This window comes from Ricinus communis, chromosome 8, assembly GCF_019578655.1.
Source record: "Ricinus communis isolate WT05 ecotype wild-type chromosome 8, ASM1957865v1, whole genome shotgun sequence".
NCBI lineage: Eukaryota > Viridiplantae > Streptophyta > Magnoliopsida > Malpighiales > Euphorbiaceae > Ricinus > Ricinus communis.
In genome coordinates this window covers 9,863,463-10,004,454 of record NC_063263.1, presented here as the reverse complement: position 1 = coordinate 10,004,454, position 140,992 = coordinate 9,863,463, and the positions used below count along the sequence as shown (strand labels likewise).

The window sequence follows — 140,992 nt, the reverse complement described above, 5'->3', positions numbered from 1 at the left end:
GATGCTCTTCAAACCAATTACTTTGGGAGGAGACTCGAGCATAGCTTTCAATCAATCAGAATGTAGCAAATAGAATTTCCATGTTATTGCAATAAAGATTTTTCAAACCCACATGTTTTATAAATTCAAACTCACAACTACTCATTATTAGGGTTTTAGGTCGCCAAGGGCCCAAGAGACCTTTGCATTGAAATTCTTGTTGCATGAATTAATTTAAAGATGCATATCTTCACTTCTCTTCTCTACAGATTTTATCAAAACACTGTCTAGGGTTTAAGGAAACTTGACTAAGTTATGGAATATAAGCAAAATTGAATAATTAACTTTCACAATAGGATTAAATAGATGTTATTTCCCTATAATTATTTTGGGTCTAGACCCTTTTCTCTCTTTCTCATCTTTTGGTCATCTTTTAGATCAACAGTTACTTATTGTTTCATATATATTTTTTAATTCAATAAACATAAATCTTTTAGCTTTATTTTTTTATTTTTTATTAATGTTTTCTTAATTTTTCATAGAGTATTTAATTTTTTTTGTGAAGTTTATGGAATATTTTAAACTTTTTAGAGTGGATGATATTTGGATTTTCCTTTGTAAAATTAATAAATTTAAAATGCTAATAATAAGAATTTTTTTTCTTGTATTCTTACAATTGAGTTCATTTAAACATTAAATAGTCAATTTGTGGTTTCATATAACCACTAAGTTGAGCGTGCAAATTGTTTAGCAGCATATTAAAAGAAACTCTACCATATAAATATTAATTTGTATTATTCAATTGAAAATTTATTTTATATTTATTTTAATTTTTAAAATTGATTAAATTAATTAAATTCTAAACTTTATACTTTTTAATAATTTTATTTAATTATTTTAAAATAAATACCTATGCTTTCAATTTATGTTTAAAAAAGCTTTTTGATAATAATTTTTAAAATTTTACAATGAGAAATATTATATGACAAGTCAATTCTATTTACTAAAAATTAGTGAGTCAAAAAATTATTGTATTTAGACATGAAATATGTGAAACGATGAATATATATAAAATTTATAATGACTATATTATTAAGTTTAAGAGAAATTATTTTTGATGATTCATAATTATTAGTTTTTGAGTGAGCATAGTCGATTTTTCACATTATCTTTCTTATTATGAAATTTCAAAAGTTATCATTGAAAAATATTTTTAAATATAAATTAAAAGAATAGATATTTGTTTTAAAATTTTAAAATAATTGGATAAAATTATTAAAAATTCTAAAATTCAAGATTTTATTAGTAATTAGCCATATATATATATATATATATATATATATATATATATATATATATATACACATTTTGAGACCTAAATTTTTCTTGACATGTGTGCTTGATTTTTGACTCATAGAGTTTTTATTTTGACATGTGTGCTATTTTAACACATGGAATTTAAGCTTATGTATAATTTTTCTATTAATTTATTGATTAATAAGTTACATTCCTAATTAAGCACAGATTCTAATCCTAAGAAATAGGATATTAGTTGTATTTTATTAACTAATAAATAATTTTCTAATCAAATAATGATATTAATTCTATCATAAGAAATAGCATATTAGTTATTTTTTAATATTATATTAATTAATATATTAATTTTCTAATTAGATAATAATTCTATTTCTAAGAAAATAATTTAAAAAGTATTTTTAATATTATATTGAATAATAAATTAATTTTAATTATATAATAAATTTTAATTTTAAAAATAGTAATATCAATTATATGGTTAATATTAATTTATATAATATTAAAATTAATTAATAAATATTTTTAAGATAATTTTTATATTTTATAGTAATAAAATTTTAAAAAGTTAAAGATATTTAAATATAGTTAGTTTGCTATTATTTTTTAAAATATTATAAATTAATATCAAATATTAAAAAAATATTAAATTGTATTTATCAATTTAATTTTGTAATCTAAATAATAATAATGGTCGTGCAACGCATAGATATACGACTAGTTAATCATTAATTACTAACCTTATCCTATCTTAATTATACATATAATTAATTTATTTTTCTAATCCTAATAGAATAATTAGTGATTAATCTAATCAAATTCTAATCCTATCATAATTTCATATACATTTCTAATCCTATACGAAATAATAAATATATCACACTATATATATATATATATATATATATACATGATGGAAATAACTCACTACATACTTTCGTAAGATTTGAAGACAAGAAAAATATTATGCTTTTAATTTAATTTTATTAATTTATTTATTCACTTGTATATCTTTTTAATCTTATAAAATCTATATATACATTTTTAATTCTATAAAAATTGATAAAATATATTACATCACATTATATATATATATACTTATGATGGAGTTCAAATAATTCATTACAAATTTTTGTAAAAATTGAAGATAAAAAATCATAAAAAAATCTTTGATTTTTATTTTATTGATATATTAATTTATGTGTTCATATTATTATAATAATATTTTATTAATAGGATTATTTACTATTTAATATTATATTATATACTAATTTATTAAATAAAATTATGTTATAGTTTTATGATAATAATTTATTTGTGTAATACGTGTGACGAGCAATATTAGTTAGTATATATATATATAAACTCTTTTGCGTTATATTTAATTAAAATTCTGTACTAATATTTATATCTCAAATCCTGACAATAATTTCTTGTCCAATTCCAACTAGATTTTCAAGTTAAACACTTCTAACTCTTGATTATTAAAAGTAATTTCATATATTTTATTATTTAAAATTAATAAATATGTGTCCATTATTTATTGATTTGGTGTATAGGTGGAGAGATACACCAAGTTTAGACAAAAATTTACCTTAATCAATAGTTTCTCATATCTCACATCACATACAAATCACTGTAACAGTGAAGAAGATTCAAAAAGCATCTCAATCAATAGTGAAGAAGCTGAAGCTGGGACAGACCTACCAAGAAATAGGCATTGAAACACCGAGTGGAAATTTCCAAGTTTATGTGGTCGACGGAGAGAATGTTAAATTTAAACGTTATATAGTCCCAGTGGAATGTTTCGAGCTTTGCTTAATCAATACTTTGAGGAAATTTTCCAAAACAATGGACCCATAAAACTACGTTGCTCTCAGCATATGCTTGAGTGGGTACTCCACCTTGCAGCTCCTGGTCACCAAGAATTAGATGATGGAAAGACTTACTTTTCGTTCATGATCAAGAATTTTCAAACGTCTGTATAGAGTTCTATCATCATTCATGGATTCTCAATTTCTAATGATTATTGTTTTATCTCGTTATAGATTTCGAATCAGATAATATGGGTTCTGATTTTTCCTTCAGAGAAAGTTTTCTTTGTATTTCTGGTGTAACCTTGGTGTTTTTTTTTTTTTTTTTTGAATCTATATAGCGATTGGCTTATAAATTTCTTACAGTTTATTTCAATTTCATAAACCCTTACTTAATTGTCTTAGTATCACTTAACTCTGCAGGTACTGTTCTGATTAATATAGCCTTTGCCATTTTAATTATGTTACTAATAACTAACATAGATGTCAGGATTCAAGCCTCACAAATCACAATCAAGAAACAAATGAATTGCCAAGAAGGAAGTAATATTTCTTCCACAGCCCTTAGCTCCTTACTGGGAATTCTGATTTAAAACAATTAGTAGAGTGAGTCATCATCTCGAGTCAAACTCAATAGAAACTCAGTTCAGTTGTTAGTAATAAAGGTGTACTGGACATTGCAATGGCCAAGAAAAATGGACAAGGAACTTAATTAAGGAAAACAAAAGGAAAAATCAATTACATGAAGATTTAGATCCTATATCCATGCATGGACTAAGGTCATGCAGAAAATTAATAAAGTTTGTCATGTTGCTGCTTCTTGGCACGCTCCATCAATTCATCGAACTTCTTAGTGCTAATCTTATCAAACTTAATCGGCCCATCAATTTTAATGTCGAGCTCACTAGCTAATACGTTCTTGATCAATTCTTGGAACTCCGGGAAGCTCAAATACTCCACTGGAACTTTGTATTTCTTGCTCTTTTCACCCACGTACACGGTAACATAACTTCTTCGTCTTGGAGGGGTTCTCGCATTCTTCGACGGCAGCAGATTGTTGGAGGACTCGTCTTGCTGCAGTCGGAGGAAACCATGAAGGAGTGAACTGATTTTAGCAGAAAAGATCCTTGAAAGATGCATGATTAACGTCCTGTACTTCTATCAGGGAGAGTTTAGTGGTAGACTTGAGAGAACTAATTATACAGAGAGTGTGAATGAAACAATAGGGTTTCTAGCTAACTAGGGACTGATGCATTGTTTTATAGAGATCCTAGTTGCTTTTCCTGATTGTTGTTGGATCGAACAAAAGTTTTATATACTTTTCCTGATGATTGGATGATATTTAATAGCGGGCTAAAATTAAATCGATAAATTAAAATTCCATAAGGATTATATCTTAGTTAATAAGAAATCTGAAGTACAATTAAAAATCCTTTTCCTTTTCCAATTCCAAGTCCAACCTCAGAAAAGACAAGGATGTGGACGTTAAAAACTTCGTAATGTGCTAGTAATTAATTTGCTTGTTTCGCTTTGTGTTCCATACTTCAAATCGCGCATATCTGATATTGAAGAGTTATCCTTGGCTTATCCAAGATTGACTAATCAAATTCTTGCGATTTTCGGGCTCCATTATTAAAGACCCATCAGTATGTATATATACACCATGCATTATTTTCCAAAGCCTTAAATTTAAATTACAATATTAGGTTTTTAGTGTATATATATAAATATTTTATTTTTCGGCGTTAAATAATTAATATATACTTTTAATTTTTTATAAATTATATATCATTAATCTATTCATTTAATGTAGAGGTTGGGACATGGTAAAATTTATGGAATCGAAAAATTCGAACATGACTAATTGATATGAACTAGAACTAACAAAGCAGTCTATTTGAAAGCAAGAAAGCAGGTTATCAAGCAACGAGTTAATTCTTCCAGAGCATTCAGACCCTATTTTTGTATAGTGATTTTAGTCTCAACCTTAAAATTATGGTCCGTGCAGTCTATTTGAACAAGTAGCACGAGTACGAAATGAAAAATGCAATATTGAAAAACAATAGAAAACCATGTTAGGAGAAAGTAGAAGCAAGTTGCTGTTTCGAATTTGAACTAATGTTCTTATCTTTTTTTTTTTATTAAAATTTTAATTTTTGTTGTAGAATAAACTATTAGGAATTTGTTCAATTTTTTATGATATAGAGAGAATTTTGAGTAAATTGTTCCATTAATACTAGAGTTTTGCTATTTATATTCAAATGGTGTAAATTTTTTAATATCACACCTATTTTTTATATTTTAATCGACAATAGTTGATAGAGACTTGCCTAAAGATAAACTCCCATGTGAATTTAGAAATCGCCAACTCGACAGTCCGCTAATCGCCAACTCGACAGTCCGCTTAGACCACTAACATACTCAATAAGCGAACTAATATTATATACAACCACAAAGCACTATTTTTGAAAACCGATAGGTACTGTCAATTGAAACAAAAAATAACTAGCAATTCTTCTATAAATACCCACCTAAAACACTAATGAAAAACTAATGCTAATACAATCTTAAACGCTATTTTTTAAATCCTTATTTGAAACAAATCACATTATTGTTATTTTATACTCTCAGTGACATCAATATCCATTGGAATTCCTGTAATTTTTTACTGATGTATTAGCCGAATATTCATCTAAGCATAATACTAATAAACACATAAATAAAAAAATCACAAAAATTTCAATAGGTACTGTCAATTGAAACAAAAATAATGGTCACAGTACTAAAAAGAAACAAATTGAAAAATTAGTACAATTTGGATATAAATAGTAAAATTTTAATACTAACAAATCAATTTATTCAAAATTAAGTGTGACATAAACAGTGAGTGGAATGCTGATGTGAAGCACCATAAGAAATTAAATAGATTTTTAATGAAGTGTTGCCTAAAATTAAAATTTTAATACAAAAAAATAAAATATTAATACCAAACAAAAGTATAGGCCAAACCACGCTATTTACCCTGCTCTTTCTGAACAGAATTTCTAAACAAAGAAAAAGGGACGTGCATGAAAACAGTTCAATAATATCACAAATAAAAATATAAATAAAAACAAAGTGAAAAAATATAGAAAAACTACATAAAAGGAGTAGCTTAAGAAAAAAGTGCAGGAGAACTTCGTAGTCTATGCTTCACTTCTTACTCTTGGTACTTGCCCCTCATACTAAGGCATCCTCTCGCAATACCGCCAAACGGAAGAAACCCATTGTATTTTGGATCAGATTATCGTCATAACCTTCTAAGCTGCGGGAAAGAACCCAGTGCAGAGAGCAGGATAGCATGTCATACAACATCAAATGGGAACTTTGACATTGATATTGATACTATAGAATGGCAGAAAGGTTAGTGTTAGAGTTAGGGGTTTTTCAAAGAAATGAAAGGTTAAGAATAAATACTTCTTACTCAGGCGACATCGAAACAACTACAAAAATAACAAACAATTAATTTATCTTTATTCCTCTTGAGAATTTTATGGCAGTGTGTTTAATGATGCTTAAATCACCTTAGTTATAAGATTGCTAATAATTTTATGAAATCAGGTATAAATGATGTAGTCTTGACTGAGATTGATTCATGTGGACTCATCTAAAAAAGAAGAGGAAAAGAAATCTTGATTCATTTGGAAAAATGGCTGTCTCTGATCATAGTTTATAGAGTTGAGGAGACAAAGAAAATGTATGACAGTCTGCGTCTGCGTCTGCGTCGAACCCTCTGCCTTAACATCATCGATAATGAGGCTACGATTAGTTGTGTTTTTTGATAAATTTGATCCCATTATTATTTCACGCCGCAGGGAAGGGCAACAGGTCGTTTGATAAATGACAAGTCGTTTATTCCCAGGCGGACGACAGTCTGTTCCTGCTGTCGTTCGAAGGCAAAAGTCAAAAGTAGCTAGTGATTGACAATCATTCTTTTTTAGTCCTTTACCTAACAACTGACATATAATATATGAAGAATTTGTGTGTGGTCTAAATATTGATAATATATTTATTAATTTTAAATAATAGAATATATAATATTAAAATACAAAGTGCTAACGTGTGTTATTCTCCTATTAGACGTATTATAAACTTGCGAGCTCTTTTTTTTTTTCTCTAATGAATCAAGTTCCTACCATAATGTCAAATGCAGTCGACCACGACTGCTCCAATTGCCAGTCTGTCTTTACTATAATACTATGATGTGAAGTTTCTGCGACTTTCCCAGGAAAATTCTTTTTGTTTGTCCTTCCGGGGGAGTAGGAATGGAGAAGAAGAAATGGCTTTTCAAGATGTATTTGATCATTGTTTGGACTGTTATCGCACCAGTTCTGTCACTCAATGTCAACATCCCTTCTCATGGTAAGCCTCTACTCTACACCTTTTGTCCTTTTTTTTTTTCCAATTTTTTGATTTGCAAAGAATATTGTCAGCAAAGAACAGAACAGCTATTTAGTTTTATGTTCTATGATGTTATGGTTGTATGTGAAGAATTAAGCTCAAGTAATACGATTGTATTTGTGCATGATATAGGTAATGGCGGGTTTTTGTTATCTTCAGTGTTCTTAATTAAAGAAAAACGATTTATATAAGTTTATTTTATTTTCTTGCTTTAAGCCTGATATTCATTTGTTGTGAATAGTGACTGACCTGAGATATATCTTTCTCTTGTTGAAATTTTATGCTGTGCTTACCCATCTTTTTGTCATGTTTGCTGATCATCCTATAAATTTGACTGATTTTCCAGATAAACGCTTGTGATAATTATTGCATATTATCGAAGTTCTATAAGATAGTACTGGAAATATCAATAAATGGTAGCAATTATTTGAGATAACATGTATCTTAATTTGGTTTAGTCAAGGCTAATGCCTGGTCTTAGAATTGGGGTTAGAACTTAGAATCTGTTATGTTCTCGTACTTTGACAGGATTAATATTCAATTTAAACATTGGTAGCATGATCTATGCAAATGAGATTTAATCATTATTGATTCTGATATATGTAAGGGAGAAGGGTAAATGAGTAATAGAAGTTCCAACAGTTGCTAGATAATCATGCATGTTCCTTTGAATATTTTGTTTCCAGGACATTATAGAACTGTGGTGAATGTATTCAGCCCTCACATTTTCGTACTTGCAATTTGCCTAACAATGAATAGAATAAAAGGATCCATTCTGTTTTACGCTTATCAAAACACTAAAATCAGAACCTCTGCAGCAAGATAATTTGCACTGAAGTAATGAGGCATGATAAACTTCAATAAGAGAATTGTGAAATGCACAGGGAGGTTTCACACACGAAATTTTCTATCATGTCAAAAGAAAGCTTCTACATAAAACTGCTTAACTATCACACGTATGATTGGATAAAATACCAAAGAAGTTAAAGATAAAGATTGACAAAAGGTATTTGTGCTTTAATAAATGACTGAATTTTCTTTAAGTGTCAGGTATAGCAGAACTACAGCAGAACCATCTTTTTTATTTTTCTTTTCCCAGTCATTTGATTTTACACACAAGTGAAGCAGGCTGTTGCTTTCATGTATATATGCAAATTTAGGTTGCTATTGGAATGTTTCTTGTCAAGACAAATTGGGGGGAGAATGTGGAATGGGCCATGCAATTACTGATCGCTCAAATGACTGTAAAGGGCTATGTCCGGAGCCAAAATATTCTGTTTGCCCACCTCCATACTACACACGCTTTTATTGCTGCATACCAGGTTGGCCACTTGCTTAATTCCATTGCACAATCTATAACGTGATATTGAGAGTCATTCTATATGAGTCTATGACAATATAATGCTTTCAGTTCCATTTCTCTAGCTAATTTATAGTTCTTAATAATTAGATGTTGGAAAAAGAAAAAGTCTTCCTATGTTTCTGCTATTTTAGCACGAGGTGATGGTAATGTTTAAGTCTCGATTTTCATTTTATTTATTTTTTTTATTTTCTGCTGCAATTCTTGAACAGAAACTCCAGAAGTGACAAAAGATCGGTGCTCAAAATGTGATACTAAAGTGGACACTGGTGATGAATATATTTGTTGCACAGACTGCTCCGATCCCCACATGTATTCTGATGAACTGAAATCGGGTTACTGCAGAAGTGGTGCTAAGCTACTCGTGGAGCCACAACCGAAGGGTACATGCATACAATCTCTCGATGGCTTTTCTAAACTTGTATGTTCAGGATTAATGCTTTAGTCATTTGCCATTGACATTCACTATATATCTGGTTTGTCCTTCAGAAGTTTTTAAGTGGGTTGCTGGACCATGGAAGCCTTGCTCATCTCTTTGTGATGGTGGGATTAGGTATCGCAATGTGGAATGTTATGCAGTGTTTGCAGATACATTGGTCCCAGATTATCCAGTATATGATCATAAGTGCTCTTTGGAAGAAATGGTAAAGTAGAAAAAACTGCCAAAACGATAAACATATGTGTGTTCTTAAATCCAAATAATGCCAAACAAAACCAAATATCTTTTTGACTTTCAGACATTAGACATTTATCAAATCCCCAAATCAGCCAAAAGGGGAGCAAAAGAAAGAAGAGAACTATTTTTTTCTGTATTATTTTAAAAGATATGCATAAATGGTTGCTGCACACATCTATTCTAATTGTGGTAGTTATAATATTCTTTTTAACCAATGCTTGGGTTCATTCGAGTCTCCAGAAGAGCTTGAACACCATCAATTTATCTCCTCTCTATGTGTTACCTATATGTTGATGATACTTTAATTTATAAATCTAAACAAATATCTGTTTATCATGCTCTCAATTTGATCTGTTTTTCAGTTGTATATACTTGTTAATCCTCTGCTATATTTTCTCTTAATTATTGGCACTGTTTAATTACATAAACTACAATTTGCAAGCCAAAGTTTTAGACATACGGATTTCCTTGTTTTCTTACCTTCAATCAATGGCAGCCTGCCAGAGAAGAGCCCTGTAATGTAAGAAGCTGCCTTCAGCTCAGGGATGGAGACTCACAAGGAAGAAAGTATGGATTGACCCTTGGACTACTCATTTTTCTGGGGATTGTTGCTATTAGTGGCGTTACTTTTGCAGGTTACATTCAATTCAAAAGGTACAACATTCCAAGTCCAATCATCAGTACATTTGTGTGATAATTGGGTTGCTCGATGAGCAACTGCATAGGTTTAAAGCTCAATGGAGTCATATCTTAAGTAAGAAGCCATATATATAATGGCATGTGTTCTCATTGATCCGTTTATCAAACCTGTCTTATATATTGAATCTGCAGGAGAAACTCAATGCAATATGGTCAGGTATACATCATAGATATATGAAAAGGATTTGATATATACTACTCTCTATGGATGTTGGTGGATTTGGCTGATTATCATGTAAGGGTCTCGTCCCAGTATCAGCAAGGCATTAACACAGTACATAAGCAGCTAGCTTCAGCTGGACACTCAAAAGTTTCTCTGCAATTCTTTGATAAAAAAAATTTTTTCTTTCTTTTTTTTCTTTCCATACTTCTATGTGTATTTTGGACAGAAAGTTTCCATGTAACGTGGAAATGAAAACGTTCTCTTTGTTTTTTATCAGTTATGATAAATCTTCAAGTGGACCTTCTCTTGACAGGTTCTGCATTGTTTTATCTATAGCCTTAATTATCAGAGAAACAGTGAGCAAACTAATTCCTTCATCAGAGAAGGCATGAAGTAATGGTGTGTAGAAATTATAATTAGATCCATAATTTATGTAAACAATCCTTACTAATCTGACTCCACACTTGTTGCCATAATTCTCATCATCATAGCCTCTCAATTAGTGTGTCAGATAAAACAGGCCTGAATGCTTCGAACCTTGACATGTCTAAAATGGGAGGAAAGTGGATAATGTATGACATATGACACATGAGCTGTCTTTATAATAATAAAACTTTTGGATGAGTACTCTGCCTGTTTTTCCTCCCCATAATTGAACTCGAACATCATCAGTTTTTTTTCTTTTTAAGATATTCAATTAATTATAGTACTGGTCTTTTTCTCTTTTAGACATCTGGAGCTTCATCAGCAGCCTCTTTGGACCCTATGTCGCAACAACTTAATTTCTGTCGCACAATTTCAGCATGCAATTTCAGTAATGAAAACAACAATTATATATATATATTATTTCCCATTCTTTAAGATAAGTACATCTTAATTATAAAATAAATGATTTTTTCTTTACATTCATCATAAATATTATAATAAATTTCCATCACAGTGAATGAAAAAATCTAAACTCAAAATCTACTCAATTTTTATAAATCTAAATATTTTAATAAAATCACTAAGTTAAATGACTTTTTCAATTGGTCATTTCCTCTAAAATGCCAATTGCAAAAGAAAATAACTTTACCTTACATATAATGAAAATAATATAAAAAGAAAAAATTCACATTTTATTACTAATTATTGTTGAAAAGATGAAGTTTTATTTTTCATATTCTTGACTCTCAGACTATCAGACGTGCATACAAAAACATTTAAATTTCTCTAATCAATACCACAACCATTATAATTTTGTCAACTAGCTTATATTATCTTATAGACCCACAAATTCTATTTTGAAATATAAATATTAATTCTGTCAGATGTTTCTCAAACAAAATCATTTTTTGGTATATAAAATCCACATCCCAACCTCCAATCTTTGCAATTATTTCAATTTTTCAATTCTATCCAGAACCTTTTCTTTTTCTTCTTTTTTAATGAAGGCTGCACGAGGGTAAAGGTTTGTGATGCAAAAACAAAAACTCTGACTGCGAAAATAACAAGTTCAAAACATTATGGGGTCAACTTTCAAAGTTTAGAAGAAGCAGGCCTATTTTTGAAAAATGGAAAAATAAAATTCAACACTATATAGCTACTGCTCTGTGTATTTGCGTCTCTGCGTTTAGCCTCTTTTTACAGGCTCTGTATCTCTACTTTTCTAATTTTTCATTTTCGTTTTTATTTTTTTTCTCCTTTGATTTTTATTAATTTTAATTCTTCATTTTTCATAGGCAAACATTTGCATTAGCTTTAGCAAAGCTTCAATCATAGCTTCAGAAGGACGAGAAACATTCCCCACAAGATATAGACTTTACATAAATTAAAAAATAAAAAGAAAAAAAGGAAAAGAACTTTTGTAACTTGATTTTGATATTAGAATTTGTTGTGCAGTTCAATTGTGAATTAGATTTTGTATCAGTGTATTATTCAACAAGTGAAGAAGAGAAAAAAGAAAAACAAAGGAAAAAAAAAAGATTTCCTTAAAAGTTTTGATCTTCTAGATTTTTTTTTGGTTCAATTTGTTGTTGTTGTTGTTGATTAAGAGAAAAATGGATAAGAAGAAGGTGGCAGTGCCTCTAGTGTGCCATGGGCATTCACGTCCTGTTGTGGATTTGTTTTATAGTCCTGTTACTCCTGATGGATTTTTTCTCATTAGTGCCAGCAAAGGTATGCTCTTTTTGTTTCTTTTCTTAGGTTTTCTTACCTCTAAATTTTGATGGAGATACATGTTTGTTGAAGTGGGTTTTCTTTAAATAGCCATCTAGTATTAGTTTTTATGTGTTTGTTCTCCTTCTGGTACCTGGTATCAACTAGAAATTGTTATTCAATTGCATGGATTTTGGATTGGGCTGCCTTTGATTAGTCATTTAGTCATTGCCTTTTTTAAAGGTATGCTCCTTTAGTCGTGTGTAGTATCATTTATTTAAGCGTTTGATCCGAGTTTTATTACCTAATGTAACTTTGCTCTTGGTTTCCTACTTTCAATTTGATTCAAAAGGTGTATTTATTTATTGCTCATTTTGTTTTTTGTAAGTGATAATTTGATGTCAATTCTGTTTGACTTATAGTAGATATATTGCTGTTTGTTAATTTGAGTGTTCTATCCATGTTTTGAGTAGGAATTTTATCAACCAAAAAAGTTGAGGTCCAAGTTTAATATCATTTTTTTTCTTTACTTGGCATGAAGGTTTAGTCGCAGCATCATTTATTACTTGCTGCATGTTAAAAGTGCAAGCTCTTACATTTCTCTGATGAGAAACTTTTAGTTCTTCACTTCCAAATATTTAGTTGGTAGTTCTTTGAAATGCAGATTCTAGCCCAATGTTGAGAAATGGAGAGACTGGAGATTGGATTGGGACCTTTGAAGGACATAAAGGTGCAGTATGGAGTTGCTCCCTGGATACAAAGGCATTACGTGCAGCATCTGCTTCTGCAGATTTTACAGCGTAAGTAATTGAGCATGCTACTCTTAAACTATTGTACTCATTTTGGAGCATTGCATCTTGAGATGCAGTGCGCCTCTCTTTCTCTCTCTTGCATGTTTTTGTTCATGATGACAATAGTAGAGAACTAGAGATCGTAGCGATCATTTTGTAGAAGTTAATATACTAGGTGATGCTACTTTATTGTTTTCAGGAAATTGTGGGATGCGTTGACTGGGGATGAGTTACACTCTTTCGAGCATAGGCACATTGTCCGGGCATGTGCATTTTCAGAGGTTGGACGAGATTGTTTTCTATTATTTGTCTATTTGAATACTTTTCTCTTGACTGAACATTTTATCATCAGTGAATAAAGAATGAGAGTTTCTCTCTTTAAAGAGAGAGAGGGGTTGGGGGTGGGATGGGGGCTTGTGTGTGTTAAATGGGTCATGAGTAATGTATACTTCATATGTCCTCAATGGAAACATTTTTGTCTGATGAAAAGGTATAATTGAAGTAATAGGAGTCATCAAGTGATGGCTTTAAAATATATTGTACCATAAACTCAGAATAATTATTGATTAGAAAAGCTATGACCTATGCTCGTGGTTGATTCAAAGTGCCTTCATTGAATCTGAGGGTTTCTCTAGTGTCTACTAATTATTCAGTAGAATAATGCCTAATATTATTTATGTGTTTCCATAGTTTCTAAGTTTTCTTTAAATTACATGAAAGTTGTGAAACTTATGATTCTTTACAAAGTCAAACAACTTTTGGCGATCCCTGCCTCTCATATGCTGAAGCTAGTTCAGGACTTTGCGTACTTTTTGTTCTTTAAATTACTTCACAACTTGTGCATTGCCTAAACTTGGTGTGAATATTCACCTAAGCTGTAACTAGTGGAATTTGGATTTGAAGTCTTTAGAGGTACAAATCTACCTTTGTACTTCCTCCACTTTCAGTTTTACAAAACAAATATTTCTTTTAAAAATTCGTCAGAGACTCCTTCTCCAGTTTTTTTTTAGTCATTACATATGACTTTGGATCTACCAACATTATTAGTTGATTCAGAATTCAGACTTCTTTAATCTTATATATATATATATATATATATATATATATATATATACATATTGGTATGTGCATGCATTGTCTAAGTTGCTCTTTGTTCAGGATACACACCTACTACTCACTGGTGGAATGGAGAAAATTCTTCGTTTATTTGACTTGAATCGTCCAGATGCACCCCCAAGAGAAGTTAACAGTTCACCTGGTTCAATCAGAACTGTTGCATGGCTTCACAGTGACCAGACCATATTAAGTTCTTGTACTGATATGGGTGGTGTGAGGTGAATGATGATGAAATGATCAAGCTTGATCCTCTGCTACATCGAATCTTTTCATACTTACTAGCTGGGTTGGTAGTTGTGTGTTCATTCATTGGTTGAACTAGTTCTTGCCTGCTAGTTATTTCTAGGCCATTAAATAATTAAGAGGTCTAGATTTTGTTATAAAGATATATGTTACTGGTTGAGTTGAAAAGAGAAATAAATTATGCTGAGAATATTTCACATGTCATTCTCATCCTTAATAGAATTATTGGAGTAGAAAAGTAGTTTTCTTTTCCTTTGGACCTAGAACTAGATGACTACTGGGGACCAATATTGGCTAATTCATGCTGTAATTTCTGCATGTCTCAGAAATTGCAATACTCTTACATATGAAGGACTTCAGATGAGCTATCATTAAGCCATACTGCCTCCTTCAAAGCTAAAGTAACAAATGAAGAACTGGATCTTGGTTTGGTCCACACCACTAAAATTAATTTAATTGCAGATCTATCCTACAAAGTTGATTGAAAGGCCACACAATAACTGGTCGTTCTTAACTCCAAATTCTGCACAGTGGCTTCATCAAAATTTCCATTAAGGTCCTCAGTTTGTAGCATTGTGTTGGTAGATTATAGTAATTACCTGCACTTATTTGAAGCAGCATATCATTGATTTCATATTTGTTTGAGCTGTATACGATATTGCAAATTTTTTGTCCCTGATTTTTTTTCTTATGGTTGGCCTCTTCTCATTATAATTTCATCCTTGCTAACACATTAAGGCAATACCTGTACTATTTTGTCATTGTCTTTGAATAATCAATTGCAAAATGACATCTTTTATCTGGTTTGGAAATCCTTATTATCTCAATTTGTCCTCCAAATTTGCGACTGTAGGTTATGGGACATAAGAAGTGGCAAAATTGTTCAAACACTTGAGACAAAGTCTCCTGTAACAAGTGCTGAAGTGAGTCAGGATGGTCGGTACATAACTACTGCTGATGGGTCAACTGTTAAGTTTTGGGATGCAAACCAGTGAGTTCTAATTTGCCTTCATTGCAATCTTGCTTTTAGTTGACATTGGTTGGTAAAATTTGTTTTTTTTTCCTTTCTAGCTTTGGCCTGGTTAAAAGCTACAATATGCCATGCAATGTGGAATCAGCTTCATTGGAACCAAAACTTGGTAATAAATTTGTTGCTGGTGGAGAAGATATGTGGATCCATGTATTTGATTTCCACACAGGAGAACAGATAGGTATGGACTTTTTAACTGGTTGGACTTATTGATAAAATTATCAAGACCTAAGTATATAACGTGGTGATAAACAACTTAGTCTTATGCTGAATGAGCTGTTGCTCCCTGGAAATCACTGTAAACTTGGCAAGACTCTTACTTACTATAAGTGATAATACTCCATTAAGGTTCAAAGACTTGATGCTCTTTTACCATAAAAGCAGCTGTTGGGGCTCTGATATTTGGGGAAACAAATCAGGAGGAAAAATTGATCATTCCAAGTCAAATGTAAATGAGCTCTATTTTATTAGATGGATCATCAGTCCTTAGCTGAAGCCAATCTGTATCTCATGAGGACTCCCTTACCATAAAAATTTATCTGATCCTTGTTATAATTTTCTGTGGTTACATGTTTCTTATCTCTGGGGTTTTCAGGTTTAACTAATGCATTTACATGTAGGATGCAACAAGGGTCACCATGGACCTGTTCACTGTCTGAGATTCTCTCCAGGAGGGGAATCTTATGCTTCAGGATCTGAAGATGGAACCATAAGAATATGGCAGACAGGCCCTCAGAATCATGATGAGAACGGACCGACTGGAAAAGCGATGGCATCAGCGGACGATGTTACCCAGAAGATCAAGGGCAAGGAAGGGAAAACTGCCGGAACAGATCCCTGACTAGGCATTAGACAGTTTGTTTTTATTTTGGTCTGTGCTTTAGTGTGAAGCTGTAGGCATGTGCATGTGTGACATTTTGATGATCAACCTGCTTTGGAAATAAAAATTAGACGAATCTTTTGTGAGCAAGAAAATGTTGTTATTATTATCATTTTGTATCTATCTCTTAATCTGTTGGCTCTTGTTTGTGCCTGGAAGAAAAATTGCATAGTTTATGAAGATTGACATGTTGCTACGAAGGCTAGCTTACATTATATTTGGATAATCTTATTTAATGAATTTTTCTTTGTTAAATATAGCTGAGTGTGATCTTCAGTCTTAGCAAATGAATTCTATATATTTTATAACTTAGATTAATTACAATGAAGTCCTTAAAGTTTATCTAAATATATATTCTTATCTCTATTTTTCTAAAACCAGACACAAATCTTTAACATTTATAAAGTCAGTCTTTCTACTTTTTATTTTGTTAATTAAGGAAACTTCATTAAATAAATAAAGAGAAATAGTTTTGTTATTAATTGAGTAGCAACCTTTTATTTGTAGGTTTATTATAGCTTCTTCGAGTATAAACTAAAATAAGTCTTTCCTTAGCTTGGCTCGCTGAAGCTCAATCTATGAAGAAGGATTGTTGAACATCTATTATCACAAAAGAAAAGAAAAAGTACATATTCTAATTCAATTTTTCTTAATCATATTAATGATCAGACAAAAAGCATAAGCAATAATAATAAGCTTATATAAGCTTTATATTGTGTTTTGTTGAAATTTATAAAATTTATAAAATTTATTTGCAAATTCAAAATTTACGTGCTTTGGATGAAATGAAAGTTAATTTAGAATTCTACGTATTTCCGCATTAATTTGTCAATATATATACCATAACATCAAAATATCTCTTTCGACTTTATCATTTTCATTTTACTTTCTTTCTCATGTATTTTTCTCAAATAAAACAATTTTTTTTATGGATTTCGACCAATTATAGCATTAATATTATTGTATCCTAATTTGATATATTTAAGGTACTTTGGTCTTTCAAGTTATTTCTTAGGTAGTTGCTAGTATTTATTAAATAAAAAAAATTAAAAATTAATAGTTGATAGTTGATTTGATTTTTAGATAAAAATAATTTATTTTATATTAATTTTTTAAAATTATAACAAATAAATATCCTTTTAAAATTAATAATTAAATAATTAAAAATATTCATGATTAAAGCATTTAAAGAAAAGGCTTTATATTAGTAGAATTTAGATTCTAACCCCTACATTTAAGATAGTTTATATAAATATATTTAATAAGAAATACAATTAAGGAGAAAGTATAAAACAACATACTTGTATTTTTGGCTTTTTCAATTTTAAAACAAATAACAATATATCTTAATTTCGTTTGCAATTTTTTTGTGATATTTAAAATCGAATCCAATTGGTGCAAAATCAATTTCATTAAAAAACTAGAAGAGAGACCAAATGTATGTATGATATTATTCTCTCATTCACTACTCATTGTTGTTTTACCAAATCATCTAGCAAGCTGAACTTTAGTGAGACTGATGTGATTAATGTTAATATAAATTGACGGTATTAATAATGTATATTGAAATTATTAATAATTGGAGTGTCTGTTATTTGTTAAGGAAAAAAAGTATGTATTTAAAATTATTTTTTTTGCATTTAATTATAATAATAAATAATTAAAAGATAATGAAAATAAATTATATTTTAAACAATTATTTAACATAAATACATCTAACGTTTATCAAACAATTCAAATATACAACTAAATCAAACATAACTGAAGAGTCTATGAGACACTATAACAAGACAAATGGTAGGGACTTTATTGTAAATACGTTATTTTAATGAAATTATTTATTAGAAAAATAAATTGGTGGAAGAGAAGTGGGGCAAATGAGGGTAGCAGAAGGCCCGAATCATAAAAAGTATTTGCATTATCCATTTTACCATATTCCTACGAATCCTTAATTCGCAACAGAAGACAAGGGTATTTTCGTCAAATAAAATAAATCTAAGGAGTAAAATAAAGACTCCGTCAGTAGCACAGATCGCGTTTCTTTCTCTCTCTCGAAGTCTTTCTCTCAGGGGAGGCTCTGTCTCCGCCATTATCTTTTTCGATTCCGGTTTCAAAAACCCTAATTTCATTTCAATTTTGTTTTCGGCGTAAAAAGAAAATGTCAGGCAAAGGAGCAAAAGGATTGATTACAGCAGGCAAATCAACACTTAACAACAAAGACAAAGACAAGAAAAAACCCGTCTCTCGTTCCTCTCGCGCTGGTCTCCAGGTCCTCTCTCTCTCTCTCTCTCTCTCTCTCTATATATATATATATATATATATATATATAAAGATTTATTTATTTATATATGGGTATTTAATGTATTATTATACCTAGAATACTTGAATTTGAATTGGGTATTGGAAAAGGATGTGGCTATTAGTGCAAAGACTTTGGCTTTGTGGACTAATAATGTGAATCAATTATTTTCTTGTTTCTAACAAATGTTCCGAATGTTAATGACTGTATTGATTGTACTCAATAAATGAAGATTCAATAGAAAGTTTGAAAAAATTATACTGAAATGGGTAAGAGTTTAATCCGGGTGAATTGAATTTTATATTAGTGGTTGATTGATGATGTTTGTCTTATGCGTCTCAAATAGTGAGGATACATATTCTTTTTTTTGTTTTTCTAAGGTATGTGGAATTTATGGTCTTTGGCAAGTAGTTGTCTATGAAAAGGCTGCTTTCACTAAGTTGACATACACACCACTTTTGTTAAGGTGGTTGAACTAGAGATCTTTCGTTTCTCATCTTGATTTGGTTCTTGTAACATCTATCTGGGCTTTAGTTTGTAGGAGCTTTAACGCCATGTTTCTTGACTTTAAGAATATATGAGCCTTCAATTGTTGCTTTATTGCGAAGGTGATTTGCTGAGCTTTCAGATTATTTATGGAGAATAACTTAAGTTTGTCCACTTAACAAAATTTGGAAGGTAATTTTAGAAAGATTTTCACCCCAAGGTAGCTGCCAATGTGGCACTTATCTTTTCCTCCCTCTCATCATGTGGGAATGTGTGCAAGAGGGATACTGTTAACACTTGCACTTAAGCCATTACGGCTATAGCATATTTGCAGCTCATACATTCCCAAGAGTAGGATACTTAAAGAGTTAAGAGAGAAGTGCCAAATTTTAGTGAAATAGATATAATTCGCAGCTGTTAGATGGTTGCTTTGTCCAATGAATTGCTGTGATGCAAGGATATAGAGTATTTTTGAGGGCCGACAGGGAAATCAATAGATTAAAGCAAACACATGCTTCCGGTACACATCGGATGATTTGACATTTGCAGTCACAGGCATTTTCAAATGTGCTCTGTGGAAATCTGTTGCATGTGAAGTTTCCTACTATTAATTCATAGGAATAGCATCTTTACCTAAATGGTGATCTTATTTCAAACAGCATAGGCCAACTCCTTTTTCTCTGAAGTAGTGTTTTTGCATAACCAAGTGGGAACCCCGATTATGTTCTTAGTATACTTTCATTATTGATTTTTTTCATATGATCATTTGTCTTATCTTTCTTGCAGTTTCCCGTGGGAAGGGTTCACCGACTATTGAAGACCAGGGTATCTGCAAATGGACGGGTCGGGGCAACAGCTGCTGTCTATACAGCAGCTATATTGGAGTATTTGACTGCTGAAGTGTTGGAGTTGGCGGGGAATGCAAGCAAGGATCTGAAGGTGAAACGTATAACACCGAGGCATTTGCAGCTTGCTATTCGGGGAGATGAAGAACTTGACACCCTCATAAAGGGAACTATTGCTGGTGGTGGGGTTATTCCGCACATTCATAAATCACTCATTAACAAATCCTCCAAGGAGTAGTGTAATACATTTTCATCTCCCCTGTCTTGTGTTTGTAGTTCAAAAGCTGTTAAAAAATGTATGAGAAACTGTGGTAAGCAAGGAACCCAATTGTGCTTTCATAATCCTTTTTCATCAGTGAAGCAGGGACCTGAATGTTGTTTGGAAAAGCAGTTTACTTTCCATTGATGTTGGTCTCAGTTCATCTTACTTGTTTGCCGTTCTTCCTTTAAAAAATATTTATGTTTTGACAGTGTGGAATGTATCTGCAAAACATAAGTATCACTATTCATCTGACGGAAAAAAACCCCAAAAAGCAACCCTTACACCTTGTTCATCCAAATACTTGATGGACACATTAGGAATGCAACTTATTGTGCATTTGGAATGAAATGCTAGTATCATAGACAAATGATCATGATGCATCGCAGAGCAGTCTATACATTTCCAAGATAAACCATGACATACACGAAATACTGGATAGCAATATGGCCGGTGAACTTGTCGTTAATAAAATTTGAACAAGAATGGACACTGTACGTTGTGGTATAAAATTCTGCATGAACTGTAGAGGTGGCCGCATAGGAAATGATACGAATGAATCAGTTTACAGTAAGATAAATGCCTTAATTAAATTTTCTATTATTTACAACTTCTTCCCCACAAAAATAGACATACTGCTATCTTCAAAAGACACTTCCTGAATGCTCATCCAGTCTCTACCAATTCACAAAAACAAAAGAGCATATTTCCCTGCAAAGACACAATACAATGTCACGACATAGAAGCAATTGAATTAGAATTGGCAAGAGAACTGCTTTTACCAGAAGAAAAGACATTCCTACATGTAGCTTCACTACTTAATTTCATCTTCTGGGACTCTTAAGATCTTCTATTTCCTGTGCATGCTGCTGGAAAAGAGGCAATAGAAATTTTTTAATAAATTAAAAAAAATACCATTAAAAATAACAAAGTATTTCTACATGTTTAATCATCTGTGTTACTGTATTAACATTTCGATTCAATATGCACCTGCTGTGCTGCCGATTACACCATGAATATTATTGTACATCAATGAAATAGAGGCACACGCTTGTGACCTCATAGGTCAATTAGCACTAGCACAAGTTGGACAGCTCTCACACAATTCCAGAACTAGCACTAGCATTATATGTATCACCACTTTTCAGTACTGTGCATGATATTGGGGTGTCAAAGAGTCCCTGTTAGATGTATGCAAATCTTAATATGTTCGATTACCACCGACAAGACATGCTGCACCAATTTGAATAGAAGAAAACAATGAACACTAAAAATGATGATCTGTGTCTAGTTTCTAATAAATGCTAAGTTACATACATGTACATTCCAGGGCTCATAGCATATGTCAGTGATACGAATCAAACTAGCACAATAAATCCTACTCCAATAAAAAGTCTTGATGATGCAAATCCTCCTAGCTCAAGAAATTCTAATCCAATAAAGAGTCCTGACTCAACTAGGAATTGTAATCCTACAAGAAATCGTGATGATATTAGGAATTCAAGCAACAAAAGGAATCTTAATTCAACTAAAAGTCCTAGTCCGATTCATATTACAAATCAATGAGCTTATCCAAGACATTTGGGCTAATGACACATCAAGACTTGAAAATTGAATTTAAGTTTAAGGCTCATTAATCTAATTCAGTTATTGAGCTTAAATGAATCTAATTGAGCTTAAAAAAAAAAAACCAAAAGAGTTGAGTTGGAGCATATGAAGACTTTGGGCCTAACTTAGCTTATGTTACAAGACCCATCTATATGACTTATGTAAATTAGTGTTTTAAGGTTTATTATCGGCGACTACACGTGTATTTTAACCTAATTAGGACTTTGTTTAAATTATCTCTTTTAGTAAGGAAGATTATATTTATCCTAAATGAGGTGTAAATCTTTATTAGTTAAGATTTAGGGTTTAATAAAACCTATATAAGGTTACTACGAATTTTGATGTAATCAATAAAGTTAAAGTTGAATGATAATTGGTATATTTTACCTTAAAGCTTGTTTGCTTTGTCTTTGTGTTCTTGTTTAAATAATCTTATTTGTCAAGGAGTTGATCTATCCTTGTGGCATACTTAGAATTGAGGTTTAAGCGAATTAGTTTTCCTTAGGTTCTAATTCCTAATCATCTTTCTAAGTAATCCGCTTTCTAACCTTTCTTAGGGATTGAACCGAATTGGTTCTTGGAGTGTCCCTAACCTTTCTTAGGGATGAAAAAGGGTTCTGAAGCTTATTCATAGAGGTTCTATATCAGTCAATAAAGCCATCATCTACATCTAGAACTATAAAAATTTCCATATAAAATCAAAGACTAATGATGGCGCAATAACTCTGAATTTTGGAAAATTATTGAGAAAAACTGAAGGCTAAAACAGAAACAAATACTGGAATTTAAAAGTTATGACACGGTTGCTTTTAACTCTCAATTCACTATGTCATGCATGCACATTGCTAAGGGAGACGCTCAAGGATATCCTATCTACATTAAAGTTGAACACAAGAAAGTTAACAAGATAAGTTTTGTGAATCACTAAGATTTCAAAATTTGATGGGGCGTGAAAGGGTGCAAAATATATATAATCTTTGGAACGATGATATATGAATTTATAAACCAGCACATTTATCAATCATGCACAATGCATTTGTTTTATATTTCAAAACCTAAACTTAAGGCAGCCCCATTTCGGTTGCTCTTTCTTTACTGCTTCAAGCAGTCTCAACAGGAGTAGAGCGCAATTAATTGGATCTTGGAAGAATTTCAATGTTTATAATATTGGCATATGGGATACTATGGAGGACAGAAGAAAGAGCAGGCCTCCTCAAACTCACATCTACCAAAATGCTCCAAGGGCTTTCTGTAGGACACCGTCTCTCACACACAGAGAAACATATATATAGCTGTACATATACTGCAACAAAAATAAAGAGAAATGAGACTTAGGATTTTGTAATATACCCTGTGTAATTCATTCCAGCACTCGTCAAACTGTTTCTGCAGCAAGCGCCGCTCGATTGCCATTTCATATTCAATGGTATTAGGCTGGGAAAGGTGTGATGTAGATACTGCTTTTCTCTTAACAAAGAGAAGGGAAAATATAAATGTTAAAGGTAGCTCTTTAAACAGAAGAATTTTCAAAAACTGCACGAAATTAATTGTGGTTTAGGTAAAGAAAAAACAAAATTGCTAGTAATATTTTCTACCATTTCCTGAGTTTGCTTTTTTCTGATTTTGGAAAGACAAATATGGCCAGTAAAATCTGCAGATTTGGCAGGATCCTTTAGAGAGCCCCTGCTACCAACAATAGGTCTGCAGATAAAACAAAAGCCACACGTGAAAGTTGCTATTGAACAAAGTACTCCGACTGTTTGAAAATCACTGGAGAGAAACCAAATAGTTTACAAGCTTAATATTCTTATTTTGTTTTTCATTGAATCTAGTGAATTTTTATTGTTACTGATGAACAATTTTTTGATTTTTGTTCCTACTATTTTCAAGAAATCAAGGCTTTATGTATGAGAACATACAAGGAAGCCTCCAGGATTTTAATCTATAGCAGGGGCCCAAGGTAGCAAATCACATCAAATACGAAGCTAGTCAAACAGTCATCTTTCTGTTAGTAAGGTACAATTTCAATACTATCATTCCACTTCTCAATATCTCTGGCTACTTGCTTAAAAGGGACAGAACAAGGGCACCATCAATAGGCTATTAAATGCTTCCAAGAATTTCAGAAAACAATCATATGCCAGAAAGGATTAAAGTACAACAAACAATATGAAGAACCAATGAAACAATTACCTCCCATCTGTGAGCACTAGGCATCTTGTCTGCAACTTGAATATTGCAGACTCAGCTGCTTCTTTTGATCCGAATACGACAAAAGCTTTACCTGTTAGAATATATAAGTTCCAGTCCTCATGCTCATTCATTTACCGTATAGAAAATAAAATCAAATATTAACCATAAATGATGCATCTTGATATCAGATGAACATAATTACCGTAGAGTAGGCTCGAGAGAGTACTTCGCTGTATCATCTTTGCCTCTACTCTCAGCTTAAGTGCATGCCAAATCAAATCCTGAGGCAGAAGCTGAAAAACAATGACAACTATACGGGAGGAAGGAACATATCAGTTCTCTATTTCTGCCTTTCCACCAAACTCAGGTGTTCAGTTATTTCCAAGTTCCAACCGGCTATAGAGGTTAATATGAATTGAAAGGTGTAACAAATGCGCCACTCAATTTTAGCTTGAAAACTTCTTTAAAGATTTTTTTAGCGCATAACTATTAATTTTTGTGGAGTTCAAAATGTATTTTGCAGTTCTAAACAAATCATTTTTTTTGAACTTATATGGACATTAAAATTCACAAATAGCCAAACAAAGAACTCAGATATTCTGTAGTTATATTTCCATGCCATGGTTTTACACCAGATAAATATTATACTAGAAAACCCTCATTCAAAAAATCATTCTGATTAATCCATTCCAACACAAAAAGTGCATGTAGAACAAGCATATAAATTACAAGATATTCATGAGATGATAATTGTAAATTTTGTAAGCCAGACCGTTTGCTTAAGAGCTGATTCAGCTGAAGCTGCCAAATCTAAAACTAATAGTAGCAAAATAATTGCAGCATACAATTGATTAAGAATGCAAATTCTAAAGAACTCCAAAAACAAGTTACACTGAACAAAAAAGTTGTTGACTTGGAGAGCCATTTTATACCTCTACATCTGATGATGCAAGAGATGGATCCAAATTTTCAAGCAAGACCAGGGTGCCTGCCTCTTCAGATCTCCGCAGTTTTTCTCTCCAAGGCTAACAGATAGAGAACATATTAGCAATCGTACACACAAACACATGACAAGTTATCCAGCCAAATCATTACATGTTAAATTTCAATGATAACCGTAACTTGTCATTTTCATGATATACACATGATTCGCTAAATAGAGACATATTCAAGAACTTCCATTCAGTAAGGAATAAAAAGCGCATTTAGCTTGGATGTTATAATGCATGGAGTTCATAATGTAGAGATTGAGGAACAACATACAAGTATAGTTTTCTGCAAATCATAATACTAGGAAGCATAATAAAATTAGCATCAAACTGAAGCACAATGGAGAGATTGATCTATTTTTGTTATTGCAAGTTCTCATACATCGACAGAAGTTGAGAATGGGGTTATTATGCACATAATTTAAGATGGATAGTAAGTACATATGCTTTTTAACAAGTCTTAACTCTTAAATTCTTCAATAAAACAATTGTCCTTTAAGTGTTAAATTTGAGATAGCAAGGACCATAGAGGAAACTGTAAGAAAACCTAAGATTAGTGTCACCCTATAAAATGCAAATGGTTCTCACCAAACAGGAATCAAACATTAGAATAAATTCAATTTTGTAAGACATTTGAGAATTATTTGAGAAAAACTCATGCATTGTCCACTATCCTGGTCTAGTACAACTTGCATAATATTATGGTTAGTTAAATTCACTTTCCTTATTTCTTCCATTTCTCGATGTTCATTTCAGTCTGAAGTTCCTAAAGATTTGCTTTCAGAAAGGAAAAAAATTCTTTTCTTGGTTCAAAAAAATAATGAAAACATCAACAGGAAGGTGAATGAGGACAGAAAGAAGAGACAACTCACTACTTGCTTGAACCATTTTCCTCCCTCCTGCAGTTGAAATTAAAGACAGAAAATTCAAAAGAAAAAAGGATTAGTAACCAAAATTTGAAGGGCAATTCAAATATTCAACTTGCAAGTCTTGCGTGCTAAACTGTAAACATGTTATTTAGCATCTGAACGAGACCCTACATGCACCTCAGTGACAAGGATGCATGATGAAGTGTTACGAATAATGGAGAGACTATATTCAGGGCACGTGATAGGTTAAAAACCATATTTCTCTTTTTCTATCCAGAAACTACTATCAAATATATAACCTGTTGGTGACTTGGCAGACACTATTACATTTTCATACACTCATAATCAAAGCGGTTCACATATAATTAAATTAGAAGATCAATCTTAATTATTTAAACACCCAAATATATCAGATAAATATTTCATAAGATGATGATTGCAATGAAGGGGAAATCCCAGTGGAAACTTACAGCATGAGGTTTGGCAGTAATCCTGGGGATAGTTTTCAAGCCACCATCTGATGCAATGCAAGGATCTACTGTAACAACTTTGCTTGCCATCTCATCGTGAAGTAGTTTTCTCTTCTTGACAGGCCAGGCTGCATTTGTATTTGGAGCAGAGGAGTCCCTAGAATAACTCACGCTCTCAGCATTTTTGTCAATTTGGTTGCATGGGACTTTATTAGGCCCAATCCTATCATTGTCAATCGGAGTTCTAGGCCTCCGCGTTATATTCTCATTCAAAATGCGCTCTTTAAGTCTCAGACTAGCTGTGACCATAGATTCTATACATGTAGGATAGAGCGAGTTTTACCAAATGACTCAATTTAAAAAGTAGAACATATTAGGATGTTATCAGAAATAACCTTTAACCACTGGGCTACTACTGCTGCCAGACTTGACATCTCTCACTGCATGACCACCCTTTTTAACATTTAGCTCGAGAGCTGGAGGAGCATTGACCTGCTGATCTTTCCTTTTATTGAAAAAGGATTCCACTGCAGAAAAGTTATTTTTAATTTGGCTCACAATCAATGTCCAACATTTCCAACAAAATACCACTATATGCCTCTATAACTTTTAAAATAAAGTTGCAATCCTGACAAAATCATATTTGTATTATTTCGATAAGAATTGTTATATACATAACAAAGACACCTTTACATTTCACTGGAATAAAAATTAGAAAATAGACCAGTCATTCTAGCTGTATTGGCTCTATGTCAGCACTTAAATCATCCTCTTATTAAAATTTTGGCATAAACATTAGAAACAACCAACAAGTGTTAGCTCAATTGGTAAACTACATAACAAACACATACCCATTACCAAGTACCAACACAACCTGAATTTCATTCAAAAACTTATTAAATTTAATAGGATCATTATAGTTTGACAAAAATGTAAAGATATAAAAACAATTTAAAAATTTACCTCTAATTCCATCTATATGATTTGCGAAGTCCTCGACAATTCTACGCTCTCCTACATCAAAACAACGGTAGAAAATAAAGTCTGCCATTTTCAGCTCTACTTCAGTTGCTTGAGGATTTCTATTGTCATTTGATACACAGACCACATTACATTTGCCAACAATTGCTTCCTGAAGCCAAAATCAAGAAAGACCACTCAATTCAATTACGAAGGCAGTTAATACTCTAAAATAACTAAAATTTAGTAGCAGCGACCATTATTGAAACAACGTAATTTTGAAGTTTAATGAGCATGCCAAAATCCAACAACAAAATCAGTGACTATAATCATAGATAGTATATTTAAGAAACAACGACTGCTTTAATTCCAAACTAAAATAGAGACAAATAGTTAGAGATTTCTCTACTCAGTGCTTCCTAAACTAAGTCCAGAGATAACATGCAGAGTTTGAACTGAAAACTGAAGAAGGGCCAGATCCTAGAAATTCCTTTTTTTTTTTTCTTGAGGTACAGTGTACCACCTACACAATACAGTAATCATCCTTACATATCTTTTGCTGTAAAGGTGATTAACTTTCCACCCACATTGACGGATGGTGGAAGGAAAGACTCAAAATCAAGAACTACTCAACTCTCTCAATTAAAATACCAAGCACCCAATTCCTTGATTGGCAAATTATAGATTAAACATACCACACAATAACATCACATGTGAAATGGCAAATTTGAATTACCAAATGGTTAATGTTGGAAAGTCCTTCACCCTGACCAGAAGCCAGAAATACCTCGTTCCACTTGGGCTCATAATCCCCCAAGAATTTACTAATTTCACTAGGATGAAAGAACCATACCACCTTTACTTTCTTTTCTTTCGCTGGAGTCTCGTATATTCTGACAAGCTTACCAATGTATGAATTGACGCTGTCCTTGCCGTGAAAATAAACACAATCGTAAAGATAATACTCCACACCACAGTAAGTGAATGACTGGTAGAATTTAAAATCTTTGTTTGTCCGACTATCTGCCTTTTTAATACCCCACTTAAACATATTGCTCGTGGAATCACTTTGTAATCAATTTTTCGCACCTATCGAACCAACACACGACAACAAATAATCAAAATGTTCCCAGACTTGATTAAAAACATTTCGTAACTACACAAAAAATAAAAGCGTCTTCCAACTCTTTTAAACTTGTTATCATCAGGAAGACAAACCACGGACATCTCCGTCACATATTAACATTAATATTTGAAAAAATTACAAACAAACATTGAAGTTTCTTTTACTATATTTCAGAAGGAAGGGTCACCAGGCATGTTTAATTACTCTTTGGAATTAGGATGGAAATGAAAATAAATGTTTAGATCCCAAAAGTCCTATTTCGTCTTTATTTTGGAAGTATATAAACAAAAATTAGTCAAATCATCATTAAAGTACAAAATAAAAACAAAAGAGACTTGGGTTTGTTTGGTGAAGCAAACAAAAATCAAGAATCATATTCCAAGAATTATATTCCGATTCCATCCGCAGTTCTAATGGCAACCGAACGCGGCCTTAAAATAACTCGGGGCTAAGCATATATCACCACCACCCGAAAGAAGTAGTCGATAAACTGGATTCCATTCTTCAGTCTTAAGACGCAATAAACAACAATGTGAAGCATAAATAGAGTGCGGGTCTTTGCTTCTTTACTTCATGAAAAAACAAACGGCATAGCCTCGAGAGCAAACCCAAAGTTTCAAGAAATAAGAGTTAAAGATTAAGGCTTCCATAAAAACACAAAAAGAAAAACAACAATTGCTGTAAAACAAAAGAACGAAATTGAGAGAAAACCCAAATGCAAATGGGTATAATACACATAGGTACCTTCCAAAATTCACAAAATCTATTTTTACATTTACAAAAGAAATGTGTAATAAGGAGATAAATCATAAACGGACTAAAGAATCTTTAAACAGAAGTGGGTGCAATTAGTTTCTTTTAGAAAAAAAAGAAAAGAAGAAAAATAAACACTTACAGATGACTGACAAGAATTTCCAGAGCGTTTCAAGAAACAGAGAGAGAGAGAGAGAGAGAGAGTAAGAAAGAACAAAAAAAGAAACAAAACCCACCTAAGACCTAGAGGCTAAGAAGACAGATGGTTTGTGGGGGGAGAGAGAGAGCTCCAGGGACTAGAAGCGCAAATTAATATATACATTTATAGAATGCATGAGAGCGTACTAAAATGCGCCGGTTGTGTATTATTACTATCTACTCTTTTTATCTTCTTTTCTTGGTTTTTACACGAAACTGGAAATGGCTTGACCATAATGATGATTCTGTTCAGTGCAGATAACCTCCCTGCTTTTTTCTTTCTGCAAAACCGATTTTATAACGCGCTGGTTTTGCCTGCGTGTATTGGATTTTCCAAATTCCATTTTTTGATTAATATTAAAATAATAAAATTTTATTTAAACATAATCTTAGAATATTAACAATAATAAAAGAATTATAGCAATTTATTATTCTTTTAATATAATAGATTTTGGACTTTTCCTCTTCCTAAATGAAAATTACAAATTTTAAAATATAAAATTTTGAAGAATTAAAAGAAATATTATTAACAATATATCGTTTAAAATATAAATTACTAACCTAACAATTATAGGTGGAATTGGACTTTCTATATAGTTTAAAAAATCAATTTCTGAATGTTACTGGTAACTTATTTAGAATCTTATAAGCACATAAAACTTACAGTCGTTTTTTTAACGAGAATAGATGTTATAATTCTCAATTTTTTTATTTTTATTTTTACTTTTGAAAATTATATTTGTAAACAATGGTTCAATTGATATTTTTAAAAATATATATATTTTAAAAATATTATTTTTAAAAAATTTAAAAATTAATATTATTAAATCTAAAAAAAAATTGAATATGCTTTCTCAATATAATCATATTTTGTGTTAATCATTAAATACTAAGACTTTAATGTTGCAATAGTAGTGATAGCAGAGTGACCGTGGATAGAAATCTTATTAACCATCTCATTTTCTGTAATATAAGAGCATTTTTAATGTATTTTTATATAAAATAAAGTATTCTAAAAAATCATCTTATAAGACAATTCTAATAAATTTTATACTTTTTAAATATAAAATAGAATGTTTATTTAACTATAAATTTATACATTTTATCTATTGATTTTATTTCTACTGAAAAGGTAAAAAAAGTAAAAATAAAAAGTATTAGTATTTATAAAAGTTAAATATTAAATATTAAATTTAAAAAATATATTATTAAAAATACTCTCAAAGCGTATCAATTAAAAAAATTACTATTGAAAATACAAATATATTTTTACGCAGATAAAATATTTCTAAATTTGTAGCTCATAATCAAATAAGTCCAATTTTAATTATTTTAATAAATAAACTATAAATTTTATTTAGAGGTTAAATAAATGTATACTTTAAAAAAATTACAACACATTTATCATACTTCATATTTAAATTAATTAAATAAAATAAGATTCGAATAAATATTAATTTTTTACTTTTTTATTTTATATATTATAAATAATTTTTTATTTTATTAGAAATTAAAATTAAAAATTATTGTATATTTCATTATGGCATATTCAAACCATGTCGTCAACACTATTATTATAAATTTTATTTGTTTAATGAAAATGTTTAAATTTATTTATTTTAAACTTATTTAGGTGGGATCCTGTGCACGGTGAGGTTAGTTAGGAAAAGTGGAAGCTGGGTGAACGTGGTACAAAAAGAGGTGTTCCACGCGCTTAACAATATATATTTTTTTTAATGTTGCAAATCTCTTATTTCTCTCAAATTGAAATATTTAGAAGAAAACAAGAAAAGCGTTAGTATGTGACATTACATCTCCTTATTAAAAATAAATTTCCAATACCAACTTTATTCAAAAATTAATTTATAAGAGAGATGACCAAAAGAAGAAAAAAAATGGATGAGAAAGAATATGTAAAATATATATATAATACACATATATAATATTTTAATTAATTATATCTTATTATAATAAAAATATAAAATTTATTTGAAATTTTTATACAATATCTAATTCTAAGAAATTAATGATAAAGAATTTTTATTTATACAAAACACAGAAAACAAAACTTTACAAATAAATCCTATTATAATTCATTTATGCCAAATATAATATCACTAAATCCCAAATCCTTTTTATTTCAAAAACAAATCCCAAATCCGTTTCTCCTCTTTGTTAAGTTTCAAAGATTTATGTGAATTCCATAAATATCCAATAACGCCGCGAGTACTGTGACTACACCGATAACCAATATTTAGGGTGTGATTCCTTCGGTTAATTCATGCACGCCGGGTGGTGTTTAGTGGTAAATAGCTTATAAATTTAATTATTTTATAAAATTTATTAATAGTTATTGATAATATGTTAAATGATTATAAAAAATATAATTTATTTTAAAAAAATCTTTTTATTATACTATTTTCAATAATTTATAGTTAATTTAATTTAATTTAATTTAATTTATTATTTAAAATATATATAAAAATTATTTTAAAAATATTAGTTAAAATATAAACTAATTAAAAAATTTCATTTTAAATATCATAATTATAAATATTTTATTTACTTAACTATTAAGTATAATTTTAAAATAATAATTATTAAATTAAAAAAATTAATTATATAAAATCAATTTAATATAAATTATTACTAATAAATTTTAATAAAGATAATATTATCTAAATAAATAAATCAAATCACCCGTCAACTATAAAAAAAATTCTTTTTATCTGACGTATTAATATATTAATATACTAATAATTTCTGCTGTTTGAAAAAAAGAAAAAAACTATCACTAACCCTGTAAAAAAAAGTTTATGGAGAAAACTTCAAGTAGCCTGATTTGTGACTGAACACAATATATATTTTACTATCAGCTCATTATTTTAAAGGAGGGTGATAATCTTTTATTTTTCTTCTTGCAATTCTTCTAATCTTAGAAACACTTCGAGACGTAAAAATACATGCAGTAATAGTATTTTTAATGTATTTTTTATATATGTTAAAAAAAATTATTTTAAAAAATTTTATTACAAAATAGCACTCAAAATGCATTCTTTATTCTTTAAATATAAAATAGAGAGTCAATTTGGCTTTTTATGGAAATTCAAACTTTACTCTATACTCTATATTTAATAAATATACTATAAATTTCTATATATTTGACTTAATTGATATATGTAATTTTTATTTTTCTACTGATAAAAGCAAAAAAGAAAAAGAAAGAGAAATTAAAATTATTAATATTTATAAAAAAAATAAAATATAAAATAAAATATAAAGAGTTTATTAGACTTAAATAAAATATTTTATTTTTATATATAAATATTTTTTAAAATGTTCTTTATAACAGATGTTATAATACTCTATAAAAAGCACCATGATAAAGGTATAGTAAGAGTAAGACTCCTTCAACGCCAGATAGCAATTCTTCATAGGCATCGGTAACTCTATATTTGGAAAAAGTAAAATCATAAAACTTGTTTGGAAAATGAAGAAAAATAGAAAGGAAGAAAAAGTAATTTATCAACCTACAAAACTATTTTCACTCCAGCATGAAAAGAAAATGGGAGAAAAAAATAATTTCAGTTATTATTTCACCCCTATAACAATAAAAGTAAAATAAAAATTTCTAAACACCAACATTCATTTTTATGAATCTAATTACTAATTAAATCATAAATTTTTTACTTTTTAATAATTTTATCCAATTATTTTAAAATTTAAAAATAAATATTTATGTTTTTAATTTATTTTCAAAGACACTTTTTCATAACAATTTTTAAAATATTACAATAAGAAAAATGACGTGGCAAATCAATTATGTTTACTAACATAAAATTTAGCGAGTTAATAAAAAATTTATTTACATTTAGATATAAAATATATGAAAGAATACAAATACATAAAAAATTTAATGGTCATATTATTAAATTTATAATAAATTATTTTTATTGATTTATAATTATTATTATTTTAATAAACATAATTAATTTTTATATTATTTCTTTTAGTGTGAAACTTTAAAAATTGTGGTGATAAGTACTTTTAAAAATAAATTAAAAAAATAAATATTTATTTTAAAATTTTGAAAGATTTAGATAAAATTATTAAAAAATATAAAATTAAAAATTTAATTTGTAGTTAATTCTTCTTTTATTCTCTCTCTTTATCCAAATTTAAAGAAGAAAGTTAAAATCATTACTCTTTACTTTTTTTTATTCCCTTTCATATTTTTCTTCCTATACTTCCTCTTTTGTTTTATTTTCTTTCTTATTCTCCTTTCTATACTTCCCCAGACATAACCCAGATTCATAAAGACAACATGACATTTCAGCCGAAATAATAGTGAGGCTAGGAAGTCCCTTACAAGTTAGAGAAGTAGGGGCAATAATTGCTCCCACTGCTGCAGAGGACTCTCTTTTCGTTGGGAGTGCAGAGAGATGGGATGATTGATTAGACCTTTCTTCATCAGGTTGGGTACGTAGAACCACGCTCTTTCTACCCTCAAACGCTATTTATTTACATACCAGAATATGGCATGGGTGGGAATAATCCCTTCCTTCTTTTTTTGAACTGAAATTAATAAACAATAATCATCTATTGTTGTTATCAGTGTGTGTTATCATTAGTACTATCTGAACAGTTCAAAATAGCAGTAGGTAAGAATAATTAAACAGGTTTAAAACACGCCATTCTCCCCAATCAGATCAATGTACAAAGGATGTGTGTGCTGTATTCCCCTCCTTAAGTGGACAACAGCAAGAGCTTTTCAATCAAAGCTTTGAATTACTGGAACGACCTTGACAAGAAAATTTAAAAGAGGAAACCTTGTAATAGAAAAAAGAAAAAAGAAAATTACAAGTGAGAGCGCTATAAACCCCATGGAATCAGGGCTAGATAATGTAACACCAAAAAATACCCCAAAGAAGAGACCGCATTAGTCCCCCTCCTGGGCGCAATGCTTTCAAAACGAGGAAGAAGAAAGTGAGGTAAGAAGGGAAAAGAAAAAAAAAATGAAGGAAGAAAACCCCTACAACAGATACAAGCCTATAGATTATGTTAAGAAAACAAAGGTATCCTATTGATTTTCCAAATCTGGTTTCAACAACAGTCTGCTTATGAACGGCGACATTGCTGCAAGTAATGCCTTGGGGCATTCCTCATGTGGAAGATGGCCACATCCAGAAATGGCAACCAGTCTCTGCTCGGAAATAAACACAAAAAACAATGAATCCAACGATATTTTTCCATTTTGAATTTCTTTTCCATTGCATCAAACCAGTGACTGTAACAGCGATTATGTTGTTACAATCCAGCATTGGTGTGAAGCTACAGAATATGGAAAGAGAGAAACTTACAGAATTTACAAATTTTGAAGCCATGACTTGAGAGGACTTGAGAGGGACAAGAGCATCTTCAGCACCCGTGATGACTAACACCGGAATATCTTCTACTGCCTTCTGCAATGATGCAGAGACTTGTGGTTGAAGGACCGTCTCACATGAAAGCTTACCTACCTCATGGAGTGCTTCATCCCAGCCTTCCACATATAGTGGGGCCTGATTGCACAGAAGTACAGCAAGCCAAAGATCAACTTATTGAATTTCATAAATACTAGTCAAAGGAATCATTAATCATGCCACACATAATTACCCCTAAAAAGCACTAGAATAAAAGGAATCCCAGTATCACGCCTATATGTATATAATAAGGTTTAGTGACGGTGGCAAGAGCAAAGAGCTATTCTTCATTTTGGAGGTATAAAACATACCTTGTATAAACTTAAAGTCTCTGCTGTTAGCTTGGTTGCATCATACCATGCACGCCTATTCACCACTTGAACAATTTCAGTTCGAAGTAGTGGACGAACCAGGTGCTTCTTCCCAAGTGAAGTGCGAAGGAGTATCCTAGCAAAGGCAGGAACTACTTCCCTTGACAAGCTGACATTTAGTAGTACGATTGCTTTTATTGTAACCTGAAATCCACAAACATGTAAGAAACGAGGAAAGCTGGGACACATCAATAAGTTCTTAATAAATTAGCAAGCACTTTCTATCATTTAATTATAACCAACAGCAACATTCATGTGTCTGTATAAAAAGAATAGTCATCCAATAACACTTGTACAAAAGGAACTAAATACATTTTTGGGAGTTCTATAAATACCAACACCAACAGTCCTTTTCATTACACTATAATTCTTCTCAGAAGGCCATACTAATTAAAAAATAACATGTAATTACACACACGACTGATACATAACGAGCATCAAATAGAGAGCACATACACATGCATGCATTAAAAGGAAATAAAAAACCCACACAGAAGGCCTAAGGTCCAGTCCTTTAAGCAATAATACTTCCTGTCCTAGTAGTCCTGGCTACGCGCATCTCAATAGCCATCTGGTATAACCCCAGAGCATAACAGAGTGGCAATAACATCTTATGAACTTTATTTTTTCTGTTGCTTAGCTTTTTACCCACTTTTCTAATTTTGTTTAATAAACCTAAGCCAAACTACATAATTGCATTCCAAAAATGTTTATATTGGAAAAAAACCAAGAACTTTCACTGACATTGTAAGAATTCATTGAAGTTCGAAGTTTTTGTGCTGCCATCAACGCAAGCAATCCTCCATCATCATGACCAACAAGCACCACTGTAGAAAATCCCATCTCAGAACAGAAAGCAAGAAGCAGATCAACCTGTGAATTATAGGACGGGGAGAAAATTTACAATATTGTCAAACAAACAATAACAGCCACTCAAATTTCTGTAAGATCAGTAGAATATAGGATGTTGGTTATATTAAATTCAATGAGAATCTTCATGACATAATGAACTCTACTTCACTCATTTGTGGGTATATCTTTTTATTTCATCAGCATCATAGACTCGTTTCCTATATTGTGCAATACTGCATGACAACAGTTCAACTGGACACCCTAATCCAAAATGCTCATGGAGCTTCAGTTTCATTCTCTGTCATACCTACTACAGCACTATTTGTACAGAAATACAGAATAAAACACAAAATTGAATTACCTGAGTTTCAAGCTTATAAGGATTTGGCAGTTCTTTATCTTCCCAATCTTTCCGGCGAGGTCGAGAAGTTAATCCCCAACCAGGCCGATCAAAAGCAGCAACTGTGCAGCCAACCTGCCGAGCAAGAACCCCCATCACATGCCTCCACGAGAATACTCCTCCCCCGAAGCCATGAATCAAAACAATACCAAACTGCCCAGTTTCCTCTATATCCTGTTCAGGACATCCAGAATTCACTTTACTCATTTCATTATCTTCAACAGCATCATCTAGGTTCAGAACAGGAATATCTTCAGAAATACCAGGAGAAGCTGGGGAAACATCCAGTAGGGGAGCGTACAGGGAAGAGCTGTGAAATTGATTGCTATAACTCCTATGGAGATTATGCTGGGCTGTCAATAACACAGTAAATGGTTGTCTTTCAAGTTTTAACCTTCCTACTGTCATCTTTGGCAAGTTACAGCTAGGAGGTTCAAGAAAAGCAGTGGAAGATAAAGAACGAGGAGGTGAACCAGGCAAGCAGAGCTTGTAGTGGATAGTAAGCCCCTGGCAAGTAATGAATAAGCTATCTATGTCAGCAAGCAATCTAATTGGCAGTTCCCCTTCATCATGAGCTGTTCCGAAGGGCTTTCGTCTCATTTCACTGTCACTTTTTGGGGTTCTTCCTGCAGTAGGCGTGGGAGACCGCGGCACCTTTTGGTAACCAGAGAAAACATTTTTGCAAGATAGCACCTGTAATTTGGGTTCCATAGCTAAGCAAAAATCAACATATTACATATAATCTAACTTTACTGATTATGAAGCTAGTTAATATAGTTGTATACTCCCCTTTCAAATATAAGGATAGATGAAATGCTTACTTCAAAAGCAAAAACTCATTCAAAAAAGACACTCAATGGGGAAAATGCCTATGACATTAATGAAACCACAAAAGTAAACAGTTGCAGAATTTACAGCTTCTGGATCAACTCGGTGAAACATAAGCTTTCTCCGTGCTCTGCAGCTTGTCCTATAAGCGATGACAGTGTGACCAAGAGCGAAGACCACAGAAGAAAGAAACAACACAGGCATTCCCCATGACTTCTTGAGATGAATTCTTTGCCTTGAAAGAGAGGATGAAGCTTCAGCCTCAATTTGAGAATTCATAGTGAAAACACAAGCCTTAACTGAAAGAAGAAGAATTGAAACTATAGAACAGAGTGTCACAGTTCCAAGGTAAGGACCATGTGAGAGAGCAGGTGCATCACACATCAAATAAACACCTGTAAACATAAGACAGCAACAAATAAGCACAAAATTAAGATGCAAAAATATTAATATAAACTTTTGAAAGATAAGAATACAGAGGACCCATCTGTTCAACTATGTTTTCTGCAAGCTCGAAAACGCAATTGCTAAAAGATTATTCTACAAGAATGTGAAAAAAGAAAAAGCAATCATTCTATTTGACGGTTTTCAGTGCTTGTTAATTAATAAGAGTAACTTCACAAAAGCGCCTTCTTCCCTAACGCACAAGTACGACACTGAGAATTTTTCAGCAAAACAATATGAGGTTCAGTAAAATGCAAAGTGATTAAATGAAATCACTACAATTTATGTTGCTTATAGAAAACACAAAGTGATTAAATATAAGTTTAGTCACTGCAACTTAAAATTTTGTAGTTCACTTATAATCAAACCTGTGCTTTTCAACTCCTAAATCTCAACATAAAAAATGTTAAATTCATAAATTCAGTTTGATTCATACAAAACCAAACACAAACAACAAATCTAATTTGTTCTTTAAAAAAAAAAAAGAAGCAAAAGCTTAAGAATTATCAAAGAAATGAAAATCAATTAAAAGAAAATAAATAACAAAACGTACAGATGATGAGAAGCGATCTGACAAGGGATACAAGAGGAATATCGGTCAAGGAGCTCTTGAAAGCATATATACGTAAATGCTCTTTAAATCCATAACATCTCAAACAACTAAAACTCGACACCAACACAGACGGCACTAACACATCTCCAACCGCAACTAATACCGGCATAGACGACACCAGCAACGACGCTACCATCGCCACCATAAATATCACTGTCCTTACACACCTCCTCACCTTATCCATCACCATCACACATCCTTTTGCTGGGGCCATTAAGCACACAAAAAATATTCACAGATTTAGATGAATTTGCTTCTTTTCTTCTTTCTTTATAAATAAATTAAGTTGGAGTTGAAATTAAAATTGAAACCGAAACCCTAGCGAATTGAAGATTGTTATCAGGTGGCGGTTTATTGGTAGCCATTTTTGGATCAACCGTAGTTTTTTTTTCTCCGGAGATAGGAGGGGGGGTAAAACAGTAATTGTGTTCTTTTGAGTTTTACGATTGATCCACGGCCAACAAAAACGCCATTTCTTTGAATCTTTCTTTCGCTAGGGTTTCTTATTAATTCCTTCAATAGCAGCAAACATCAAAAACAAGAGAAAGGAGAGAGAGAGAGAGAGAGAAAGAAGAAGAGCTTTCTTTTTCTTCGGTTTCCTTCTTGATTTTGAAAATAAAAAAAAACGCTTTTATGTGCTGTTTTTGAATTTTTTATTTTTGTGCTCTGTCCTTTTTCTCTCTCTCTCGTATGTGATTATTTTAATTTCTTTGTTCGTATAGTTAATTATAATTTTTTTAAGAAATAAAAATAAAAAGTGCCGGTAAATAATGATTAATTAGAGAAACAAAATGGTAAAATATTATTTTATGTGATGACACCACTTGATTCCGTTCTGGCCTGCTGCATAACTGGCAGCTTTTTCACCGAGTGGACTGAAATACCCTTGTTATCCTTTCTTTGAGTAAAAAAAAGAGGAAGTTTATTGACAGTGGTGAAATAACTACATGTCTCTAGAATTCTTTTCCTTCTCTTATGATGTTTTCAACCCATTTGGAGCCAAAAGTTTTTAATTGTGTGATTATTCAGGAAATTATCTTTCTTCATTAAACTTGGTAAAAAAATATTACTTTCAATTTATGTCATTTCCATTATTAATAACTGTTTTGACCCAAAAAATACTACCATAATTTGAACAGCCAAAATGAGAATTATTATCAACACAACTTGATGGCTCTGTTAATTAATTGCCCTGACTAAATAGTGAAGAAGCCAGCAAGATTGGTATTCATTGTCACAGCTTTTCAAATGAAAACTTGGTAAAATGCATGAATTTTATATAAAAAATAATTGAAATATCTCTCGTATAATTTTTACTGTGATATTTCCGGAGAAAAGAATTATGTTGAAGAAAATATATTAAATTAAATGTCTGTTTATGATTTTGATTTTTTACTGCTGAGGTAATTAATCATTTTAATTTCTGAAACATATTGGATGAAACGAGTGAAAGTGGGAGGAATTAATAAGAAGAGCATGTAAAACTGCCAGTGAAGAATTTTAGAATTAGAAAATGGGCGGCGATGGCAGGAACAAAAATTTAATTGAATTTAAATTGAGGAAAGGGCAACAAGGAGAATCGATACAGAGGTGACCGTTAAAAGAAAGAGAGAGAGAGAGAGAGAGAAAAAGAAGGGGAGAATTTGAAGATAATCTGGTGGGTCGGGGACCAGAAATCAAAAAACCATCCCCCACTGAAACCGGGTCACGTCAACATCCACTGCCCTGCACTGCACTCTTCGGTCCCACTCTGTCTGCACCTCTGTTTTACTGGGTCTTTGCCACGTTGCGTCCTCCTGCGTGGCCCATTCTAGTACCAACGATCGGATTTTATTTTTATTTTTTTCAGGTAAGTACAGTTGTTAGCTGCATTCCGTTGAAGAAAATTTTAAAATTTTTGTGTGAATTTTATTTTCTTTTATTTAAAAAAAAAAAAAAATCATTTTAGTTTGCCCTAAAAGAATATACAGTTGGGCGATTGATTTTCTCAAATTAGTACCGTTGGCTATTGAAGATTTGATATAAATTAAATAATTATTAAGTTCTACTGTATTTTTTATTATTATGAAAAAAAATCAAATTTTCAGTATAGAGTGATTTTAATATATAAATTAGATTAAGTTCTAGCTTTTAAAATTATAGGAAAATAATATTTTGATCCATAAACTAACATAAAGTAAGAAATTTTACTACACTCAAAGTTCTTTAAAATTTTTAGTAATTCAAAAGCATGTTTAAAAAGTAAAATTTAATTGTTTTAAGTAATTCAAAAAAAATTATAGTATCATTTTTTAATTATTTAGACTGCACAAAGAAAATAATCACAAATAAATATTAAACTGATAAACTTTTATTAATATATTAAAAATTTCTTAAGCATTTCTTGAAAGTTGTTAGTTGTAAACAAATAAATAAATAAAAAGCCAAACTGCTCAATGTTAAACTTTAGAGGAAGATATATAATAACGAATAATGGTAATTTTGACAATATGGCTGGTTTGATAAATATTTAATAGTTGACTTTATCCTTTTTTTAGTTTTATGATTTTATGTAAATGATGTAGTTTTTGAGAACAGATATGGACATCTTTTAAATTTGGACAAATGATAAATTAATTAGAGTAATTTAACAGTGGAACTCCTTCAGGGAAAATTGAAGGAAAGTTCCTTATTAAAATCGACAAAAAGCCTTTGTATCTACAAACTGTAGTCTCACTATTTAATTATGAGGCGTTGGCTGAAAGGATGCTAATTTTATTAGTGATGAATATAGAGCATAGCAGCATCCAAAGCAACAGAAGAGATCATTTTATATATATTTTTGAGAAATTTAAGAGAGTGGAGAATGAGATGGGGGCTTAATTAGGCAAGTTTCATGATCCTACGTTAGTAGGTAGACAAATTGTCTGGCTGAGTTATCCCCACTTTGCCAACCATGTTTTTTGCGATGATCATGTTTTTATACCTATCTGGATGGCACAGGTTTTGTATTGTAACATTTACATGCTCAGAAACAAAATGACAGTAGCAGAACCCACATCTACGATGGTGAGCTCAAAGGGATTCTCTCGGCTTCTTCTTTCTTATCAGCGTTGAGAAATTGGATTGGGATTGAGGTTTGGAGTTTTAGAGAGAAGGTCTTGAGAGGAAGGTGATGAATTTGAGGAGTTGGGTACTGTCAGCCGTGCCTCAACAACTGGTGGTGATGGCAAAAGAAGAGAGAGAAGGCGAAGAAAACAAGAAAGAAAGAAGGAGAAAGAGAGAAAATGGGATATATTGAGGGTTGATTTTGTTGGTAAAAAGGAAATTTTTAGTCCGAGTCAGTAGCACGAGCAACTTGACCCCTTTTACACAGCAGCAACCATAATAAAAAAAAAGCTAGTCCGGACATCATAAGAATAGGACAATGCCCAGACCCCTGGATAAACCGGAGGTCTCTAGGATACCCATATTGAATGAAACAGCACTACCAATGGTTGGTTTATTATTTTTATTAATTTTGTTTTCAAAAGAGAAATTGTTTTTTAAAAAAAGAAAGATCTTATGAATGGGTAATTTTGTTTTGTTCGTCAGTGTCGAAATGGGCAGTGCTGTAGAGGTTAATTTGCAAAATCAGGGAAGGGTTAAAAAAAAAAAGGAACACAAAGCAATTGGTCCAAAAATAAAGCCAATAGAATACGTCACTGGTAAGGTGGGTGGGGCGTCTGATTCCGACGGATGGGTGAAAAAAGTGAGAGAATTTTCACACTTACTCATTTGTTTACTCTCAGCATGCGCATTTTCACTGCCAGTCATTGTTTGTCCTTCTTTTATTAAATAAATTACTAATAAAAACCTGTGATTAATGTTTCGTTTGTTTGTTTTTGGTAAGAGGAGAGAGCGGCAGGCCTATGCTACATAACTAAAGTATATCTGTCCGAATAGCTCAAATCATAGGAATTACGGCTGGCTCGGTGTCTCTTCGTTTTCATAACACAGCATTCCTTTTAGATTTCTGTGTTTATTAACTATCACCACTGTTTTCTTATTTTCCTTTTGTCGCTTTTGGCATAGGCCTACAGTAATAAAACTGCAATCCATTTCCATACAAATGTATATATTTAAGACTGATAAACTTCAATCTTTTCCTATGTAATAATAAACAAAATTATTCATTCTTAAAAATTCACCAAGAAAATTATGAATACACTTTTTTTTTTTTAATTTAGTAAAAATTATGATTAAAAAAACTAAATGGGAACTTTATTTCATTTACTACTAAACGAGTAGCTGATTGTTAAAAATTAAAAAGAGCTTATCCATTTAAATTACCAAAAATATAGGGCACAGCTTTACATTCTACTACTTTCTAGTATTAATATCATATCAATTACAGAATAAAGCATGTGTCTTTTCACATGATTTTCTATCGAGCCCCAAAAATAAAAAGATTATAAGTTCAGTTCGTTCGTTATCAATCACATAACTCTATGAAGGTCTAAATTATGATTTTTATTTTTAAATTAATACTGAGAATGATGGATTTTTTATTTTTAATTTCTTTGCCATGTTTAATCTGGTATAAATATTTCTTTCTTTTTTTCTCCTTTTCAGACTGTTGGCACGTGACAACATGCATGCGAAGTCTTTTCTTATATATAGAAAAAAAAAATAGGATTAAACATAAGTCAACAGACAAACTGACCAAGAAATCAAATGTAATATAGTATGATAAATTTATAATATATGACTTTGGAGATTTCTGGACATACTTGTGGTTGCCAGTCAAGGGCAGGATTCCAATTTCTTCTTTGTTAGGTGTGTACATATGCTGATTATCCTAAACTTATATAATTGCCATTGTTTTGTTTTCTTCTATTTCTCCTCAAACACCATTTTTGTCTTAGATAAAATCTAATTAAATATTTAGTTTACTGTTATGGTAGAGACAAATATAATAGTCACAAAGGTCCATGTATGCATGTGGGTTTTGAAATTGATTCTTCTCCATAGCAAGATCTTCAACTTTAATTATAAATTAGTGGGTACGGATATTGAATTCCAAATAATTTAAATGATAAAAACATAAGAGGGTAGTTTGCCAAAGCCTTTGGCAGCAGCTGATAATTAGAAATTATTATTAATAGCTGATAATTGATGACCGATTAATTTAATGTAACACTTTAGGAGATGGATATTTTTGTCTTTTCCATAAAACATAAAACAAATAAGAAATAGAGTGAAATAAATATTAAAAAAAGAAAAGACTTTCCCCTTTTTTCTTTTTTCTTTTTTTCCAACGAGTGTAAGAGACAAAGTGAGACCAAGAACAGGAAAACGTCATATAAAAGGCAAGCTGGAAAATAAAAGAAATATAATATGGAAAAATAAATAAATACTGAGGTGGTGATACTGAAGATTTTGGGTCCATCCAATTCTTTGTCAGATTCCACCTAAGATCATTATGTTTGTTAGACAGGCAGATTACAGATTACAGATTCCTTCAGCTTGGAATTTGGAAGAAGAAAAAAGAGGAAGAATCCATTTCTCATTTACTTCCCATTATAATACAAGTTTTGCTAATAAGAGGAGAAAGGGAAACTTTGCCTGCATAGCTTTAGCTACTTGCCTTTGCCTTCTGTTATTATTGGACCCAACCAAACAAAGGGAACTTATGTTAAAGAATATTTCAAAAATACTGGGCCATACTTTTGTCTTAAAATGTTAATGTGGGACCATTCTCTGCTCTCCCTAGGTTCAAATGTTATTTATCCTTTTCATTTGGGCATCCACCAAATAATCAAAGATGCACATGTATATATGATATTGGCTACTTATTCATGCTTACTAATCATTAATCTGAATTCAAAGCCTAATACAACTAGGATATAGTGAGAATACCTATTAGACTTGAGCTGCAAAAAAAATGAGATAATCCCATTTTAATTATATAATTTTTATAATAACAAAAGTTTTTTTCAAAAATATTTGTATACCATAGAGTAAGAATATTTACTTTTAAAAATAAATATTTTGAATTTAAATTATTACATCTGTATTATTTGAGTTTTTATTTTTACAGTAAGTATAAAAAAATGTCTATTTTTTTCCATGTCTACCTATTATTCTCACAGCAATCATATATTAAATACATAAATAACATAAAATAAAATGGATAAAGTGATTTTGAGTGGCATTTTAGTGCAATATCTGTGGACATGGAAGAAATAATCTTTGAAGATTTACCATTATCCCTTAATGGTCTATTTGAATATTGAAGCTAAGTGACATAGAGAAAGAATGGTGTATGCTTGCTTTCATTTCCTTTTCATACTTTATGTTAATCACTTTTTCCTCTGCTTCCATTGATAATTCCAATAATAATGGATGATTTGTTTCTCAATATTAATTATGTTTCTTGTTGACTATCAAGCCATTTGAAAGTGAGACTCTTAAGCATATCTACCATTTCAGAGTAAATTAATTCAGGGCAGATCAAGTTTTGGACTTTATCCTAACAGATAAATTATCAATTTTATTTTTCACCTTACTTTTTTTTATTGTACAAATATATGATCACATACATTTCAGTGCGATTTTGATAGTTAGGCGTTATAATATAATATTATTTATATATTTTTTATATCAAATTTCACATTATTTATCACATAAAATGAAAAAAATAATACAATTCAATTTCAATCTAATTCAATTTTAAGTTGAGTCGGTTTCTATGGCTATCTTGATGATCTAAAATAAATTTTTTATTTTGTTATAAATCGGTCGCCGAATTTCAATTTATTACTTTTTTGTACCTTAATTTTTATTTCATTGTATATGAAGATTATCTCATGTGTAATTATAATCTAAAAACTTAATCTTTTTCTTTATTTTTGCCCATTCTCTTTTTTTTTTCTCCTTCTCTTTTTCTTTATTATTGATCATTATACATAAAAAGGCTAATGCAACATCAAATGCCACGTCTGTGAAACTACATTAGAATATATAACAAAAATAGAAATTTAGTAGACGATTTATAATAAAAATAAAAATTTATGACCACTAAATTAATTTATTCAATTTACATTACATGGCTAGTTATATGTTATTAAAATCACAACCGATATATTTGATAAAATTAAAAGTGAATGTACTAAAAAGAAATATATCAAAATATATTTCTATTCTAAAATATATAAAACTCACAACCATTTTTGCAGAAAAAAAGAGAAAACAAAAAGGTATGATGACCACTCTGGCAATTTACCTACCAAATTGTGGGACATCGCCGTGGAAAATAATAGATTCTCGACACAGCTGACTCAATTACATGACACGATATGGTATTGTAATTAAATAAAATTAAGTCTATGATAAATAAGTTTGAGTTATAAACTGGTAAGCTAAAACATTGTTAAGAAAAATATGGAAAAAATTAAACTTAAACAAATTGATCTGCTTAATTGATAAATGGTACAATTAAATATATTTATTTAAGTGAATTTGTAGATTAATAAATATATATTATATAAATATATTTGAATTTTTTATATGTATATAAATACTTTTATTATTTATAAAAATATAACTATATTTTAAAATAATTATTTAAATTTGATATATTTTATAATTAAATAAATATATTTTTGAAATTATAATTATTAATTTTTTGTTTAAAATATATTTTTAAGAGATTTAATTTATTAAATAGAATATTACGAATTGATCCGTTAAATTTAGTTAATAAATGCGTTCATATTGGATTTGATGTTTAATATGATTAGTTAAATGAATCATGATTGAATTAGTCATTTTTATATTATACACGGCGTAATATGAATTGTCACTTAATCATTATGCATCATTCTATTACAAAAATTAAATTAGAAAAATAAATTTTACTTTAGTATGTTGTCACTCATTCTATACTTGCATGTAATTTTCTTTAAGTCTCTAACCTTCAACATTACCGCTGACAAAGGACAAAAGACAAAGATTTAGTCGTTTATAATAGAAAAAAAAGAATGTATGACTAATCTAATTTATCATAAGAGTAGAACTATATAATATGAATAAATTGTAATAATTTTACATAAAAATGAACATTTGATCTATCATTTTAAAATAATTAAATTATTTTTATATAACTCAATTTTCGTATAATTTTATTTTAAATATTTCTTAGAGAAAGAAGGGCATTTTCTTTTATCAAATGCATATAAGAATCTTGAACTTCAGCTAGGAAACATATGGTCTCACTTATCTTAAATTAAAATGAAATAATCCTCTCGCAAGAATGAGTTGTACACAATTAAGCTATTGAACAACTTTTTTAAAGAAAAATTCCTTTGAATATTTTTGTTATATTTCGTTCTTTTTTTGAATATTAATAGGCCCTACTAAAGGTTGATTGGAGAGAGGAGCAATTGAAATTATTTTTTATTCACCAATTTTTGTTGGCTTTCGTGTGACATCAAAAAGAAAATTTGTCACTTCAACCCAAAAGAGTCTATGGGACATGAAAGAACCCTCCATTTTAAAGTTGATGTTGAATATGTGATTAAGATTTAATTGGTCACTAATTTAGGCCTATACTCGAACAATATTATAGTTGATGAAAAGGATGTTCATATAATACAGTTAATAATGTTTATATCTTTGTCTATGAAAAGATTGAGTGAAGCATTTACAAAACAAAAGCTAACTTATGAATGATGTAATCAGATTGGATTGAAGTAACCCAAGCAAATAAAACAAAATAAAATAAAATGGGAATAAGAGGACAAGTAGTTGAGTTGGATTTGAACTTTGAAGTGATGCAAATGTGTTTTTGTCTTGAGGTGTAAAGGTTGTTGAAATGTTTGTATTGCTTGTTTGGTTGGAATTTTCTTTTATTCTTTTACAATTGTTGACACTAACATTTTGTTTGTGTTGGGCCAGAAAAAAATCTTCAAAGGAATGTCTGCATTAGAAGAAATGAGGTCATCTGCATTGAACATGTACAATTTGTAAGAGACTCTCCTTTTCTTTTCTTCTAATTAAAAAAGTTAATTTATTAATGGGCTAACGCTATCAGGATATGGCGTGGGTTTGATTAGTACATTATAGTATAATAATATTTAGCTTGTCCTATCACTTCATAATTGAGAAAAAAAAAAAGGAAAGCTTGGTCTTGGTCAAATCATGCCTATTGAATTTAGATCCATCCATTTCAAAATGGACCCAGCCTGAGCTTAAACCTTATATGGCTGGACCAAGTTTTGGGCCCCCATCTTCAATCTTAGGTTATTGTTACCTAAATTTCCATGTTCGGCTAATATGCCCACATGTATATTTCCCAACTTCTTTACACATGATATAACTCTAATTTTGAATCGGAATTCATCGCTATATTTCTCGAAACAAAGAAAAAGGAAGCGAAAGATGAAACATAAATCATGGATCAATTAAGCCCTCTCGGGGACTTGCTTAAGAATAAGAAAGAGGTTTAAGTTTCATTCTTGCGAATGTACTCCCCAGGCGGGATACTTAACACGTTAGCTAGAGCACTGCACGGGTCGATACGTACAGCGCCCAATATCTATCGTTTACGGAAGGGTTTTTCCCTTAATTATTTGTATTTGATAAGCCTATAATTTCTGCCATGCTTAAATACATATATGATCTTGGTATATTTAAATTTTTTTATTTTATTTATAGATTTATTTACTTATTTTAACAACATTAACAAAATACGTTTAAACTCCTTAAAGAGTCATGAATCGGGTGAAAAGCTACTTAAAACTTTAATTAGAAGGAAACAACACCTCAACCTCATCTGTAAAGTAGTGGGCTTTAAAGCACACTTTTACATCGTATAAAAATCATGGTCTTCAAAAGATTTTATTAATACTTGGGCAAGTCGAGCCGAAAGTTTTGGAGAATTCCTATTGAAAATCCATTCCCTCAGTATCAAAATCCCTATCTCAAAGGGGTGAAATCTTGTACAGAAAAAGATAAGCTGAATGTTCTTTTTTTGACAAACTAACAAGTCTCTGCAACAGCAGCATGAAAAAGAAAGAAAAAAAATAAGTTATTGGTAGTATTTAAAATTGCAATGAATTAATGATCTACAATCTTTGTTAATTTTCACAAAAGAATTGAAGATTTCTTAATATAGTAACTTAAGAAACAGTGAACATGGATACTAGGCGATTTTGCTGTTAAGGCGAAAACTGATGCCACAGTTGGCATGAAACCACCTTAATCATTGGAATATTGAAGAGGAAACAAATTATCAAACTTTCTAATCAATGTCTTGGATTATGAATTCAACGACAGTAACTTAAATTGTTTAATTTTGTATGTCTTTCAGTTGCAATGTTGTGGGTTTTTTTGCTTTTGGTTATTTCATATACTGTTTGAGATTTCTTTCTGCGTTCTCCTAGGCAGACCTGTATTCCTTATGTGGCTAATCTGTATAATATGAACTGAGTATGCGTGGGTGATGCGTGTGCAGTGTTCAGATAGTAAGAGCCCGGACAGACCTGTAAATTGATTTGATTTGCATAGCGCTTAAACGGATCAAAGGTCTATTTAAAATCCGGCTCAATAAGAGGTTCGTTCGAGATTATTCATTGAGTTAATTGAATGAAGTTCAAACTCAATTTCAAGTTCAATAACTTGATTAAGCTGAATTCGAACTTAACCGAGTTTGGTTTGTTAAACTCACAAGCTTGCTCGAACTGAGTTCGTTTAGAAAGCTCGCAATCTGACTTATAAATGTATTTATTTTTTAGCTCATTTATAAGCTCAATTAATGACTTGAGCACAAATTTAAATTAATTTTATTTTTAATTTGACTTTATATAATGTAATATAATATAGATATCTATTTAAATACAATAATAATAACTATTTTACAAAAATAAAAATAAAAATAAAAATAATAAATATTAAAAAATAGTAAACGAACTTGAGCTCAAACTTTTGCTATTATATAAAAATAAACGAACTATTTACGAACCGAACTCAAACTACTTCTAAACTCAATATTTTTAAAATGAGTTAAATTTAAATTTGAATATAAAATTTAAAATCAAACTCGATTTTTTTATCATATTAATCAAACCAAACTTTGAGATCTCTGTGTAAAGCTAATTTTAGTTATTAGCCATGACTTGGTATAAAATCTGAAGTCAAATGGCCTCATCACCGGTGAAGGGCTTATTGTGTTGGCAGTTCGACCAAATTTTTGAGTGGGACTGAAATTTATTATGTACCGAAGAAGAACATCGGTTCTGAATGTGCTAGTGTTTTACATTGTAGATTTTTTAACTTCTTTAATTAATATTTCTTTAATCACACAATTAATTTCTTAAGAAAAAGACTAACATTTGATAATTATTATTATCAAGCAAAATGGTTGGTGGCATGGTAATCCATATCAACGAGAAAAAAGTCTGTTATTATGTTCTCAAGTCTATGGAAATACTAAACACCACCACCATCATATCCATTGGCTAATAATTTAGTGATCTCATCAACATACAAAGTCAAAATAAGACTCCCAATACCTACTAACCTACCATAGTGGTGGACCCCTTTTATCTTTCACCAACCCTCACCCACTACTGATAGACCCCACCAAAAGAAAAACTCGGTTGGTGAAACCTCACCTTTAAACCTGTGCTCTCTCCCTCTACCCAATCCTTTTTTTCCTTGCACCAACGAAACGACATCACATCACCTGCCATGCCGTCCGAAACCAAGCAGCAGCCTGAAACGGCAGGAAATTTTTGGGGCGATACGCCGGAGGAGGAGTACTATGCGTCTCAAGGAGTGATAAATAGTAAGTCGTATTTTGAAACGCCGAACGGGAAGCTGTTTACGCAGAGTTTTATACCGTTGGATAAGAAAGTCAAAGCAACGGTATACATGACTCACGGCTATGGATCAGATACTGGTTGGTTGTTTCAGAAGATTTGTATTAATTTTTCGACTTGGGGTTATGCTGTTTTCGCCGCTGATCTCCTCGGCCATGGTCGATCTGACGGTCTGCGTTGCTATATGGGTAATTAACCATTTTTTTTTTAATCTTTATTTTTGTCTAAATTATAATTAACGTTATTAAAGTTTGTTTTTATGTTTTTGAAAATGAACTTGGATTATTTAACTATATATATATGCTAATTGTATATACTTAGATCATGGGTTCATATTAATACGTCTATATTTTAGGTCATATTATTTTACATTTGGACTTGTTTCTCCCTGAATAATGCATGTGAAAATAATAATATTCGGATATACAAAATTATTATAATTTCTTAAATTGAGTATACGTAAGCTTACCACACTGACTTTCGTTTGAACATGAAAAAACTAGATTTAAAAACAGAAAATAAATGTCACAAAAGTTATGCCGTTTGATATAAAAATAATTATAGTTACTCTAATATTTCTTTTTTACCAATAAATGAGGCATTTTTTTATTTTATTGTAAAAACTACATTATTTAATTATACAAAAATATCTACTAATAAAATAATACCACATTTCATGTTATAACAGTAAAAGGAATTGTTTGATTGGATATTATATTTTTGAATTTTAGTTATTTAATCACTTAAATAACTTAATTCTTAATTTAACTAATAAATATTGAAATTTTATTTTTATAATTTATTGAATATTTTTTATTTTTTATTTAATCTAACAAATACTTGAAGTGTGCAAATATGCATAATTTTCTTCAAATAATGCAATAAATTAGTAAAGAAGTGTTATATTAAATAATGTTATTTTTTTTTTAGATTTAAAGTTTATTTGGTTAACGATTTAATTATACTTTAGTGGTAACCACAATAATAGAATTAGAAAATATTATTTATATCAGACCCATATTCTTATCTATGTACTAAATTATTACATTAATAACACATATTTATTGATTTAAAATAATTAATTTAATATCGTAATATAATATATTCAGGCTATCGTATGGCTCACTATATATTTTCAATTGTATATTTGAAGAATACCAACTGAGCTAATAACTTCTTGACATTCCTTCTTGAAATATGAACATACAAATTTTCAATATTTGATAGAAGACAAATGAGAAATTAAATAGTTTTGGAAACCACATAAAAACTCCATAAGAATATCAAAAACTCTTTTTTGGCATAAGAAATCAAAATTGAAGGCTGAATCTTTTTGGTCCGTGCAGGTGAAATGGAGAAAATCGCAGCCACGTCCTTATCATTCTTCAAGCACGTGCGCAACAGCAAACCGTATAATGAATTACCAGCCTTCTTGTTTGGCGAATCAATGGGTGGGCTCGCGACAATGTTAATGTACTTCCAATCAGAACCCAGTACGTGGACGGGCTTGATTTTCTCGGCCCCACTTTTCGTGATACCTGAACCAATGAAACCGAGTAAACTACATCTGTTCGTGTACGGTCTCCTCTTTGGATTAGCTGACACGTGGGCAGCAATGCCAGACAATAAGATGGTAGGGAAAGCAATCAAGGACCCGGAAAAACTCAAGATCATAGCATCGAACCCGAGAAGATACACAGGCAAGCCTAGAGTGGGAACAATGAGGGAAATTGCTAGGATGTGCCAATACATACAGGATAACTTCTCTAAGATTACGGCGCCGTTTTTGACCGTCCACGGCACGGCGGACGGAGTGACGTGCCCTACATCATCGCAATTACTGTATGAGAAAGCTTCCAGTGAAGATAAGAGTTTGAAAATGTACGAGGGGATGTATCATTCGTTGATACAAGGAGAGCCTGACGAGAATGCCAATCTTGTGTTGAAAGACATGAGAGAGTGGATTGATGAGAGGGTCGAGAGGTATGGTTCTAACAAAATTGTTGATTTGAGTGCAAATTAAGGCAAAATTAAAAACTGTGATTAAATTTGGGGGAAACTTTGGGTTTGTCCATTCCTTTTAATGTGGTGATATGGATAAAAGACATTGTTGTAACGGAATAAAAGATTATGAGATACAAATTTGAAGCTTCGTTTGTTTCTTCTTCTTCTTCTTTTTTCTGTCGATGATTTTAAAAATCTCTGAAAGTTATTCGAAATTACCAACTACTTGGTGTTAGCGATTCACTTGAGCCGACAAAATTTGAGAGCTAAATAATTTTCCCTTGAAAGTATTGCCTTTTAGGAAGAAAGGCAAAATTAAGTTATTGGGCTTATTTAGAAGACAATAAAAACGTAAAGCCTCATAATATATAGTCAAGGCCTGGCCCAGAATAGATTTTATTTATTTTTATTGACAGTGATTTTAATATTAATATACATCCATTGTATTTCTTTTTATTGGTTAGCTATATGATATCTTTTCGTCAATGGAATTTGACATTAAGAAAATCTCTTTATTAAAATATCATATACTTATTTTGAGAGAGACATATACCAATACTTATACTACTGAATTTGGAAACTTTAAGTGCTTAGAAATTGAATTGCCAGTGCCAGCTTCATTTCTGTCAAAGGGTTGAATTCTCACTTTATGTTTGTTTTCTTTAGATACCCAAAGCCGTCTTATGGAGAATTTTGGTAGTCAAGATTTTACAATTGGCTTATGGCCCTACACTTATATTACTAATAGTATAATATAATTAATAAATGAATTTTATAATTAAATAATAATCTTTTATTTTCAAGAAATAACATAATAATTATATTTTAATATTAGTTTATAAAAAAATCATTAATATAAATTAAAAATAAAATTTTCCATCTTGTAAGATAGAGTGCTTTAATTATTATTATATATATCGAATTTAATGTTAATAGAATCATATATATAAATACTTTTCAAAACTAGAAAATTTAATATAAATTTTACAAATTAAAAAAATAACCGGGCGTCCCGCATAAAGATGATTAATTTATTCTTTATACTTATAGTTTATTTGTGTCAAAATTGACGGGTTTGGACCATAAAAAAACAAGTCAAATCTCACGAGCCTGTACCCTTGTATAACATAATATAGAATTTTGTGCAGATGCCTCCATGTCTATCTCATTGGTAATGCCCGAAGCCAAAAGCTGTACCGTTTTACCCAGATGCCTCCTAGTTTTCTTCATTCTTTTGTGCTATTGTTATTATTATTATTATTATCATCATCACACGCAAAAGCAACTTTTTATGCACCGGATGCTGCTAATTGTCGGCATTTGTTTAAGAAGGTTTAACTTGTTAGCCAGGTTCAAATCACCCTAAAATTAATTTATTTTTAGTTACATTATAATTTTTAATCTTAATGTCTATCACACGCTTGAGGTTAAGAGTTAATAGCAGGCAAACTAACTATTTTTGCAAATGGTCTATGTGATTTGACCAAGAAAGTTAATTTGGGGTAAGTTGGACTTCACTTTCAAGTTCAATGGGTAAATTGCTACTTAAACCGTTTAAGAAGTTGTATTGTTGTTTTTAATTTAATTCGAAACTAATGAGTAATGAGTTACAAAATGTAATATTATATTTATATCTTTTTAAACAATAATGATATAATTAATCTGGTAAAACTTTTCTATAATGATATTTTACATACTAAAAATTTTATTATATTAATAAAATATTTTCGTTCTAGCAAGTTATAAATAGAAATAAATTTTTTATTATAATAAATTGTATATTTTTAAGTCTCCTCTTAATGAAATATTCTATGATAATTTGATATATAAGTATATAATATACCATGTAAGTATATAATATATCATATTTTGTCTTTCTGTAGTATTGTTTTATCTTATTATTTTTATATGTATAATATACTTTATCTTTAATTTCTATAATTTTACAACCGAAATTAAATATTGAATTTAATAAAAAAAATTAATATTTAAATCTCTATTAAATTATAACTTTTTCATATCATAAATTATATTTGATTTAAAATATATAACTATAAGAATATTTTACAATAAACAACAGAGAATCTTAACTTTGATTGTTGTATATGTGATAATATATTTAGTATAGATGTGAAAACTATCCGAAGAGAAAAGTATCCTGTCCCTTTAACCTCAACCTAAATATAAGAAGTCTTTTTATTCTATTTAAATATTATTAATCAATATGAACTTCTATACATGTACTTTCTCCTAATTTTTTTTTTATTCTTTTGGTCCGTCACAAATTATTATTATTATTTTAATAAATAGTTGTTAAATATATCATTTATTAATTAGTATAAATACCATCACATATAATTAATTATTATATTTTCTTATAGATTTGTAGCTTTTATATAAAGTATCCTATCTCTTTAACCTCAATTTTTTTTATTCTAGTTAAATATTATTAAATTACATTAATTATGGACTTTTATACATATATTTTCTCCTGGAAAAATAATTATTTTATTTTTTTTGTCCACCTCAAATTATACTTTATTCTTAATTATTATTTAATAAATAGTTATTAAATATATCATTACTAATTAGTATAAATATTATTACATATAATTAATTATTATATTTTTATTTTAAATTTGTAGCTTTTATACGGTTTTATATTATTACAAAATTATATTTTTTGTTTAATCCAAATGTAAATTAAAAATAAATGATATTTTGATAAAAAAAATGAAATGTTATTAAACCGTTGCTATTAATTTACAGAAGATAATTTTTAATTTGAGGATTGTATAGTTTATTAGAACAATTTTTAGCAATACATTGAATAAATAACTTAAAAAAAAAAAGTTCAAATCTTTTATAATCTTGATCACATTCTAAGAAAATAACATTCTAATAAAAGTTTTGATAGTTTATATAAAGAAATAACAATAATATAGTGATTCGGTAAGATTATTTTAATATTAAAAATAATACTAATTTTATAATAAATCAGAAAAATTGTTATATGGTAATAGAATAAATATAATTTGCAAATAAAATAATTATATATTAATATATATATATATATATATAAAATTTAATCTAGTATTTTATGGCTAAGCTTCTGTGAATATGGATTTGAGAAAGGATTATTAGTTTACTAATATAGTAATTGGTAGGACACCAAATTTGAAGAGTCAGCTTCTTTAAAAATAAATTTAAAAGGAAAAGAAAGCAGCAGCTGTGGGACCTACTCTAAGTGGGCCATGACGATGATGATGTGTCTCAACCTAACGCATTCAACAAGATCTTTTTGGTGACAGGACCATGTGGAGAAGTCGACGTCACGAAAAAGAAAAAAGGGAGATACAGAGTAACCCTATCTTGTATCAGGTTTTCTCACTTAACGCATTCAACAAGATATTTCCGTTTTAGCTCTAATTTTTTAAAACACCACAATATACAATCTTCTACTTAAAAAAATTATTTTATGAATGCATCATTATGATAATGAAAAACCTAATTCTACCATTTAGAAAAATAAAATTATATTATGTTCTCACATTGTAAGAATAAAATAATTATACTACAAATAATAATAATTAATTTTTTTTAGAGACTGTAAAATATTTTATATTAAATTCTAAAACTAACGTTATAAAGAAAAATTTTAAAGTGATTTTATTCTAACCAATTTAAATAATTATGATTATCAGTCTCAATAATAAAATTATACAGAATATATAGATTAATTAGTAAATTTTCTTTATCTTTTACATTATATTTGATACAAACCAAAGTTAATAGTTTTTTTTTTCTATAGAATTCATTTTTAATCAATATTGGTGTATTTAGTAAAATAAGAAATTATTCAACATTCTATTTTATTAATTCTGCAGAAATTAATTATAAAAAATTAATTTTATCAAATTTGATAAGATTTTAAAATAATTTAAGACTCAAAAGTTCTTTTTTATGTGACTAAAATATTCTTGATTTAATTTTTTTATTTTCTCTATCTATTTATCAGTCTCTTTTCTTTTAAAAAAATATCAGTCTCCATTTTTATTGTAACTATTTGCTAAAAAAAAGGATTTAAACTACCTTTATAAAAAGATTTTAAAAATATAAAGTCCATTTCACTCCGAATGATGCCTAAACTTGTTATATTATAAGTATTAAACGCCAGCATTCATTGAAAATAATAATTTATGATTAGATTAATATTGTTTTGGTTCGATTTGGTAATATTAAATGGTAATTAAAGGCTCTGTTTTCCAACCGGTACATTAATTTTTGGACCGACTCACTATGAAAACCTTTCTAAATTCTTATGTTCCATAAAATTGATGTCCTCAAAATCAATACAAAGAAAAGATTACGTGAAAGGGAAAAGGAAAAGAAAAAGAAAAAACAGAAAAACGAAATATAAGACGTGACGTGTTGTAAAGAAAAAAACCGGTTTGTCCGGTTGGCAGACGTGGCGATTAGGTGTGGTGGGGACTCGTGCATCTTTTTTAATCGGGTTTTCAGTTATCGAGGCCTTTTTGGTAGATATTTATGCCACGTGGATAAACAACCCATCACTTATTGGGCATGACGAATATGTGAATGGAATATTATAGTATATAAATTTTCTGGACGCTGGTTTTGGAGGCATTATTGGCAACTTGTGCTGTTGTTTGTTGGGATGGGCTTTTCTGTATTCTCATCATGTTTACAGTTTCTTCTCTTTCACGCCAACGTTCAATTCCCTTTTATTTTCTTTCCTCTTCTCAGCAACCAAATGCTTGGTTTAATTACGACTTTCAAATGATTTTGATGCAAAATTTAAATCTTCATACTAAAAAAAGTATTTTCAACATCTTATTGCATCTTAAATAAGCTTTCCAAATGCCATAATCTTAGTTAAAGAACGAGTTCTAATATATGTATTATTATTATTTTTATTTATATGCTTTCATTGTGCAACTTTTTTATTTATTTATGTAAAATCATTCTTATGTGAAAAGCTTTCTTTGGTTGACAGCCAATTCAAATTGCAAAATTCTGTTTAAAAATTCAATGCTCAAGAATCGCCAAACTATTCCAAGAGCTGAGCAACAGATGTCCCCCAATTGCAATTCCTTAACTGACCAATCCAGTTCGGTTAGCGATGCATGTTTGTCAAATTGGAGAGGATCGCTCTCTGGAGATCCCTCAGCACGAGCATAACAATATATATATATACAACAACACATTTACCATTTTCTAAATATAGAAAATAATCATTCCATTTTGTGGCATATTTTCCTGCGATTTGTATGGGTTTTATGCTCCCGTTAAATATTTGACCTTCAAATACTTCACTAATTTTAAGTGACCACATTATCTTTTGCAAACAGTTTATCCTTAAACAAATTGGAAGTTATTCGACTCGCATCCGTTAGGTCTTTCGCTTCAGAACTCTTGACACTGACATAGCCGTGCCCTATTCATTGGACCGACTAATTTGCAATTTGTATATTACAAGAGCATACCATCATTGCTATTAAGATTTTTCTTTTCACCAGTGATGGGTCTCAATCGAGCCAGTCCAGAAAACAACTAGCATCCATAATGAGTAAATTTCACATGCACTTCGGGTATATGTAATATGTTTCCGTTTGTGATCCCTAATTTCAATTGTTATCTCTTGCGAACAGGTTTCTGTTATCTCATAGTCTACGTATATCTGCTATTGATAAAGAAATAGAAGCAATAAACAAGTTATATGATATATTTCCACAGAGAAGACTTGTGAACTAATAGAAGTGTTGACATGTATATTTAATTTTTTTTACGGCATATGCATTATTCTTAGCACATAAAATTTAAGTTTTATATATAATATTTTTTATTAATTTATTAATTAATAAATTATATTTCTAATTATAAAAAAATTATATTTTTAATATTATATTCACTAATAAATTTTAAATTTTAATTATATTATAATTTTTAATTCTAAAAATAATAATACTAATTATATTGATAATTTATATAATATTAGAATAAATAAATAAATATGTTAAAAATAATTTTTATATTATTTCACTAATAAAATTTTAAAAATATTTAAAAATAGTTAGTTTGCTATTATTTTTTAAAATATTATAAATTAAATATTAAATACTAAAAAATATATTAAATTATATATATATATATATGTATATACTTTATTCTATAATCAAAATAAGTGCAGCGCACAGATAAACGACTAATTATTATTTTAATTAAAAGTAATAAAACTAAATTTTATTGCAATCCGCTCTTAAACGAGTAAAAATTATTAAAAATATAGTCATTCTGCAACTAAAAAGAATATTATAATTTAAAAATACTGATAATACCCAATCCACAGTTAGTACTTACATTCTGGTTGTTGAATAAATGTAAAGAAAAAAAAGTAGTCATAAACTCAACATAAACAGGTATGTTACCATCGATTAATTGGAAAGATACAAGAAAATAATAATTATTTTTTCCTTCCAATCCATATATATATATATATATATATTTTACTGAAAGAAAAAAGAGCAACATGAAGCAAACCTCTAGAAAAAAAAAGGGATAATTATAAAATGTCCCATGTTTTAATCATGCAATTATAGCAAACAAAGTTTGACTTCAATAATCCAAACGTGAGGGGGTATTAAACTTTAATAAAACACACTGCCTGCCAGACTGCTTTGTCTGCTATATAAAAATTGTTCCGTCTTAAACAACTCCCTGTATTATTTCTTCACTTCTGTAATAAATATACTAATGTAAATCCATTCCAATCACTATCCGCTGTTATTATACCGGAGAATTTCCACAAGGACTAATTTGAAATTTTTACAATTTAATTAATATTTTCATTTATAATAATTTAAAAGATTTCGAATTTAAATCTTATTATCATATAATTTAATAATATTAGCGAGAATTTATCACTTTGTAAGCTACACTTCTTGTTCCCTAACCCAGGGAGCTCTAATAAACAAAAGAAAAGTTAAATTTTTATTTTTGAAATTTCAACTTTGTTGGATTTGAATTAAGGGCAGAACAAATGGAAAATGTTTTGATATTAAAGTGGTTCTGGTAAACAAGAAGTACTTAAGTTGGAATTGGAAGCCACCTGATTTGACTTTGAAAATTATGGTCAGACTACAATCTTTTTGGTCTTTATTTTGCCAATGAAGCTTACGAGAAACATGCACCCATGTTGTTTTATTCCAGTAAAATCAATTATATATGAGCAAGACTGTTTTGAAATTATTTAAAAATGGAAAAGGATATCCCATCACAGGCTTCAATCCAATCTATCTCAATGCTTGGATGCATAAGAATCCATAACAATGTCTTAATTATTTGAAATTGGGGATTAGTGGATGGTCAAGTGGAAGATTTGGCCCCACTTTTATATTTAGCTTTTTACCATTATTCTAAACTGCCCATTACATGACTGATAAGCCATTAAGGGCTTATTAATTAACCCATGGTTTTTAAAAAGCCTAATATACAAATAATTTTAATAATCATTAAATTATAGTTTAAATACAGCAGCAGTTTTTAATTTGAAAAATAAACAATTTCACAACAATTCTAATAATGTAGTCTATGATTTGATTCAATAAACAAGCTATTAAAAGATAATGAATAAGTCTAATTCATTCTAATTTTAGACATTAATTATAAAATATTTTTCTTAATCCAACAACAGAGGCCTAGATAATATAAGTAACAATCCCACTAAATTTAGAAAAATATTAAATATTTTATTATTTTCTTTTTCAACATCTTAACTCACCTGATGAAATTTTTTAAAATAATTTCTTATTACATCAGCAATTAATTTTAAAATTCAAAAGGACAATTGAACCCTTAAAGATTCAATGTTCTTATCCATTATTTTGGAGAGAGGAAGATTAAAACTAAGACCTCCTCATTAATAAGTTTCTAATTGCTTCATATTTTACTATCTATATACAACTCACACACACCAATATATGGAAGCACACAAGCAATGCATGATAAGTTAAGCCCTTTTATACTTGGCCACCTCCACATCTCACATGTAATTTTCAATACCCTATGAAAAGAAAAAGAAAAAGTTCAAATAAATTAAAAAACACAACAGAAACAGTGAAATGATTTCAAGTGCAGTGCAGTCTCAAAAATCTAAGGGCATTTTTGTCATTTCTTATATTATTTTGAACATTGGACTAATTTGATTCCCAATTGCACACTTGTAAAGATCCCCCTCAGTGCATCCTTTTTCTACTGTTTCTCCTCTTCTTTCTGACAGACTCTCTCTGTCTCTCTCTCAACTATTCTAACCTTTACCAACAAGTGGGACTGTATCTTCAAATTTGCCTCTCTTCAGTGATACTGTGAGGATTAAAAATAAAATTAGTTTCTGCCCTTTTTTCCTGTTGAATCTTTTTTTTTTTTTTTCTTCTTGAGAAGGGTTGCGTTTTTTTCTTTTTTTTAATATATAAAAAGAATTGAGGGTTTTTGAGGTTTGGTATAAAAAGATATTTATATTGGGCTGCAAGATTCTTCCTTCTGAGAAAACAATCTCCTTTAGCCACCTTATCTCTCTATCTATCTTCGGTGTCTCCTCTCTCTCTCTCTCTCTCTTTCTCATGCTTTCCTCTTGAAAAACCAGAACTTTTGGGTTTTCCTGAAGGGTTAGAGAGCTATAAAGAGAGGGTAGGGATATTAAGAAACAAAAAGCGAAAGAGAGAGAGAATCATGGAAGCTGTGTTACAAACCAAAGGGCTTCTATCACTACCACCAAACCCCAAAACCAGAGCTTCTTTATACCCATCACAGGGCTTAAAGCAGAGACTTTTTGCTTCAAAAACCAACGCCCTTTCTGGGTTTTCTTTATCTTCAAATGGGTTTCCAAGATTTCCAGCTGTCGTGTCAAAACCAAAAGGATTTCCTTCAAAAGATAGAAACTTTCATATTTGCAAAGCAGAAGCTGCTGCCGCCGCTGATGGGCAACCTTTATTTGGTGAAACTGAAAAGCCTAAACTTTTGGGTATTGGAGTTGAAACTCTTAAAAAAATAATCCCACTTGGGTTAATGTTCTTTTGTATTCTTTTCAATTACACAATCCTTAGAGATACAAAGGATGTGTTGGTTGTGACAGCTAAAGGGAGTAGTGCAGAGATTATACCATTTCTAAAAACTTGGGTTAATTTGCCCATGGCTATTGGGTTTATGTTGTTATATACTCAATTGGCTAATGTTTTGTCTAAGCAGGCGCTATTTTATACTGTAATTGTTCCTTTTATTGCTTTCTTTGGTGCTTTTGGGTTCCTTTTGTATCCTCTCAGCAATCATATCCATCCTCAAGCTTTTGCTGATAAGCTTCTGAATATACTTGGACCAAGGTTTCTTGGTCCTATTGCAATTATGAGGATTTGGACCTTCTGTTTATTCTATGTTATGGCTGAATTGTGGGGAAGTGTAGTGATATCAGTGCTCTTCTGGGGATTTGCCAATCAGGTATATTTTACTTCTATATGAATTCTGTTTAGTATGTAAATTTGTCTGGTTTTAGATCATTCTGGTATGTGACTTTGTACTTTTTAATGCTTTGTATGTCTTTTCTTAAGAAGTAGCAGTAGATACAGGTTATTATTGTAATTACTTTTGTTCATCTTGTAGGCTACTTAGAGACTAACTCCCATTTTTGTCCATATGTTAATAAAAGTTGGTTGGACTTTTATTTAGTCATCTTACTGATTAAGTTGTTGCATCAACTCTACTTGACTGGACCTGTTTTCTGGATTTGATCTATAATTTGCATACTTGTGGTAGTTCTTTTGTTGAATTATGTTTTCGGATTAAAGAAATCCATGAGAGGCTCAGAGCAATGATTTATCCAACTTATTATCAGTACTCCATTCATTTTCGTTGCTTATGTTTTTGCATACAGGCGTGATTAAATGCTATATATTGGATTGTGTGTTATTTTATATGGGTCCTTGTTTACTTTCATACATATTAACAATGAAAGGAGATTTGAAGGTTGTGAAATGCAATACCAAATGCTGCAGGTCAGGTGCTTAATGTTGATGTCTTTTGCTTAGTGGCTCTCCCCCCCTTCTATGCTTCTGTAGAATGGTTCAAACTAAATATTCTTGATGAACTAATTGTTTAACTAAGCTGAACTGGAAGTGACTGCTTTAGATTTATGAAGTGGTTGTTTCCCGACCTTAGCATGCAGTAGGGTCGACTTCGCATTGTGGATGCGTGATTCCCTAGTCTCTTGAAACAGGGACTTTTCGTCGATTCTTGACAATGGACCTTTGAACTATAAGTTATTGCTGTTTTCCTGAATTCTCTATTCCGTAGTGATTTCAGCTAAATGCGAGAAGCAATTTTTTAGTTTTAACACTTCATATTACATTTAGTATGGCTGATTGTTAAGGTGCACTTCTCCTTCTGTAGTGGTAGCAATTATCCATTTTCTTAAAATGCTTTTGTTATTGCACTTGTTAATTATTAGTTTAGTGCTTGCATTAACATGTGAGTTCTGTGAATTAATTTTCTTGAGCTGGACAGGATCATTAATGTGATTCCTTTTTCTATTTTTTTTTGTTTGTATAAATGGCTAGACTCTCATTCTGTTCACAATATGTTCCACATGAAACCTGCAATTGAATGTGATTACTGTATTTGTGCAGATAACCACAGTAGAAGAAGCAAAAAGATTCTACCCTTTGTTTGGACTTGGGGCAAATATTGCTCTAATTTTCTCAGGCCGAACAGTGAAGTATTTCTCTAATTTGAGAAAAAATTTGGGTCCTGGAGTTGATGGTTGGGCCGTCTCTCTCAAGGGAATGATGAGCATTGTCGTAGTGATGGGACTTGCAATCTGTTTCCTTTACTGGTGGGTGAATAGGTCTGTTGCTCTTCCAACCCGTAGCAAGAAGAAGAAGGTAATCTTTTGTGTGGTAGCCTTATCATTTTATTCTATGATTAAACTGATCCAAACATATGGTCAGGCAAGACTGCTTTTGTGATTTGAAGCTAGACTTTTTGTATTAGCCTCCTTTCCCCCTTCCGTTCTTATGCATTCATTGGTTTGTGTGCCAAGAGGCTCACAGATGCATACTTGAGTGTTAATTTTCTTTTGCATGATGCTATACTGATTATGTGATGAGTGACATCGTCATGTAATTATTATAACTGATTATTAAGCTATTTGGATCTGGTCACTGAATGCTGATTGTGTTTGCAACTCTCTTGGCTCACTCTCTTAATGTTGATTGACAAGGTTATTACTCTCTTACTTAATGAGCAGTCAAGATGAAGAACCTGTACTAATTTTTTTTTTCTTCTAAACATTCAAATATCAAGGTGCCTTGTTTAGAAATTAATGGGTGAGAAATGATCTTGTAATTCTTTTATCAAAGCTATTATCATGTCTGTGTTAATAGATATGTTGCATCAATTTATTTGTATTTTGTTGATGAAATGATTTTGTAACTTATGCCAGAACATCAGAGTATGTCGATTTATATTAGCACAGATTTTGATTAATTCCCATTATGAGCATGTACCTAGGACATTCACTGTTAATTATCAGTAAAACAAAATTTTCAATTTTTTTTATTATTAAAAAACTTGTGCAGGAAAAGCCAAAGATGGGTACAATGGAGAGCTTGAAATTCTTGGTGTCTTCAAAATACATTAGAGATCTTGCCACTTTGGTGGTTGCATATGGTATTAGCATCAACCTGGTTGAGGTTACCTGGAAATCAAAGCTCAAAGCACAGGTAACCTGAATTTGGCTTATATCTGTTCCTAATTTGTTTTTATGGCCTCATAATCACTGACTTTTTTTATTCTTTTTGCAGTTCCCTAGCCCGAATGAGTATTCTTCCTTTATGGGCGACTTTTCAACTGCCACTGGAATAGCAACATTCACGATGATGCTCCTTAGCCAATACATTTTTGACAAATATGGATGGGGAGCTGCAGCTAAAATCACACCTACAGTCCTGCTTCTCACCGGAGTGGGTTTCTTCTCTTTAATTTTATTTGGAGGTCCTATTGCACCTGCTCTCGCACAGTTTGGGATGACGCCTCTTCTTGCTGCTGTATATGTGGGTGCCATGCAAAACATTTTCAGCAAGAGTGCCAAGTACAGTTTGTTTGACCCTTGCAAAGAAATGGCCTATATTCCGTTGGATGAGGAGACCAAGGTTTGTATCCCTTGCTAACAATGTTTTTATAACGTAGCCCAGCCAATTGTTCTTATTCTGAAACAAGATGGATCAAAAAATTCAAAATTAGGTGTCTCCTGTCCAACAGAAGACACAAAATATCTTTTATCGTTTTGTATTGCTTATTGGAGTCCACTATTCACTTTTCTTCCCCCAAAAAATTCTGTAGGTTAAAGGGAAGGCAGCCATTGATGTCGTCTGCAATCCATTGGGCAAGTCCGGAGGAGCTTTGATTCAGCAATTTATGATCTTGAGCTTTGGGTCACTTGCTAATTCAACTCCTTACCTTGGAGGAACCCTTCTAGTGATTGTGCTTTTATGGTTAGGTGCAGCCAGGTCTCTGGATACTCAGTTTACTGCCCTGCGCCGCGAAGAAGAGCTCGAGAAGGAAATGGAAAGAGCAGCTGTCAAGATCCCAGTTGTGTCTCAAGAAGGTGGAAATGGTTCACTTCCAAGCGGTTCTGCACTCAACCCAGCAACAGGTGACGCAACGAGCTCATCTGAAACTACTCCCGGCAAGGTTTAGAATAGTAAGATGTTTCTTCCATCATTAAACTGTGGCATACTGGAAGAATAAGTCGACCAAATGAGAAGCATCTTTAGGTGAATTGTCGATTGTAGGATTTTATTTATAGAAAGTAATAATAGCTAAAAGTGGTATGCAATCTGCTGTTCTTTTAAGTCCACTTTTTCTTGAGAATGGGCTTACTCTTTTTAATTTATCTCGAGTTCCTTTGCCTGTAAAACTAATATGGACAGATATATGAGTAGAAATCCGTTCTTTCAATTAATAATTCCATCTCATTGATTGATTACTACGAAAATCCTGCTTCTATGTGTGTGTATGGGGTTGATCATGGTTACCAATAAAGCAGATGAGTAGGAGTGAAGAAAAGCACAGGTGGATTGAGATTTGATGATGTAGGCCGAGACTGAAAGTTTGGCCTTTACATCACTCAAGATGTAGATGGCAAGAACTGGAGGTTGGAACCTTTTTTTTTCTTTTCTTTTTTGCAATTATTCCTCTGCGTTGCTCTGGGAAAAAACCCAGAAGAAAAAGGCAGATAGGTGCATGTAAAATCCACTGGTGGCTGAATCAGAGCCTTCATTGTGTATGTTGTATGATCTGAAACTCGACATATACAAGTCTACAATGGACATACATAGGAGGAAAGCTTAGTTTTTTTTTTTTAATAAATGTCCTGCCCTATTATATTAATTTGAGTGTTGGACTAGTCTTTAACATCTAAATTGCATTAACCATTCTCAAGATGAAGGAAATAAACTTCAAATACATCCCGTCAAGGCCCGCATCATTATAACTGCTGCAGAGCTAGCCCAACAACCCTAAGGTGTGATATTGCATACCTCATTTCCTTTTTCTTTTTCTCTGTTTAGTTAAAGTTAATTGTAAACTTCTGCAATCGTTTTGCCATTCAAAAGAAGAAAGAAAGGGGTTAATTGGTAGACTCCTGAAAGGCTGAGTTTTTAAGAAAGTTGGTTCTGCCTTCCTTCTATATTTAGTTGACAAGACAAAGAGTCCTTCCTTGAAAAGAAAGAAAGAGAAGGGATTTATTACATTTCTAATTAAGGAGTTGGGCTGGCATCTATCAACCCTTGCAAAGCCTAATTGACATTTGCCCCAACTACAGGTTTACTTGTGGACCCACAGCAGAGCAAACTACAGTTGTAACCATGAAAACAAACAAAAATGCCAAAGGTCACGAGGAAACTGTAGTGGTTATGATTTCTTGAGTTGCATAATCCAAACTTTTGGCACTTTTCATCCCCATTATCAACAATATCATTTCGTGCAATTTCTATGTACAAACAGATTTCATTTCATGAACCCTTGCTTTCTTGGTATCTTTATTTTCTTGATCAGTCACTAATTACGTAAAAGATGATTTCTCCTTCCTGGATTCGATAATCGAATGAAATAATAACTTATAAAATTTAAAACATATTCTAGTTTATAAAAGTTAAAACCCCACTTTCACATGGTTAAAATAACAATGACGTACAATTAAACCTTCTGTTAATCAAATGTCATAAACGAACGACTAATGAAGTTTAATTAAATGATTTACTTAATTCATTGGTAGCCCTTCAACAATGAAGTTATTATAAAGTTGACGAGAGCCCAATTAGAAAAAGAAAAAAGAGAAAAGAAGAAACAGACATTATACTATTATATCTTACAGAATCATTTGTTTATTAATAAGGGAACCGATCATGGCACTCTTTTTTGTTATAAATCCCGTGAATGCTAAAGTTTCAGTAGACCCATTTGGCTGCATCTTCTTCGATGCTCCGTGTCCTCGTCGCCTTTACCTATACGTAGAAAGTTTAAGAACCTTTACGATCATTGACACGATACACACAGACTGTCATATCTTTTTCCATTACTAATATGCTGAAAAAGTTACTTCATCAGCAGGTAAAAGGAAAAACTTAGAATCTCTTGCTGAATTTAAAGATTTGTCTGAAGAAATACATACACCTCATAGGAGAGTTGAAAATTTACAGTTTGGTAGTCCCTTTCAATGTATAGTAGCATTATAATTAATTTTTGTTGTCCTTACAATAGAACAAGTCACAACATGTCATTGGAAGAGAATATTTGCATTAACAACATTTGTCTTTTTTTTTTTTTTTTTTTTTTTTCTCATGCTACTATCTCCTATTCTTATCCTTGTGAATCCACATCCCCTTCAATGTCCAACGATATTTATTTATGTTTTCATTTTCTAACCCTACCCATGTCATTTCTTTGCAATTATCCTCTCCAAAAAAAAAAAAAAGAAAATCAAGGGGCATTGTAGTCCATGGAATTGGTCTACCTCAAGAAAAGGTAACAGTATATATGCATACTTCTACTATATCTACTTAACTTATATTCCATCACATACAAGAACATATGCCACAGTAAAAATTAGAACATAAAGTACTATCCTTCCCCATTGCCACCCCTATACCACATAGGTCTCTCCCCAAAATGAAAAAAATTTCCTTGCAAGATTCTGTCACTTTCCCAGGAAAAACATCAGAATTCGCCGGCGAATGCTGGTTCGACGACGCATGCATACTCAATATGGATTATTTTGTCAAGACATTAGCTGGCATAAAGGCTAAAGGTGTACGTCCTGACCTCATTGGCTCAATCATTGCACACTATGCATCAAAATGGCTACCGGAACTATCCGGGGATGGTACTGCTACTGAAAGAGGACTTACCAACTTTGAAGAATCACCGGAAAGTGTAACAGCTTCATGGATGAAAAAGAGATTTTTCGTTGAAACCTTAGTGGGTGTTTTGCCACCGGAGAAGGATTCAATCCCATGTAACTTCTTGTTGCGACTTCTTCGGACGGCGAACATGGTTGGGGTCGAGCCTACTTATAGAGCTGAGCTTGAAAAGAGGATTTCATGGCAACTAGACCAAGCTTCACTTAAAGAGCTAATGATACCATCTTTTAGTCACACTTGTGGGACATTGCTAGACGTTGAGCTAATGATTCGGTTAGTGAGAAGGTTTGTTAATTTAGATGAGGCAGCTAAAAGTGGTGGTGGTGGTGCTGCTTTAGTTAAGGTGGCTAAGCTTGTCGATTGTTACTTGGCAGAAGCTGCGGTTGATGCCAGTCTGAGTTTGTCTGAGTTTGATGATCTTGCTTCTGCTCTCCCTGGCCATGCTCGTGCTAATGATGATGGTTTATACCGTGCCATTGACACCTATCTCAAAGTGAGTAATTCTCTGCCTAATTTTATCTAGTTCTTAACAGCACTTATTATTACTGTAGTATTATTAAATTATTGTTAGTACTTCTATTGACTGTTTATGTCTGAGCGTGAGAAGTCATTGAGCCAAAGACGCAAACATATGATGCAAAATCCTCTTTTAATCCTCAAGAGCCCAGAATAATTAGAATCATATCAGACATAGGTACCTAAGCTTGGTTCTCTAGTTCATGACATATTGGTTCAATGGTTTAAACCAAATTAGGTTAATCGCCTATACTAAGAAACTAAGCGGTAACAATCAATCTGGTTTTTCTAGTTAAAGAGAAAACTACAAATTTTCCGAACGTACTTTTACAAACTCATGAGTAAGAAAAAGAAAGCAAATTTGTGTTATTTAACAAACCAACTATCATATTAGCAATCACTTCCAATGACTTCTGTTGAACTGACCGATAATCCAGAATAATGCTAAATTTTATTTTTGCATTATTTTCTTTTATATACATTTATAAATTAAAAATATAAAATTTTTGTAGTTTTTTTTTTAATTATAAATAAAAAAAGAAGTAGAATTCTGCTAACATTTAAGAAAATGAATTTCTATTTGAACTTTCATATGTAATCAAATAGCAAAAGATAAGTCATTTTTGTGAAAATTTTCTCCTTAGAAAACAAAAGGAAGGGAGCACAAGTATCATGTCAAGCTTAGACTATGATTAAGAGTTAATATTTATGAAATTGGTGTTAAGTTGCTATTAGTCTCCACAGCTTATTCCTTAATTCTATATTAGAGGAGGAAAACGACAATTATGATTCTGAGGGAAAAAGGAAGAAATAGTGGAAAAAGAAAGAAGGAGAAAAAAGAGAAGAAAAGGAGACTATCTGGGACCAAAAGTAGTAAGTGGTTGATGCTGTGTTGTCACCAACTCAAGATTCTTTCATAAGAATAGTTTTGGTAGTGGGTCAAGGGTTGTTGCTGCAATGGAGGTTAGCACACAGGACAAGCAAAATGGCATTTATGCCCTTTATCTGTTGTAGGCAAAAGAGTAGGTTTTTGGCTGATCTCTGGCCTTTCTTTTTCTGTGGTCATGATAACATGTGAAAGGTAAGTGTCACCCTTCTTCAATTTGCACTGACACATCGTTTGGCAGTTTTGTTTTTGTTTTTGTTTTTATTTTTTTGAATCGGTTTTGTTCTGTGAGATAAGATTACTCTCTGCCAAATGTCTTTGTATTTGTCTACAAGTGTCTTATAAACATATACACCAATTAACCATTTCATGGAGGTATATAATTATGATTATATTGAGAGAATCAAAAGAAGGTGACTAGCTTTAATTATATCTTCCTTGCCACCACGAGCAACCACCGTACTAAAAGTATTAGAGATTTGAAAAGCACATAAACTCCTGACTCTCCCATGAAAGAAGATTCTCGAACTACTATTTTAATGACTCACTCTTCCCTTACTGAGGTTGCATATTTAAGAATTCACTTGTGAAATAATAAACTTGTAACGATAACTTTTTTCTCTTACCAGGCCCATCCTGCAGCATCAAAGCAAGAAAGGAAGATGCTCTGTAGACTAATTGACAGTAGAAAGCTATCCCCTGAAGCATCACTTCATGCCGCTCAAAATGAAAGGTTACCTGTTCGTGCTGTAATCCAAGTTCTTATCTCTGAACAGAACAAGCTCAACCGACAAATTGATTGGAGTGGCTCATTCAGTAGAAGCCCGAACCCTGGATTTGACCCTCCAGGTCGGTGCTATTCGAAACGCGAAATGAATGCTCAACAGATGGAGATAAAGAAGTTAAGAGAAGATGTACTCAGGCTACAAGGGCAGTGCCATGCAATGCAAATGCAAATGGAAAGGATGGTGGAGAAGAAGAAAGGGTTTTTCAGGTGGAAGAAGTTCGGTATTATTTCTACATTCAAAAGTACTGTCAGCGTTGTTGATCAGAAGATTGAAGAAGGTGATGGAGAAGGAGAGATTGGGTTCGGAAGGCAGACACCTGTGGACATGAAGACTAAGCTGATGAAACGTAGGACTCCTCCTCGATGGAGAAAATCAATGTCCTGAACATATCATGTGGAGGAAGAAGATGAATAATAACGACTCTAATTTAGCTTAATTATAGTGTTATGTTGTTATATTTATTCTGCTGAATTTTATTAGTTTGTGACTTGAGAAAGAATGTAATTAGTTTCAATTGGTATACTATTTTTGTTTGAGCAAATCTTATATTAATGAGTGTTTATTTCGGAACAGAAATGATTGGGATTGGACCATATTCCCTTATACTGCATTTCTGGAACTATCAAAAATAAAAATAACAGCTCACAATATATGCCAGCCAAAAGAATAACAAGAATAAAATCTCAACTGCTAATCTTCATTTAGAAGTTGATTCCCTTCAAGCTTAGACGGTTATTATTATTATTTTAATTATAAATTTAAATTTATATATAAAATTTAATATTAATTTATAATATTTTAAAAAATAAAAATAAACTAATTATTATTTTTAAATATTCTTAATTTTTAAAATTTTGTAAATATAATAATATAAAATTATTTTTAAAATATTTATTTATTAATTCTAATATTATACAAATTAACACTACTAGTATAATTGATATAACTATTTTCTAAAGTTAAAAATTATTATATAATTAAATATCAATTTATTAATAAATATAATATTTAAAAATATTTTTTTATAATTAAAATTATTATATAATTAAAAATTAATTTATTAATTAATATAATATTAAAATATAATAAATATACTGTTTTTTAAAATAATTATTATCTTATAAAGGGATAGAAACATCGAGAGCAAAAGAGACGATGGCCTAATATTCATTGAACGCGGTTCGTCGGCCTTCCTAGTTAGCGAAAAGAAAAAGTGACAGATAGAGATGATGCTTATTGGTCGAGTTGGATTAGATTTATTTTTATTCAATTTTATTATTTCATCAAGTTTTTCTTAAAAGTAATTATTATTTTATTATTTAATTTAATTAAACTAGGTTACTTTTTCATTTTTACTTTTTAGAAAAAGGCACAAGGACAAAGACAAATGTCAAAAGTTGATATTTAAAGGATCCCACTACTAGCATGAGTATATTTCATTAAAAAATTGACTTATTTGAACTTTTGTAAATAAAAATTAATATTTAAAAATGAGTCATTTTGAAGAATAAGAGTTTAACCATCATCTCCAATTAATTTAAGGATTTTGTTTTGTTTTTTATACTTATAAAATATTACTCGGCAATATATTTAAGGACTAAATATTATTTATATCTGAAATTTAATATAATACATGAATCGATTTTTATACTTTTTTATTCTATCAAAACCCTTTTGAGTTTCAATAAAACTAATTACTATTTTAATTTTATTAGTCAAAAAAATAAAATTGAATATTACAATTTGATTATTAAACTTACTATAAAATATCAAACTCATTCAAAATTAATTTTATTATCAAATTAGAATAAAATCTTATTTTTAGCATAAATTAATTTTAATGATTAATTAAAATAATAAATTTAATATTAGTTTACTTGTTTAATCTTTTATTTTTTTAATAAAATTTAATTATAAAAAAATTGAAAGTGTTAAAATACTTATTTTTTATTTAATATTATTAAATTACTATATAGTTTAATTTTAGATTCTTAAATAAAACAAATAGTTAAAGATTATTATTTTGATTAGACACTACAATTAAATTATATTAAAAATAAAAATTCTACTCATATTAATTTCATTTAAATGATTAATAATTTTTTTTTTTATTTTAACATACAAAATTATTATAATCTTCTTTGATAATTGACTTGTCAACTTGATGTTTATATTATTTCGCTGGAATAAGACATGATTGTTTAATTTAATTTTTAATTTTAATATAGTTTAACTATAATATATAATAAAATAAAATAGAATGATATTTTGTTTAGTTAGAAATACTTATTTATATTAATAACTAAAATTAAATTAGATAGTAATTTAATAATATTATTGTAAATATTAGTAGTTTTAAAATATTTAAATTTATTAAATTAAATTATATTAAAAACAGAAAATTAGAGTAAGAAATTTTTTTATATTTTATATTTTAATTTGACACTAAAATTAATTTGTGCTAAAAATAAAATTTTATTATAGTTTGATAATAAAATTAATTTTGAATAACTTTGATACTTGATAATAATTTTAAGGATCAAATTGTAATATAAATTATCAGTTTAGTTTTCAACTAATACGGAAAAAGGCAGCAGTTAATTTTATTAAATTTTAAAGGAGTTTTTATATAATAAAAAATACAAAAATCCACTCATATACTAGACCAAACTTTAAGGATAAATAATACTTAAGCATAAATTTAAAACATAAAATTATGCGAAGTAAAAACAAATTAAAAGATGACTAAATAAACCTTTTGAACATTATTCTTATCTTTTTTTTCATAATTTATAATTACTTAAATCTCAATTATTTCATAGCCACGATTGTCAATTGCCTTCATTTTTTTTTTTTTTTAAATTTCTTTCTTTCTTTTGAAAAATTTAGCAAATAATAACGTAATGTGTAACATTTTCTTTACGAGATGTGTAAGAAATTCTTGGAAAAGCAGTTTCAATCTAAGGTTGAATTGTTTCAGTATAACCCACACATAAGTACTGGTTAACATATACTCTTTTACTTGCTAATTGTTAGTTAGTTTTTTTTTTTTTTTAATTCCAATAATTAATCTTGTTAATCGCACCTAATTTTGTAACATGGTGTAGAAAGCCTGATTAATTACCCATTTGAAGAAAAAAAAGTGAGAATTTCAAAAAGCTTTCTTCTTTTAGAAAGTTACCTGTTATACCGTTAATCTTCTATAGTTCTAATCGTTAAACCCCATACAAAAACCCTTTCTTGCAGACAATGCTCTTTTGTTCATTTCAAAAGAATGGCATTCTCTGCTAAAACCTCACAAATTCCTCTGCACCTAGATTCCAAAACTCCCAATTCCTCAAATTCTCAACACCCTAACTTCAGAAAGGCCTTAGCTTTCTCTTTCAAACCCCTCAAAACCCATCCTTTCTCTTCACTAAAATCACCCAAAACCTCACTCACCACCACTAATACCTCTTTATCCACCACACAAAACCCAACAAATTCGCATTTGTTACAACTATGCCTTGAGGGTAAGCTGGAACATGCTATAAAACACCTTAATTCTATGCAAGAATTGAAAATTCTAGTTGAAGACGAAACCTTTATTGCTTTAATAAGATTATGTGAGAACAAAAGAGGTTATACAGAGGGTGATTATGTGTTTAAAGCTGTTTTGAATTCACTGGTTAACCCATTAAGTGTTAGGTTGGGTAATGCATTATTGAGTATGTATGTAAGGTTTAGTGATTTGAATAATGCATGGAATGTGTTCGGGAGAATGGGTGAGCGAAATTTGTTTTCTTGGAATGTTTTAGTTGGTGGGTATGCGAAAGCTGGGTTTTTTGATGAGGCATTGTGTTTGTATCATAGGATGTTATGGGTTGGTATCAAGCCTGATATTTATACTTTTCCTTGCGTTTTGAGGAGTTGTGGTGGTGCAAATGATTTTATTAGAGGAAAGGAGATTCATTGTCATGTTATTAGATTCGGGTTTGAGACGGATGTTAGTGCTGTTAATGCTTTAATCACCATGTATGTAAAATGTGGATGTGTTGGCTCAGCACGCACAGTGTTTGATAAAATGCTCCAAAGAGATAGGATTTCTTGGAATGCGATGATTTCAGGATATTTTGAGAATGGTGAATGTGTGGAAGGGTTAAATTTGTTTCTCCAGATGCTTGAGCTTTCGGTTGATCCAGATTTGATGACCATGACTAGCGTGATCTCTGCTTGTGAGCTTCTTGGTGATGATAGATTAGGGAGGGAAATTCATGGATACGTAGTGAGAACAGGGTATGGCAATGATGTATCAGTGCATTCTTTGTTGATACAAATGTATGCAAGTCTTGGCTATTGGAAAGAAGCAGAAAAAGTGTTTTCGGAAACAGAATGTAGAGATGTTGTGTCATGGACAGCAATGATTTCTGGTTATGAGGGCAATTTGATGCATGATAAGGCCTTGGAAACTTACAAAAACATGGAGTTAGCAGGTATTGTCCCTGATGAGATCACAATAGCCTGTGTTCTTTCTGCCTGTGCTTCTTTAGGTCAATTAGATTTAGGTATGAGGCTTCATGAGCTGGCTAACAGGATGGGACTAATGTCATTTGTTATTGTTGCGAACTCACTCATCGATATGTATTCAAAATGCAAATGCATTGATAAGGCTTTGGAAGTCTTTCATTGCATTCAAGACAAAAATGTGATATCCTGGACTTCAATCATTCTTGGGCTTCGGATAAACAACCGGAGCTTTGAGGCGTTGTCCTTCTTTCGAAAAATGAAACGCAACTTAAAACCAAATTCTATTACTTTGATTTCTGTCCTTTCTGCATGTGCTAGAATAGGAGCTTTGATGTGTGGGAAAGAGATTCATGCACATGCATTAAAGACTGCAATGGTATATGAAGGATTTCTACCCAATGCAATTTTGGACATGTATGTAAGGTGTGGAAAATTGGGACTTGCATTGAATCAATTTAACTTGTACAAAGAGGATGTTGCAGCTTGGAATATTTTGATGAGAGGGTACGCTGAGCAGGGGCAAGGAGCAATGGCAGTTGAGTTGTTCCATAAAATGATTGAGTCTAAAGTCAATCCTGATGATGTGACATATATTGCTTTATTATGCGCTTGCAGTAGATCTGGAATGGTAGAAGAAGGTCTTGAGCATTTTAAGAGCATGAAACTGAATTTTATCGACCCAAATTTGAAACATTATGCCTGTATGGTTGACTTACTTGGCCGTGCAGGAAAACTGAAGGAAGCACATGAGTTTATAGAGAAAATGCCAATAAAGCCAGATCCAGCCATATGGGGAGCCTTATTAAATGCATGTAGGATGCACCGGCAGGTTCATCTTGGGGAATTTGCAGCCCAGAAAATTTTCAAGGAGGATACAGAAAGTATTGGGTATTATATTCTCTTGTGTAATCTCTATGCTGACACTGGTAAATGGGATGAACTTGCAAAAGTAAGAAGGATAATGAAGGAGGAAGGGCTAATTGTCGATCCTGGTTGTAGTTGGATTGAGGTAAAGGGAAAAGTTCATGCTCTCCTTAGTGGTGATAATTTCCATCCTCAAATAGAGGACATAAATATGGTTTTGGAGGGATTCTATGAGAAAATGAAGGCAGCTGGTTTCAATGTTGAAGAATACAGTTCTACAGATAAAGTTGAAACTTCAAGAGCTGATATCTTTTGTGGGCATAGTGAGAGACTCGCCATTGCATTTGGACTAATTAATACTGCTCCTGGGACACCTATATTGGTTACAAAGAATCTTTATATGTGTGAAAGCTGCCATAGAAGCATCAGGTTCATCTCAAAGATTGTGCGCAGAGAGATCTCGGTTAGGGACGCAGAACAGTTCCACCATTTCAAAGAAGGTGCATGTTCTTGCTCTGATGAAGGTAGCTGGAAAAAAGTTGACGAGTTAAAACCTTAAAATTGAATGTACAGCCAAATGGACCCCTAAGAAGGTCTGCGGAGAGATTTCAACTAGAAATACAGAGAAGTTCTATCTTTTCAATGATGGATCAAAAACTTGGTAAAGCTTGTGGTGAGAGAAACTGAAGATATATCCACTGGATTCGTGGCACAACAGCTTATAATTGAGCTATGGATCAATCTGTTAGCCCCTTGAAAAAGAAGTATTGGATGCAACGAGAGATGAATAGAAGTTTGGGATACAGATGCATAATAAGCAATGATGATTCAGAAATTGACCTTGCCATGATATGCTGTAGAACTATAGAATTTCAGTGATCTCCATCCTTCCCAGGGCATTGCGCCAATTAAATGGTTGTTGCTCCCGTGTACAAGGTGTAATTACATTTTTCTACTTACAATATAATGTAACTTCTACTGTAAATTGACTTTCAGGATTTATTAGAAGCAGAAGATAATAGTAGTTAAGGAAATAGAAGAAGCAATAGAACAAATGCTGTATAGTTCCGTTATTGTGTACTTTTCAAAGGAAACAATAGTTTTTGTGGTATTCTTGGTCGTCTGAGTTCTACAATCTATGTTATGTTTCAGTGCATTGCTACACAGAACCAACATTACCTCCGGGGAAGGAAAATCTCTGCATGAATACCGGTTAGCTTAAATTTTTTGGAGCACAAGGAAGATAATGAGGAGAACTTGCACTGGAAAATAAAGGAAATCAAGCTAACAACAAGCTGTTATTACATCTCTCACCAGAAGCAATCTCACACACAAATATAAGTAGAATAATAGACAGTATATGTTACAAAATTATGCAGCCATGACACACTATAAAAGAATTGAAAAAAGAATAAAGAAAATGAAATATTGTAGATATTATACACATCATTAACATTGAACATATGAACCTCGAGTCTCAGATTTTCACTGCTTTCTTGATAGTCTTGATGGATGACTTGATGAAGCTGTTTCCTGCAGCATGCTCCTCATAGAGGTCGTCATCACCAGTAACCATCGGCCGCTTTATCATGCACTCCACTCCCTTTCTCATACCCAGGATTAAAGGAGAAGATGGGATACGCCGCAAGGTTCTGGCACTTTCGGACCTCACAAGCATTCTTTCTTTTCTAGTCTCTATCTTTTCTTTCCCTTCAAAGTCCTTACTTTCAATCCCTTCAACACCTGCTTCGCTTGAATTTTCTTTACAAATCAGTGTTTTGTTTGCTTCTACTAGCTCATCGATTTCTTCTATCTTCTTTCCTTTGTCCTTCTCTTGGATTATTGTTGGCTGATTTTTCCGAGGAACATGCATTAAAGCCTTGCTATTGTCAAATCCTGGATACTTTGAACTCCTGGTCTCCTGCTGTGGGAACTTTTGATTCAGCTTTGTGATTATATCATCGTTCCTGCACTTTTCAAGGCTGTTTGAGTTGTCAGGTTCAATCTCAACTTGAGAGTTCTCTAGCAGCATTTGTAGCCACCTTTCTACATTTCCTTTTCCACGTTGTTTCCTGCTCTCTTCATCTTCCTCTATTTCTTGTTCTCTATTAAGTGGGAACTGAAATTTGTCTCTCTTCCGGTCTCCTATCTCTAATGCTTGAAGCTTATGCTCGATCGAGATTTCGTTCTCCAAGGCAATAATCAATTTGTTATGCTTATCAGGATCCTCTCTAATGATTCTTTTTGCATGTTTTTCGAGTTCCTCTTCGATTGCTTCATGCTTCCCAACTTCACTGGCAGATAAGGCAGCTTCTTCAGATGCTTTCTGTTCCTCCTCTAGAAATACTCTGAGCTCCTTGTGCAGAGGTGTTCTTGGCCTGGATCCTGTTCCTGGCAAATAAAGAATAGCTTTATGGTCTCTGTCTTCAACTAAGGTATCATCCATTCTTGATCTCTTTCTTGCATGTCCCCATTCAGGCCTAATCTGTTTCTCAAGTTCATCTCTTTGTTTGAATTTCTTGTGAAGTTCTTTCTCTGAGTTATCACAAATTGCTTTTTGAGCTTCCAGCCTTGCCATGAGTGCATTACTTGCAGCCTGGTTTAGTCTTATTTGTTCCTTATAAACAACACTCCTGCAGCAGAAGATGGTTTGAGCATTTTTAATCTTTTGCATTTGTAAAACAATGAATCAGAGAAATCAATCTTTCTGATGGACTTAAAATCTAAAACATCTTACTGGTGCATAGCATCTCTAATCATTTTCTCTAGCATAGTCCTATATGAAGATTGCGCCTCTGCTAGACGCCTGCACTTTTCTGCCCTTCTTCTACGCTTTACGAGTGCCAACTCCAAGTCCTGAATAGCAAGCTTTTCCTCGTCGTTCTTTTGCCTCATCTCATTAACTTCCTCATCCAATTTCTGTATTTCAGTTTGCATCTTATGAGCCTCCTCCCTTTGCTTCAGAGAGTCCCTGGCCATGACAATGGCTTGATATGGATTTGAAACGAAGTCTGGGTTCTCATTTTCTTTCAAATCACAAGGCTTTACTTTTTTAGCAGCTGAAGTTTCACAGCCCACAAACCGAAGATATTAATGTTGTGAAATTCAAATTTAACATTTATGAACAGGAAAAAGGAAAAGTTAGAAGAAGAAAAAGGCGGTTAACTGTTTGACATTCTTATACTAACCAATTGCAGGAGAATGTGGCCTTATCTGCCTATTGTAATCCAGTGATCTCAAAGCCAATGTAGAATCATAAGACTCTCTTCGAGATAAAACAAGGGCGGCTGGAGCAAGGCCTAGTTGCTCTTTTGATTCAATAAAATGTTGTGGAAATGAATGTGATTCCACAGTCTGTGAAGCATTTAATTCTTCATTTTCTCCCTCTGGAAATAAAAATGAAAATGCCCTATGCCTGCCATAATTATGGAACTTAATGTGTAACTATACAATTCTCAATTATAAAAGTGGTTCTGAAATGTAGAGATTCAATTTACACCAACCTGAAATCTGAATTCGAAGAAGCAAATATGGAGATAAACTGATTAACTGAAATTCCCAACTGAAGATCCCACCATGGAATGAGAAATTCTAACTTGTTATGCTTTTTCTTACACACTTGCCATTGTAGTATCCTCAGATTACTTGGAACAGTTAATCCTCCCCCTACAGTTCAAACAAGCAAATCAGGCATTACAACTATGCTAAACATGGATTGAAAGCAAGCAAAAAAGAGGAGACAGTTGAGTAATTTTGTACTTTGGCAAGGAAACCAATGGTCAATGTCCCATGCAAGAGGAGAGGCCTTATCAGCATGCAAATACAGAACATTTCCATATGGATCAACTCGAATTACTGCAGGATCGAAACCAGCATTCCTGGAAACCGAAACAGTAACTCAAAATCAGAAATCAAATAATTGCATTCTTGCAGATTTTTTTTTATATCTTTGGAAGCAGAGGAGCATTAAAATGGTTACCCCAAGTGATTGAGTTGCTTCCACAAGAGATTGAAAAAGATCTTGGGCTTGGCTGTTGGCTTTGCTTTTGGATCAATAATTGGGAACATTTGTTCTAATTGCTTTGCTCTCATAATCTGCAAATCAAATTATAAGAAAAACCAACTTTATGTCATGCAAATACCAACTTATGTCATAATCTGCCCAGAAATTTCATGCAACGCCGATAATTTAACTTTAATTTTAAGGCAATAATTAGCATATTTCTGACTTCGAAATCTATCAACTTGAATTATATAGTTCTTACTGATTTCACAAATAAAAGTTGCTAAAGCATAAAGAACCAGAGCGAGCAGAATAAAATTTATCAAAAAACACTTCCTCATTCTCTCTGTTTCTACTATAATTACTTCTTATTTATATCAACAACAGAGTTAAAATCCCACCCAATATCTTTTAAGCCAACAATTTAACTCAATCGAGCTAATTTCTCGCATGATCCGCATATTCAAACAACAAAAACTGAAACCAAAGTCCCATATCTCATTTTTTCTTAAACCGAATATAAATTTCCAGAAGAGTTATGCAATTTTTCTTTGTTTTTTCTTAATACCTCATGGTGTTGCATTGCAAATGGAATAAAAGTGAAGGGAGGGCCATGGCTGTAAGAACCAGCAGCTCCACGATCTCTACACAGCTTTGCATAGGCTTTTGGGTACCCAATTCCCTCGTCAATAGCCATATCTTCCTCCTTGAATTCGAACTGAATAGACATTATCGCTGTTGTCGTCGTCACTCTGAAACAGTTAGTGTGATTTGTTGTAGTTTTGGTGAAAGGGAATAGAGAAGCAACAACGGTCGAATTGTTTTTGTATGCTATAATAAAGAGGGATTTGGTGGGTTTTTGAATTTGGGATAGCCAGGTAAGCAAAATATGCGGTGCTTGTAACGGCTAGATTATAAGGTTGGGCCCAATGGCGTAATGTAGTAAATGCTGGTCATGGGAGTCGTGAGCTTTATACTTGATCAGCTTCCTTCTTTTCAGGACCTAAATGCCCTTATAAGTTTGAATAAGGTGATGATGGCATTCTTATGCAAAAATACATTTTGCTTTGTCTTTAGTTAAGTAGTTATCACGCATTCCACAACATTGAGGCTTCTTAGAATAGAAATTAAGTGCAATGAAATAAAATAATAAGATGGATAAAAATTTAGGATTTTTCTTTATTACATTTGATGCATGAATAAGTAATATGTATAAAATATACGGTGTTAATCAATAGACAAAATAAGAAAGGTGTTTAAGTACAGACAAAGAGGAAAGTGTAATTTACTTGTTGTTATTCATCAATTGAGATGGCCTTTAAATAGGTTGATACATAACTGAAATAGCATGAAAATAGGTTCTAAAAGATTACAAACGGGAAACTCCTAAAGAGTAGGTGAGAAATGATTATTCAGAGATTCACTTAACAATAATCCTAAAGACTAGGACAACACAAAAGATTAAGATAAGATTAACTTATCCAACAATCCTTCCCTTAAACTGAATGTTCCAGACATCTCATTCAGTTTAAACCTTCAATTGAATCTTTCAAAGTACAAACACCAAGCAGCCTTCTGATCTTTAAAAATGCAGCAACTTTAAGAGACTTGGTTAGAATATCGGCAATCTGGTCTTTACTTCTATAATAAATTAAATTAATGACTCCATCATTTGTGAGATCCCTCAAGAAATGATACTTCACATCTATGTGTTTGCTTCGACCATGTAAGACATGATTTTTGGATAGTTTTATAGCAGAACTGTTGTCGCAATAAATTGTAGTAGCTTCCTCTTGCTTGAAACGCAATTCTTTAAGAATATTTCGAAGCCAAATAGCTTGATAAGCACAAGAAGTTGCAGCGACAAATTCGGCTTCGGTGGTGGAGAGAGTTACTATTGGTTGTTTCTTTGATGACCATGAGACAACCTCTGAACCCAAACTAAAAAAAAATCCCGAAGTGCTCTTCCAGTCTTCTACATCTCTGGCATAATCACTATCGGTGAAGCCAATCAAAGCTGATTTACCTCCTTTCTTGTAGAACAAACCGAACTCCTTAGTACCTTGCAAATACCTGAGAATTCTCTTTGCAGTCAGAAGATGCATTTCTGTTGGGCACTCCATGTATCTACTGATGACGCTTACAGCGTGCATTATATCAGGCCTTGTTGAAGTCAAGTACATTAGGCTCCCCACTATTTGCTTGTAAATAGTGCTATCGACCTTCTTTCCTTCAGCGTCTTTGTTTAGCTTCCATGCAAACTCACTTGGTGTACTCGCAGGATTATAATCTTTCATTTTAAACCTATCCAAGATTTCTTGCACATATTTCTTTTGGGAGATAAATACACCAGTGGAAGATTGCATTACTTCGATACCAAGAAAATAATGCATCATTCCAAGATCTGACATTTCAAACTCAACCATCATGGATTTCTTAAACTTTTCAAACATGACACTACAATTTCCAATGTATATTAGATCATCAACATATAAACAAACAATGAGCATTTTCCCTCCATCTTCAATTTTTGTGAAAAGTGTATGTTCATAAGGACATTTTTCAAATCCTTCCTTTAAGAAATATGTCTCTATACGATTATACCAAGCACGTGGAGCTTATTTTAATCCATATAGAGCCTTTTTCAATTTATACACTTTATGCTCATTTGCAGATTTAATATAACCAGGAGGTTGATCAATAAATACCTCTTCTTTCAAGTCTCCGTGTAAGAAGGCCGACTTTACATCCAACTAAAAAATAGGCCATGAATTTTGAGCTGCCAAAGCGATCACCAATCTGATTGTGTCATGTCTAGCTACCGGGGCGAAAACTTCTTGATAATCAACTCCAAATTCTTGCTTATACCCTTTTGCTACCAGCCGTGCTTTGTGCTTGTTAACTTCACCGTTTTCTTTCAACTTTGTCTTGTAAACCCACTTCACACCAATTATTTTATGCCCTTTTGGAAGATCAGATAGTTCCCAAGTATTATTTTTCTAGATGGCTGGAATTTCAGCATCATTGCATCTCGCCACTTTGATTCTTTGACAGCACTTTCAAATGTTGTAGGGTCACAATCTGAAAATAGAGCAAAATGAGTGAGTGGGTATTCAGATTGATCTATTCCGATTCCAATTACCTCATAATCTAACATCCATGCAGGTTTTCTTTGAGCCCGTATTTGTTCTTCATCTACATCTGATGCATTTGGGCTTTGAGCATGTGCTGGAGAATTTTGAGTGTCGTCTGGTTCTTGTACCGTCACTATAGGCTGCTCCTTTTTGTCATCATCATCAAAGTAGGCTGGAATATACTTCTCAGGACTGATTTCATCCCATGACCAGGTTCCATCTTCATCAAATACAATATAACAATTTTCTTGGTGCTAAGATTATATAGCTTATAAGCTTTCGATTGATCGCTAACGCCAAGAAAAATGCATTTTTCTCCTTTATCATCAAGTTTCTGTCTCTTTTGATTTGGAATATAGGCATATGCGATACACCCAAAAATTCTGAAATGATCGACTAATGGCTTTCGTCCACTCCATGCTTCCTCTGGTGTGAAATTTTGAACAACAAGTGTAGGACTTCTGTTCAGAATATGAATACTCCAATTGACAGCCTCTGGCCAAAAAGTTTTCAGAACTCCGCTCTTTGCAAAAAGACTTCTCACCATATTCATGATTGTGCGATTCTTCCTCTCGCATACACTGTTTTGTTGAGGCGTGTAAGCTGCTGTAAGTTGCCTCTTGATTCCATGGATCTCATAGAAATCTGAAAACTCTTGAGAATTGTATTCTCCTCCCTGATCAGTCCGAAGTACTTTTATTGAGTTCCCAACATCATTTTCAACAAGTGCTTTAAAATTTTTGAAAGCTTTAAAAGCTTCAAATTTTTCTTGCAGGAAATAAACCCAACTTTTTCGGCTAAAATCATCAATGAATGTAATTAAATATCTTTTACCTCCATTGGAACAAGGTTTAATTGGCCCACAAAGATCTGAATGGACCAGCTCTAATGTCTTTTGAGCTCTGTACGATTTGCCTTGCGGAAACGTATTGCGATGTTGTTTACTAATCACGCATTCTTCACAAACATCAGAGGGAGCTGTAATTTGAGGAAGACCAGTTACCATGTTCTTTTGTTGCAACGTTTCCAATCCATCAAAATTTAGATGTCCGTATTGAAAATGCCACAGCCAAGCATCATCTCTGAGTTTCGTTGAGAAGCAAATTTGCACCATGCTGTCCAAATAGAGAGGGAACATTCTATTTGCTGTCATTTTTGATTGAGCAATCAAACCCAGTTTGTCGTCATGAATGCGGCACACACCATTTTTTATTTTGATTTCATAACCCTTTTCTTACAACTAACCAATGCTTAACAAATCGGTCTTCAAGTCTGGAACAAAAAGAACACTAGAGATAGTTTGACAGTTATTATCTTTGGTGCGGATGGTTATTTGTCCTTTACCCATTACTGAAATTTTGGTATGGTTACCAAATTTCACGCTATCTCTGTATGACTCATCAAGAGCAGCAAAAATCTCTTTGTCACCGTACATATGATTGCTGCAGCCAGTGTCTAGGTACCACAAGTGCTTGTTGGACTCCTCTTTGGTGTTGCAAACCATTAATAGAGATATCTCCTCCCGTGTCTCTGCAAAATTCGATTTTTCTCCATTGTCCTTTGATAGGTTAGTTCTACATTCATTTTGATAATGACCATACCTATGACATCGATAGCACTCCATGTTTGATTTGTCTACTGATTTTGAATAATTAGTTATTGATCGGTGGCCTCCACGTCCACATCCTCTTCCTCTACTACTCCCTCTTCCTTGAAATTGACTTTCTCGATGTTGATAATGTTGCAGGCTGTTTCCATTGCTTCTTCTATCATTGCTTTTGCCTCTACCACCTTTAAATTGCTGGTGATGTTCTGTTGAAGCCTTCAATGCTTGCTCCTCTTTGTCTTGCTGGTTAACTTTGCTTTCATGAACCAATAATGAACTTTGTAATTCATCAATTGAAAGTGAGTCAATATCTTGGATTCTTCAATAGCAGAAATAATAAAATTATATTTTAGTGTCATGGATCGAAGAATTTTTTCAACAATAATCACGTCCTCCGTCTTATCGCCATGGATCCGCATCTTGCTAACAATTGTCATTGTTCGCGAGAAATAGTCAGTGACTGATTCACCAGACTTCATTCGGAGTGTTTCGAACTCTGAACGAAGAGCTTAAAGCTGCTGCCTCTTTGCTTTTGACGAGCCTTGATACTTTTTCTTCATTGACTCCCATATATGCTTGGAGGTATCTTTGCAAAGAATCGTCTCCAAGATTGAACGATCAATTGCCTGAAACAAATAGTTTTTTGCTTTAAGATCCTTCAACTTCATCCCTTCTAATTCTGCCTTTTGTGCATCTGACATAGCTGCTGCGAAATCTGGTACTCCTTCTGAGACGACTTGCCAATATTCATTTGATTTGAGGAAATTCTCCATTAACATACTCCAATGATCGTAATGACCATCAAAGCGAGAAATTGCAGGTTGAACAAAATTATCAGAGGCCATTGATAATAAGTTGCTAAAAGCTGCTGCTTTTGTTTTTCAGAGAATTGCTCTGATAACATTGTTAATCAATAGACAAAATAAGAAAGGTGTTTAAGTACAGACAAAGAGGAAAGTGTAATTCACTTGCTGTTGTTATTCATCAATTGAGATGGCCTTTAAATAGGCTGATACATAACTGAAATAGCATGAAAATAGGTTCTAAAAGATTACAAACAGGAATCTCCTAAAGAGTAGGTGAGAAACGATTATTCAGATATTCACTTAACAATAATCCTAAAGACTAGGACAACACAAAAGATTAAGATAAGATTAACTTATCCAACATACAGACCATATTATTTAAATATTAAACAATCACATTAGGAATTATTTATCGAACAATTACATATAATAGTCTTTCTCGTTGAAAGAATATGTTTTTCAGACTTCCATTGTAAATTTGATGAATATGCAGTACGTAAGTTCTTTTTCTAATGCAACATTTATGGTTGTATATTTGAATAAAGAAAATATAAAGTGTTTTTAGTAATTTCTCTTTCCGTGTAAGTGAATAGTAGAGATTTACCGGGCCCAAAATAGGAGAATCCTATTCCATTTTTCTCTTTGGTGGGTGCTTTTCTAATTTAAACCGAGAGAGCCGGAGGCAATAATTTCCTGCATCATTTCAACAATAGATAAACATCAACATTTAATAAAGTCAAGCCTCTTTTGCCACTAAGTACACCTCCCATCGACACGAGTTTACACACTTCCTCTCAGACTTTTTTGGCCTAGGGGAGATTTCAATTTTCATGCCTTTACTTGCATGGGATTGAGACATATAAGGTGCGCAGGCTCTTCCTCCCATCGTTATCAAACTTGGTATGGCCTAGCCGGTTGAACCGAGAAACCAAAACATGTTTTGGTTTGGTGAGCTCTAAAACCTATTTTTGAATTAATTTGTTTTAAGACCGATGATGCGGCTAGGTCAATCAGTGATCTAATCACGGATCACATAGATTAAATAGATTAATTCTAACAAAAAGAAATAATAAAATGTTGCAAGTTAAGATTCGAATTTTTAACAATCAAATTAGAAAAAAAGAGACTTAACCAATAAGTCAAATTAATATTATTAATGGTTTATTGTAAAATTTATTTTTTATATTCATTTTTCTACATAATTAATTTTTCAATAATAGAATAATTAATATTATCAAAAGTTATTTTTTATGTTAACTTTTTATCGGACAAAATTTTAAATTTAAATAATAGATAGTTTTATTTTATTATTGATGTGATTTTACAAATTTATAAGTTATAATATTTTTATTTTTTAAAAATTATTTTAGATTAAAAAAGTCAATTAAATTCTTAAAATATACTGCATTGGATATATTAAATTTATTGTAATGTTAAAAAGTTTATTAAATCTGGTATAATTTAATATATTTATAATTCACATCATAAAATATATTAATTTTATATATATTATAAAATATTTAATATATATTTAAAAAAATATCGATTTGACTCTAATTCGATCTGGGTTGAACATTTAACTCTTCATTCTGACTTGCCCGAAACAAAGTCGGAACTGAGTTAAAAACCTTGCTTCCTCCCTCACAAATTCTATTTTGCCCTTTTTTTGTTTGTTTTAATCTACTTTGCATATTGGTGTGATTTCAGCAGTAACGGAATGGATTGTATCCAATTGAAACTATTAGTCATCTCATCGGCAAAATAAACTTCAAGAAAACGTGCAACAACTCTTCTGCCATTGTCTTTTTAACATCTGCCCCCTAAATAGATGAGGTTTCCGTTTCACGCAACCAAAATCCAAAGAACACAGGAATATACTTTGGAGAGGATTCCTTTTGGAGCCACGGGCACTGGGCAGACAGCTCAAGAGTCGGATCATATCTGATCCATGGAATTGTGACACTGTTGTCTTTATTTTTAACAACAATAAAAATATTGGACTTATTTTAATAAATTTACTTTATTGTATGAATTCAAGTAAACGTGTTTGTGCTCAAATATAATGCTTACTTTTCAGTTCTTTTTGTAAGTTTTATTTAAATCAAATAATGAAGCTTATTTGTATATTAATTCTGACTAGACTCTTGCTTCCACTGTCTTGAACATACCCGTACCACATGAACATGTTTATTTTGACTTTATTTTATAATTTGCCAACAATTATTATTAAATAATACAAATTTCATCCCATTTTTGGAATAATGATGGACTTTCAAAATTTTTAACTCCACCCTACAAAAGAGCGGAGCAGGGCGGAGATCCTTAATTATCTTTTCTGTTAATATTAAAAGTTTATAATTTATATATTTTAACAGTTTATATTAAATTTTATTTAACATAATTAATATCTTAAAAATAATCAATTAAATACTTTATAATAATTTTTAAAAAATATTTTTCATATATAAAATTTTAACAAAAATATGTATACATTAATTTTGTAGAAATTAAGGTGAAACGGGCTGAACAAATGAACTCAATTCTGTCGTTGCCATAGAAGGGGTGAAAATTTTCTATTGGATTCAGAGTGGGAATGGATTCTTTATTAAGCCATGATAGTAATCGTAGAGTAGAATGCACCTACAGTATAACATCCCTTTGCCCATTCCGACGCCGCTTTGAGTCTTGAGCTCACTGGTCAAACAGTCCCCATCTTATTCTTAACCAACGAGCTCAAATCCTCATCACAATTCACAACCCAATAATGGAATCTCCCTCCAGAACCACCACCACCACGACCCCTCTCCTCCACCAAAACCGGTGGTGGCACCGTCACCTCCATCTCAAAACCACCATTTCCTCTGAACTTTCCGGAGCGGTGGGTGATTTAGGTACCTTTATCCCCATAGTTCTAACCCTCACTCTTGTTTCCCACTTAGACCTATCCACCACTCTTATCTTCACCTCGCTTTACAACATTTCCACTGGCCTTCTCTTCGGTATTCCCATGCCCGTCCAGCCCATGAAGTCCATCGCCGCGGTTGCTGTCTCCGAGCTTCCCCACCTCACCACCGCACAGATCGCCACCGCTGGCGCCACCACTGCTGCCACCCTTCTTATTCTCGGTGCCACCGGACTCATGTCCTTCTTCTACAAATTCATTCCTCTACCTGTTGTTCGTGGCGTCCAGCTCTCTCAGGGTCTTTCTTTCGCTTTCTCCGCTATCAAATACATTCGTTACAATCAGGATTTTATCACTTCAAAATCTACTTCTCCTCGTTCTTGGCTTGGTCTTGACGGTTTAGTTCTTGCTATTTCAGCTCTTCTTTTTCTCATATTCACTACTGGCTCAGGTGCTGATCACCCCAGTATGAGTGATGATGATCAGTCCTTGACTCGCTCTTCCCAGAGGCGAGTCAACAGGAGATTGCGGATTTTATCAGCAATACCTGCTGCTCTGATTGTGTTCTTATTTGGGTTGGTGTTATGTTTCATCCGCGATCCTTCTATTATTAAAGATCTTAAATTTGGCCCATCAAGAATCCAGGTATTGAAGATGACATGGGAAGATTGGAAAATTGGATTCTTGAGAGGTGCGATCCCACAAATCCCATTATCCGTATTGAATTCTGTAATAGCAGTGTGCAAATTATCAACTGATTTGTTTCCAGACAGAGAATTATCAGCAACAAAAGTGTCTATTAGTGTTGGATTGATGAATTTAGTGGGTTGCTGGTTTGGTGCTATGCCAGTTTGTCATGGGGCAGGTGGGTTGGCAGGGCAGTATAGATTTGGCGCAAGAAGTGGTGCATCAGTTGTTTTCCTTGGGATTGGGAAGTTAGTGATTGGATTGGTTTTTGGGAATTCTTTTATAAGGATTCTGAATCAATTCCCAATTGGGATTCTTGGAGTTCTATTGTTATTTGCTGGGATAGAATTGGCTATGGCATCTAAAGATATGAACACTAAAGAAGAATCGTTTGTTATGCTGGTTTGTGCTGCTGTTTCTATGACAGGGTCTAGTGCTGCATTGGGTTTTGGGTGTGGAATTTTGCTTTATTTGTTGCTGAAATTAAGAAGCATGGACTGCTCTTATTTTAGATTTACTAATTTTTGCTCTAAATCCTCTGATGATGACCAATCTATTCTCATTCCTTAATGATTTGGTACTTAAGATCAACAGCCAGCCTGCGTCGACTGAGCCATAGCATTTATCTGTCATTAAAGTGCAGCTTCTCTCTAGTCTCCAGTCAATTTTATAAGTAAATTCTGGCCTTTCTGTATAAAATTTAGGCCTATCATCCTTAATATATTCTGTCATTTTATTCTTACAATATTTAATACACAGTGTAATTATGTCTTAATTGTCTCATTGTTAAAGTTGGTACATCAGAAAGTAGATGAATTATTTATCTGATTCTTCTTCTTCTTACTACTGTAGTGCTGCTGCTATTAGCTGTTGTGCTTTTTGGTTGCAATATTGCATTAAGTTGGTGCCTACTTTTATTTTAACACAACGGAATAATTAAATTGTTTCCAATTATAGACAATGAATTGCTCACTTAATCTGAATTTCGTTGAGTTTTAGCATCAGTATTGTATAGTAGTATTCTGTCACCTCCATATTGAATTTGATATTGACCACTTTTGACGACAGAGGATAAAATGCTTTATCATATCTATAAAAATTTAAATTCTATATTCTGTATTATTCTATTTTATATGAATATATAGAAATATAAATTCTATATAGAATACAATATATATCCATAGAATATATAAATAGAAATCTGATTTCTATTTCTTAATTTATTTCCAATTTAGCGAAAAAGATTCTGACGAATGATGAATCTAGATCAATAAAATCCTAAAAATATCACATAAAACAATCTTTATAGGTTGCTTTGCTTGTCCTTATCACAACATTAATGTGATACTGCCTACAAAGTGTCCTGCCAAACTACTCCTTAATATTCAAATTTTATATATAGTAATTTTGAATTTATAAAAAATTTAACTTTAATACATAGACATTATTATTAATATATAATATTTTATATTTTCAAATTAATATTTTTATTTAATAATTAATCTTAGTTCTTAAAAGTAGCATGCGATTAACACTTAAATTAATAAGTTAATTTTTTAATTAAATAATTTTCTTAATTTTAGTACAATAGTAACTATATTTTTAATATTAATTTAATTAAATATATTGAATAAAAACTGATATTTTTTTATGTTTTTGATGTATCATCAATTATATTTTTATTATTATGTGTGTTTAATTGAAGATTAAGATTATAGATTCAACTATTTTTAAATAAAAATTAAATATAATTTTAAGTATTAAATATAATAAAAAATTAACATACAACATGTTCATATATATATATATATATATATATATATATATATATATATATATATGGTAAAATGATATAGACGGTATAATATTGTTATTTTATTAGAATTATTGAATTAACATATTAATTAATAGTTCTTTTATTTAGATAATAATCCTAAAATATAATTTTTAATTAAAATCATGATAAAAATTTAATTTTTAAGTTAATTATAATTCTTAATTCTAAAAATACTGATTATGTTCTTAATATTACTTTATATAAATATAATTAATAGACTAATCAATAAATTAATATATTTTTCTCATTTCACATAATATTTTGATCAATTATTTTTTATTATATTATATGAATTCAATTTAGTACTAGTTAAATTAATTATATGTAAATATTTAAACAAAAGATTAATTTAAATCTTTAAATTAAAACTATGTATAATCAAAATACTAATAAAAACGGCACAATGCTTAGAGGGACAATTAGTTTTATATTTGATTATGATAAAACTATAAAATTACATATCTCAATGAATTAATTTGGGCACAAATATAAGTTACAGTAATCCAAAAATTCATCATAATTTAGAATCACGTATTATTTCCATCCATTTTATTGGCATTTTTCTTTTTAAAATTAATGGGATAGGTATTGTTGTTTCACGTACATGCTACAACGCGTGGGCTAAAAAGTTCTTCCAAGACAATAACACACAAACTGTTGACTCCTATACCAATAAGACTTGCAAACTACTTCAACCTCACTCTTTCTCTCTCTCTCTTGATCCAATTTCAGGCAAGTGAGATTCTGCTTCGCAGACATTTGGCAATAAGATTTTAAATTAAGATTCAAATTACAGGTCAGTTTTCTTCTACAATCGATCATGAAACTGTGATCTTGAATTTAATCCTTCATTTTCATGCCCAAAGTTCTATTCTTTGCTTGCTGGGTTATGTAGCTAACTCGCTGCATATTGAAGCTTTCAGACCAATAACCATGAAAACGTGCCAATTTTAGCTGCCAATTTGTTGTTTTAACGAATGAGTTTTGAAGTTTTTTGATTTTTAGCTAGTGGGTAGTTGAGAATATCTTGAAATAAGTGATTGGTATATAGGATTGTGATCATGAGGAATATATCTGCTCTCGTTGTCTTTTTGTCTTTCTGTGGATTGTGCTTATCTGGGTTTACGAATTCATATATTCCAGATAAATTTGGTTTTGAGGCTGATATTGAGTCTGTCCCTACTCATAGTTATGACAGAATTGACGAAGTGAAGAAACATTGTGCTTTTGTTTTGTCTTCTGCTACTGAATTGAAACCTGAAGATACTAGAGTTTATGGTATTAAAGAAGATCTTAATTTTATAAATGGTGATTGGAGGCAGGATGTTGGTGAAGCTCCAATTGTACCATATGTTGACAAAGAGTATCGCAATAGTAACTTATCAGATGTTCCAATGAACTTGGTTTCTTTTTGGGTCACCGATGTTGATCATGGCCATAGATCTAAGAAGTCAATTAGTGTTAATGGGTTTTTGGTTATGGGTAGAACATTAAGTTCTTTTGGGGACAGACCATATGAAGATAGTCTTCGCTTTCAGATATGGCCTGGTCATACCCAGCTTTCAATTTCGTTTCAAGGGGTATATACTGAATCTAAGAAGAACAGAGGTGAAAGAGTAATGTGTTTTCTGGGGAGCACAATGCTGCCTTCTCGGGAGTCTGATTCGAGTGATCCATGGGGATGGGTGAAAGGGCCTGGTTCGAATTATAATCAGCCACCTCTTCTGCAAGATGATCAGATTCTGCTAGTTCTGCATTTTCCAATTAGCTTTTCATTGACCAATAGGGTGATCCAAGGAGAAATGAGAAGTTTAAACCCCAAAACAAATCCCAAGTACTTTGATCAAGTTCACATATTATCACAGTTGTCAAAGTCGGCAAACTATGAATTTGGCTCTGAAAAAATTGTTTCCAAAGTGTGCAACCCATATCCCTATAATGATACAATGTTCAATAGTGGTATTGACGTCTATAAAGGAACTGGTTTTTGTGAAATTCTAGGGCAAATTACTGAAGAAGGAGCAGCGCCTTTTACCATTCTGCCAAACTGGAAGTGCAATGGCACAGATGATTTTTGCAGCAAGTTGGGTCCATTTATGACGGATAATGAAACTAAAGCAACAGATGGGAGCTTTAAAGGTGTAAAACTCTTTGTGCAAAATATCAAATGTGAGCAGACACTTGCACAAGGAAATGCTAGTTCTGCAAGGGTTGCTGCCGTCTTTCGAGCTGTCCCTCCAATGGCGAATCAGTATATTATGGGAATGAGATCTGGACCAAACAACTTGACAGTAGCTGCTGAGGGATTTTGGAAGTCTTCCAATGGGCAGCTTTGCATGGTTGGTTGCCTTGGATTAGTGGATACAGAAGGAAGTAGCTGTAATTTGAGGGTCTGTTTATACATTCCTATGTCGTTTTCCATAAAGCAACGCAGCATAGTTTTCGGGAGTTTTTCCAGTACTGGTAAAATGAACAGCCCGTTTTTCCCTTTATCATTCGAAAAACTAGCACAACCCACAGAGCTGTGGAATTATTATAGATTCTCCCATGCATATTACAGTTATTCAAAATTAGAGGAAGCTGGTATAATCCTGGAAAGAAATGAGCCCTTCAGTTTCAGAACTGTCATAAAGAAATCATTGCTGCAGTTCCCAAAACTGGAAGATGCAGAATTCATAACCAGCCTTTCTCTTCTTGCAGAGGACCTGACACTCCATACGTCAGCATTTCCTGATCCCTTGCCTAGTTCTCGGCCTGGAAGAACTGATTTCGGCATGGAGATTCTCTCACTTGGCCCCTTGTTTGGGCGATACTGGTCCTCGAACAATACTTCATGGGCAGATAAGGAGACACCATACCACAGCAAAGCTGAATACACTGAAAAAGAAGTCCTCCTGAATGTATCAGCTCAAATCACACTTTATGGAGATTCTTCTACCAATTTTTCTGTGCTTTTCCTAGAAGGCCTTTATGACCCTCATGTTGGGAAGATGTATCTAGTTGGCTGCAGGGATGTCCGAGCCTCATGGAACATTTTATTTGAGAGCATGGATCTTGAAGCAGGTTTGGATTGCTTAATTGAAGTGATTGTTTCTTATCCACCTACTACATCTCGGTGGCTAGTTAATCCAACTGTTAGGATTTCTATAACCAGCCAACGAAATGATGATGATCCCCTCCATTTTAATACGATTAGGCTCCAAACTCTTCCTATTATGTACCGGAAACAAAGAGATGATATTCTTTCACGCAGGGGGGTTGAGGGGATCCTCCGAATTTTAACTCTTTCATTTGCAATTGCCTGCATTTTAAGTCAGCTATTCTACATAAAGCATGATACAGATTCTGTTCCTTTCATTTCTCTTGTTATGCTTGGAGTCCAAGCTCTTGGATATAGCCTTCCGCTGATCACTGGTGCAGAAGCTCTCTTCAAGAGGATGTCATCTGAACCTTATGAGACATCGTCATATGATCTAGAGAAGAATCAGTGGGTGCATGTGATTGATTACACAGTGAAGCTTCTTATCATGGTTTCATTTCTACTAACCCTTAGACTCTGTCAGAAAGTGTGGAAATCTCGTATCAGATTACTTACAAGATCCCCTCATGAGCCACATCGTGTTCCAAGTGACAAGCAGGTATTCCTTGCTACATTGGTCGTACATGTGGTTGGCTATCTCATTGTTCTCGTTATTCATGCTATTAAAACTATTCAGAAGCCTTTGAAAATGGAGATATCTGTTGATTCAGCTGGTAATTCCCGGACACTGAGAGAATGGGAAACTGAATTAGAGGAGTATGTAGGTCTTGTCCAAGACTTTTTCTTGCTGCCACAAGTTATTGGTAATATTTTGTGGCAGATTGATTCTCAACCACTGAAGAACGTGTATTTCATCGGTATCACGGTCGTCAGACTTCTTCCTCATGTCTATGATTATATAAGATCTCCTGTTCCCAATCCTTACTTTGCCGAAGAATATGAATTCGTGAACCCAAACATGGACTTTTACTCTAAATTCGGAGATATTGCTATACCTGCCACTGCAATTCTTCTTGCAGCTGTAGTCTATATTCAGCAGAGATGGAATTATGGGAAGCTCAGCCAGTTTCTCACTTTTGGGCAGTGTAGGCTACTGCCTCTAGGTTCAAGAGTGTACCAGAGGTTGCCTTCCAAGTCATTGGAATCGGAGCTTGCTTCTGGTGTCAATGGAAATAACAGTCTTGGGACAGAGCGTGACGATGAAGAGTAGTTTAACATAGCTTTTTACAGTAACTGACGGGATAAGTGTCTGTAAACTTCACTGATAGTAGATGGTATTTTGGTAGTTCATCATCATGCATGGGACATAGAATTCTAAAATAGCAAAATTACTTGTTTCTATCCTGATTCTTGCAGCTTACTGTCTTATATGCATGCTTGCCTATTGTTTTATTTCTTGGATTCTCTTACTTCTCTCTACTAAACTCCATGAAGTATGAGTTCAACTTGAGCAAAATCCTAACTGTTCGTACTTGGTGGTGTTAGTCTAATAGATGAAATCATTCTAACTTATAATTATTCCTATGTAAAGGCAAATTCTTTTAAGACAAACTTAAAAAAAATCAGTCTTAATTGCGAAAGAAATATTAAATTTTAGATTTGTCATCAATTAGCATGTAATTTTTAAATTTTAAATTTTAGTATTATATTTTAACATTAATTTCAATTTTAGCCTAATGTTAGAGTTGTTCATTTATTTCATTACTAAAAAAAATTACCAATTAATCACATAAATTTAATTTTCTTCTTTTCTTAATCTTAAAGTTTCGTTAATCTTATATGTTTAAAGGACTTAGTTCCTTCTCTTTTTATTGTCTCAGAGTTCATGTTATGTTAATAAATTTAGTTGATAATTTTATTAGAAGTTAAAATTGAAATCAATGTTAAAGTATGGTATTAAATTTTTTAAAATTACATGTTAAATTTAATAACAAATGCAAATTATAAGATATCTTTAATAATTAAACCAAAAAATTACAGCTTATTAGAATTTGCTTAAATTGAAAAGAAATAAACATATAAAAATTACAACTTTTCTTTAACGATATTATAAATATTACATTAATATAGTGGTCCAAGTATTGGAATAACATTTTCCACGCTTATTTTAAAATTTCAATATGCAGAAATGATTTTTGGAGCTAGTAAACAAAGAAAATGCTTTTAAAAGGGTAGCCTGATAGGTTGATATTATATATATATAATTAAGGCATTTTAGTAATCTATTGGTGTATTTTATATACATATGTAGAAATATATATTTTTTTACCTTACTTTAACATTTTTGTCTAATTTTAGGTGATAGTAGCCAAAAAAAAAAAGAATATAAGCTAAAAATACATAAATGAACTTTAATTAGATTGCAGTTGTAAGAGGCTTAGAATAAAGACACATGAATTACCAAAATCGCAAGTCTGGCTGAACTTATCAATGCCATGAAAGGGGAATTAATTAATTATAATGTAATTAAGGATAATTATGTTTTAAATTGTTTATTTTGTTTAGGACAATTAAGAGGATAACTATAGTGGTGATATACATAAGAAGTAGAGGTTAATTAAATAAGAGGGAATGTCGTTCGTTTTATTATTCTTCTCTCTGAAAATTCTCTACAGTTCATCTTGTACAACATTTAGTTAGTCTTTGCATTATTTTTTCAAGAATCAGATAAGTTTTTCAAGACGTGGAGAGTGAGGATCAATCTTCTTCATTCCTTGAAGAAGTTCTAAATTTTGAGGGAGTTTTAATTTTTAGTTTTAATATTTCTAATGTCTTTCTATTTAATTACAATGATTATTGAATTGAATATGTCAGGTTAAGTTCTATTAGTGTTTAGTTTGACTTTTTACTTATGTATGAACCTTATATATTATGAGTTTAATGAATAATTTATTTACCTTCATACATGTACTAGTTTCATCTATTATTATTGGTTGACTATCATATCAATTTAATAGCAATATTTATTATGGAAATTTTTAGGTTAAAAATATTAGAAACATCATCTTTACTTTAATTTATGTTGATATAAAAAATTTATGTTGCATCATTAGCTTGAGTGACTTAGGAAAAAGACACATCACCATCTTATTCATTAGATTTGGACTTAAGAGAAATAATGGGATTACTAAGTATAAGCTAAATTAAATGCTATTTTATTATATAAGTTACATTAAACATTTCATTTATATATTTATTTTTCTAGTTTATTTAATTTTATAGACCTTAAAATCATTTTCAAAATATTAGCTTAGGGTGTTTAGATTTATTTTTAGTATTTTTGTGTAATAGTTGGTCTTTATAATTTATACTCTACAGTTCCTTGATATCAACCTCGTGGTGAACTCGGCCGTACTATCATTCTATTCATGCACTTACGAGTAAGTGTAAATTAAAAACTATTTATAATTGTTAATCCTCTTACTATTCATGCACTTTGGATTTTACATTTGTCATTTTCAGGTCAATTGCAAGAATATAGCTTTTGCTGTAGTATATTTTTTTCTCTTTCCTGTGGGGCTTATTCTCTCTTGCATGGAAATATTATAAAGATAATAATTGATTTGGAGCCAAATTAGACATTTGATATATTCTTAGTATAATCTGTGATGATGACTAATATCTCAAAAAAGAAAGAAGAGAGTTATCGAATCAGTGATAATAGCGTCGTTCAGAATGAAGCGGATTGATCTTTCAAAAGAAATTATAATAAAATATTTATTTAAAAAACCTAATGGTTCTGTAAGCCAAGAGTGATGAATTAATTAGAAAGTAAATAGAGTTGATTCACATTTTTCATTTTCAATGAAAATGAAAGCATTAAGCATATATGAAACTACTGATTATAGTGGAAGAAATGTTAAAATACTAATAAAATTATTTTTTCCAGAATCTTCTTGCTGTGCTCCACATTCCACATATATACAAAAATTAGGAACTAAAGCATCGAATTATTTTCATTAATGGATACTAATAATATATTTTCTGATGAAATGGATACTAATAATATTAAAAACTAAAACATGCAACTTTAATATTGTTACTATAAGATATGTTAATAATTACTTTTCTTTTGCTGAATGTTAATGATTAATTTACTGCTGAATTTTCAATCTGTATCGGATCATGCAGATTGAAACTCTTACCTTTTTTTTCTTCATAGTTATTATTGATTATCTCAGCTATTTAAGAGTGTATTATATGGATATATCATGTTCTGATGCCATCGAGAAATTATTAGATAGACATGTTATAGATTAAATTAATTGTATAGTTACGCGTGATATTTTTTATTAAGTGCTTTAATTGTATTAGTTGGTTTATTTTTTACCATTAATCACCCACGATTAATCTACCTAATAATGTCTCTATATGTAGTACATATACCTCTTCAATACCAAAATTTCATTTTATATTTTCTCACAACAATCCAAAAGAGTTCAACATAATTAAATAAAGTTCAAATTCCGCGATTGATAATGTAATTAATCAACGATATCTCTATTTCTAAAGTAGGAGGATAAAACAACGATTGCCCCAACCCCCTCAATAAGCATATTGCATTGCATAATATTCTCTTCTTTATCTTGTAATAAGGCAAAACATGCACCTCAATGTCTCTATAAAGAAACATGAACAAAATCATGCATCCTTCATCACTAGCTACTAATCAAAACTTGCCAACTAAGTGAGGAAGACGAGAGAAAAAGTCATTAAGAAAAACCCAAAAAAAGTCCAAACTAAATTATGGGTTCTGCAGCACAGCCAAAGCTTCCTGTCCTAGACTTCACCCTGGAAAATCTGAAGCCTGGTACAAGTTGTTGGGCGAAAGCCTGTGGTGAAGTTAGGCAGGCACTTGAAGAATACGGATGTTTTATAGTAGAGTACAACAACATACTATCTCCAAAACTTCGTGACGGGGTCTTCAATTCATTGAAGGAGTTATTTGATCTCCCTACTGAAACGAAAATGCAAAACAAATACCAGAAGCCCTTGAATGGTTATGTCGGACAGATTGCCAAACTCCCTCTACATGAAAGCATGGGAATTGACAACGCAACTTGTCTAGAGGCAACTCAGGATTTCACTACTCTAATGTGGCCTGACGGGAATGATAACTTCTGGTACTAATCAAAACACACTATGCTTTATATTTCCATATTTGGTTCATTGAAAATTTTAAATGAAATGAGGCTGTAATTTATGCACTACGATGCAAGCGTTCAACTATTTCAACACTAACACAAGCTCCTTATTTTCCTTGTGTTCTGAATTTTTTTGGGCTAGTGAATGTGTTTATGAGTATGCAAAGCTGACAGCAGAGATAGATCAGATGGTGACGAGAATGATATTTGAAAGCTATGGCGCAGAGAAGTACCACGACTCTTATGTAGAGTCCACAAATTACCTTCTTAGACTCTTGAAAAATAGGTTACCAAAAGGAGACGAACCTAATTTAGGGTTTATCACTCATACCGACAAGAGCTTCACAACCATACTTCATCAAAATCATATTAATGGTCTGGAAGTGGATACTAAAGATGGTCAGAAGATTAATATCGAGTTTTCGCCTTCATCCTTCGTAGTCATAGCCGGGGATGCCTTAATGGTAAATCAAGAATTACAATATTCTTTTATACATTCAATGTAAAAGTTAAACTTCCTAATCAAGATAAGACTTACCTACTACTGTTAATAAACTCACTGGACTAATAGAATAATTAATATATATTTTTTAATAATTTACACTTATGTATTTAAAAAACTGACATATATTTTATAATAATAATATTTATTAATCATTAATCAACTCTGTATATGTGTTATACATATATTTTATAAATATATAAAAAGGGAAGTGATATATATCACCACCTGTGACATGAATAATAATATTACGGGAAAAAAATAGAGCTTATATATATTTTTATATTTATGTATAAAATTTATAAATTTATAAAATAATCTAAATAATTATATAGTACTGTTTATCATCGTGAGAATAAATATTTACAGCTATAAATAAGAGCTTGAAATGATGTTTTTCCTTCCAAAATTTCTTTTTTCGGATAGGTATGGAGCAACGACAGAATCATATCACCGAGCCATAGAGTGATCATTAATGGGAAAGAAGATAGATACTCAATGGGGCTATTTGCTTTCAACAGTGGAATAATAAGAGTGCCTGAAGAACTTATAGATAAGGATCATCCATTGATGTACAAGCCATTAGATCATATTGGATTGCTCTATTTCTATCGTACGGATGAGGGTTACAAATCCAAGTGCCCTGTTAAGGCCTTCTGTGGTGTCTGAGAGAAAGATGTGTATTTCTTTTTTTTGTACTTTGAAATAAATGGTTTGCTAATTAATGTGAAACTCTTGAACTGTTTGCTTTTATTTTATTATGCCAAATAATGATAGCTATCTTATTCGTTAGCAATCCGAGTTCACAAAATAACAATCATGGAATTTAAACATAATGTCACAATCAATTATTCAATTAAATAAATATTTTTTTAATTACCTATTTACATGAATACAAGCTGACACAAAATATTTTTGACGTGTACTTATAAAGGCATAATGTTAACATATAACTTTTATGTTTATTTAAATTATAATACTATTACAATGTAATTAATAAATTAATTAATATGTTAATTTTTCAATATTAATAATATATTTAAAATTAAATTTCTACAAATATAATTAATAAAATAAAAAATTATCTTTATTTTATATATTAATATTTTTAAATAAAAACTCAATTTAAATCTTATTAATCGAAAATAGTTAACGGAAAAACAACACATCCACATCGCAAGCACGACTAATACAAGTATAAAAGCTGAGATTTAAAGAACTTTTTACATGCATACTCATGGACACATGATACTGATTTGTAATTTGAGGAATATGTTAATTCCTTTGGTCTGAAAGAAGAGTGTGTGTGTGTATATATATATATATATATATATATATATATATATAGAGAGAGAGAGAGAGAGAGAGAGAGAGAGAGAGAGAGAGTAATATTTGAGAATCACAAGCAAACGTTCTTAAATTTGATTTTCTGGAGCAGTAACAGCTGCAACTTTTGGGTTTCTGGTTGTCATTGTATTTGCTTAATCCTGTTTTGATTTCTAAAAGCGACAAGTTGCTCCATTCGCTCAACTTCTGAAATTGCTGCCAATCTGTAATTACCCTTACTTCAGTAGAAGTATAACTATAAATTTATGCCATTCATTTAAAATTATATTTGCTTATTATGGCTTAATTTTTCAATTTCTGCTTTTTTTAAAAAATAAATAAATTTGTTATAATGACAATAACTGCTCTTTAAAAAAATGTCATGATTAAGGACAAATTTGAAAAGGAAATTCCTTAAACAGAACAAATATGTGAGGCATGCATGTGGTCCTAAATATTCACCACATGTATACAAATAAAAAGATAAAGTAAAAAATTCACAGTGGTCCAATATTTATAAAATAATTAAAATAATAATAACGATTATATAATATTTAAATAATTAATAATTTACTAATTTAAAACATGAATTATATATAAAAGAAGTGGTCCTAGCTGGTAGATACAACGTAATTAGAAAAATAGATCTTACTTATAGACAAAATTGGACTTACATGGATCATTTTCAGGACAATCGCAAGCATCTAGCTCTTTTCTTTTTCTTTTAAGATTTGTCCTCTTGCACGAAGATATCATAATAATAATAATAATTGATTAGGAACCAAGACATTTGATATATTCTTAGCATAATTTATGTCTTATGATGATGTTACATTTGATTTGTTCTTAATTTAAATCATGATGATGACTAATATCCTACAAAACGAAAATTATTGATTCAGTGAAAACGAACCAGCGTTGTCACTCTGATTTGGGACCAGATTTGACCCTTCAAATTATAATTTGTGTTAAGATCATAACAATAGTTTTAATTAAGATCCTAGCTAGTGGTCCTGTAAGCCAAGAGTGATAAATTATTATCATTGCAATCTAATTAAAATGAAATATATAGTTGGATTTACATTTTTAATGATGGGAGAGAGGGCAACAATAATATACAAATTGATTAAATGTATAATGTTATAATTAATTAACCATTGTAATTTTATATTTTATGATTAAAAAAATGTAGGATGAAGATAATATTAACAAACCAATAAATTTAAAATAGGATGTTTCTTGCTGTGTTCCACATATAAATACCTTAATGTTCTTTTTCTTCTTTTTGAACCAAAAGCATCAAATTGTGATCGCACAAGAAAAACTATTTGTGGACTCATCCTAATTAAACCTGTTATTCTAATATATTAAAAACTAAGACATGAAATTTTAATATTGTTATAAGATATGTTAATTAATAGGGCTCCTTAATGACTTTAACTATATGTATTTTTAGATAAATAAATATACAGTTATAAATTGTAATAAAAATAAAAATTTAATTTGTAAGAATTCAATCATTATTATTTCAGTTAATTATTATTATTATATTTTTTATTGTGTCTGATAATATGAATTTAACGTATAAAAAATTTTAATTTTATTGTTTGATTATTAGATTACAGTGAAGAAATTATTGATCAATGATGAGATCATTTTGACGATTAAATAACAAAATTGTTAAAAATCAGACACTAATAACATAATCATGATAACCGATAATAATGAAAATGATTAAAAGTTTACAAATTAAAATATTTTGATAGTATGATATTTATTGTAATTATAATTGACAATAATTTTTTTTTAAATATTTGTATATCCTTAAAATTATTTTAAAAAGGTAACTTTTTTATACTATTCGTAATTAATATATTAGTGTTAGATTGTCAATATCCATCATATCATATAATGCAGATTGAAACTCTTACCTCGTGTTTTCATAATTATATGTATGCCTATCAACTTCTCTCTTGCAGGGCTTATCTATCAGATATACAAATTTTATTTTATATTACAACAATTAATCCAGAAGAGTTCATCATTATCATAATGGGACCATAATCCTGGAAAATCTTATGATTGAGGGGTATATATTTTAATAGTTCCATCATTGAATGTTTTTTTCCTGAAGCAATTGAATATACTCCTTAATTATCTTTAGACCATTTGCATGTGTATGCAATGGATGAAAGAAAGATTTCTCCAGGCCTTTAATAAGTCAAATTGTTAATTCTGAATAGCTAATATTCATTGTATATTGTTGACCGGAATGTCTATCAATTTATATTTGCAATGGTAAAAATAAGTTTATCATGATATCGATTTCATAAGGGACTTTAGAAGAATTATTATAAGAAATACTGAAAATAAATATAAATGTTCAAAATTAATATTTTTAAAAAATAAAAGATAAAACAAATATAATAAATTATGAAATAAATATATAATGATTATGAAGTAGTAATAGTATTTAGCTTAGCCATTTACTAAGTAATTTCCTTGTTTACTATAAGTCTATATCTAAATGAAATGTTGATGTGTTTTTTTCTTTAGCCACTCAAACTAATGATGCAATTAAAGTTTCTTTTATCTACATTATATAGATTGAAGTAAAAATGATATTTTTAATAAATTTAATCTAAATTTTTTTATAATAAATATTATTATTAAATTGCTATAATAGTCAAATAACAATAATAATTAAACTAAGAACAATATGAAAGTAAAGAAATTATTTATTAAATAATAATAAGATTTATACATAGCAAAAGGACTAAATTAAATACTTATAAAACTAGCCTGACATATTTAATCTAATAGTCATTATAATTAAATAGAAAGATATAAAAAATTAGATTAAAAGTAAAAGCTCCATTGAAATCAATAATCCTTTAAGTAGAAAGATGATTGGTCATCATTGTCCACTGCTTGAAAAGCTCATTTGATCTTAAAAAAATAATGAATACTAAAACTAAAATGTTTAAGGAAAATGAATTGCAGAGGATTGTAAATAGAGAAATAATGGACAAATGAAGATTGAATGTGTGTCCTTGTTGTGTAATTGATCTCCATTATTTATAGAGATTCTTTTTGCAGAGTCCTCTTCCAAATACAAATTTCTAAGAGTTATCGCTACAACTCTTAACTATCATAATTTAAGTAAATAACTTATAATGATATATAATTACATAAAACACTTAATTAATTCCCCATTAGGTCTTGATATATTCAGTAAAGCCTGTGAAATTAGTAGTCCATGCGTCTTAAATTTTGGGTCTTAGCAGCAACAACTCTATTTAAGCTCATTTGTAAATATTTAGCTTATATTTTTCTTTTTTAGCTATTAATATCTGAAATTAGACAATAAAATTAAAGTGAGATAATAAGTACATATTTCTATATATTATATATATATAAAATATACACTTAAAGCACTAAAATACTTTATATATATATAATATAAACATATGAAACTGATATTTATTTTTATCATTTAATTCTTTTTGTGCTATTTCTTTTATTTGCATTATTTTTTTATTCATCGCTTATTTTAAATACTCACCTTAGATAGGAGTTCTCAAAATAGATAAATGTTGATACAAGGATTAAAAGATTACAAGTTCAAGGATGTTTATAACACTAAAGTTACATATTGTTACTGACGTATTCAAAGTTAATGAAAGACATCTAAATGATAAAAGTAGAGTGATTTATATTATGAGTGTTGCTCACTTAAGTATTGAATAATTTATACATATTTATTTATCTAATATTAATAAATATATTTCAATCATTTATCAATTTAATATATAATTGGAAACATACATTATATGTAGATAAAAATATTCCTTTAATAAAATACAGTACAAACTAGTAAAACAAATTTAAGAAAACATAGATAGTAAAGATGGGTTTTGCCTATCTATTTGTGTACATCTATCACCTCTACTTTTCAAGGTGAATTACTTATTCACTAATATTAATCTACGCACGAAAAGTGTTTATATTTTGAAATTAAAAAAAAATTTAAATATATTTAATTATTTAATAATATATCTTAATTTATTTAAAATTAATAAATATATATTATTTATTTAAAAATGAGTAGATAGCGCTAATTACACGAATAAAGGGCATGGTTAAAGAAAATTTTAAATCATTCAGGGGATTGTTCGTAGATGGCGACATATAAACTACACGAATATATATGGGTAAAGAAAATTTAAGATCGTTTGGCGGATTGTTGAGCAGTGGGGGGTTCCATTATTAAGAATAAAATGAAACGCATACTTATATTCAAACAGTAAAAGGTAACTGATTATTTATTCCTCCAATATCCTTCTATAACTACTTGTGAGCAAAAATCAACTTAAACTCCTCATAGACTGTTGCCCTCCCTCTCTCTCACGTAGACACACAGATCATGGGTTCTGAAACAGTGGGCCAAATTCCTCTTGTGGATTTATCCAGTGAACACCTGAACCCAGGTTCAAGTTCCTGGCGTTCAGCTTGCAATGATATAAGGAAGGCACTGGAACAATATGGCTGTTTTGAAGTAGTTTACAATAACCCTTCTATTGAATTTCACAACAGAGTTCTTGCCTTGCTCGAGAAATTATTCCAGCTCCCTCAAGAGATCAAAATGAAAAATGTGAACCCCAAGCCTGCCCATGGCTACATGGGAAAAATGTCCATCTTCCCTATTCATGAAGGCATGGGAATTGAGTATGCAAACGATAAAGATGAATGTCAAAAGTTCACTAATCTGATGTGGCCAGAGGGCAATGATCATTTCTGGTACTAATATTATTACTATATTTACTACCATTGATTAGATATCCGCCTTTACTTTTTATTGCTAAAACATATGGCTTTTTTTTTCCATCTTTCTTGATAGTGACACAGTTCACTCCTATGCAAAGATGGTAACTGAACTGCAGCAGCTGCTAGTGAAAATGCTTTTCGAAAGCTATGGTATAGAGAAACACAGCGAATCGCACATCAAGTCAACAACTTACCTTCTACGTTTGTTGAAATACAGAAGATCACAAGCAGAGACTAATCTTGGTTTCAAGGGTCACACTGACAAGAGCTTCTTGTCCATACTTCATCAGAATCACGTTAAGGGTCTAGAGATAAGAATGAAAGATGGAAATTGGGTTTCTTATGAGCCTTCCTCGCACACCTCTTTTGTAGTCGTAGCTGGTGATGTCGGCATGGTGGGTTAATAGAATTACTACCCAATTAATTCACTTTGGTTACTAAAATTATCATTTTGATACATCATAAGTAATCTATATTAAGGAAGAAATCATTAAATTCTAGAAGTGTTACATATATAACCAATGCTTATATATATATATGTAGGCATGGAGCAATGACAGAATAAAATCTTGTTACCACCGAGTAACTGTGGATGGTGAAGAAGTTCGATATGCACTTGGCCTGTTTTCATTTCTAACTGGATTGGTAAAGGTCCCAGAAGAGCTAATTGATGAGGAACATCCATTACAATATAAGCCATTTGAACATCAAGGGCTTCTTGATTTCTATCAGTCAAACAATTCTCAAAACAAAGGCGACAGCAACATGGTCAAAGCTTATTGTGGAGTTTAACTAAGGCCTGTTTTGTGTTTCACTGTTGTATGTTTGTTTCCTGACTTACCTTTGCTCCAAAAAGCTTTATATCAAATAATCGTTGTGCTTCTTTTGTAAACATTCAGAGTGGCCTGAGATATGGTAAGGATTGTTGTCTCCTGTTGCTAATTACCGGAAAAGGGAATAAGAACACTATTAGTTTATATCTCATAAATGTCTTACAATGGAGCAACTAGCAAGCAATTAGCTACTGCACTGCCAATCTAGTACTTATATTACAAAGGCATTTTTATGATGAGAGATAATAACATAAAAAATGGTGTTTAGATTTTGCACTAAATTTTACGGTAGTTACAAATGTCTATTTCATTTTATTTTTACCTTTCAATATTAATTTATTTATAATTTAGACGTCTTACTAATAAAAGAATTAATATTATTATATTTCTTTTAATTATTTTTTATTAGCTATTTTTATTACCGGTCAATATTTCATTTACAAAGTAATTAAGTTGAAATATAATTAAAGATAAATGATTGAAACGAAGTAAATTAAAATTTTAAGGTTAAAACAAACTAAATATAAATTTTAGTAATTTTATTATATAATTACTCTAAATTTTATTAAAATGAATTGTTTGTGATTAAGGAAGGACGTAGAAAGTTTAAAAGAAAGTGAGTGTTGGTTAAGAGGAGATGGAGAATGTCAGGAAAAAATAGACAGTCAGAATCATTAGAAAAATGTTGATACAATTAGCAGCACGTCACAGCAAAAACAACAAGAAGAATATAAATGGAACCGAATGCTGCAACCTGACAAAAATCACAGGACATTGTCAATCTGCGTATTAAATAATGATTATCTCAATACTAGGGCTGAGCACGGATCGGTCCAATTCGGTTATTTATAAATCACCAGTACCATACTAAACCTCGGTTATTTTAAAATTGAAGGTACCAGTACCGTACCAAACATAAAAGGATCCAATACCGTATTGTACCAATTTTACGGTTCAATGAAGTTCGGTTCGGTGCTTTTTTTCGGTTCTAAAAAATTTAAAAAATACAACTTTAATTTTATCTTTAATCATATACATTTAGATAAAATATGATTATCAACCTAAAAAAAGTAGCATGAAAATCTGAATTAAAATTGCAATCACATTCTTGAATAACCTGTTTCGCAATTCAGTAACTTGCAAATGCAATAATTCATTCAATATTCAAATACAAACCATTAAAATATATATTACTGCTAGCATAAAATATTTTACAGATTACAATCATTAAAATAAATAAATTTACAAATTTTATGTAGCACTAAAATAAATGTCCAAAATTAGCAAAGGAATGTTATATTTAATTTTGGCACAAGGGATTCACTAATCTCAAGATCTTGAATAATTTCTGCAATAAAAGTAAAAGATTACGTCAATAAGACTTAACAGCATCAACAATAAACAAATATATATAAGAAGTAAAGAAATGTTACCTGACTCTATGCTTCAATATCCTCTATTGATTCTTCTAGTTCGATAAGTTTATTTGAACTTCTAAGCCAATCTTGACAACAAATGAGAACCTCCGCTGTTGTAGGAAGTAAAGAACTTCTATATTGTTAAAAAATGTTTTGACAATTTTTTTCTCAAGTTTTGTTTGATCCTTTTAAAAAAAAAAAAATTAAATTTATAAATATAATTTAATATATTTTTTATATTTTAATATTAATTTATAATATTTTAAAAGTTAACAAATTAATTATTTCTAAATATTTAATTTTTTAAGTTTTATTAGTATAATAATATAAAAATTATTTTTATAATATTTATTTTTAATTTTAATATTTATATAAATTAATACTTTTAGTATAATTAATATTATTATTCTTAAAATAAAAATATTACATAATTAAAAATTAATTTATTAATAAATATAGTGTAAATAATATTATATTTATATAATAATATCTTTTATAAATCTTACTAATTTATATAACTTTTTATTAAATTAAGTAATTTTTAATTAACTTGTCAAAAATTTCTAGATGGTAAATAAATTTTAAATCTAGTAATATAGTATGTATACTACATTACTAGTATCAATATACTATGTGACATATTAATATGTAACTTATATTTTTTATAGAGTATAAAATATATTATAATATTATAGTTATTTTTAATATGTATTATTTTTATATTTCCGATAGCAATTGCTTGAATTATATAAATGATAAATATAAAATAATTTTTATAGAGTATATGTATTATTTTTTTAATATATGTATTATTTATATAATATAAATAATTATTTATAAATATATGTAAAAAATTCGGTTCTACGGTTTGGTCCGGATCAAGTACAAGATGGATCGGTTCGCATGCGATTCTGATGCAGTTTTTACTAAAGAACCGGTATCATACCGTAATAGTAAAAAAATTCGGATCGGTTCAATTCGGTTATAAAAACTTTCGGATTTTTTCGCTTCTGGTACTTTTCGGTACGGTTATTCGGTTCGGGCGGGAATCACCGAGATTCATGCTCAGCCCTACTCAATACTGATATCGTCTCCCCTTATGTAATTTTACCAAGAACAAATGGATAATAATTCTGAATTGATATTTGTTCAAATTCTTATTTTTTTCTAAAAAAGTATTTAATCTGATTTTGCGTATGAGAACTTTTTATAATTAAATATATTATTTGCAATATTTTGTGAAACGGATTAATGAAATATTGGAGTTTGAATTGTTTGGGTTGGATATTATTATATTTCGATTCAAAACTTAAAATTCGAGTTAATTTACAGCTTATTTTAGCATCCACTAATGCGCAATACAAAAATTCGAAGAAGAAAACATACAGAAAGCATCCATATAACATCTCGCAAAGGATCAAATTCAGTAGATTGCCGAACAAACCTTATCCAACTTTATAACATCAATTCGTTTTCACTAATTGTCAAATTAATTTATGTATCATTTTGGCTTTGAACACTTACAATTGATCTTAAATAATATACTTCTCTTTTATTCCGCAATTAATTATAAAGATGAAAAATTGATACTAACAAGGTATTGAAATCACTTTCTCAAAACTTTAAAATTATGAATTTAAATTCTAGTAAAATCACCTTGTTTAAAAGAGATAAATAATTAATTAATGCACCGGCCGTTGATTAGCATCTAATTAACACTTGGCTGCATTTCACTTTTCAAAATTCACAATGCGTACAAAGAAAAAGAAAAAGGAAAGAAAGAAAGAAAGTTGACATTTGAATTTGTCGAACAGCAATCTCAAGGAACCATATCGCGCTTAAGAATATTTCGATTTCATAAACTTCCAAGTAAACTTTGTAAAAATGTAACGCCAAAATCTGGATTTATCTATTCTTATTTGTTCTATAAATTCATAACTAGCTTGTAAAAATAAATAAGCTTAATTAGTAGTTGACCTTAGGATTAACTATGGGTTCTAGAATACCACCAAAGATTCCTGTCATAGATTTTTCCCAAGAAAATCTGAAGCCTGGAACGAGTTCTTGGGTCTCCACATGCAAGAATGTCCTGCGTGCACTAGAGGAATATGGTTGTTTCATAGCAGTTTATGAAAAAATTCCTCTTGAGCTACAAAGTTCTTTCTATAATAAATTAATAACATTATTTGATCTTCCTATTGATACTAAAAGAAAAAATGTCTCAGCCATACCTTATTATGGCTATGTTGGAAATCAACCCTTTGTCCCACCTCTCTATGAAGGCATGGGCATTAATAATGCAGCAACAATGGAAGGAACTCTAGACTTCACAAACACCATGTGGCCTAATGGAGATGATGATTTCTGGTATATATGTAGATTTTTTTATTTTTTCTGTGATTATTTGATGTGCTGGAGAAAACTCTAATATTGCTGCTGCCTTTTCTTTCTTTTTCTTGCTATTGCATTACCACTAGCTAATGGGTTTCTTCTCTTTTGATCGTTTAAACTGGATCTCTGCATGTATAACTTTCATATTCTTTGTGTTGATGCAGTAAAACAGTATTCTCATACTCGAAGTGGGTGGCAGAATTAGAGCAAATGGTGACGAGAATGGTGTTTGAGGGGTATGGAGTGCAGTACTCATACGACACCCAGCAAGAACGGACAAACTACCTATTTCGGATGATGAAATATAGAGCACCTACAGAGAGTGAATCTGATTTGGGTTGTGATGTTCATACAGACAAGGGTTTTATAACTGTGTTGCATCAAAATGAAGTTAGTGGCTTGGAGGTGCAGACAAAGGACGGTCAATGGGTTTGCTTTGAGCCCTCATCACCTTCGTCTTTCATTGTCATGGCCGCAGATGCACTCTTGGTACGTATAGGCCATGAAACGCACTCATTATTGGTAAAATATGTCAATTTGAGTATTTTAAACCAATTCCAATTTAAAGCTTAGGTATTAATTGATATCAATATTCTTCTTTTATCAATTGTGCTCTAGATCTTATAAAGAGAGTCACTCTAGTACCATTAAGCTAATTAAAATTTATAGCCTCGATATTAAGAATTTTAAATTATGTAACTAATTCAAATGCTACTGGGTAATGCTTCAATGATAGAGTATCAATCCTGTAACTAATTTTCTTGGATTTTTCTTTTTGCGTTAAAGATTTTTCCTTCCGTCATCTTATAACTATGGTATTGCTTTGGCTTAGGCATGGAGCAATGGCAGAATACATGCTGCATTCCATCGAGTGGTCATGAGAGGAAGCAAAGCAAGATACTCGGTTGGGCTATTTTCTTATCTGAAAGGAATAACTGAAGTTCCAGAGGAACTGATTGATGAAGAGCATCCTCTACAGTTTAAGCCGTTTGATAATTTTGGATTATTGCATTACTTCTATACTGAAGAAGGGAGGGAAAAGGAGTCTACTGTGAAGGCTTATTGTGGACTTGAGGAAATAATTACAGCTAAATAACATGATCAATCACTGTTCATGATGTATAAGAACCATTGTCATAACTAAACCTAAAGCTTCTGATTGGTTTATCCTTTCTAAAGTTTTTAAATTGGTCCAGTATTCTAAAAATAAAAATACTGTTCTGGCCTTTATTCATTTTATTAGAGTTAAACGATTTGCTATTAAACCCATGGCTCCTGCATGAAATTGTTTCGTGGTCATGTCTTGGTTTATCTCGTTAAGTGGTTGTGGATAGGTAATTGATGTTAAGTATTTGGTACGTTACTATTAGTTGTTACTCATAAAATATTCAATTGCCAATATGGACATTAAATTAGAGTTTTCTTTTAAATATAATATAATATTAATAATTTAATTAAAATTTTGTTTAATATATAATTAAAATTTTATATTAATCATATATTCCATATAAAATATATACCAAAGTTCTTATTATATAATAAATTGTTTCTATATTCATGAGTAAAAATACTAAATATGGGATTATAAATTATTTTAATTTATTAAGAAAGAATAAAAAAATACTTCATTTCAATCATTCAAAAAATTTTAAATTAATATTTTAAGGAGATGTAAAAAAATACTTTATTTTGTAATATATTTGTAAATAAATTCAAATTAAGTTATTTTAAATTAAAATTAAAAAAATTATAAGTAAGATTAAGTAAATTATACAAATATTAATTTAGTCTACTTATTCTAAAACTAAAAGTTTTTGGTGAAAGATTCCAAATTAGAGATGTTGTAACTATTAGATGTTGGAATTATGAAAGCTATTAGATGTTCGAATTAGGGCTGCAAACGAGCTGAGCCGCGCACGAGTTACTCGAAGCTCGGCTCGATAAAAGCTCATTCTAGTTTATTCGTCAGGATAAACGAGACAAACTCAAATTTTATTTTCGAGCTCATTTATTAAAAGAGCTAAGCTCGAGCTTAGTAGTGCTCGGCTCATATGAGTTAATTAGCTCGTGAATTAGATAAATAAATAAATAAATAATTAAAAAGATAATATATTCTCATTAAAAGATAAAATTAAACAAAATAAACAAATAAATAGACATAAAAAATTTAATTCTTTTAAATTAAAATAATAATATATACCAACAAATTAGATTTTAATTGTAAATTTCTTAATTGAATAATTTTAGTGTTACTTGATCAAGTATTAGTTTAATAACATTATTAATTAAGTTGGTATTTGATTATGTACATTTAATTATTATTAATATCTTACTAATTTATTTTTATCCTAAATTAATTGAAGTAAAAAAATAAAATAAAAACTATGTATAAAAATAATGTAGTTTTGGTATATAATATAGTTAACTTAAATCAACCTAAACTGTATTGTTTTACCATAAAACTATGTAGTGTTAGTGTTGAATGAATAAACATATATTATTTAAATGTTAAAAGATATTTAGAAAATTATAATCTATACATTTGTAAATTTACGAGGCATGATTAAATATTTTTGTAATATGCTTAATATGAACTTTATAAATAGAATAAAAACTATTATAAATGATTGTTATCTTTAGTGCTTTTTGCGAATTGCATTATCTTTAGTGCTTTTTACAAAAATAATATAGGATTAATTGTAAAATTTATTATTATCTTTAGTGCTTTTTACAAATTTAATATGACTTTTTAACTTTATCATTTTCAGCACGAATTGTATAATTTTTTTACAATTAAAAGTATCGGTTGAAAAGTCTGGCATAATTTATTGACGTGTCATCGAAGTTGGCTGAGTTATTCCATATTGACGCAAGTCAAGAATCTCACAACTTTTAAATTTTGAAAAACTAGTAAATGAATATCCATTTCAATTAAAATTAGTAGTTAGCAAATTTAATTATAAGGAAAAAGATTGGTTACGTGCCTTCTTTGGGATAAAAAGAAAAAAAAATAAACTCAAACTCTATATAATATTTACATCTTTACATTTATTTTTTAAAATTACTAGTTAATTTTATTTTTACAGGACAACAAGGATATTAAGAAGTTTAGAATATATTAATGGTACGAGTAAAAGTTTAACTTTTCAAAAGTTTCAGATTATTGCAGGATGGATTATATCACTTGTATTGTGATAATGTTGTTGGAATTTTTTTTATTGTATTATAGAGTTTGTTGAACTCTTTATTTTTTATCAAGAAATTAATTTAATTATTTCAGTTTCTAAATTTATATTTATATTTTATTTTTGTGTATAATTTATTTATAATTATAAAATTTACAGCTACATATTTGGTAAATTGAGCTTGCTTCACGACTTGAAACGAGTTTGCTTAACGAGCTTGAAATCGAATCGAGCTCGAGCTTAGTTCGTTTATATAAGTACCAAGCTAATAATGAGTCGAGCTTGAGCTTAGCTTGTTTATGTACAGTATCGAGCTAATTATGAGTCGAATTTGAGTATATGAAAATTATAACGAGCTAAACTCGAGCTTTAAAATATAAAATACCTTGACATAATAGTTGAGAATTGAAAAATTATTAGTTGCTCTCCAAGAGCTATGCCAATTGTTCTCTTAATACACTTAATTGGTGAAGCTCTAGGAACTTAATGGAAGGGGGAAAAAAAAGCGGTTGTTGATCGATCTAAATTGTATATAAATATTTAAGGATATTTTAAAGCTTTAATGATATGTTTCTATATATAATATGGTATAAAAATGTATTTTACCTCATTTTAGTTTTTCTTGTCTAAATTCAGGAAATAATACCAAAGAGTAGAATTTGAACTAAAAACGCATTAATGGGCGTTAATTGAACTGCGGCTATTAAAGACTCGAGAATCAGATACGTGGACTATTAATAGTTTAGGCCTAGCTTAATTCATTAAGACCCAAAAATGAGGGTTTAAGTAATTATTTTATAATTAATGGATAATTATCTTTTGAGTTGTTTAGTTTGTTTAGGACGGTAAGGGATAAACTATAGGAGTTGTATATTGAGAAAAGAACTGTAAAAATAGAATCTCTATAAGGAGTAGAGGTGAATTAAATCAGAGAGTTTTTCGACTACTGAATCTCTCTAGAGGAGGGTTCTATTATACTCTGCAGAAAATTTTGGAGTTGATCATCTTCTACATCTAGTTAGCTTGTGTTGCATCATTCGTTGAAGAATCAAAGAAGCTTTTCGAAGACATGGAGAAAGATGACCAATTTTCTTCATTACTTGAAGAGCCTTTGAACTTTGAAGGAGTTTTAGTTTTCTGTTTTATGAATCTTAAGTCTTTCTATTTAATTACAATGATCGTTGGATTAAGTATGTTAGGCTAAGTCTCATAAGTGTTTAGTTTGACTTTTTACTTATGTATTAATCTTATATATTTTGAGTTTAATGAATAATTTTTTTGCCTTCATATGTTCATTAGTTTCATCTATTATTATTGGTTGACCATCATATCAATTTAATAATAATATTATGAAAATCTTTAAGTTAAAAGTATTAGAAATATCATCTTTACTTTAATCTATGTTAGTATAAGAAACCTAAGTTGCATCATTAGCTTAAGTGACTTAGGGAAAAAAACACATCACCATCTCATTTGTTAAATTAGTTAAATTAGAGCTTAAGAGAATTAAGGCAATTACTAAATAAAAGCTAGATTAAATGTTATTTTATCATATAATTCATATTAAGCATTCTAGTGCATATTTACTTTCTGATTATTTAATTTCTTTTATGAAACTAAAAATCATTTTCAAAACATCGGTTTAGAGTGTTTATATTTATTTTTAGTAATTTGTGTGATAGTTAGCCTTTATAATATATGTTCTACAATTCATTGTAAGATCGACTTTATAATGAGCTTACCCGAACTACCATTCAGTTCGTACACTTACGAGTACTAATTTAGACACATCAAGTGTCATATGCCAAATTGCTAATTGTTCATGAAATCAGCAAAAATTAAGAACTCAAGCTGCAAATCTTATCGTCCATATTTCATCAAACTGGTTATCCACGGTTAACTCATCAAAATCAGATGTAACTTCGTCTCTACAGATTATGACAACCTTTGGGCTTGGGATTTTGCTTTGCAGGGAAACGTTGACCAGAAATGAAGAGAAACAGAAAGTAATCTATAAATATTTGTGTTGGTATATGAGAAAAGTAAAATATGCATAGCAATCAAAGGCTTTATAGTAGCGGACAAGGGACATTTAATTTTAAAGGTCATTAGAAAAGTAATGGGCAGAAAAAGAGAAGTCAAAGGTTAAATCCGTAGAATTCCCACTCATATAAAATATAATTATTAAATATCTCTTCTAAACTTATTTAAAAATTTTACTTAATTATCAGTTTTGTATTAAATTCAGTTAATACTATTTCCATATTATCTTCTAAATCTAATTATGTTTATATCCATATATATATATATTCTAAAGGTATTGAGTCGAATAATGAATACCATATTCATTAAAAAATTATTTATATGAACAATTTTAATTTATAAAATAGATACTTTCTTAATTAATTTGTTTAATATATAAATATATTAAAAGATAAAAATTAAAATGATCTATTATAATATTTTAACAGTATTAATTAAACAAAAAACTTAGCCACAAAAGTTCTTTTTTCTATTTTTTTGCTACGTTCAATTCTTTACTTCTTATTTTTTTTTCTCTTAGTAATTTTTTCAATCATAATAAAATAATCAAATCATATTTTTATTTTATTTGTATGAATTATTCAGAGTTTATAAATTTTGACTATAAAATCTCTTATATTTCTTTAGCAGTAAATTTGAGTAAACAAATGATAAATTAAAAATCTATGGAAGAAAATCCATGACTCTTAAAGTTGCAACATTCAGAGATAAATCAAGGCCTTTCAATAATGAAGATGAATTTATTTGATTAAAAGTTCGTTTATCGTCTTATTTTATATTTACTTTTTTAGCTGTTTGTTAATTTCGTTGATTAAATATTATGAGTATTTTTTTTATCTTCCTTTATGAAAGTTTATTTGACTTATTGTGATGAGAGTTAGGATAAGTTTGATTTTGGTATTCAAAAGAACGGAATCTTTTAAAGACTCGTCAAATGACAATAAGGTTGATTTATGGTTTAATGTAGCCATCGAGTGGAATATATTTTTGTTGATGCGCTAAACGCAGCCAAAATGTTATATACAATTGTTTCGTCAACACGAATAATGAAGCTTAAAGAAAAATCCCATCTTTATAACAAGATTAGTATATATTTTTTGAACATAGTCATATTTTACTTACCTAGGTTGTACTTATAATTATTTTTAATAAAAGACTTCTTTTATTTTAAAAAACAGTACTAATTAAACAAAAAGATAAATTATAAAATCTCAATCAATCAAATAAAAATTAATAATATTGACTAAAACATTGTTATCAGATGGGTATATGCTACCTGTGAATATAAAATCCGAATTCATATCAGGGAGTTGTTCTAATATACTATAAGTGTATCTTATCATATAAACTTATAAAAATTAATTTTATTTTAATATTTATAATTTATAAAAATAATTAAATACTAAAATAATTAGTTATATATAGTACTTAGTTATTGATTAATCCAATATATTTTTATTTATTAAAATTTTTTTATCTGTTTTTAGAATTTAATTACTGGTATTTTACAACTATAACATTCACCTACATAATTTTAACTTGTATAACTAATTAAGAATTATATCTCAATTCATTAACAATCTAATTAATAGAAGGATGCATATAATTAATTAATTAATTAATTAAAATAATACTAATAATTGTCTAACAATTTTAAAAAAAACATTTATAAGGCTACAGTTCTCTAGCAAAACCAATTAACTAGGTATTTGTTAAAATCTGTTGGCGAAATTGGTTTGATGTCCAGGAATCGTAGGAATAGAATAAAAAAACTTTGCAATAATGCAGAATGACATCTCACAAAATTATTGCTATAAATAAAAAGAAAGTGAGGCATTTACAATCATTAGTCAAAATGGTCCCTTTTTTTTGAAATGAGTCAAAATGGTCCCTTACTTCAAAATGGACCACTTGAATTATTTGGCTACTTGTAATGAAGTACGAACTAGTATTATTTGATTACTTGCAATGGGATATGAATTTAATGTTTATTTTCGTTTTGAAAAGATTGACATGTGATTATATGGTCCCTTCCCAGATGAAGCATTTTATATTTCATGACAACAGCAAACTTTTTATTATTATTATTATTATTATTATTATTATTATAATTCTGACTTATAAGTTTATTTAATTTAATATATATATATATATATATATATATATATATATATATATATATAAAATTAAGTTTACAATACATTTGAGATTTAATTCAAGTGATAAGAATGAGAGACAGAGATAATAAGAGAGATATAATTTGTCATTTTTATAATACTATAAAACTAATTATAAATATGAGATTTGCATCAGCATGAGCACCAATCAATTCACAGCAAATCCTAAAAAGAATAACAAATAACAAACAGAAGAAATAAAAAGATAAAAAGAAAATATGACCTTCCATTTGTCACCTTACTAAAGAGTATCTTTAGAACTCTTTAAATTGGTTAGGAACTCCAAAACTGAACCAAACCCAATACAGTTCAAATTAAGGCTTTTTTCATCTCCTTACATATTTGTATTCACCAAAACCAAGAAAATGGGCTCTGATAATTCTCTTAACAATCTTCCAGAAATAGATTTATCAGGCCTAGAAAGAGGAACACTAGAGTGGGATTATGCAAAATCCAAACTCTGGAAAGCTGTGGAACACTATGGTTGCTTCAGGGTTGTGTTCAGGAAAATTCCAAAGGAACTTCCAGATGCAATTCTTAGTGAGCTGAGAGAGCTTTTTGACCTGCCTTTAGAAACTAAATTGCTCAACAATGACATTTCTGAACTAGCTTATGGTGGGTATGTAGGAATATCGCCTTTTGGACCATTATATGAAAGCATCGGATTTGATGACCCTTTTAAGATGGAGAAGATTGAGAAGTTAATCAGTACACTTTTGCCTCCCGGAAAGCCTGATTTTTGGTTTGTGATCTTTAAATAGAAACCTCTTCCATTTAGTTTTATTTTTCAGTACTAGGATCATTTATATATTGTCTTTCTATATGTTTTGGCAGCAAAAATGTACATAATTTCTCGAAGCAAATGTCGGAATTGGAGATAATCATAATAACAATGATTGTGGAGAGCTTAGGCATAGAGAAGTACTTGGATGAGCACTTGAATTCAGTATTTTATTCTTTTAGAGTACAGAAATATGGTGTACCTAAAACAGGTCAGACTGAAATTGGGCTAAACAGTCACAAGGATCAGGATGTCATGACCATATTGTATCAAACTCAGGTTGACGCATTGGAGGTCGAAACCAAAGATGGTCAATGGGTTGATGCCAAACTTTCACCAGATAATTTTGTTGTCGTCATTGGTGAATCTCTCCATGTAAGTTATTTTCCTTTTCAGGTTCCATGATGTCAATCATTTGATTCCTACCTTTGCTTATTTATTTTGTTTTATTCATCAAACTGTAATTTATTTTCTTCTAACTATTGAATTTTAACTGTGTTTTATTTTAATTATTTTTATAAATTTAAAAATATTATAGCCAATAAAAAAGAATAATCAACCGAGAGAAAATGCGATGTCTTATTCTTTAATCGAAAATATGATTAAACTATGACAAAAAATAAAATTAAATAATTAAAATAAAATAAATTAAAATTTTATAATTACAGTGAAACTAAATATGTAAAAAGTATTATAATATTATTTCATAACATTCAACACCCACTATGTTGGCCAATATTTGACACTGAAATTAAAATATAAAATTACAATACATAATTAATTAGTTTAAAAAAAATACTTGGATCGGTATGAGTCTTTTATTTTTGATATAAACAAAATAAATTATTTTTTTTAAAAAATTAAATAAAATTATTAAAGTAAATAATAAATAAAAAGTTTAATTCTTAATATTCATTATCCAAGCTAGATTGATCCCATACGTAATATTTACTAGAGATGGCAAGCCCTGATTTAGTCTAGAAAGAAACCCATGTAAACCTCTAAAAGTCCATAAACACGTATAATCTTAATTAATAAGCGAGCATTCTGAAATTGAAACTTCATTAACTAATTAACAAATGTAATTAAAATTAAAGATTACTAAAGATATATGAAGTATTACATACATGTAATTGTTAGACTAACATTTTGGGTTTGTAGGCATGGACAAATGGTCGAGCATATTCTCCAAATCATCGAGTTACAATGAAAGCAAATACAGTAAGGTACACAACTGGATTGTTCACAGCGTTTAAACAAGGCTACTTAGTGAAGGCTCCTGAAGAACTAGTAGATGAAGAACACCCTTTGCTGTATAAGCCTTTTGATCATTATGAATACCTTAAATTAATCCAGAGAGATGCAATGGAGAATTATGGAACTACTCTAAAACCTTATGTTCCATTGACAGCTTATTATGGTGTTGATGTTTGATACTAAGCACTGTAAAACTAGTACCATGTTTCTGTTTGTGTTTGCTTTCGTGCGTGCGCATCGTTTGGTTGATGTTCTTGTCCTCTTGGTTGTAATTACGTTCTAGTGTCTAAATCTTTGCTTATGCCAGGGTGTAACAACTAGGGGAATTACTATCTTGAATTGAATAAAGACTGACTGTTGTCTGCTATTGCAACAATTTTTATTTCCGTTATTTACGGGAGGCCTAACGGATCGTGGATTCAATATAAATAGTTATTCTTTTATAATCGCTATGAAAAAAAAAATTTACCTAATAAATAAAAAATAATTTAAACTCAAGATTTCTCTCTAGACTGCAAACTAAACATCACTTACATTATCTGTAATTTCAAACTTTAACTTATCTATTGTCTTGTTGTTATCGGATTGGGAAAAGAAAATGTAATATTGTTCACATGCACTGTGAGCTAATCATGTGTTTGGTAAACCAAACATCACTTGCAGCTCTGTGTGCTTTGTTGCAATGTGTGTAGAGCACGTTCTCCATGTACCTTTATTGGTTACCTAAAATGCGAATAATAAATACAAAAAATTGATATTGCATATGTTTCATTCTTAGTAAGTGCAATGAAAATATTTATTTACTCCAAGAGTATATCTTCATTTATAACGACAAAAAAAAAAATGCACTTACTAGGCAGCTCAAGATCCATTAAATCTTATAATAAAAATAATAATTCAAAAAGATACTTGTTATTGAGACACAAATTTGCCTTGTTAGGTATCTTTTATCAGACTCAGTAATTTAGTATATAAATAAACTGGCTAATTGGAACATTTAATCTCAAACCAAGAAAAAAAAATGGGCAAAGATACTACTCCAGTGGTAGATTTCTCAGGTTTAGACATGGAGCTCCCAGGAGGCACTCCTGAATGGGAGACTGTAAAATTTCAAATCCGAAAAGCGATGGAGGAGTATGGTTGTTTCAAGGCATTGTACAGAAGAATTCCTTTAGAGCTTCAACAGGAAATTCTACACGAAGCGAAAGAGCTTTTTGATCTTCCTTTGGCAACAAAAATGCAAAATGTTTCAAAGATCCCAAATGGAGGCTACATTGGGAAGTCACCTCTCGCACCATTATATGAGAGCATTGGCATTGATGATCCTAATTCCTTGGAAAAGGTTGAAAGCTTAACTAATGCCTTTTGGCCTCAAGGGAAACCAAGTTTTAGGTTCGTTTACTTGCCAATACTATATGCATTTCATTTCTCATTCATCATTATAATTACTGCATCTACAGATACTAAAGTTTCTTTTGATGGGTTTATTGCACAATTTGATGGCAACAAGAACTCAATGTCTAAAATTCTCCATGAACGAATAGACCAAGTGAAATATGCATGATTTGGCCTTCCTTTTATTCTAAAAAGAAGAATTATATAGTTGATTGATGTTTCTCTTTTTTTAATAATAAGTGTTTTAGTGCTATAATTATAACTAACAATTTTATTAACCAAAAACAATTATGGTTGACATGAATATTTCAAAATTAAACAGATTAGTGAACCAGTTAATTGATTGAACATTATTTTAATTAAGTTAATGATTTTAAATATTAATAAAAGAATTTAAAAAGTCAATACATTGAAGATTTTCAAAGTAAACTTGATAATAATATTCACACTGACGATCAGTTATAAGTTCAATCTCGATCTAGTTAATATGATAGAAGATTTTTTTTTATACCATTAATTTGTTTTTAGTATTTTGAAAATCCATAAATAAGAGTGTGGATACATAGAGTTTTAAAAAAGAAATCCTTAATTCCTATGTTACACAATAGGCATTTGATTATGAGCTGATATTTCAACTTCTCCTCCTTCAGCAGCAAAACTTAATTTAGTGTTCATTCATTTGTTTGGTTTTGTTATACAAAGTGTATCTAATATCATATGTAATGGCAGCAAAAGTATGCACTCATTCAGTAAACAAATATCAGAATTGGCGAAGACAATAAGGAGGATGATAGTGGAGAGCTTGGGTGTGGAGAAGTACATGGATGAGCACATGAATTCAACAATCTATAAACTTAGGGTAATCAAATATGACGTCCCAGAAGATAAAGAACCAATGCTTGGACTCGCACCTCATATGGATCCTGGCCTGATCACTATTTTGTTTCAAAATCCGGTTGATGGTTTAGAGATACAAACCAAAGCTGGTGACTGGGTTAGCCTCAATCTCTGCCCTAACAATTTTCTAGTCTTGGCTGGGGAATCTTTCCACGTGAGTTACTTCTCCATTCCATTTTCATTTCGAATTTTCATGCACCCGTTTACCATAGTGTTTTTTGACCAAATAATCTGATAATAACTTATTTTCTAAAATGAAAGATTTCAGAAACAAGTTATTTTAAAAATAAAGGGAGCTTAAAGAGATAGTTAGTTTATAAACATTGACATGTTCACGCTAATCCGAATCCAACTTTAAACAAGTTTTATTTATTTAGGCTAGAGATTGATTTGGATAGGTAGGTTTTAGATTTTATTAGTCACCCTCTTCTTAAATTATAATCATACACGTATTTTTCTTATAGATAATGATAGGACTAGTTCTTAACTATATAAATAATGTTATTGGTTTATGCGATATATTACTCACTCAATCTTTAATTATATATGTCAATATCTAATTATTTGATATTATAATGATTTATTTATATTTTAAGACTTGAGGGTGATATAATAGGATGGATTAATGATAAAGAAATTACATTCTCTCATAAAGCTTCCACCCAGAAGAAATTACCCATCTCAGAGTAAAATCCTATATCTGACTTTGGTTTAATAAGGAGACAAATACCCTCCATAGATGCCTGTAATTTAATGGTATTTTGCATTTAATATTTTTTGCTATTGAAATTTTCAGGCATGGACGAATGGGCGAATGCGTCCTCCGTATCACCGTGTCACAATGCGTGGAGATGAGGCGAGATACTCGGTTGCCCTGTTTACAATTTTTAAACCAGGCTACATAATAAAAGCTCCACAAGAGCTTGTGGATGAGGAACATCCCTTGCTTTATAGGCCTTTTGATTTTCTTGAAGTCCTTAAACGACACCAGGCAGGTGCAGGCAAGAATTCTGAAAACTGTCAAAATGCTTTTGCACCTTTAAGGGTTCACTATGGTGTTTGACATTGTTCCCTTTGAAAGCTATAGGGATTCAAAACTTGAGTCTTTCCGTATTGTTTAAACGGATCGTCTAAATCAGAACCCAAAAAAATCAAGATTTTATAGATAAACTAATTAGAATAGGGACAAGAACGACAGATCTTCAATTGAGTTAAGAGTCTATTTGGGCTTATATTACCAGATATATAACATCAACTACACTTTATTTCAATATTTGTATCTTTTATTTATAATTGGTCTGATTTATATGTTTATCTATCAATATTTGTATCTTGTAATGCTAAACTTTAATAGCTTTCTCTCTTTGATGAATTTTCTACATATCAACAAAATAAAATACAGATTTGTCAAATTTAAGTAGAATTACATATGTAAAGCATCAGTTTAAATTTTTTATAAAACTCCATCTTTCTTTTATCTTTTATACCGTGTGTGGCCTGGTTTAGGTAATTAAAGGAATTGCATTTAGAGGTTCTATTCAGCCTCTAGAATCGAATAACTACTGGGGCTAGATCCGTAGGGAGGACAAGTGAAAAAGAACAAGATACGTATATCTTGATCTTTGATGATATAATTGTCAATCTCAACACCATCACCAATTAATTTAAATGGTTTTTGGTGAAGTACACATTTAACCAAATCGACATGTTTGGCTTCGCTGTTTATCGTCATGCCTTCGAGAATGATTCTTCAATTAATAATCTTAGTTATAATTATTTTAATGTCCAATTATTGAGTAGATTATATATTACAATAATAAAGTCCATTAACCCCAGTTAGTGATTCATTTTGTATACGATAATATGTCATTATAAAATGACGTTAAGCACCCATACTTTTCTAATTCATGGTTGAAACAAAATGATCACTAACTATTAGAAATATAAGTTGTTGATGGTGATGATTTTCTCTCCCAAAGCTCAAATTTATATATATGTTGGATATTGAAATATACCTACTACTTCAACTATTGACTAAGCTTTGAGGAAGAGATTCTTCAGTGAATTGGGTGGGAGCCTTCATTTGTCCCCTTGTGAACAGAAAAAATGTCCTTTCAAACTCTATAATAAAGAGGCAAAGAACCATGAGAAATGTCAATCGAATAATAGTAAACTGTCCTATATATTCTCCAACAAGAATAAAAGAAGTGCTTCTCTTATTACATATCTAGTGAAGAAACAAACTTAAAGAAGGAAAACAGAATGAGTCCAAAAACTTATCTTGCTGTTCCAGTCATTGATTTCTCTAGATTAGACCTCAATCCCGACAATAATACTGAAGAGTGGGAATCAGTAAGAACCCAAGTTGTGAAAGCATTAGAAGAACATGGATGCTTCAAGGCTTCCTCCAATAAAATTTCTTTAGAGCTTAGACAGGCCATTCTTAGTGACCTCGAAGAGCTTTTTGCCTTACCTCTAGAAAACAAAATGCGTAATACTTCGGAATTACCAAATTGTGGATATATTGGAAAATCACCTTTTACTCCACTTCATGAGAGTCTTGGAATCATCGATCCCATTACTTTGGAAAATGTCGAAAGCTTAACCAATGTCCTATGGCCTGGAGGAAAGCCAAGTTTCAGGTTTGTGAACTTCAACCTTCACCATTATTTTTCTTTTTTTACTTCCATTATGATTCCCATCCGCAATAAATATCGGGCACGACAATTTCTTTATAACTATTTGTTAGGATTATACTAAGTGTAATTTTTCCACTTACTTTGGCAGTGAGAACATACAATCCTACTCCAAGCAAATACTTGAAGTGGAAAAAATAATAAGGAGGATGATTTTGGAGAACTTGGGTGTTGACAAGTACTTGGATGAACATATGAATTCAACTGCCTCCTCTCTCAGGGTAATGAGATATGAAGCACCCAATACCACTGAGACACAGCTTGGACTAGCTGCCCACACGGATCAAGGCATAATTGCCATTCTGTACCAAAATCAAATTGATGGTTTAGAAGTTGAGACCAAAAATGGGGAGTGGGCCAATATCAAACTCGAACCAGACCATTTCCTTGTCATATTTGGAGAATCTTTCAATGTGAGTTATTTTCATGATTTCCACTTTCCACATTCATTAATTTGATTATTACTGAAAGAAAATATAATTAATGTTTTATCAACAGGTCAGTACAATTTTATTTCGTTAATTATTTTTTGGTTCATTGAGCTCTAGTAGATGATCAAATTTAGAATCTCGCCTGAAGACAGTTTTAGTATAGATGAGTAAGGATCTCATTAATTTCAGCTTTCAAGCTAGTAAGTTAATGTTCTGAGTGTCTTTCCTTGCGATGCAAGAGGATGGAAATTTAATCCTAATGCTCTTGAAGACTTTCCTTTTCTTTCTGCCCACTAACATTGCTCAAAGCGTATACTCGCAGGCATGGGTTAACGGTCGTCTATATGCTCCATTTCATCGAGTAACAATGATCGGAAATGAGGTAAGGTACTCATTCGGAACGTTTTCAGCATTTAAACCGGGCTACTTGATAAAAGCACCGGAAGAGCTAGTGGATGAAGAACACCCTTTGCAATACAGGCCTTTTGATTTTATTGAAGTCCTTAACCGCCACCAGGCACAAGTGCAGAAGAGCTCTGACAAAGTTGAAACGGCTATTGCCCCTTTAAAAGCCTATTATGGTGTTTGATTCTCAGTTATATCCGATGTTATCTCTTACATTCACGTGCATGTATCATTAATTAAATATATGGAAACTTTATCTTTTAATTATGTGTTATATTGTATTATTTAATTATATGGTATTAAAATGTATGTTCTAAGTGAAATAATAAAGAGCGACAATTTTTCAGATATCTTTTTATTTGAAGACATTAATTCTTCAATAAAACTCACCGCAGAATTCTAACTCAGTTTGATATTCAACTGATTATTATTTTTATGTTATTAATCTGTAATGCTACATAAGTAAAAATAAGTTTGGTTTTATTTAGCCAGTATTTTATTTGTAAAATTTAATTTATAATTTAATATTTTCGGGTTGGATATTTTCAAAGAATTTAAAATTTTAAAACTTATTTAATAATTAGGCCGTTAAAATAGAGCGCACTAAAAATCAATGATTCAGAGATGCAGTAACCTCTGTAAACCATTCACAATCGCGGGTACCACCAGGTTTTGGTTTCTCCAAATGTAATTTTGATGGAGCTGACCAGCAAGGTAAAATCTTATAGTGCTCGGTTTTGGTGGAAGCACTTGCACTTAGAGGTGCTATCCAATTGGCGAAAGAAAAAGGGTCTCAGCCAGGTGGTATTCGAAGGTGATGTCGCAACAACTTGCAGCAGTTTTAGATGATATCCAATTTCTTAGCAGATAATTCCAGTCTTGTTTTTTTTTTTTTTTTTTTTTCATCTGTTATTTCTAAAGCTAGTAATTAGGAAAACACTAGCCCTGTCTTATCTTTTTCTTTTTATTTTTCTCTTATAAAAATTTTATTTTTTAGTCTATCACCGATCACTTTTAAATTGATGGTAGTCTATTTTTTTATTAAATAAATATTAATATTTTTAAAAAATTTATAATCTTTTATTATGGAGATATTAAATTATTCTTTTTATAAAAAATTTATAATCTTTCGTTATGGGAGATATTGTATTCTCCCTCTATAAAAATGGTGAAAAAAAAATTAATCTAGCATTCAACTAATGAGGCACGTCAAAGAATACATATAAAGTCGATATATAGCTTTATATCATTAAATGGATTGTTCTTTCCATAAAATTATAATTTGTCAACACAATTGAAGATTGTCATAAGTAAATTTTTATATATATATTTTTTATATTAAAATATATTTATTAATTATCATTAGTGAATTATCTGTATTTTTTAAATAAATAAAAAAAAAACTAGCAATTAGGTAGCCGACTTGGTGAAAGGCCTTTTTTTCCTGTAATGTCCCTGTTTTTGGAGTCAGCTATCCTGTGTGCTTGGCTTCAAGAGTCCTCTCAGTTGTAATATTTGTTAAGCAATGAAATCTATCTGTGTTAAAAGAAAAAGTATTGGAATAGAAAGTGAGATGGTATCGCTGTCCTGTATTCATTGGAGCACCAGATCTTTTTCTTTGATGGATTTTACCAAAGCCTTTGACTTCATAGATTTTTTACAAAGTATCAGAAATATTAATATTTTTTTATTTTTCTTTATTAAAATTATGGGTTTTTTTTTATTTTCTAATGATATTAAAATATTGAAAATATAATTCTTTTATTTCTTTTTATATGATTTTGATTGATTTTTAATATTTTTCATTCTATAAGATAAAACAACTAAAAAATTAATTTAAAAATAACTAAAAGATAATAAAAGAACAATTGAAAAAAATTATACTATAAATTTGAAAAGAAATTACATAATAAAAATAGTTTTTTATTAATTTTAATATATTTTTTAAAAAAATTATATTTTTTAACTTTGGCTAAAAGTAAAACCGAACTAATGCATACAGAAATATAGACATTGGATAGGAGAAAAAGAGTTTTTAGTCATGCTTTGTGAAATTATTTTTAATAATATATTTTAAGAACTCTTTTAAGGAAGACTAAATAAATTAATTATGAAAACTAAGAAAAAATTAAACCACTAAATTTAAAACTTCTAAATCCATTTTTTGATCTTGGATAATAATTCTAAATAGAAGCAGAATATAATGAAGATTTTGAGGCTCATGTGGATAGCTAAGGAAGGGATTGATCCATGAGATTCTAAGTAGGTAGGCCTCCTGTAAGGAGCTTAGGCTTTTTCTTGGCACTGTGAGAGCTTTATTCTCAGTTTTGGGCTTCAGAGATTTGGCCGTCTATGTCAATTCAAAATCTAAGTACTGTTACATGTTTAGATATATATTTCACATCCATATAAATAAAGATTGGCTAATATGAGCAGACAAGAAAATTTGGTATGAGAACATGCATTGATATGGGTACCTTTTAATCATATTATAAACTTTATTATTTTCGTTTTCTTATCTTAAAATTTGTAAATATTGAAAAGGAAAAACCCAAGACCTCGACATTAAAATTTTAAAATTGGTTGAGTTTACTATGCAAGAAAGAACATCATTTCAATTAAATTAGTACATTTGTTAAAAAATAAAAAATAAAAACAAAACATAAATACTTGCACCAATTCAATAGACAACGACCCACTGGCAAAGCATATATATAAAAGACAATGGAAAGTTTATAATCCTAACATAAACCATTATCATTTAGTGATAATTGAAATACATAATTTCTGATCTTGTCTTTGTGGTCCTTAATTGCTAGGTCATCATCCTCGTCATTGATAAATAATTAGAAGATTTAATCTCAATCATGCAACATTTTGTTTCCTTAATTAATTTACTATCTCGTACTAATCAAGATTGTTATCACACATAATATAATTAACAAAAAAAAACAGAAAAGATCACGATTTAATGGAAGGACTACAAATGGTCCCTAACGAATATTGGTTGTCATATTTGGATGTTTAGCTGGCTTTTAATTATCAAGGATATACCAAATATATGCCTCCAAAAATTAATTATTAAAATATGAGAAAAGAAATTATTGGGTCAATGTGCCAACTCATCCGTTCTATAAAATAAATAAATAATTAAAGAAAATAAATTACAAGACAATTTCGAAAAGAGAAGGAACAAATTAAGTCTATTATAAATAAAAGAAATTTTTTTAAAAATATCCTAAAATCAATAAAAAAATTATTTTTGCTGTGTAAGTTTTTTTTTAAATACGGTGTAGTTGTTTTTTTTTTTTTTTTTAGTTATTTTATAAAAAAAATAAAAAAATTAATATTATATTTTTGAAAAAGAAGTTAATATTTTTAATATCTTTACACAATAAAAAAAATTACACTGTATTTCTTATAAAAAAATAAAAAATATGAATATTTTTATAAATTTTCCTAAATAAAAAAGGCATTTAAATTGGAAAGCCTGAATGACTCTATTGTGTTGGGTCTCACGTGTTCCTTGCAATCGGACAATAGAAGAATCAAGAGATATACCAAAGGAAATAAAAGATAAAAAAAAAAAAAAAAATCTTTGGGATGGATGAATAAGGATTTTAGCATACATTTTCTTTTCTTTGTATTTTTTCTGAAAAGAAAAGGAAATAAAAGAACCTCATTAGCTAAGAGGGTGGACGGTGTCTGTTTCTCTTATCCTTATGCCAAAAGAACTCGAGCCTACAACTATTAAATAATATAAAATTATTATTGAAGTATTTTATTATTATAAAATTTATATTCATTAAAATATTAATCAATATTTTCACTAATTTAGATTGCTGTGAATTATTTATATAAGTACAAAATATATAATTTAATTTTATAATTATTAGATATTACTTATTAGATCTTAATAATAACTAAAAATTTATTATTTTATTAATCAATAATTATGTACTCTTTAAAATTGCCTAATTTAGTATCTAATAAAATGATATCGATTTTATAGTTTTGTAAAATATTATACACCAAGATACATTAGAATAACTGTTATATTTATTAAAATTTATTTAACTTTACAATAAAATAGTTATCATGAAAGTAGTATGCCTCTTAATAAAAAGAATAATACCTCATGTTAGCGGTAAGTATTCTTTTAATTTAATTTAAAACAAAATCAAATCAAGTCTATTAAATAAATAAATTATTAATAAAATAAAATTTAGAAAGTTAATTAAATTGAAGTGACCATTCGAATAAATTGAATTATCTAAAATTTATTTATAAATATAATTTTATAATCATTATCAAAATATTTTTTATTAATAAATAATGACATTCAAAGCATTTGGTTAATAAAATCAAATTTAATTAAATTTCAAATCAAATGGAAGTGAATTGATATAGAATTTCAAAAATTAATTGAATAATTAATTAAAATAAAAGAAATAAATAGAAACCATAAACCGAGGCAGAGGTGCTGCCCAAAAAACCATAAATTCCTAATAAATATAAATACTAGGAAGATATATATATATAATTATAATATTTCTTTTAAATTTATTAATTAAGTTCAAGTTGTGATTTAAAACCTAATTTGGAGGATACGTCCTCAAGCCTTATATTATTAGAAAGGAAATAGACATTGATGATGATGCATAAATATGTACAATCTTTGTCTTCAAACACCATAAGTATTTCATTTTCAGAACAAAGAATCATTTCATATTTTGTCACACTTACACTCTGGTACACTTAATCATCAAGCCTTAATCTAGTTTAATACTGTATAACGAGTACAAAAAAACAAAAACAAAAAGGTCTCACCTCTTTTGTTTAAAAAAAAGAAGGAAAAATCTCTGATAATTAAGAACCTTATAAGCTATTATTAAATAGGCTAGCCAGGGCTCGACAAGAACCCCAAAAACCAACAATCAGGTCTCATTTTTTTATCCTCTCTATTATCAAGAATCAGAAGAGAAAAATGGGTTCTGAAACTCCTCTTAAGCTACCTGCCATAGACTTCTCAACTGAAAACCTAAAGCCTGGAACTGTGGAATGGGAATTAGTGAAAACCCAGGTTCGCAATGCACTAGAAGAGTATGGCTGTTTTGAGGCCTTTTTTAGCAGAGTTCATAATGACCTTAAAAAGGGTGTTTTTGGTGCAATTGAAGAGCTCTTTGAGCTACCACTGCAGACCAAATTGAAAAATGTTTCTAGGAAACCCTTTCATGGTTATGTTGGACAGTATCCTCAGGCTCCATTGTACGAGAGTATGGGCATTGAGGATCCCGACACTGTTGAAAAGGTGGAGAGCTTTACTAGTGTCTTATGGCCTCAAGGAAACCTAACTTTTAGGTTTACAAACTTCCTTTCTTACTCTTTTTTCTTTTCCTCTTTCTTTTTATGCTATTATTCATTTATCAATTTCTCCCACTTATTTTTAATTTATTAATTTCCTCTTTCTTTTAGTATATCATGAATAGATAATGCAAGTGATACTGCTAATAGTTAATCGGTAAAATATATATCGTTAATTTTAAGATTAATAGTGTGTTAGGATATGCGCATTTAAATTTGAAATTTTAGTTTTTAAATATTAGATTTAAAATATAGCAATTTTTTTTTAAGAAAAAAAACATATGACTAAAGTGTTATTTCAAATCCTCATCAATTCGTAGTACTTACTCATTGTGAATTTGATGTAAATTTTCATTAAATTAAATCTATGTAGTTCCTGAATAGAGTAGTTGTTATAATCCAAATTCACATTAATCTTGAATTATAATAATTTTTATAAAAATTATAATGGCCTATGAGTTCCTCTGCTAGTAAATTAATGCAACTTGCTCGCGTACTTATTTCTATACTAATAAAAAAATATCTATTTTGACAGTAAAACTGTACAATCATTTTCGGAGCAAGTATCAAAATTGGATAAAGTAGTTCGAAGGATGATTGTAGAGAGCCTTGGTCTTGAGAAATACATGGATGAACATATGAACTCAACAGATTACCTTCTCAGGGTGATGAAGTATAAGGGTCCTGAAACCAGTGAGGCAAAGCTTGGCCTACATCCTCATACTGATAAAAATATTGTTACCATATTGTTCCAAAATCAGGTTGATGGGTTGGAGGTAAAAACTAAAAATGGTGAGTGGATCACAGTGAAACTCTCACCAGACTCTTTTGTCGTCATGATTGGAGATTCTCTTCTCGTAAGTTCTTCCCCTTTCATTTTCTATATCCCTTTTTCAGGGAATAATTATCTCTAATATTGCTAGATGATTTTTAGGGTGGAAATGAGGAAAATTACCAATTAGTTATGATATATTTAGACTTTCAAATCTTAAAAATTTTCGAAGTTGATAAGTCTAATATTTGAATTTCGGAATTAATTGCATGGATGGTGATTAAATTTTCATTTAAGCAAATTGTGCTTGAAATTATATTTAAGGGTCAGTACATCAATTTTAAATTTTTTCAGGAAATAGCTTCATTAATTTATATTTAAAGGTCAAATATATCCAGTTTTAATTTTTTAAGCAAATTACCTTTAAACTTGTGTCCAAAGGTTAAATACACTCAATTTAAACTTTTTTAAATGTGAAAAAATATTTGATTTTTAGATTTTGATTAATTTACTAAAACAATATCTAATGATGCCCTATATAGAGCATATTAGCAAAATTTAAAATTTAATTTAATTTACCTAAAATTAAAAGTATTAAAAAAGTCAAATTTTTAATTTTTTAAGGATTAAATAAGTTAAATTCTAACTTTCTTAATAAAAGGCCCATAACTTGTCATTTTTGAGTGAATTAAATTCAAATTTTAAATTTTGTCAAATACTTTCTTGTGTAGTGCGTCACTAAATATTGTATCAGTAAATTGATGAAATAAATATTATTTTAAATTTTTATAATTCAATTTAAACCTAAAAATCTAATATATAAAAAGTTTAAACCAGGTGTATTTGACCATGAGCCACAAGTTCATGGGGTTTTTTTGCTGAAAATGCTAAAATTGGGTGTATTAAAATTTTAAACATAAATTCAAGGGGTTATTTGCTGAATTTTTTTAAATTAGATGTATTTAACTCTTAGATATAAATTTGGGAAGAAAATTGAACACTTATCCCTTTCATCTTTATTGTATTTTTAATATTAAATTTTAATTTATATCATTTTGATATCCAAACTTTAAATATAAATCTCATTGGGCTTTAAATTTAGGTGATTTATTGCTTAGTCCTACTTAAATTTTACTTCTAATTCTAACCATAAATTAAATTTGTGTAAAATTAGTCATATCTTAAAATAAAATATAACAAAATATATAGAATTTACAAATGAATTCTATATGACTTTTTCAATATATATTATAATATAAAGAATTATTTTTAAATTATATTATTTTTTATATCTTTTTTCTTTTTAATAAGATAAATTCTTAATAAATTTTAAGTTTTAATAAAATATTAAATAATATAATATTTTAAAATAATAAAAAGAAAAAGATGAATCTGGGAACTCATTTGGCGACACAAACGCTAAGGCCCCCGTATTAAGGCACGAAATGTACATGAGAAAGACAATAATACATGTGAAAGAAAAGGACGGAGGAGAAAGCTACTCCACCCCACATTTTGTATGGTCTATAAGGGAACGAGATCATGACAAATAATGGGACCCCTTTAAAGTTTGCTATTGACAAACTTTAAAATTAGTAGTACCCTTAATTTAAAATTAGTTGAATATTAAATAGTTCTCATGCTACAGAAGCAATAAATTACTTCAATTCACTTTACCGTAATACTATAATTGAAGTTTGGATATCAAAATGATACAAATTAAAGCTCAACAACAAAAATACTATAAAATAAAAATTTAGTTACCATTCAAACAATTAATTCTCGAATTCCGAGTCAGGCAATTAGAATGGCGAATTGAGCTCAATTTGGTTCTAAATTTTTAATTAATCGAGTTGAATGCATTTCCCAGAGCAAAATAAAGCTGAGCTTTAGCGTAATAATAAAAATAATGATTCATCTAGTTAAAGAGTCCTCGAATTGAGTTTCTTGATAACTTGGACATGGTGCGATGTTTCCAGGCTTGGGCAAATGGCCGATTGCACTCTCCCTATCACCGTGTTATGATGACCGGAAATGAAGCGAGGTATTCTTGTGGATTGTTTTCGATCCCGAAAGCTGGGTACATTGTTAAAGCCCCAGAGGAGCTGATCGATGAAGAACATCCTTTGCTGTTTAAGCCCTTTGATCATGTTGAGTTCCTTGGATTCTACTATACAGAGGCTGGTCAGAGAGCTCAATCTGCTCTCAAGGCTTATTGTGGTGTGTAAATGGTTTTAGTAACTCCAACTGTCTTGGCCTTTTGTTATGTTTAATAATAAGAAAATAAGTCTGTTTGTCTTGTGCATATAAATCTGCAATCCGAAGTCTTGATTTGGCATGATATTTATATAACTATGTATACTTTCCTAAGTAGATATGAAATTGATACAACAAAATAAGACTGTAATTTTAATTTTATTTTCTGGCAATTATATGCTAACTTTAATTCTATCTTGCCTAAGGGTCCAGTACCTGCCCCCCTGTAAACAGACCATATATTAAGGATTCGATTCTTTCTTCTTCTTCTTCTTCTTTTTCTTTTTTCTAAAAAAGAAGAATCGTTTATCTTATCAATGATACCAGAGAAAGAATATCAGAACCACTCCATTCAAGTCCAATATCAGAACATTTTCAGACTGTGAAATTAATCTGCTGCAGTTTCTTAATACAACTCATGATTTTAGACATGCAAAACTGCGGAATGAGTTCAAGAAGTGACTCAACTATTTTATATAAATCCATAAGATAATATTATATATTTTTTTGTTTCTATTAAGTCATACATTGGTGTGATCAACTGTCTAGAGAGCTGCGCCAATGCTGCCTCCCAGGATTAGCTAGCTAAGAATATCTGAATGGTCACTCTACAAAATGCTAACACATGCATACATTACAGATGTTGAAGTTGTGTCTCTGAAAAGTCGGCAAAAGAAACAGAGATAGGCTCGTTAAAAATGGAAGTTGCCGACACTGCATCAGGCTTCATATGGCATATCGCCAGTGGCAGGCATGTCAGGATAAAATAGCAAATGGGTTTGGCTACCTGTATTTATCCTTAATCAACAGCTAGTATCTGAGTTAAAAATTGATAGACTGGTGTGCTGAGTCAGATATGTGCAATTTGATACTATACCCATTAAATCATGATGAACCACTTGCAATATCTTCGTACCTTTCTTCTTTTTTTTTTTTTTTTTTTCTAAAGTTTTGGGAAAGAAGAACTGCTTTTTACATTTGTGGACTCGTTCAGCTTTGCAATATCAGTTTGGTGTGATGTGTATCAGCAAAATCAGCAGTCATTCCCATTTGATGTCTAAGATGAATTATTATGATTATTAGCATTACTATTATCTTGCATTTAATCTTTAGGTTTTTCTCCACTGTTCATGTTATATTGCATTACTGTTGAATGAATTACAAAGAAATATAGCAGCTCTCTTTTTTGGAATTAACTTGATCAAAATACATCAGCAATAGCTAAGGAAATTTTTAAAATGTTTTTATGCTTTCAAGTGGAATTCCATGTTGATAGATGACTTGCTATCTGCTTAAAAGCATTTCTACTTTCTAGCAACAAAGAGTAGTCTCTGTCACAGTAGGGTTTGCCGTCAAAAGCAAAAGCCTTTGCTTCTTTTTATGATCTATCTAAAGTCTTCGATTTTGTCAAGTTAAAGGGAATCCTACTCTGTTCGTGCTTTTTTCTTTTTCTTTTTCTTTTTCGGGATTGTCGGTTCTCCTTGTAGCACCTTTGATATGGAAAATGTAATTCCTTTTCTAGCAGGACGGATATATTTATTCATGACCAGAAATATCATTCTACTCTTAGACTTTCTTTATTTAATTATAAAATGAAATGGATTTCGGATCCGGATCCTTTGACGCCCTACTTGAATACAATAGTTTATATTTATAATCGTTATTTTTATTTTTAAATTAAATAGTTAAAATTTTAATAAAAAAATTAAATTTTTAACATTTAGAAATTAACTAATTATTTATTAAATAATAAACCTCAATCATTAATTTAGATTTAATAATAAGACTATACAAATAGAAACTATTATGATTATATTGTTTTTTAATCTCTGTGCATTATTCATCATCATATCCTTTTTGTTCTTGTCTCTCAAACTTTTTAAGCAATAGATATCATTTTCCTTATGGAAATTTCTGTTAATTTTCAAGGAAAAGTCCAAAATTGATAATACGTGAAATTGGATGCAAGTAGCATAATAATCAACATAGGTGATATAAGAAGGGAAATCACTTGATAAATAAATAAGATATATTTATTTATTAGTATTCAATAATTTAGATATGTATAATAGTTAATTTTTAAATATAAAATATTCAAATTATATTGTTTATTTTTAAAAAAATTATATAATATTTATTTATTTATTATATATAGAAGCGGAGGCAACATCTGAAGTGGGTAGAGTTAGAAATATATGAAGTGAATGGAATTAAGATCAATGATAATATAAGCTAATTGTTCTATTCTAATCCCAATACTGACAATTGAATTCCTTATAAGAGCTTGTATATGTATATATCACTAAGTATTAACAAGTTTTTGGATGATTTTTTATTTGATTGAACTGATCTCTAAGTAATTCACGAGAATTATCAGTCCTATGAATCGTAGAATAGAAAAATAAATTTAAATTTAGCAGGTTAAACTCAGTCATTATCGAATAGAAAGATAATAGAAATTAAACTTAATGGGTTGTCGAAAAGTCTATTGATTAATTTAGACTATACAGTAAGTTTTGAATTGATGATATTATGAGAAGCATAATTTGGTACATGATCCGCATTAAAGAATACTGTAAGAAAATATAATATATAAAAAATTAGGTGCGAAGTTGATTTAGTCATATTTCAATCAATATATGTCAAAAAACCATCACACGTGAACACTTGATTAGGTTGTAACAGTGTTATGGATGTGCAAATGAAAATATCGACTGCATATGTAATTAAATTAGATGGTGTCTATATCTTGCAATAGAAGTGGGATCTGACCCACAAAAAAAGGTGCCCATATATTCTGAAATTGCCTTCTGAGTTCAACTTGTTCTTCTCTTTAAACTGAGAGTGACTATGTGATGTAAGAAAATACAAACAAGAAAAGAAAAAACAAAATCAAAAAACTGGATCTGCTATACATAAGGTTCTAATACAACATCTGATACAACCTTATCATAATCTGTGAAGTGATTGAGTTGATTCTGATATTCGTTGGACAAAACAGCAAAGCATGATTCTGATATCTGATTGGCACAATCAGCTGCAATGCCTTCCTTAGATCCCAAGATGAATATATATATATATACATATAGTGTATTACTTAGCATTTACATTATTTATATAAAGAAGCCAGTTGATTCGAGCTGGACGATCCAATACTAATTTTAGATAGTATTGGAACTTGATCACTAAAACTGAAAACATCGGTTTTACTTATTAATAATTTTATTACAAGACCACTCTGGTTTTGGACCCATAGTTTGAACTTTGATTTATTATACAATTAATTGTATAAATCTCAAGAGAATATGAAACTGCAGGTCGCTGTTTAACCAGAAATGATAATAGAGCTGTAATATTTCTTTTAGTCTTAAAGATTTGAATGATTCTTTTACGATGGTATCAGAGCCGCCGTAATTGAAAATTTTACGATTTAAATCTTAATTGCTTCCAACTTATTAATGAAGTTTCAGTACAAAACAAAATAATACAATATACGTAAAGCCTGTCGAAATTTCAACATACGGAAAGCTTTTTTTTTTTTTGGTTCGTTTGTTTTGGGTAACATCTGAAATTCAAAGTGTAATGAATCCAAGGTAGTAAAGTTTATTGTTATGACTGAAGGTGTTTACTGAAGAAGATGGATTATATGTCATAAGCAATCTGTCCTTTTGTAATAATGTGACGAGAACTTTTTATCCAATAGCTCTTTTACCTGTCATTCTTTGTACTGGAAAATCATGTAATGTCTAGAACCCCACACCATTATTTTCATTGTTCACTTGTTGGGATATCGAATTTGTGATTTCTATAGTAAATCTCATCTATTTTCCAATTGTTCTAAAATCCCATTTCTTATCTGCTAAGTGCTTCTGTTGCTTTGTTTCAGGTTCGGAATCTTTGGTTTTATTTCTTCATTATGCAACTATCTATATATTTATGTCTGTGTAACCTACCAACTGATGAAACGGTAAAAACTGCCCAAGTAGCTTGCAGTCCCCACCACAAAAGCAAGCTTCTCAGGCAGCTTGGCCAATTTGGATGAGCACGTGGTTGCAGAGACAATAACATCTTCCATCTTTCAGATTGCAAGACAAATTACCTGCATTTGAACGGACAGACACTCTTGTCTTTACAATATTAATGAAATTCCCAATCAAATTTAAGACCCCATGTCGAGAGCAATATGTACATATCTGCCATTCTTTTGCTGTTTTAACTTATTTACTGTTAGGTTTTTTTTTTTGTTTTGTTATATATAATTAAATTCTTCCATACTGGTTTATATGTAAACAGTATGGATAAGTTCCTGAATTTCTTGCCAGAATACAATTAAATTATTAAACTTCAAAATAGTTTAATTACTTTCTTAAAATTTAAAAAATAAAATTATTATATTTTTAAAATTAACTCCATCTATTCCACCATTTTTTTTAACTAATTAGTGATGGTGTTGTTTTTTATTTATTAAAATGAAGGAGAAATTAGCTCCAAAAATATAATTATTTTGCTTTTTAAATTTTAGAGATGTGATTGAACTATTTAAAAATTTAAAAAATTTAATTGCATTTTGGACGAAAGTTGATAGGCTTATCTATATTTTCTCCCTATTTTCTTTTTTGTTATTTCTAAGTTCTTTCTTTTCACATTTTCTTTCTCGTTATTAGTTCATATAATCTCAAAATTCAAAATGCTACTGCTGAGAAAAGCTTCATCTTTTGTAGCTATCTCGATGAGTTGCTATTCTATTTTCTCAACTCAGCGATTAAAAAAGGGCACCAAACTCTTCCTCAGTCTTAATCTTTTAGTTGAATATTATTAGATAGGTTATCATAATTCACAGTAACTTGTGATTTTTTTTGGCAAAAAATATTAAACATGAAAAAACCGGTATTTTTAACACTAAATTAGCTAAGAATATATATCTTTTTTATTTTTAGAAATAGAATATAAGCATACATAATATAATAATAAGTTTTGGTTCACATAAGTAGATTCAGTCATATACATCTACAAAGCAAGATAATTACATTAAACGAACCTATCCAGTCTAGATCGTCCTTTTAAAGGTGACAGAAGATGGGTTCCTCCTGAGGAAAGTTACTTGAAATTTTAACTCTGATGCTGCCTGGAATAAGCATATATACTGGAGAGGATGCTTTGGTGATTTGTAGGAATTGCAATGGGAAGCTTGTGGATGCCTGCTCCAGAATTTCTCTTGTTCATATGCCTTGCAGACTGAAGCTGAAGCCCTACATCTGGCACTTGAAAATAAATCCCAGATTTTGCATTTTTGAAACTGATGATTTAACTCTTCTAAATGCCATCAAGTCTCCTAGCCCAATTGAGATTATGGCTATTGTCCATAGGATTGCCAATATTGTAAACGTCATTGGTATTTTTTTTTTGTTTATAAATCCTCTGTCAGAGTGGCCGATTGGATAGCAAAAGCCACTTTGTCTAGGTAGGTCTACTCCAATATTCTGAATTCCAATTTCTCCTCAAGAGCCTTTTGATTCTTGTGTGAGGATTTTCGTAATAGAGCATATATTTCACTTGTTCAAGAGAAAAAACAAAATTTAAGCGATATAAAGATTTTGGCACGCATCGCATAGCTTGAATAGTTAATCAGATATTTATGGCAATTGTCTCATTCGTTGGAGGGATTAATGATTGGTATTGTGCATTTAGGTTTTTAATTCTCTCTCTCTTTTTTTTTTTTTTTTTGTTTCTTAAAACTTTCAGCAACTAGAAAGATTCATCTGTAATGATATAACCAGTAATTTTTCACTTTGATTACTGTCTTATTCATTGTACTGGGAGGGATCTTCCTTCATATCCGGGGCAGAAAGATGTCGGTTCTTGTGTCTTTTACTTGAATATACAAAGAAGAGGAGGGGAGGCAATTCCCCCCCCTCCCTCTCTCTATCAACACACACAAACAAGGGACATAACAGTATCAATTTGTCTTGTTCCTTTTGTATGATGTGATATGAGTTATCCTTTGTTATTATTTTCTGGGTGGGTGTCCAAGTCCACCAACACCTCCAAGAAATTAGAGTCTCCAATAACACATGGCCAACCAATCAAGAAACAAAAGAAATTCTTGGAGAAAGGAATTAAGACAAAAGGACAAAATTGGATTTAATTACAAAACTAAACAAAAAAAAAAGGTAAAATTCTTCTATCCTACTTTTACCCTATTATTATTATTACTGTTGTTGTTGTTGTTGCTGTGCTCATTTACATCAAGTAATGATCCACTCAGAGGAGCACATACCCTAACCCTTGATAGTGCTTCGTTGAAGTGTTTAGCTTTAGTGCCAAGATACTCAAAGAAAGTGACTGCTTTGTAAAGAGGTGGTTGACTCGGGCCTACTAATTTAGATAAGGGTGATATTTGGATACTTGATGGTGGCCCATACAGATAAGCCACGGATAGCCTATGCTTGGTCCGGTTAACTACCGCCCGGTGAATAACACTGGGGTACAACCCGTTGGATAGGATGTGAAGGAGGTCTCCTACATGGACTACAAGACCACCCGGAATAGGCGGAACGGTAACCCACCCGGTTCCTTCTTTTTGTACTTGCAATCCACTGGTACTATTCTGGTGTAGGATGGTAAGCAGAGTTGAGTCAGTATGGGCAGCAAGACCCATGGCCTTATCCGGGTCAGGGCAAGCCGGGTAGTAATTCAGTTGTAAGGCGGCAGCAGAAGCCCCTTCGAAATCACCTTCTGGGCCAGCCCAGGTGACATCTTCGCTAGTTATGCCTAAGGAGCCCAGCATTAACCACATCAATCTGACTGCAAGTTTTTGCATCTCTATTTGGTATTCTTCTGTTATATCACTGCAAAAAGACAAGTAAGCAAAGAAAATTAGATAATAACAAAGGCACTGTATGAATGGTAAGGTGATGCTATTATTTATGGGCCAATGGGGCATAACACAAACAAACAAACCAAAACAGCAAACATTGGATTTCTTTTGTAGATACCATCGCCACCCCAAATCTTTCTTTGTGGGGCCATGGCTTTCAATATTATCATTTGCTAATTGCATTAAGCAAAAGAAAATTGGATTTTTGTATGACCAAAATAATAATAATAATAATAATAATAAAGAGAAGGTATGTACAAATGTACAATGAATTTTTACACGTGCATGAAGATATAAAAGTATGTGCAGAATTCTAAACGAAAAGGAAAAAGGAAAAAAAAAATTACATGTACCAGAATTTAGAATAATCTCGAGGCCAAAGTTTTTGGAAGTTATCTTGGGGAGATCCGACGATGGTGAATCCTTCAGACCACATAAG

General features: G+C 30.6%; 20 protein-coding genes across 32 annotated transcripts in view; 16 read left to right on the top strand and 4 right to left on the bottom strand.

The window, feature by feature from the left end:
* The first annotated feature begins 5,869 nt into the window (after positions 1–5,869).
* On the top strand, positions 5,870–10,774 carry LOC107261151 (A disintegrin and metalloproteinase with thrombospondin motifs 7-like). The gene is made up of 7 exons (XM_048377685.1): positions 5,870–6,509; positions 7,375–7,508; positions 8,708–8,869; positions 9,120–9,290; positions 9,397–9,551; positions 10,080–10,237; positions 10,415–10,774. The coding sequence occupies exons 1-7, from the start codon at positions 6,499–6,501 to the stop codon at positions 10,458–10,460; spliced, it is 837 nt and encodes a 278-aa protein (XP_048233642.1). The 5' UTR covers positions 5,870–6,498; the 3' UTR covers positions 10,461–10,774.
* A 1,214-nt stretch (positions 10,775–11,988) lies between these two features.
* Positions 11,989–16,753, top strand: LOC8271375 (serine-threonine kinase receptor-associated protein). 2 transcript variants are annotated; one of them, XM_015718337.3, is made up of 7 exons: positions 11,989–12,602; positions 13,246–13,381; positions 13,572–13,653; positions 14,531–14,706; positions 15,585–15,722; positions 15,803–15,942; positions 16,357–16,753. In XM_015718337.3, exons 1-7 carry the CDS (start codon positions 12,485–12,487, stop codon positions 16,458–16,460), a joined length of 894 nt encoding a protein of 297 aa, XP_015573823.2. In that variant the 5' UTR covers positions 11,989–12,484; the 3' UTR covers positions 16,461–16,753. The 2 variants fall into 2 exon arrangements, with proteins under 2 accessions (XP_015573823.2, XP_002517562.2); XM_002517516.4 differs by having other exon boundaries at positions 12,031–12,602; positions 16,382–16,753.
* Positions 16,754–18,643: 1,890 nt separating this feature from the next.
* Positions 18,644–20,677, top strand: LOC8271374 (probable histone H2A variant 3). The gene is made up of 2 exons (XM_002517515.4): positions 18,644–18,910; positions 20,213–20,677. The coding sequence occupies exons 1-2, from the start codon at positions 18,800–18,802 to the stop codon at positions 20,507–20,509; spliced, it is 408 nt and encodes a 135-aa protein (XP_002517561.1). The 5' UTR covers positions 18,644–18,799; the 3' UTR covers positions 20,510–20,677.
* Positions 20,678–20,977: 300 nt separating this feature from the next.
* Positions 20,978–29,943, bottom strand: LOC8271373 (protein ANTI-SILENCING 1). 11 transcript variants are annotated; one of them, XM_048378167.1, is made up of 13 exons: positions 29,641–29,937; positions 28,356–28,708; positions 27,623–27,791; positions 27,055–27,186; positions 26,660–26,973; positions 26,193–26,219; positions 25,264–25,356; positions 24,534–24,612; positions 24,332–24,422; positions 23,734–23,839; positions 23,489–23,605; positions 21,313–21,399; positions 20,978–21,241 (listed from the first exon to the last, which is right to left on the bottom strand). In XM_048378167.1, the coding sequence occupies exons 2-12, from the start codon at positions 28,668–28,670 to the stop codon at positions 21,355–21,357; spliced, it is 1,488 nt and encodes a 495-aa protein (XP_048234124.1). In that variant the 5' UTR covers positions 28,671–28,708; positions 29,641–29,937; the 3' UTR covers positions 20,978–21,241; positions 21,313–21,354. The 11 variants fall into 11 exon arrangements, 8 of the variants coding, with proteins under 8 accessions (XP_048234124.1, XP_048234127.1, XP_048234125.1 ...); XM_048378170.1 differs by having other exon boundaries at positions 21,334–21,396; positions 28,356–29,939; XM_048378168.1 differs by having other exon boundaries at positions 21,334–21,399; positions 28,356–29,938.
* Positions 29,944–34,510: 4,567 nt separating this feature from the next.
* LOC8271372 lies at positions 34,511–39,295 on the bottom strand. The gene is made up of 7 exons (XM_048378161.1): positions 38,607–39,295; positions 37,697–38,004; positions 36,743–37,474; positions 36,274–36,402; positions 35,470–35,673; positions 35,057–35,257; positions 34,511–34,899 (listed from the first exon to the last, which is right to left on the bottom strand). Exons 1-7 carry the CDS (start codon positions 38,878–38,880, stop codon positions 34,777–34,779), a joined length of 1,971 nt encoding a protein of 656 aa, XP_048234118.1. The 5' UTR covers positions 38,881–39,295; the 3' UTR covers positions 34,511–34,776.
* Positions 39,296–50,283: 10,988 nt separating this feature from the next.
* LOC8271369 (caffeoylshikimate esterase) lies at positions 50,284–52,669 on the top strand. Its single transcript, XM_002517510.4, has 2 exons — positions 50,284–50,697; positions 51,856–52,669. The coding sequence occupies exons 1-2, from the start codon at positions 50,379–50,381 to the stop codon at positions 52,530–52,532; spliced, it is 996 nt and encodes a 331-aa protein (XP_002517556.3). The 5' UTR covers positions 50,284–50,378; the 3' UTR covers positions 52,533–52,669.
* An 8,374-nt stretch (positions 52,670–61,043) lies between these two features.
* LOC8271368 (plastidic ATP/ADP-transporter) lies at positions 61,044–65,546 on the top strand. The gene is made up of 5 exons (XM_002517509.4): positions 61,044–62,023; positions 63,208–63,462; positions 64,159–64,302; positions 64,384–64,731; positions 64,922–65,546. The coding sequence occupies exons 1-5, from the start codon at positions 61,262–61,264 to the stop codon at positions 65,276–65,278; spliced, it is 1,866 nt and encodes a 621-aa protein (XP_002517555.1). The 5' UTR covers positions 61,044–61,261; the 3' UTR covers positions 65,279–65,546.
* A 1,962-nt stretch (positions 65,547–67,508) lies between these two features.
* On the top strand, positions 67,509–70,732 carry LOC8271367 (root phototropism protein 3). Its single transcript, XM_002517508.4, has 2 exons — positions 67,509–68,494; positions 70,033–70,732. Exons 1-2 carry the CDS (start codon positions 67,751–67,753, stop codon positions 70,573–70,575), a joined length of 1,287 nt encoding a protein of 428 aa, XP_002517554.2. The 5' UTR covers positions 67,509–67,750; the 3' UTR covers positions 70,576–70,732.
* Positions 70,733–72,918: 2,186 nt separating this feature from the next.
* Positions 72,919–76,672, top strand: LOC8271366 (pentatricopeptide repeat-containing protein At1g15510, chloroplastic). The gene has a single exon (XM_015718258.3). The coding sequence runs from the start codon at positions 73,466–73,468 to the stop codon at positions 76,118–76,120; it is 2,655 nt and encodes an 884-aa protein (XP_015573744.2). The 5' UTR covers positions 72,919–73,465; the 3' UTR covers positions 76,121–76,672.
* A 152-nt stretch (positions 76,673–76,824) lies between these two features.
* On the bottom strand, positions 76,825–80,488 carry LOC8271364 (trichohyalin). The gene is made up of 7 exons (XM_002517505.4): positions 80,133–80,488; positions 79,541–79,656; positions 79,321–79,439; positions 79,065–79,227; positions 78,750–78,976; positions 78,299–78,620; positions 76,825–78,194 (listed from the first exon to the last, which is right to left on the bottom strand). Exons 1-7 carry the CDS (start codon positions 80,292–80,294, stop codon positions 77,039–77,041), a joined length of 2,265 nt encoding a protein of 754 aa, XP_002517551.3. The 5' UTR covers positions 80,295–80,488; the 3' UTR covers positions 76,825–77,038.
* Positions 80,489–87,716: 7,228 nt separating this feature from the next.
* Positions 87,717–89,527, top strand: LOC8271363 (molybdate transporter 2). Its single transcript, XM_002517504.4, has one exon. It carries the CDS (start codon positions 87,875–87,877, stop codon positions 89,267–89,269), a length of 1,395 nt encoding a protein of 464 aa, XP_002517550.2. The 5' UTR covers positions 87,717–87,874; the 3' UTR covers positions 89,270–89,527.
* A 1,677-nt stretch (positions 89,528–91,204) lies between these two features.
* LOC8271362 lies at positions 91,205–94,917 on the top strand. The gene has a single exon (XM_002517503.4). It carries the CDS (start codon positions 91,598–91,600, stop codon positions 94,784–94,786), a length of 3,189 nt encoding a protein of 1,062 aa, XP_002517549.3. The 5' UTR covers positions 91,205–91,597; the 3' UTR covers positions 94,787–94,917.
* A 3,182-nt stretch (positions 94,918–98,099) lies between these two features.
* Positions 98,100–99,975, top strand: LOC8271361 (probable 2-oxoglutarate-dependent dioxygenase AOP1). The gene is made up of 3 exons (XM_002517502.4): positions 98,100–98,699; positions 98,863–99,184; positions 99,649–99,975. The coding sequence occupies exons 1-3, from the start codon at positions 98,323–98,325 to the stop codon at positions 99,889–99,891; spliced, it is 942 nt and encodes a 313-aa protein (XP_002517548.1). The 5' UTR covers positions 98,100–98,322; the 3' UTR covers positions 99,892–99,975.
* A 4,859-nt stretch (positions 99,976–104,834) lies between these two features.
* Positions 104,835–106,359, top strand: LOC8271360 (probable 2-oxoglutarate-dependent dioxygenase AOP1). Its single transcript, XM_002517501.4, has 3 exons — positions 104,835–105,348; positions 105,449–105,770; positions 105,919–106,359. The coding sequence occupies exons 1-3, from the start codon at positions 104,975–104,977 to the stop codon at positions 106,165–106,167; spliced, it is 945 nt and encodes a 314-aa protein (XP_002517547.1). The 5' UTR covers positions 104,835–104,974; the 3' UTR covers positions 106,168–106,359.
* A 3,250-nt stretch (positions 106,360–109,609) lies between these two features.
* Positions 109,610–111,282, top strand: LOC8271359 (probable 2-oxoglutarate-dependent dioxygenase AOP1). Its single transcript, XM_002517500.3, has 3 exons — positions 109,610–109,993; positions 110,182–110,506; positions 110,850–111,282. The coding sequence occupies exons 1-3, from the start codon at positions 109,617–109,619 to the stop codon at positions 111,111–111,113; spliced, it is 966 nt and encodes a 321-aa protein (XP_002517546.2). The 5' UTR covers positions 109,610–109,616; the 3' UTR covers positions 111,114–111,282.
* A 6,414-nt stretch (positions 111,283–117,696) lies between these two features.
* Positions 117,697–119,842, top strand: LOC8271358 (probable 2-oxoglutarate-dependent dioxygenase AOP1). Its single transcript, XM_002517499.4, has 3 exons — positions 117,697–118,164; positions 118,257–118,578; positions 119,365–119,842. The coding sequence occupies exons 1-3, from the start codon at positions 117,788–117,790 to the stop codon at positions 119,635–119,637; spliced, it is 972 nt and encodes a 323-aa protein (XP_002517545.2). The 5' UTR covers positions 117,697–117,787; the 3' UTR covers positions 119,638–119,842.
* Positions 119,843–120,227: 385 nt separating this feature from the next.
* On the top strand, positions 120,228–123,023 carry LOC8271357 (probable 2-oxoglutarate-dependent dioxygenase AOP1). The gene is made up of 3 exons (XM_002517498.3): positions 120,228–120,852; positions 121,585–121,906; positions 122,549–123,023. The coding sequence occupies exons 1-3, from the start codon at positions 120,482–120,484 to the stop codon at positions 122,813–122,815; spliced, it is 960 nt and encodes a 319-aa protein (XP_002517544.3). The 5' UTR covers positions 120,228–120,481; the 3' UTR covers positions 122,816–123,023.
* Positions 123,024–123,850: 827 nt separating this feature from the next.
* Positions 123,851–125,551, top strand: LOC8271356 (probable 2-oxoglutarate-dependent dioxygenase AOP1). Its single transcript, XM_002517497.3, has 3 exons — positions 123,851–124,394; positions 124,540–124,861; positions 125,202–125,551. The coding sequence occupies exons 1-3, from the start codon at positions 124,015–124,017 to the stop codon at positions 125,466–125,468; spliced, it is 969 nt and encodes a 322-aa protein (XP_002517543.1). The 5' UTR covers positions 123,851–124,014; the 3' UTR covers positions 125,469–125,551.
* A 4,331-nt stretch (positions 125,552–129,882) lies between these two features.
* Positions 129,883–133,838, top strand: LOC8271354 (probable 2-oxoglutarate-dependent dioxygenase AOP1.2). Its single transcript, XM_002517495.4, has 3 exons — positions 129,883–130,645; positions 131,184–131,505; positions 133,400–133,838. The coding sequence occupies exons 1-3, from the start codon at positions 130,272–130,274 to the stop codon at positions 133,646–133,648; spliced, it is 945 nt and encodes a 314-aa protein (XP_002517541.2). The 5' UTR covers positions 129,883–130,271; the 3' UTR covers positions 133,649–133,838.
* A 5,929-nt stretch (positions 133,839–139,767) lies between these two features.
* Positions 139,768–140,992, bottom strand: part of LOC8271352 (gibberellin 3-beta-dioxygenase 1) — a 1,875-nt gene continuing 650 nt past the window's right edge. The window contains exons 1-2 of one of the 2 annotated variants that reach the window (XM_048377582.1): positions 140,901–140,992; positions 139,768–140,524 (exon numbers count right to left, since the gene is read on the bottom strand). The exon at positions 140,901–140,992 is cut by the window's right edge and continues 650 nt beyond it. In XM_048377582.1, the coding sequence (XP_048233539.1) occupies positions 139,858–140,524; positions 140,901–140,992 (759 nt within the window). In that variant the 3' untranslated portion in view covers positions 139,768–139,857. The remainder of the gene's footprint in view (positions 140,525–140,900) is intronic. The other variant, XM_048377583.1, reaches the window with a different exon arrangement.

Excerpts from the sequence above, each read along its gene's own strand:
- LOC107261151 (XM_048377685.1), top strand. Across the intron at positions 8,870-9,119 it reads CTTTTATTGCTGCATACCAG|AAACTCCAGAAGTGACAAAA; the intron begins GTTGGCCACTTG and ends ATTCTTGAACAG. Across the intron at positions 10,238-10,414 it reads GGTTACATTCAATTCAAAAG|GAGAAACTCAATGCAATATG; the intron begins GTACAACATTCC and ends TTGAATCTGCAG.
- LOC8271375 (XM_002517516.4), top strand. The coding sequence starts at position 12,485 with ATGGATAAGAAGAAGGTGGCAGTGCCTCTAGTGTGCCATGGGCATTCA. Across the intron at positions 13,382-13,571 it reads GCTTCTGCAGATTTTACAGC|GAAATTGTGGGATGCGTTGA; the intron begins GTAAGTAATTGA and ends TATTGTTTTCAG. Across the intron at positions 15,943-16,381 it reads CCACACAGGAGAACAGATAG|GATGCAACAAGGGTCACCAT; the intron begins GTATGGACTTTT and ends ATTTACATGTAG.
- LOC8271374 (XM_002517515.4), top strand. The coding sequence starts at position 18,800 with ATGTCAGGCAAAGGAGCAAAAGGATTGATTACAGCAGGCAAATCAACA. Across the intron at positions 18,911-20,212 it reads CCTCTCGCGCTGGTCTCCAG|TTTCCCGTGGGAAGGGTTCA; the intron begins GTCCTCTCTCTC and ends TCTTTCTTGCAG.
- LOC8271373 (XM_048378168.1), bottom strand. The coding sequence starts at position 28,670 with ATGTTTAAGTGGGGTATTAAAAAGGCAGATAGTCGGACAAACAAAGAT. Across the intron at positions 27,187-27,622 it reads TCATATAGATGGAATTAGAG|TGGAATCCTTTTTCAATAAA; the intron begins GTAAATTTTTAA and ends ACTTTTCTGCAG. Across the intron at positions 21,400-23,488 it reads GCTGGAATGAATTACACAGG|CAGCATGCACAGGAAATAGA; the intron begins GTATATTACAAA and ends CCTCTTTTCCAG.
- LOC8271372 (XM_048378161.1), bottom strand. The coding sequence starts at position 38,880 with ATGGCCCCAGCAAAAGGATGTGTGATGGTGATGGATAAGGTGAGGAGG. Across the intron at positions 37,475-37,696 it reads ACCGAGTTGATCCAGAAGCT|GTGCTATCTTGCAAAAATGT; the intron begins GTAAATTCTGCA and ends CCCAAATTACAG. Across the intron at positions 35,258-35,469 it reads AGACTTTAAGTTTATACAAG|GCCCCACTATATGTGGAAGG; the intron begins GTATGTTTTATA and ends CTGTGCAATCAG.
- LOC8271369 (XM_002517510.4), top strand. The coding sequence starts at position 50,379 with ATGCCGTCCGAAACCAAGCAGCAGCCTGAAACGGCAGGAAATTTTTGG. Across the intron at positions 50,698-51,855 it reads CGGTCTGCGTTGCTATATGG|GTGAAATGGAGAAAATCGCA; the intron begins GTAATTAACCAT and ends TGGTCCGTGCAG.
- LOC8271368 (XM_002517509.4), top strand. The coding sequence starts at position 61,262 with ATGGAAGCTGTGTTACAAACCAAAGGGCTTCTATCACTACCACCAAAC. Across the intron at positions 63,463-64,158 it reads CCCGTAGCAAGAAGAAGAAG|GAAAAGCCAAAGATGGGTAC; the intron begins GTAATCTTTTGT and ends AAACTTGTGCAG. Across the intron at positions 64,732-64,921 it reads CGTTGGATGAGGAGACCAAG|GTTAAAGGGAAGGCAGCCAT; the intron begins GTTTGTATCCCT and ends AAAATTCTGTAG.
- LOC8271367 (XM_002517508.4), top strand. The coding sequence starts at position 67,751 with ATGAAAAAAATTTCCTTGCAAGATTCTGTCACTTTCCCAGGAAAAACA. Across the intron at positions 68,495-70,032 it reads CCATTGACACCTATCTCAAA|GCCCATCCTGCAGCATCAAA; the intron begins GTGAGTAATTCT and ends TTCTCTTACCAG.
- LOC8271366 (XM_015718258.3), top strand. The coding sequence starts at position 73,466 with ATGGCATTCTCTGCTAAAACCTCACAAATTCCTCTGCACCTAGATTCC.
- LOC8271364 (XM_002517505.4), bottom strand. The coding sequence starts at position 80,294 with ATGTCTATTCAGTTCGAATTCAAGGAGGAAGATATGGCTATTGACGAG. Across the intron at positions 78,977-79,064 it reads TCTTCGAATTCAGATTTCAG|GCATAGGGCATTTTCATTTT; the intron begins GTTGGTGTAAAT and ends TAATTATGGCAG. Across the intron at positions 78,621-78,749 it reads GCCACATTCTCCTGCAATTG|CTGCTAAAAAAGTAAAGCCT; the intron begins GTTAGTATAAGA and ends GTGAAACTTCAG.
- LOC8271363 (XM_002517504.4), top strand. The coding sequence starts at position 87,875 with ATGGAATCTCCCTCCAGAACCACCACCACCACGACCCCTCTCCTCCAC.
- LOC8271362 (XM_002517503.4), top strand. The coding sequence starts at position 91,598 with ATGAGGAATATATCTGCTCTCGTTGTCTTTTTGTCTTTCTGTGGATTG.
- LOC8271361 (XM_002517502.4), top strand. The coding sequence starts at position 98,323 with ATGGGTTCTGCAGCACAGCCAAAGCTTCCTGTCCTAGACTTCACCCTG. Across the intron at positions 98,700-98,862 it reads GACGGGAATGATAACTTCTG|TGAATGTGTTTATGAGTATG; the intron begins GTACTAATCAAA and ends TTTTTGGGCTAG. Across the intron at positions 99,185-99,648 it reads TAGCCGGGGATGCCTTAATG|GTATGGAGCAACGACAGAAT; the intron begins GTAAATCAAGAA and ends TTTTTCGGATAG.
- LOC8271360 (XM_002517501.4), top strand. The coding sequence starts at position 104,975 with ATGGGTTCTGAAACAGTGGGCCAAATTCCTCTTGTGGATTTATCCAGT. Across the intron at positions 105,349-105,448 it reads GAGGGCAATGATCATTTCTG|TGACACAGTTCACTCCTATG; the intron begins GTACTAATATTA and ends CTTTCTTGATAG. Across the intron at positions 105,771-105,918 it reads TAGCTGGTGATGTCGGCATG|GCATGGAGCAATGACAGAAT; the intron begins GTGGGTTAATAG and ends ATATATATGTAG.
- LOC8271359 (XM_002517500.3), top strand. The coding sequence starts at position 109,617 with ATGGGTTCTAGAATACCACCAAAGATTCCTGTCATAGATTTTTCCCAA. Across the intron at positions 109,994-110,181 it reads AATGGAGATGATGATTTCTG|TAAAACAGTATTCTCATACT; the intron begins GTATATATGTAG and ends GTGTTGATGCAG. Across the intron at positions 110,507-110,849 it reads TGGCCGCAGATGCACTCTTG|GCATGGAGCAATGGCAGAAT; the intron begins GTACGTATAGGC and ends GCTTTGGCTTAG.
- LOC8271358 (XM_002517499.4), top strand. The coding sequence starts at position 117,788 with ATGGGCTCTGATAATTCTCTTAACAATCTTCCAGAAATAGATTTATCA. Across the intron at positions 118,165-118,256 it reads CCCGGAAAGCCTGATTTTTG|CAAAAATGTACATAATTTCT; the intron begins GTTTGTGATCTT and ends ATGTTTTGGCAG. Across the intron at positions 118,579-119,364 it reads TCATTGGTGAATCTCTCCAT|GCATGGACAAATGGTCGAGC; the intron begins GTAAGTTATTTT and ends TTGGGTTTGTAG.
- LOC8271357 (XM_002517498.3), top strand. The coding sequence starts at position 120,482 with ATGGGCAAAGATACTACTCCAGTGGTAGATTTCTCAGGTTTAGACATG. Across the intron at positions 120,853-121,584 it reads CAAGGGAAACCAAGTTTTAG|CAAAAGTATGCACTCATTCA; the intron begins GTTCGTTTACTT and ends ATGTAATGGCAG. Across the intron at positions 121,907-122,548 it reads TGGCTGGGGAATCTTTCCAC|GCATGGACGAATGGGCGAAT; the intron begins GTGAGTTACTTC and ends TGAAATTTTCAG.
- LOC8271356 (XM_002517497.3), top strand. The coding sequence starts at position 124,015 with ATGAGTCCAAAAACTTATCTTGCTGTTCCAGTCATTGATTTCTCTAGA. Across the intron at positions 124,395-124,539 it reads GGAGGAAAGCCAAGTTTCAG|TGAGAACATACAATCCTACT; the intron begins GTTTGTGAACTT and ends TTACTTTGGCAG. Across the intron at positions 124,862-125,201 it reads TATTTGGAGAATCTTTCAAT|GCATGGGTTAACGGTCGTCT; the intron begins GTGAGTTATTTT and ends GTATACTCGCAG.
- LOC8271354 (XM_002517495.4), top strand. The coding sequence starts at position 130,272 with ATGGGTTCTGAAACTCCTCTTAAGCTACCTGCCATAGACTTCTCAACT. Across the intron at positions 130,646-131,183 it reads CAAGGAAACCTAACTTTTAG|TAAAACTGTACAATCATTTT; the intron begins GTTTACAAACTT and ends CTATTTTGACAG. Across the intron at positions 131,506-133,399 it reads TGATTGGAGATTCTCTTCTC|GCTTGGGCAAATGGCCGATT; the intron begins GTAAGTTCTTCC and ends CGATGTTTCCAG.